This window comes from Peromyscus leucopus, chromosome 16_21, assembly GCF_004664715.2.
Source record: "Peromyscus leucopus breed LL Stock chromosome 16_21, UCI_PerLeu_2.1, whole genome shotgun sequence".
Classification (NCBI taxonomy): Eukaryota; Metazoa; Chordata; class Mammalia; order Rodentia; family Cricetidae; genus Peromyscus; species Peromyscus leucopus.
The window spans coordinates 7,009,378-7,150,673 of NC_051084.1; the positions used below are offsets into that span (position 1 = coordinate 7,009,378).

Sequence of the window (141,296 nt, forward strand, 5' to 3'; positions counted from 1 at the left end):
GGGGGAGAACTCAGGCCCCATTTCCACCCCGGGCTCCCACTCAGTCCTTATCAAGGCCTGGGGAACTCTGGTGTTTGGTACAGAAGACTCCTCCCTGGGGAATCCCACCCCGGCCGGCAAATCCTGCTCTATGGCCTAGCTGAGCCCTGGCCAAACAAATGAGCTCTTCCCACAGTAAAGAATCACTTGGAGTTTCTGCAGCTAGAAACAGAGTCTTCATCAAGTTGTAGACCCCAGAGCGGACATAATGGTCCAGCCTAGCATGAGCATGCAGGAGCCAGCTCTGACCTTGCTGGGCAAGGGACCCCCAGGCAAAGAGCCAGGACACTGAGCACTGTCCTGCACCCCGCCCTGTCCCTCCCCTGGGCCTGGGTCCATGTCAAGAGCAGGTTCCTGGTGCAGGCTGTACCTTGTCCCTGACACCTGGCATTTAGCAAAAGGGCAGGGACAGAGAGAAGGGCCTCTCGGAGCGTCCACTCCTGCGGAGGCTGCGGGAGGGGAGGAGTCAGATTTCAAAGGCCTGGAGATGACGGAATGACAGCGGACGCTCGAAGGGTCGAAACGAATCCAGGGGAACGTCTAGACTGGACGACTAAGGAGCCTCTGCAGAGTAACAAGAGGACAGAGAGCCTGTCCCAAAAGTGAAGACGAGGGACAGACAGCTAATAAAGGAGACAAAACTCCAAAGCTAATAATAAACCCCGGGAGGAATGCCAGCCAGCGGCGTCGCTCACGGGTCCGATCCCAACAATTAGCTAAGAATTGTCACAGGTTTGAGGCCAGCCTGGACTACATAGCAAATTCTGGGTCAGCCTAGACTACAGCTAAAAGAAGAAGGGGCGGGGAGGAGCAGGTGACACCTGAAAGCCACCAAACACCACTTTACCTCTGGTAAGACAGCTGAGTGAAGCCCGGCCTTGGTGGAGACTGGGGACAGAGGGCTGGGGGAGGCGGGGGTGGGGGTGAGGGTGGGGGCTGGGCAGCCACTCTGGCCCTGTGTCGGCCAGCCTTAGACTAAGCACCCAAGGGTCCCGTAATCCAACAATTCCATTGTGGTTTTCATTGCTGGGCATTCAGAAGCAGCTCATCCAGGTGGGGTATGGGTGAGGAAAATGGGGTACCCATCCTGGGGTACAGGCAGCAACTTGAAGCAACAAGGTGGTGTGGATATGTAACAGTGGCATTTACCAAAGTATAAAAGATAATAGGGCTGGGTGGTGGGGGCGCACACCTTTAATCCCAGCACTCGGGAGGCAGAGCCAGGCGGATCTCTGTGAGTTCGAGGCCAGCCTGGGCTACAGAGCGAGATCCAAGAGAGGCACCAAAACTACACAGGGAAATTCTGCCTCAAAAAAACAAAACAAAACAAACAAACAAAAAAGGTAATGACAGATGTTTGGAACATAGCCAGACCCACTTGCAGGAGGCACATGAACAAAAAGGCCGTGTGAAGGAGCGCAGAAGGATGTGAGGGGAGGACGCCGTGAATAGTAAGTTCCTGGGGGTGAGGAGAAGGCTCAGCGGCCTGAAGAGCTGAGTTCAGATCCTTAGCACTGACAGAAGAACCAGGCCCAGGGCCTGGGGAGATGGCTCAGTGGTTAGGAGCACACACTGCTCTCCCAGAGGACCGGAGTTCAGCTCCCAGCACCCATGTCAGGAGCTCATAACTTCCTGTAACTCCGGCTCTAGAGGATGTGATACCCTCTTCTGGTCTCCATGACAGCTGTACACATACATGTGCACACACACACACACACACACACACACACCTACAAAACTATTAAAAATCAGCAGATCCTGTAGTCCTCGCACTGAGGAGACAGACAGAGGGTCTGGGGGTTTGCTGGCCAGTCGGGCAAGTAACAGGTTCAGTGACAGACTTGTCTTAAAAAAAAAAAGATGAGGGGCGGGGCTGGAGAGACGGCTCAGTAGTTAAGAGCACTGACTGCTCTTGCAGAGGACCTGGGTTCCGTTCCCAGCACCCACAAGGCAGCTCACAACTGTCTGTAACTCCAGTTGCAGGGGATCTGTACCTTCCTCTGGCCTCTGCAGGCATTGCACACACATGGTGCACAGACATCCAAGAAGGCAAAACACCCACACACATAACTTAAAATAAGTAAGCCAGAGGGGCCTGGAGAGATGGCTCAGAGGTTAAGAGCACTGGCTGCTCCTCCAGAGGTCCTGAGTTCAATTCCTAGCAATCACATGGTGGTTCCCAACCATCTGTAATGAGATCTGACGCCCTCTTCTGGCAGGCATACATGCAGGCAGAGCACTCATACTAAAAAGAAAACAAAACAAAACAAAAAGAGTGATAGAGAAAGACATCCCCATCCAGGAATGCACCCCACCCCGGGTGTGTGTGTGTGTGTCCGTCTGTCTGTCTGTGTATATACCCAGAATAAACAGAACTAGAGGCGTGGGAAGTGCCACCACCCGAGTCAGCTTCAATACTGCACCTGAGCTAGTCACAGGGGCATGTCCCGAGCTGCCCACAGAAGTCACCTCTCCCTCTGCCCCTCCACAGGCTGGGCAAGAGGAGACCATCTTGGGCAAAGCCAACCCATCACACAGGGGAACTATCCATTTCAGAGCCCCTTTTATGGCCTGAAATGGAAAAGAAAGAACCTCCGACCCGAAGAGCAAATGCTAGGGGGAAACGGGAGGCTACCTCCTCCCATGTCACAAGCTCCTGTAGTTAAGGTGATCTTTTTTCCCCTTTCAGATGAGGCCTTACTACAGATAAAACTCTGAAATATCTGTGGAATACTAAACTGTCTCAGAAACACTTTAAAATAATCTAGAGCCAGGGGCTGGGTGGGGAGAGCAGATTAGCCTCAGAACAGAGCCCCCCACCCCACCCCCGCCCCGGTCTGAGGGGAGGTCCCCAAATCCTTGTCAAAGCTTCCTGCTTCTTTTCAGAAGGGCCCTTGAAGCCCTGGCCCCAGGTGCCTGACACCTAAACCCTGTCACTGGACCCAAGAGGCTCAGGGCTGGAACAGGCTTCCAGTAGGTGTGGCCCTTGTTCCAGGCCTCACCCTGCACGTGGCCCTAGCTTCTCAAACAACAGCACCTGCCCGAAACAGGAAATGCCCCCAGCCATGCTCCTCAGAGAAGGCCTCTCTGCCCCAGCCTCCCACACCAGCTCCTGGCTCCTCACAGCTGCCTCCACCAGGACTCTGCCTCCACCAGGACTCCAAGCACCAGGTGAGCTGAGGATCAAATAAGGCACCATTTGTTTACTGAGAGCCCATAAAAGTCACCGGGACCAGGGGACGGACCTGCCAAGGTCACACACGGCCGGAAGTCTGGAGCTGCGTCCGCACAGGTGTAGGGCATCAGGCCAGCACTACCCCGCCTCCACAGAGCCCACAGGCTGGTGCACAGTGCCCTCATTTACTGTCCGGGGTGGTTTCCCTGAGACCACCCCCCCACCCCCACCCCGTCCCTCTAGGGTCCTGTTGGAAACACAAGGGGCCCTGTGTGGGACAGATGCAGCCGGGAAGGGAGGGCTGGGACAGAGGGCGACAGGAACCTTCTTTTTCTTTCTTTCTTTTTTTTAACATCATTACATTCATATTTATTTTGTCTGTATGTGGACATGGGGTAGTTTGTAGAGGGCAATTTTGGGAAGTTAGTTCTCTCTTCCATCATGTAGGTCCTGGGACTTGAACTTAAGTCTTTCAACCAAACGAGACTTTAGCCATTCTGTCTGCTCTGAATAGTATCTCACTTAGTTCTCAAGTCCTGGGGCCAGTGACATCACGTTCCCCATTCAGCAGATGGTCCCCCTAAAGCAGAGAGGATACACAACTTCCCCGTCGTCGCTCAGCTAGGGAAGAACAGAGCTGTCTAGAAGTTTCTGGCCGGCTGCATTCAGTGCACTAATCACCCGGACATACATGCAGCCTGACATGGTACTTTTGATTCCTAGAGTCTGACTGGCAATGCAGTGGAGGGTCTCTGCCCCAAGGGGTAGTGGTGGCGCCCCCAGGACAGCCTGGGACACCTCACCTTGTCTGCCCAGGGGAGCTCAGCAGCAGCAGCGGAGGCTGTTTTGTTATGAAACCTTCGAGGCAGTCTTCTAACAGGGGCCTGCCTGCCCTTCTGACATCCGGCAGTCTGCCCTCCCCTCTTTCTGGAGGCAGGGGGTGGAGGTGCCCCCGGAGGCCAGAAGAGGGTGTTAGGTCCCCTGGAGCTGAAATTACAGGCAGTTAGTTGTGAGTCCTGACACGGAGGCCGGGAACCAAACTGGCTGGGCATCGATCTTAACTACCGAGCCCTCTCTCCAGCCCCGCTTTTCCTCTTCAGGCATTCACGGGAGTTTGCCAAGACCAATGGCAAAGCACTGGAGAGAGCCTACCTGAGTCTACCAGTCCCGTAGTGGCCTGCAGAGCGACCCTCTCCTCTGCTGCATGCATCGGCTGGTGCATCTGTGTGTGGCCCTCTACCTTGAGGAGGCGTTATAAAGGAGCGCTGGTGGGTGCCTCCACCTCCAGGCCGTGCAACCCTCAACAAAATATTGACCTCGAGGGGCTTTAGTTTTCTGTTAAAGAGCTGTCTCGTGGTTCAAAGAAAGTCATGTCCCGCAAGCGTACATACAGCCTTGCGCCTGCGCACAGTGAGGGCAACGCCGCCCACTGGTACTAGGGCTGCTTTGGATCAGCCCAGCCGAGCCCCCAATGCAGGAGGAATGGCAACCCGTCCTTCTGTCTGTCTCAGCGTTTTGCACAAAGTGCGACACACAGTGGGTGCTCTTCGTCTTGCGCCAGATCCCGAGAAGCAGACTCTGAACTGAGCATGCTTGGCTTTGTGATCTTGGGGGTGCTCCTGGGAAAATCTGGAAGGGAGAGGCCGTCAGGGTGCAGTTGCAGATCCCGTGGCGACCTTAGGGTGTAAGCTATGTCTCCGGGCTGTCCCCACTCCAAGCAAGGGAGAAGGGACCTCAGGCGACTTCCTGCAGCCCAGCCTCGGAAGGATGCACTTCCAAGACTGCCCACTACGCGGCAGTAGCTGAGTAGTCTGAAGAGCTCTCGGAAGGAAGGCACAGGAGAGTGGATAGAAACGGAAGGGAGGTTGGGGAGGTCTACTCCCCTCCTAAATGTCCCCCCATCTCTGAATGCAGACGCTCTCTGTGGCGTCCCGCGTGCTCCTGAAGAGGACGGGACCGCCAAGCAAAGAGGAGCTCCTCTAACTTAGGCTGCTGGACGCTCGCTGGTCAGAGCCAGGAGGCACGTGGCAAACGCAGCAGGACCTCAGAAGAGCTAGGGCCATGACACTTGTCTTGGGAGCCCTGTTGTGTGTCCAATGCGATGCTAAATCCTTACCACGATCTACTCATTTAAGTCTCCCACGGCCCTGTGTAGCACCAATTTAGAGAGGAGGAAACTGAGGCATGAGTGGGGGGCTTGCTTTGCTTAAGGGCAAAGATGATGGAGGATTAGTCCTCAGAAGATGCACATTAAAACCACAGTGAGGGGGCTGGGCATGGAGACGCACTCCTTTAATCCCAGGACTTGGGAGGCAAAGGCAAGTGGATCTTTGAGTTCAAGTCCTGTCTGGTCTACATATCGAGTTCCAGGCCAGCCAGGGCTACAATGGTGAGACTCTTTCTCAAAAACAAATAAGTAAATAAATAAATATAAAATAAAGCTATAATCAGGGGCAAGAGAAACGGCCCAGTGGTTAAAAGTATGTACTGCTTCTTGCAAAGGACCAGAGTTCTGATTCCCAGCACCTACATCAGGTCGCTCACAACCGCGGGTAACTCCAGCTCTAAAGGATCTGACACCCTCTTCTGGCTTCCCAGGGCACCTGCACTCATGTGCATTTACTCACACACAGATACATAACTAAAAATAAAACAAATCTAAATATACACACACACACACAGAGTGAGATACCATTTCATAATGACTAGGATCATTATAATAAAACTAAATTTAAGAAAATGGAGCCGGGTATGGTGGTAGCACACCTTTAATTCCAGAATTTGGGAGGCAGAGGCAGGTCTCTGTGAGTCCTAGGCCAGCCTCATCTACAAAAGGAGAAGAGGGGGGAGGAGAGAAGAAAGAAAAGGGGGGGAGAGAGAGAGGGAGAGAGGGAGGGTCTGGACACAAGAAGCCATGTACCTTCTGGTTCCCTTTACATGAAATCCCAGAAGAGGAAATCCACAGAGACAGAAGGGAGACTGGGGACTGCTGGGGTGGAGCACTGGGGAGGAGGTGGAAGCTGACTGCCTCATGAGCCCTGGAACGGCGCAGCCATGATTTCCACATTGGAATGGTGCAGCAGTGTGTTCACACTGGAATGGTGCAGCAGTGTGTTCACACTGGAATGGCGCAGCGGTGACATTCACACTGGAATGGTGCAGCAGTGACGTTCACACTGGAATGGTGCAGCAGTGTGTTCACACTGGAATGGTGCATCGGTGATGTTCACACTGGAATGGTGCAGTGGTGTGTTCACACTGGAATGGTGCAGCAGTGATGTTCACACTGGAATGGTGCAGCAGTGACATTCACACTGGAATGGTGCGGCAGTGACGTCCACACTGGAATGGTGCATCAGTGTGTTCACACTGGAATGGTGCAGCAGTGTGTTCACACTGGAATGGTGCAGCAGTGTGTTCACACTGGAATGGTGCAGCAGTGTGTTCACACTGGAATGGTGCAGCAGTGTGTTCACACTGGAATGGTGCAGCAGTGTGTTCACACTGGAATGGTGCAGCGGTGACATTCACACTGGAATGGTGCAGCGGTGACGTTCACACTGGAATGGTGCAGCAGTGTGTTCACACTGGAATGGTGCAGCAGTGTGTTCACACTGGAATGGTGCATCGGTGATGTTCACACTGGAATGGTGCAGTGGTGTGTTCACACTGGAATGGTGCAGCAGTGACGTTCACACTGGAATGGTGCAGCAGTGACATTCACACTGGAATGGTGCGGCAGTGATGTCCACACTGGAATGGTGCATCAGTGTGTTCACACTGGAATGGTGCAGCAGTGTGTTCACACTGGAATGGTGCAGCGGTGTGTTCACACTGGAATGGTGCAGCAGTGTGTTCACACTGGAATGGTGCAGCGGTGACATTCACACTGGAATGGTGCAGCAGTGTGTTCACACTGGAATGGTGCAGCGGTAACATTCACACTGGAATGGTGCAGCAGTGATGTTCACACTGGAATGGTGCAGCAGTGACATTCACACTGGAATGGTGCGGCGGTGACGTCCACACTGGAATGGTGCATCAGTGTGTTCACACTGGAACGGTGCAGCGGTGATGTTCACACTGGAACGGTGCAGCAGTGTGTTCACACTGGAACGGTGCAGCAGTGTGTTCACACTGGAATGGTGCAGCAGTGTGTTCACACTGGAATGGTGCAGCAGTGTGTTCACACTGGAATGGTGCAGCAGTGTGTTCACACTGGAATGGTGCAGCAGTGTGTGCACACTGGAACGGTGCAGCAGTGTGTGCACACTGGAATGGCGCAGCGGTGACATTCACACTGGAATGGTGCAGCAGTGTGTTCACACTGGAATGGTGCAGTGGTGACATTCACACTGGAATGGTGCAGCAGTGACGTTCACACTGGAATGGTGCAGCAGTGTGTTCACACTGGAATGGTGCAGCAGTGTGTTCACACTGGAATGGTGCATCGGTGATGTTCACACTGGAATGGTGCAGTGGTGTGTTCACACTGGAATGGTGCAGCAGTGATGTTCACACTGGAATGGTGCAGCAGTGACATTCACACTGGAATGGTGCGGCGGTGACGTCCACACTGGAATGGTGCATCAGTGTGTTCACACTGGAATGGTGCAGCAGTGTGTTCACACTAGAATGGTGCAGCAGTGTATTCACACTGGAATGGTGCAGCAGTGTGTTCACACTGGAATGGTGCAGCGGTGACATTCACACTGGAATGATGCAGCAGTGTGTTCACACTGGAATGGTGCAGCGGTGACATTCACACTGGAATGGTGCAGCAGTGACGTTCACACTGGAATGGTGCATCAGTGAAGTTCACACTGGAACGGTGCAGCGGTGATATTGTGCAGCAGTGATGTTCACACTGGAATGGTGCAGCAGTGTGTTCACACTGGAATGGTGCAGCAGTGATGTTCACACTGGAATGGTGCAGCAGTGTGTTCGCACTGGAATGGTGCAGCGGTGACGTTCACACTGGAATGGTGCAGCAGTGTGTTCACACTGGAATGGTGCAGCGGTGACGTTCACACTGGAATGGTGCAGCAGTGTGTTCACACTGGAATGGTGCAGCAGTATGTTCACACTGGAATGGTGCAGCAGTGTGTTCACACTGGAATGGTGCAGCAGTGTGTTCACACTGGAATGGTGCAGCGGTGTGTCCACACTGGAATGGTGCAGCAGTGTGTTCACACTGGAATGGTGTGGCAATGACATCCACAAACCACCACAAATGTACTATGACTTGATTGTGCATTTTGAAAATAATTAAGTGACATGTTTTGTGTGGGTTTTACAAGTGTTTTTAAAAAATACATGTTTGTGTGTACATGAGTGTTTTGCCTACATGTATGTGTGTGCACCTCGTGCTTAGTGCCGGTGGAGGCCAGAAGACGATGCTGTAAGACTCCACTTTTGGTCCTCTGCAAAAGCAACCAGCGCTCTTCGCCTCTGAGTCATCTCTTCAGCCTCTACAGAGAGAGAGAGAGAGAGAGAGAGAGAGTTAAAGGCAGGGCCGCAGTCAGAGGTGGTCATGGCCCTTTACTCTGAGGGCCCAGGAGCTCACACTCAGTCATCATTTGAGGGAAGCAGAATAAACCATAAACAAGTCTGCCGATGCCATGCTGTCAAGGAAACGGAGCTCACGTTGTTTTAAACATTCTTATTTTTATGCCCTGGCATCCTGGAGAAATAAAAGCATCGGCCTTGCCGCCAGGCAGATCTAGAGATGAAATGCAGATTCCCCCATGGCTGTGTGACCTCCAGCAAACCTCTGAGTTCTGGGCCTGTTTTCTTACCTGTCGGGTGACGTGCTAAGAGTCCATCTACTGTGTCGGAGACGTGAACGAATTAACTGATGAGAAAGCCACACGAAAAGTCCCTGATCCCAAGAAAGGCTCGGCCAGGGTGGGCTTCCTCCCTCCCGACCCCGTCCTCACCCCTGCACTTGGTGTTTAGAACAAGTGGAGTTCACCTGTGTGAGCCTTCACACGCCGCTGTGAGCACAAGCCGCACCGACCCTGCTTCTCTGAGGACCTGCCCACGGTAGAGTTCATCATGGCAGAGAGAACCAGCTGGCTGGTGGAGGCTTCAGGGTCCAGGGAAGCAGGAGACCTCCAGACCCAGGCGGGACACATGCAGGATGAGCAGCAGCCCAGCTCTAACATCACACCAGCTTCAGTGATGTTTTCTTTTCTGTTTGTGTGTGGTGTGCACCCGTGTGTGCGCATTCACTTGTCTGTGCGTGTGTGTGCCGAAGGCTGATGTGAGAAGTCTTCCTCAACTGTTTCCCCCTTATTCACTGAGGCAGGGTCTCGAAACTAAACTCAGAGCTTAAAAATCTGGCTAGCTTAACTAGCCAGGCTGCTCCTGGGACTCCCTGGATCTGCTTTTCAGGGCTGGAACTGTGGAAGAGACCTCCACATCTACTCAGCATTGATGTGGTCCGGTCCTCATAGTTGGGGGCAAGTTCTTAGCTCACTGAGCCATCTCCTGGCATTCTCCCCAGCCTGGCACCATTTTCTTCCCTACATGCGTGCACACAAATATCCAGGCACACACATCCAACCCCCCCAGGGCTAGACTTCACCTTGTCCTCACCTGTCCCCAGCCCAAAATATTATTGAATGCTAGCAGGTCTTCCTAAAGATTGTCTCATTATATTATAATATATATCATTAAATACATTGTTATTCAAATGGTCATAATTTTAGCCAGGCCTGTAATTCCACTACTTAGGAAGCTAAAACAAGAAGATCATAAGTTCAAGGTCAGCCTGGAAACTTACCCAAGACCCTGTCTCAAAGTGAAAAGCAAAAAATGCCAAGTGTGGTGGTGCACATCTTAGCCCTAACACTCAGGAGGCAGAGGCAAGCAGATCTCTGTGAGTTTGCCGCCAGCTTGGTCTACAGGACAGCCAGACCTATGTAGAAACCCCCCCCTCTCTCTCTCTCTAGAGAGAGAGAGAGAGAGAGAGAGAGAGAGAGCAAAAAGGAGGCTGGGATATGGCTTGGTGATACAGGACCTGCCTAGTACTTGAGGCCCTGGGTTTAATCCCAAGTACCACAAATACAAGAATAAATAAATAAGTAGTCATGTGTGTGTGTGTGTGTGTGTGTGTGTGTGTGTGTGTGTGTAGGTCAGAGGACAACTTGCAGGAGTTGGTTTTCTCCTTCTACCATGTGAGATGATGAAACTCAGTTCAGGCCTGACAGCTGGGGCCAAGTCCAATAGTCTTCTTTAGTAGGATGTGGTGGTATTGTGTTCCCCCAAATATTGTGCACCCTAATAAACTTATCTGGGGTCAGAGACAGAACAGTCACTAGATACAAAGGCTAGAAAATGGTGGCACACACACACCTTTAATCCTAGCATTCCAGAGGTAGAAATCCCTCTGGATCTCTGTGAGTTCAAGGCCACATTGGAAACAGCCAGGCATGGTGACTCACGCCTTTAATCCCAAGAAGTGAGCCATTAATCCCAGGGAGTGGTGGCAGATAGCAGAAAGGTATATAAGGCGTGTAGACCAGGAACTAGAAGCATTTGGCTGGTTAAGCTTTCAGGCTTCTAGCAGCACAGTTCAGCTGAGATTCATTCTGGATGAGGACTCAGAGGCTTCCAGTCTGAGGAAACAGGACCAGCTGAGGAACTGGCAAGGTGAGATAGCTCTGGCTTGTTCTGCATCTGATCTACCAGCATTCACCCCAATAACTGGCCTCGGGTTTGATTTTATTAATAAGAACTGTTACGATTCCTGCTACAGTAGGAAACTGATTTTTCAGCTTCCCTGAGGGCTGAGGAGTTGGCTCAGGCTGTGCAAGCACAAGAAGCCGATGTCCAATCCTGGCCCAGTGAAAAGCTGAGCAAGTTCCCTCTGAGCTCTCGAGGCTTCACTAGACTGTGGATCCCACTCAGCCTGGCCCCGCCCAGCCCGCTGCCCCTGAGAAAGATTTATGGCAATCACTGTGCCCTCCAGACCCTTTCTGTGTCTCTAGGGTTTAACCAGATTATTCTAGATCAGGAGATGCTGAGAGTGTGAACAAGGCTTCAGGGTCCACTTAAAATCCTGTCTTAGCCTTAAAATAAAACCAGATACACTGAACCTGATAGAAGAGAAAGTGAGGAATAATCTTGAACTCACTGACACAGGAGAAGACTTTCTGGACAGAACACTTAGCATGGGCACTAAAATCAACAATTAATAAATGGGATCTCATGATAATGAGAAGCTTCTGCATGGCAAAAGACATCATCATTCAGACAAAGCGGTAGCCTACAGAACGGGCAAAGCTTTTTACTAAATCCACATCTGATAGAGAGCTAATATCCAAAATATATAAAGAACTCAAGAAACTATATACTAAAAAAAAAAAAAAAAAAGAATGCAGCTGGATGGTGGCCGCGCATGCCTTTAATCCTAGTATTCGGGAGGCAGAGGCAGGCGATTCTCTGTGAGTTTGAGGCCAGCCTGGTCTACAGAGCGAGATCCAGAACAGGCACCAAAAAAACTACACAGAGAAACCCTGTCTCAAAAAACAAAAACAAAAACAAAAACAAAAAAAAACAAATAATCCAATTAAAAGTTGGGTACAGATTGAAACAGAATTCCTAATAGATGAAACTCAAATGGCTAATAAACATTTAAAGAAATGTTCAACATCCTTAGTCAGCAAGGAAATATAAATAAAAACGACTCTGAGATTTCATCTTACACTAGTCAGAAATGGCCAAGATCAATAAAACAAGTGACAGCTCACGCTGGCCAGGATGTGGAGTAAGGAGAACTCTCATCCATTGCTGGTGGGACTGCAAACTTGTACTGCCATTATGAAAATCGGTGTGGTAATTCCTAAGGAAGATGGGGATTGACCTACCTTAAGATCCAGCTATACCGGGCTGGAGAGATGGCTCAGTGGTTAAGAGCACTGGGTGCTCTTCCAGAGGTACTGAGTTCAACTTCCAGCAACCACATGGTGGCTCACAACTGTCTCTAGTGGGATCTGATGCTCCCTTTTGGCATAAAATTATGCATGCAGATGGAGCACTCATATACATAAATAAATAATTAAAATCTTTTTTAAAAAATCCTGTCTTAGCCGGGCGTTGGTGGCGCACGCCTTTAATCCCAGCACTCGGGAGGCAGAGCCAGGTGGATCTCTGTGAGTTCGAGGCCAGCCTGGGCTACCAAGTGAGCTCCAGGAAAGGCGCAAAGCTACACAGAGAAACCCTGTCTCGAAAAACCAAAAAAAAAAAAAAAAAAAAAAAAAAAAAAAAAAATCCTGTCTTAGCAAAGCTGGAGGTAGGTGGCTCAGTGGTTAAGGCTTGCCACATAATCATGAGGGCCAGAGTTTGAATCTCCTGGAAACCCATGGAAATGCCAGATAGGCTTGGCAGCCTGTGTGTAATTCCAGTCCTGGAAAGTGGAAGGAGGGAATTGATCCCTAGAGCTGGCTAGCAAGACTAGCCATATCAGAGAGCTCTGGATTTGATTGAGAGAGCCTGCCTCAATGAATAAAGGGGAAGGGTGATCGAGGATGACTCCTAACACCGACCTATGCATGGGTGCACACAAGTACAAATGAGAAGGAGGGAGGCTTCAGGGCCACCATGGGCTGGGCCCAGGCTCAATGCCAAGACTATAAACAGGAACTGGGAGACAGAGCCCCTGTGGGATGGAGCTTAGAGAAGCAGGCCAACCCTGGGGAGAGGGAGAGGTCAGCCCTAGCACCAAGTCCATTCGCCTCCCAAGAGCCCCTGCTTTCTAAGCAGGAACTGAGCTAAAAGGTTGACCAGTTGCCATGAGGCTAAGTCCTAGAGGAAACGAAACAGAACAGGAGACCAAGCCGAGCTAGACCCACGGTTTAGAGTGGGCAGGTGGCCACAGAGGGCCTCACAAAGTGACGCTGAAAGGAGCCGGAGGACCCCAAGTAGAACACAGCAGCATAAATGCCAAGAAGCCAGGGGATGTCAGGAAGCCGTGGCTGGAGCGCAGGATGGAGGGGTGGGGAGAGAGACTGGGCTGGCTCTGTAGACGCCCTGGCAAGGATTCAGGGTGTGCAACATGGACTTCATCCCATTTGGTGAGAAGAAGAACGAGGCTCGGCAAAGTCAGCTACCATACAGCTATCAAGTGACCCAAGAGACCAAGCCAAAAATCTGCCAGGTCTATTGACAAGGACCACGGGACAGGTTTTCATCGCTCTACCTATAAACCAGGATCTGGGCCGGCTGCTCCAATATGAAATGTACCAGTCAAGTTACTGATGGCAATCACTTTATTTATTTTTGTATAGGTATTGGGGAATGCATGCCGCAGCATGCATGTAGAGGTCAGAGGGATCTTATGGGAATCAGTTCTTTCCTTCTACCATGTGGATCCCGGGGATCGAACTGAAGTCATCAGCCTTGGCATCTTTCCCCACTGAGTCAACTCCCTGGCCCTGTTTGTTTATTTGGGGGCCTAACATCTTAATGTATCTCAGTCTGGCCTCAAACTTGCTAAATAGCCAAGGACGACCCTGAACTCATAATCTTTCTGTCTCCACCTCCTGGGTGCTGGCATTCCAGGTGTGCACTACCACATCTGGTGTAGGCGATGCCGAGGATGGAGCCAGAGCTTCATGCATGCTAGACAAGCACTCTGCTGATGACACCACATCCTCCACCCCTAACGGCCCATACAATGGCAGGAGCTGGAGGGAGGGGCACTTTTCCCATGTGTATAGGAGCCAACAGGAACCAGGCCTGAAGAACTAGGGGGGTCTTACCAGGTGGAAAACTGGGGGGAAAGGCATGGGAAGCAAGGGCCATCACTTGTGAACAAAGGTCAGGAGCACAGAGCACAGGGTCTGATGGGAGCCGGGGGATGGAGGGCGACTGAGAACAGATGTCTGTAAGACACAGGTTTAAGGAACTCTGGCCAGGGCTCTGCGTGTCTGAATTACCTCTAGGAGCTGTAGGTAGTCAGGGAAGGTCCTACAGGCTGAGCCAGTTAGTCTTTAGAAAAAAAAAAAAGTCAGGGCTAATGAGCTGGTTCAGGGGGTAAAAGCATTTGCTTCCAAACCTGATGACCTGGGTTCAACCCCAGGGACGCACACTGTGAAAGGAGAGAACTTCTACAAATTGTCCTCTGGCTACCACACTCATGCCTAGACAGATGGACAGACAGACAGACAGACAGACACACACACACACACACACACAATGTAATCTTTTTATTTTATAAAGAAGACTCTGTTGTGAGGGGGGCAGGAAGGGAGAGAACAAGGGAATCTGTGGCTATTATGTAGAACTGAATAGTATTGTAAAATAAATAAATAAATAAATAAATAAATAAATAAATAAATAAATGAGATGCAAAAAAAAAAAAAGAAGAAAACTCTGTTGCAAGAATCTAAGTGGTTGGGAACAAGAAAAGAAGGCTGTAACAGGTGAGGGGGCAGAATTTAGATCAAAGGTATCTTACTTAGGATTACTACTGCTATGATGAAACACCATGACCAAAAGCAAATTGGAGAGAAAGAGGTTTATTGGCTTACACTTTCACATCATAGTCCATCACTGAAGGACGTCGGGGCAGGAACTCAAGCAGAGCAGGAACCTAGAGGCAGGAGCTGATGCACAGGCCATGGAGGGATGTTGCTTACTGGCTTACTCCTTCTGGCTTGCTACTTTCTTGTAGAACCCAAGACCACACCCTAAGAGTGGGGTGGACCTCACCCTTCTGCATTCTACCCACCTCCCAGCCTCACCTGGGTCTGTGGACAGAGTCCATTCCTAGCCAGCCATCCTCAACCCTTTGCCCAAGTCTTTGCCAGGAACCCCAGGAGCCTACAGCTTCCTGACCACAGCTCCTATAACCACTCCAGCACCCACAGTCCCATCCTCTGGAGGAACTAAAGGGTGGTGACACTCACAGACTGGCAGCCCCTTGTTCATTTTGTTTTTCAAGGTTTCCCTGTGTAGCCTCAGCTGTCCTGGAAGTCGCTCTGCAGACCAGGATGGCCTTGAACTCAGAGATCTGTCTACCTCTGCCTCCCAAGAGCTGGGGATTAAAGGCATGTGCCACCACTGCCCATCTAGACAGCCATCCCTCTCAAAGGGGCTTTCTTTTATTTTTCTAATATTCATTTTTTTAAATTTTATGTTCATTGGTGTTTTGCCTGCATGTATGTCTGTGTGAAGGGAGAGTGTTAGATCCCTTGGAACTGGAGTTGCAGACAGTTGTGAGCTGCCATATGGGTGCTGAGAACTGAACCCAGGGCCTCTGAAAAAGTAGCCAGTGCTCTTAAATGCTGAGGCATCTCTCCAGCCCGATCTTTTATTTTTCTTAGATTGGATTTCCTATGGCCCAGGCTGGCTTTAAACTCACTGCATAGGCAAAGATGACTTTGAACCTCAGAATATCCTGTCGCTCCCTAAAGCTGAGATCACAGGTATTCACCACTGTGCTGGGTTTATGTGGTGGTGGGGTCTAACCCAGGGCCTCATGCATGCTGGGCTAGCACTCTGCCAGGTGTGCTGAATCAAGAGTGCGTTACTTTGACAACATCCCTATGAGGTGCTCCTATATTCCAAGGATGGAAACTGAGGCATGACAGACTTGTCCACTGTCGTCCCTGATAGTCTGGTATCAGGATCCATGGTGTCCTCAAGGTTACATCCACACCCTGGTGCCTTCTTCCTTTTTCTCCCTTTCTTCTTCGAAGATCCAGATGTTTCGTTTCCTGACAAAATGGAGGGCTGTGTGCGGAGATGTGGAATCTGGGTTCCTGGTTCCGTCCCCTCGGAGCCCAGCTGCCTACTGAGGGGATCAGGCCAACCTCCACGACATCTACACAAGAGGCAGCAGCAGTCCTGATGGCCAGGTCACCTCAGACTGCCCTGTTCCCAGCCGACCCCTGCACCCTGCTCTGGCTACTGGGAAAACAGGGGTGGGTGGGGCAGCCCACACAGCTGCTATGGGCAGTCAAGGTGCCAAGGTCGCACTTAAGTTCCAAGACCTTGCTGGGAGCCCTCACATCCAGCAGAGGGCGCAATGTGCACAGAAATTTGTCTACCGGCTCGACCTCCCCTCCCCTCCCTCCAGGCACTCCACTGGTTCATTCTTTTCTTTTATCCCAGTTCCTCACCCTCACCTAAGGTAATCATCATATATGTTCCTGTAAGCCAAGTGCATGCATTTTTTTTAATTAGTAGTATTTTTTGGTTGGTTGGTTTTTTTTGTTGTTGTTGTTGTTGTTGTTTTGGGTTTTTTTTTTGGTTTTTTGTTTGTTTCAAGACAGGATTTCTCTGTGTAGCCCTGGCTGTCCTGAAACTGCAAAACCCAGATGTCCCTTTCCCCTTCTACAGAGCTACACCAGCTCTCTGAATTTCCCCACAGCTCTCCCCACCCCTTTTCAAGTGAGCTGTGCTTCCCAGTTCTGCCTGGGAATCCCAGGGTCTAACATTGAAGTAAGTAGCACCCCCTCCTGGCCTCTGCCCACAAGGTCTCGGACTTACCCAGCCCAGCTTCCTTGCAGAAGTCGTTGGCTGGAACCAGACATAGTCTCAAGGCCCTTAACTCAACTGTCACTCAAAGAGAGCTCAAATATTGGGGGGGGGGGGGATAAAAGCCGAAAGAGCAACAATGGGTGTGATAGATTAAACACCCACTCTGTGCTAGACCTTTGCTCTGGCCTGCCATGTCCCCAGGCCCTGGGGATCGACGTTGCCATCTCTACTTCAAAGCACGTGGCTAGGGGCTCAGAGAGTTAAGGGACTTGCCTGAGGTTGTCGACAGATCATTGTCAAGGTCAGGTCTTGAACACAGGCTTGGGGGGCAGGGGGAGAAAAGCGGTCTTTCACTCCACACCATCCCCTTCAGAATCCTGACCTCTTCCTTCTCTCAAGCCCCCGGGTGAACATCGGGTTTTTAAATTGGTTGTAAGGTCATAAATAATACAGGAATACATTCTCCTTCTTAAAAAATTAAAGTACTCAGGGGCCTGGGAGACGGCTCAGCAGTTAAGAGCACTTACTGCTTTTGCAGAGGACCCAAGTTCAATTCCCAGCACCCATATGGCAACTCAAAGCTGTCTATAGCTCCAATTCCAAGGAATCTGAGGCCTTCTTCAGGCCTCCAAGGGCACCAGACATGAGCATGTTGCACAGACACGCATGTAGCATGAAGCCATTCACACATACACATTCAAATAAGAAATAACTTTTTTTAAATTAAAATACTGCCAGGTGTGGTGTCTCAGGCCTGTAATCCCAGCACTGTGGAGTCAGAGCACAGGATCTCCTTTGAACCAGCCTAAGCTCCAAGTGAGATTCTGCCGCAAAAAACCAAAGTACCTGCTGCCAAGGCCTGACTGAGTTCAGTTCTGGGACCCACGTGGTGGCAGAGGGAATCAGTTCCTCCAGGCTGTTCTTTCACCTCCACTCACACGCCGTGGTCTATGCATCTCGGCCCCACACTAATGAATAAGGATAGTAATTTTAAAAACAAAGCAGGGGCTAGAGGGATGGCTCAGTGGTTAAGAGCAATGGCTGTTCTTCCAGAAGACCCAGGTTCAATTCCCAGCACCCACATGGCAGCTCACAACTGTCTGTAACTCCAGTTCATGGGGATCTGATGCCTTCACACAGACATACATCCAGGCAAAACAACAGTGTGTGTGTGTGTGTGTGTGTGTGTGTGTGTGTGCGCGCGCGCGCGCGCGCCAATATATATATTGAGGGTTTTTTTTGGGGGGGGGTAGTTTAAGACAGGGTTTCTCTGTGTACCCCTGGATGTCCTGGAACTCACTCTGTAGACCAGGCTGGCCTCAAACTCAAAGAAATCTGACTGCCTCTGCCTCCTGAGTGCTGGGACTAAAAGTGCGTGCCACCACTGCCTGGCACAAATAAATCATTTTTTTAAAACAAAAATAAAAAATGAGACAAGAGGCCAGACATGGAATTCCACAGTCAGGAAGCAGAGGCAGGTGAATTTCTATGAGTTCAAGGCCAGCCTGGTCTACACAGATGTTCTAGAATAGCCAGAGCTACATAGTGAGATCCTGTCTCCAAAATAAAATAAAATAAAATAAAACAAACAAACAAACAAACCACAAGATTTAGTGGAACATGGTGGTGCACACCCAACACTCAGGAGGCAGAGGCAGGCAGATCTCTCTGTGTGAGCTGGAGGTCAGACTAGTCTATATAGTGAGTTCTGGGCCAGCCAGGGCTACATAGTGAGAGCTTGTTTTTAAAAATTAAAATTAAATTAAAAAATAAAGACTTGGAAGTGGCAGAGAATTTGCCTAGACTGTGCAAATGTCCTGTCTCTAGATCCACACAAAGACATAGAAAGATAGACACAAAGTTGATAAGACTGTCTGATCTAAGACCAGGACTTCCTTTCCCTAAGGGATTCCGCTACTCAAAGTTTGGGGGCCACAGTCCAGAGCTTTTTATATGCCTACATACAGCTTTCCTATAACTACAGGAATGAAGTAAGCCCTGTGCGGCTCGGCCCTGGTGGGTGGAAGACACCCACAGGCCCGTCTGGCGCCTCGGAGTGGACACCATTACAGTGAGCGAATCTGTGGTGGAGAAATGGGAGAGGAGGAGAAGCTGGGCAGTTCGTGTGCCATGGAGAGACGTGGAACTGGAGAAGCCAAGGCGGGGAGGAACAGGTTGCCATGAGTGGCCTGCACTGCCACCCGGGACCATGGTGACATCCAGACTCGGGTAGCTGCCAAGGACCATGTCTGGGTCCACAGTCCTATAGCTACTGGTATCTGTGATGTCCATGGCCCCTGTTGCCACCAAAGGCCACACAGATGCCCGGGGTCTGGGCTATCATTTGTGGTTGTGTTGATGTCTGAGGGCTGTGTGGCCACTGAGGTCATGCAGATCTGGGTGGTCTGCTCTGCCACTTGGGGCCATGCCTGGGTCCGTGGTCCTGCCAGGACTGGGGTCTGTGTTGGTGTCTGCGGCTCTTGTTACCACCGAAGGCCCTTTAGACGCCCAGGGACTGGACCACCACCTGGGCCATATTGGTGCCTGAGGGCTATGCTGATCTGAGTGGCCTGCACTGCCACCAAGGACCAGGGTGACTTATAGGCCTGAGCTGCTGCTAAAGACCTTGTCTGTATCCTACCAGAGCCAGGGTCTGTGTTGATGTCCATGGCCCACATCGACACCGAAGGCCACAGAGATGCCCAGGCCTGTAACCATGCTGGTGTCGAGGGCCATTTGACCATCAGGGGCCATGTGACCCATGCATGTTGAAATCCAAGGGCCATATGCTGAGCTCTGACCCTGCTCCTCACTAGCTGCTGCCGCTGGAGACCCGGCCCCACCCTTCACCACTGGCATGGTTGAGCTGACCCCAAAGGCATGGGCATGGGAGAGCTGGCCCTGACCAACTCAGCTACCACCCAGGCCCACCTCTATGACCTGCTGGGACATAAAGGGGCTGGTCCTTTGGAACTGTAGCTGCAGGATCTCCAAGACTCAGGGCGATAGCAGGATATCCCAGAGGATTGGTGAGGGTCCAGTGATGATGGTGTGCCAGAGGCCAGAGGCCTTGAACCAGACCAACAACTCATTACACAGTGAACATTTGCAAGTAAAGCGGTCTGAACAAAAGGGTCTCCTGGGGGATACACAGCAGCTCCCAGTGCCACCAAGACAAAGGAAGAGGGAGAGGCAGGAAAGACGGAGGAGGAGCGGAGAAGTGGTTTTTGTTTTGTTAATGCTGCAGGGGTGAAAGGTGGATATGGGGGGACTGGGAAGAGTGGGGTTGGGGTTCATGATATGAAATTCCCAAAGAATCAATAAAAAAAAATGTTAAAAAAAAAAAAGGAATTAAGTAAGTTGGGCAATGGTGGCCCACACCTTTAATCCCTGCACTTCGGAGGCAGAGGCGGGTAGGTCTACAGTCTGAGTTTCAGGACAGCCAGGGCTATATAGAGAAACCCTGTCTCAAAAAACCTAAATAAATAAGTAAATAAATAAATAACCTGTTTTAAATGGGGCTGCTGAAGCCGGGTCTGGGGTGCACCCTTGTAATCCCAACGCTCATGTAGTGGAGGCAGGAGAATAATGAGTACAGGCTGAGACACTCACAAACACACACACACACACACACACACACACACACACACACACACACACACGCAGGCCCCTGCGCACTGAGATGTGTGTTAACCACCATCTCCCATTGCCTGTCATACTAACAGACATCTCTCACGGTTGTTTTCCTTGGGAGCCTCTGGAGGCCTGGAGGTGTGTGTGTGTGTGGGGGGGGGTGTTCCTAGCCCCTGACATCACACCTAAAGTTACCTTTGTGTGCTCTGCAAGTATTAACTACGCTGGGGGGCGGGATGCCCATAACCATCGCATTGGAGCCAAGAGAGGCCCGGTGCTCCAGCTGGACTGTGGCACACGCTCCTGGAGACCAGGGAAGCATGACATTCCTGTCTCCAGCTCTGCAGTGCGGTCTGGAGAAGACCCAGGGGGCTCTGTCTTCTGGAGAGGCGCTGCTCCTCCAGGGAAACCCTTGGGTGACTAATTAACACTGGAGCCTTGGTTTCCATGAAGTGTCATGGAGCCGTCCGTCCCGGAGAGCTGTCAAACTTGGTGATGATTCCAGCATGCACTGTCCGCGTTACCTTACCTCAGACAAAGGTCGGCAACTGCTTTAAGGGCAGTCTGGGCCAAAATCTGTCATGGACTGGTTAGGAGCAGTGAAGCCAAGAATTGGTGACACACATCTATATCCCCAGCACTTTGGGAGGTGAGGCAGGAGGATTAGGAATTCAAGGTCATCCTAAGCTGTCTCAAAAAAAAAAAAAAAAAAAAAAAGGTGAGGTGCGGGTGTAGCTCAGTTGGTAGAGCACTCACGAGCACACAGGAAGCCCTGGGTTTGCTCCCCAGCACCGTATAACTCTAGAGTAGTTGTGCACATTTAAAGATTTTATTTATGTATATGAGTGCTCTATCTGCATGTACAACTTTATGCCAGAGGAGGGCATCAGATTCCACTGGAGATGGTTGTGAGCCACCATGTGGTTGCTGGGAGTTGAACTCAGGACCTCTGGAAGAGCAGGCGGTGCTCTTAACCACTGAGCCATCTCTCCAGCACCTATAAAGAGTTCTTTAGACACTGTCTAAGGAAGAAAGGGGGAGAGAGAGAGATCAGACAAAAAAGACCTAGGACCAATGACACCAGGCAAACTACTGAGCTGACTCTGGTTGTACCACACACTGTGGCTGCAGGGCCCACCCTGGGCCTGGAAAGGCTTTCAGGAACAGCTCTGACCGGAGCAGTGTGTGTGGGTACCTCGTGTATGCACCAGTGGACGGTCATGGTCTGTACTGTGTGTGTGTGTGTGTGTGTGTGTGTGTGTGTGTGTGTGTGTGAACACCAAAGAGGGCAGAGTGGCCAGAGAAGCAGCAGTGCCCCCCAGGGGGCATTTCCAGGCTGGTAGGCACAGGTCAGTGCTGCCTGCCCACTCTGCCAGCCCTAGAGGAGCTCACCGGGGACAAAAACAGGACAGCTGCATTCAAGTAGGCCATGCAAGTGCTGGCTTTCCTGGCAAGTGCCACGGACACCAAACGACATGCTTCCTGCCCTTCTGAGTCAGGCATGCAGTTCGGTGTAAGCCCGTGTGTGGCACCCAGGGGCAGGAAACGCTGGCTGGAGATGTAGCTCAGTCTGCAGAGTGCTTGTTCAGCATGCATAGAGCCCCGGCTTAGAGTTCCAGCATCGCAAAAGCCAAACATAGTGTGACCACCACCACAAGAGAGACAGGGACAGAGGGACCAGTTCAAGACCTTCCTCCTACATAACAGTGAGTTCAAGGCCAACCCAGGCACGACTCTGTCCTGGCCATCGAACACTGAGAGATGAAACATGACTTCTGCCTTGCAGTTCACACTCAGGATGCTCCTGGCTGCCTGTTCTGTTCCATATATGGTCCCAGAGTCCCGCTAGATAGGATCTTGCTCTAGAGGATGGGAAGTCACAGGGGCCTGCCTGTCTCCACTTCTCCCTCCCTCCTGGCAGCTGGTCCTCATCCCTTCCATCTCCCCTTCCACTTCTACAGCATCAGCATCCTGAACCCCTCCCCCCCATTATCTCTGTCCTAAACATGCATGGGTGTTTCATCTGCATGGATGTCTGTGGACTGCTTGCATTCCTGATGCCCGTGGAGGCCAGAAGGCGGCCATTGTATTCCCCTGGAACTGGAGTTACAGATGGTTGTGAGCCACTGTGTGAGCACTGAGAATCAAACCGGGGTCCTCTGGAAGAGCAGCCAGTGCTCTTAACCACTGACCCATTTCTCCAGCTCGGTTTGTTTTGTTTTGTTTGTTTTTTGTTTTGAGATAGGGTCTTGCTACGCAGCCCAGGCTAGTCTTGAGTTTATAGTGTAGTCCAGGCTGGCTTCAAATTTATTTCAATCCTCCTGCCTCAGCCTCCCGTGTTCTGGGATTACAGACATGCCCAGCAAACATGCTTACCTCCCTGCCTCCCGTCAGTCTTCCTGCCTCCCCAGCTCAGGGCATAGAGCACCTTCCACTTTCTCATGCTCCCGGAGTCTCCCCCACTGCAGGGTCTTCCTCCACCAATCTCCAGCATCTCCATCATCTCCATCATCTCCCTCCCTCCAGCTTCCTCCTTCCACTTCAGGATGACCACACTGCAGAGTGATAAGCAGTCCAGCCCCACCAAGTCTCAGCCCAGCATCTTACACGTTATCCCATTTCCAGAACTTCGAGTCTGATGTCTGCAGCACATGGCAAAACCCAGCGGTGTGGACAGAAGCCGCCTTGGGAGGCCCCTGGGAAAATGAAGGAAGTGGAGTACATTCTTATGGGGACCACATGAAGGGACATCCACCAAACATGCCCAGTGCTGCTGCGGACTGTGGCACTAGAGTCTCAAAGGCCACAGAACCACCAGGGAAGAGAGAGAACCAGTGATGCGGAGTCACAGGCGGCATCAGACAGTGTCACGGTCCCCACCAAAGCATCCTCCTGGGCTGACAAAGTGGCTCAGCCAGTAATAGGATTTGCCATGCAAGCCTCATGGCTTGAGTGTGATCTCCAGAACCCACAGCGAGAGGGGAGAACAGAATCTCAAAAGTTGTTCTCTGACCTCTCCACTCATGCATCACAGCACACGTGTGTGTGCACACGATGATGAAGATGATGATGATTTTTGTTGTTTTGTTTTTCAAGACAGGGTTTCCCTGTGTAGCCCTGCCTGTCCTGGAACTTGCTTTGTAGACCAGGCTGGCCTTGAACTCACAGAGATCCACTTGCCTCTGCCTCCCAGAGTGCTGGGATTAAAGGCGTGCGCCACCAGAGCCTGGCTCACCTTGGTGTTTTCGTGTTTGTTTTTTGAGACAAGGTTTCTCACTGGTACCTGGAACTCAATGACAGGGCTAGACTGTGGCCAGTGAGTCCCAAGGATCCCCCGTCTGATTCTCCAGCTCTGTGATGACAAGCATGTGCCATCAGGCCAGGCTTTTTAACATGGGTGCTGGGGATCAAATTCAGATCCATACTTAAAAGGCAAGTACTTTACAGCTTGAGCTACCCCAGGACCCCCTCAGGAGAGCCCGCCCATCCACAGGAAGTTCATGTTTCCCCAGCTCTTCTACTGACTTCTCCATACAGCCCACCTTTCCTGCCCCTTTCAGCCACGCTCCTTACACGATCTCCAACAGCTGTGGAGACCATCCCTGACCCCACCCCCTTCCCACACTACCACAGGCTGCCTGACACCAACGCTTTCACCAGTGACAACCCTTCTGTCCCTCTGCAGGCTTCACTGTGTCCAATGCGGTTACCCACTTCCTCTTTTTTTTTTTTTTCTTAATGATTCACTTATTTTTATTATGTGCATTTATTGGTGTTTTTTCTGCATGCATATTTTTGTGAGGGTGACCGATCCCCTGGAACTGGAGTTACAGACAGTTGTGAGCTGCCATGGGGGTGCAGGGAATCGAACTCAGGTCCTCTGGAAGAGCAGTTAATGCCCTTAGCCACTGAGCCATCTCTCCAGCCCCAGCCCACTTCCTCTTAAGGCTTTACCTCCTTGCAGCCAGGACTCCACTCCCTCAGCCCCTCCTCCTTCGGGACTGGTCCTTCCCAGTCTCACCCTGCTTCCTTCTTTCACTCACCTCCGCCCTTGATGCCCTCCTCTCTTTCCCTTCTCCTTAGGTTCTCCCTTGAAGCACCACCTACGTCCCGACGCCTCTGGAATCTCTCTCAGATCTCCCAGGCCTTGGGTTAAGTAGACCTCACTGCCCCTGAACATCTCAACCCAGAATCAAATATGAGTCCCTTCCTCCATCTCTCCACTCCCAGGATCCTGGACTCCATGGGGAGTCTGTCCCTAACCCCAAGCAGGACCTAGAGTGGACCATCACCAACTTCTACCCCAGCCATTCTTTAAACAGTTTTAAAATTTAGATTTATATATTTCATTTATATGAGAATATTTTGCTTGCATGTATGTCTGTGCATCATGTGCATACTTGATGCCCATAAAGGCCAGAAAAGGGCATCAGATCCCCTGGAACTGGAGTTACAATTGTGAGGCACCATGTGGGTGCTGGGAATCAAACCTGGATCCTCTAGCAGAGCAGCCAGTGCTCTTAACCACTGAACCATTCTGCAGTCCCGTTTTTTTTTTAAAGATTCATTCATTCATTCATTCATTATGTATACAATTTCCTGTCTGCATGTATCCCTGCAGGCCAGAAGAGGGCGCCAGATCTCATTACAGATGGTTGTGAGCTACCATGTAGTTGCTGGGAATTGAACTCAGGACCTCTGGAAGAGCAGCCAGTGCTGTTAACCTCTGAGCCATCTCTCCAGGCCCTGTTTTTGTTTTGAGATAGGGTCCAGGCTGGCCTCAAGTTTATTTCAATCCTCCTGCCTCAGCCTCCTGTGTTCTGGGATTACAGACATACCCAGCTGTCTCCACAGCCCACCTCCTACTATTCTTGAAGGTCCACCCATTCAACCTCGGGGACACAGAGAGCCCTGGGTGGAAGGCTGCAGTATGGGCAGGCACATGGGGTGCTTGATTTAGAGGCCACAGCCTGAAGGAGGGGGTGCTTCTCAGTGGAGGGGTCCCAGCAGGCAGCCAGCTCCATGGCCCAGATCACACAGCAGGCAGACCAGACCTCTCCAGGGACTACAGAGCAGCAGAGGCAACCTGTCCACTCCCCCAGTCACTCACTGAGCTGGCCACACTTCCCCCAAAGGCCCGTCCTGTCCCAGCTCCACTCCTGGGCTGTCCCTCGAATTCTCCCAACACACACTCAGCTCTCCACTAGCTTCTGCTGCCTTCAGCGTTTGGCTGCCTAGCAGACTCCACAAGGACAAGTATCCTCAAACTGCTAAAAACCTATCCCCACCCCAATTTCTCTCCCTTGGCTTTTCCAGACAGGGTTTCTCTATGTAGCCCCTTGCTCTGTAGATCAGGCTGGCCTTGAACTCAGAGGCCATCTGAGTTTTGCCTCCTGCGCTGGGATCAAAGGCATGTGCCACCACTGCCCAGCCCATCTTATTTTCTTTGGGACAAGGTCTCTTGTGGTCCAGGCTGTCCTTGAATATCCTATGTGACTGAGGATGACCCTGAACTCCCAGTCTTCTGCCTCCACCTCTGGTGTGCTGGGACCCACAGGTGTGTGCCAGCCATGAGCATAAAGCCAGACGACAATGGTCAGAGCCGCAGCCCACAGGCCGGCCTCTGCCAGCTCGCCATCACCACTATGAACCACAAACTACGGCAGGTCTCAGTACAGCCCACTCACTGTCACATCCGTGGCTCTGGCTGGGACTGGGGGTTATTGTCATTTAACACTGTCACTTCCTAACTCTGACTGGTCTCCCCCGCCCTGGCCATCCTCTCTGGAAGTCCTCCTTGTTCTTCCAGGTTGAAGGCTGCTGTATGTACCGATCGATGCCTTAACACCATCACAGAATGTGATGTCCATGGGGGCAGGGAAGCCCCTCCCAGGAGCTCCTCTAGAGGCAGAGCCCTATCTTGCCCACTGGACACACATAATGTTCGAATCAGGCAAGAGCAGAGCAGGCAACAGGTGGGCCCCTCTGGGACAAACTTGGAATATCTGTGGGCAGCTTAACAAAGGGAGTGTTTTCAGAGGTGTGCGCCAGTGTGGATACTGCATGGCCCTGCAGTTCAGCCCCTGGGCAACATAGGCACTTGTCTGTAGAGTACTGTGTGACATGATGAGGGCTGTAGCCAGCCCTGAAGGGGGAAGAAGCCGGCAGCAAGTGCTGTAGCCTTCTCTCTTGTCCTCCAAACTCCTGATCAGCATCCCCAATACAGAGCAGCATGGACGAGGTTCTGAGGTGCTACTTAAAACACTCAGCCTGGACTTCAAGTGTCTGTTGAACAGAACTTCATTGATGAGAAATCTGAGCAGGACTCCGGAGGATGATCGGTCGCCTCTCCAGACAGGAAGGGACACAGTGTCACCTGTGAGCTTATACTGGGCGTATGCCGGGAATTAAAGGTGGAAATCCTAGGGACGGAGCAGGAGAAAGGAGGTCCAAACAAGAGGCGGGGCTAAGCTCCAGTCAGTACTGCAGGGACCACTGAACAGAACCACCCACCCAGCACCTACCTGGCTTCTGTGGCCTGGGATTTACGGAGAGGAGGATGGGGTTTGGGGGAGACAGAGCAAACCTCTCGCTGGTGTGGGAGAAGGCTCACAATCTTCATTCGGTTATTTATTCAACAACCATGGAGACCCATTTCCTTGCTGGGTCCTGAGAGCCCAGTGGTGAACAGACAGACACAGGGCACAGGCCCTGGGAAGGCAGAGGGCCCATTTCCTGGGCCACAGTGGATGCCAAGTGAGAGACGACAGGAAGCAGAGCTGGGAGGCAACCCCATGGGGAAGCGTGGCCTTCAGAGCTTAGACTAGAGGATAATCTCAGAGGCAACCGGAAGCAATTGCAAGTATCTTGGTGGTCATCCAAAGGATACTTCCACAAAACCATTTTAATTGCTGGGGAGGCAATCTTACCAAGATTACTTCAACCCGGGGCAGCGCAGCTGAAAGAGCAGGAGCTATGAGGTCAGATGGTCCTGATCTGGAGCCCGGCCTGCCGTTAGCCCAGGAGTCCCTGAGCGCTGGTCAGCCTGGGGTTCTCTCCTAACGTCAGGCATACAACAATCAGAGTACCGATTCGAGGATTACTTGGAAGACAAGATGTAAAATGCCAAAACAGCACCCCACCTCCATCCAACAGACTGCTCTCTCCTCTCTGCTCCTGTTCAATATATGCTAAGTATGTGCTTAGTATGTATGCTACAGATTCAGGGTGAGAGAGGCGTGGCTTCTGTTCCCGAGAACTGGTGGTACAGCATGCTGCTCGATTCTTGTAAACTCTCTTACAGCATGCAAAGATGGGGGGCCCTAGGATGGAGGAGGAACAGGGGTGTGGTTGTGGGAGGAGCCCCTTCTAGAGCAGGGCAGAATGTGGGGTTGAAGTTGGTTCTCAGTGTGCTTGCCTGGCATGTATGAAGCCCTGGGTTCTATCCCCAGTACCTCAGAAACCAGGCGTGGGGTGCACACCTGTAACCCCAGCACTTGTGAGGTAGAGGCAGGGTGATCAGAAGCTGAAGGTTATTATGGGCTACACAGTCAAGTTTAAGGCCAGCCTGGTACACATGAGACCCGGTCTCAATTTTGTTGTTTTGTTTTGTTTTGTTTTGAGGCAGGGTCTCACTGTGTAGTCCTGGCTGTCCCAGAACTCACTTTGTGGACTAGGTTGGCTTCAAACTCAGAAATCTGACCGCCTCTGCCTCCAGACTGCTGGGATTAGAGACATGCGCCACCACTAGCTGGTAAGTATTTTTTAAAAGATGAAAACACCAACTTTAGACTGTCAATAAACTTGTTCATGGGGGCTGGAGAGATGGCTCAGTGGTTAAGAGCACTGGCTGCTCTTCCAGAGGACCCAGGTTCAGTTCCCAGCCCCCCCCCCATATGGCAGCTCACAACTGTCTGAAACTCCAGTTCCAGGGGGTCTGACACCCTCACACTGACATACATGGAGGAAAACACCAATGCACATAAAAAACAAAACATGTTTATTCCACAGCCTTCTGGGTGGAGATAAGGGGGAAAACAAGCTGGAGGAGGAAGGTGAGAATCCGTGTCCACACGCAACATCCTACAGCCAGGCATCATGGCACAGGACTGTCCCAGCACCAGGGTAGCTGAGGCAGGAAGATGACAGTCATTTCAAGGTCGTCTTCCTCTACGTAGAGTCCCCGGCCAGCCAGAGCTATTTATGAAGACTCTGTCACCAGTGAAAATGTATGTACATACGTACATACATACATACGTACATACATACATACATACGTACATACATACATACATACATACATACATACATACGTATCTTCCTGGAATGGAAGAACCCTGAATCCAGTTTGTGGTAGCATGACGTCATTTCCCTTTGGCGTAACTCCCCTTCATTTTGGTTTCCTGTATGGCCCCTGCCTGAGGGGCACTGCTGATTAACTTCCAAGACCACACAGTCAGTTTGTGTGACCCCTCCTCCTATCCACCTGACACACAGACCCTCACCCAGCCTGAGGTGATGGCTGCCCTCACCACTCTCCCCAAAGCAGGTGCCCCATGGGCCACCTTGTAACCCTCTTTCCCCTCACTGTGAACACCTGGTAATTCCATAGAAACTTCTGTGGAATTAGAAGCAGTGGAAGCCAGGAAACAGTATTTAAATTCGGAGAAGGAAGTAACCAGTTGCAGTAGAGTGCAGTGGTGCACCCCTGTGATCCAGCACTTAGGAGGTAGGGGCTGAGGATCAGGAGTTCAAGGTCATTACTGGCTATATAACAAGTTTGCTGTTGCCCCATGAAACCCTGTCTCAAAAGACCAAGGCAGGGCCAGGAAGATGACTCCAGGAGTGCAGACCCTTGTCTCAGAACCTGATGGCTTGCATTCAATATACATGGTGAACGGAGAGAACCAACTCCTAAAACCTGTCCACATGTGTGGTGGGATGTACTGGCACACACACACAGACACAATTTTTTTTAAGATAGTGTAAATTGGTGGTGCATGCCCTTTAATCCCAGGACTCAGGATGCAGAATCTGGCAGATCTCTGTGAGTTCCAGACCAGCTGGGGCCACAGAGTAAGACCCTATCTCAAAAGAGAGGAAGGAGTGTGGGGTGTAGCTTTCAGTTAATGCTCCCTTTTCATACCTCGTCCTGGAATAGACATCAAAGTTAAAGCCAAAATGTCACATTATCAAAGGTTCTCTCCAAGAAACACATCGATTCTCTGCATATAAACGCAGACTCCGGTTTAACCGAGTTATCAATCTAGACTTGGCACAGGCAATGCCCCGTGAGTGAGCCCGAGGCACTCAGCCCGTGAGGGCAGTCTGTGGAGGTAAGGAGCTATCTGGAAATGGGCAGCCCTGGCCAGCTCAGGTGCCTGTTAGCACTGGGCATGTCTGCATGTCAACCCCATGCTAGACCAATGTTTGAAGACTCTTAACCTGGGAGTCCAAGAGCCAGTGAACGGTGACACAACCCTCTAGTCCCCGCCTTTGGAAACTGGAAACAAGGGGATCAGAAGTTCAAGGACATCCTGGCCCGCACAAGTTGTTTGGGGCCAGCCTGCACTGTACAAGACAATGTCTCAACAAACAAACAAATAAATGAAATATATAATCAAATTGAGAGCCCTAATCTTTTCTTTTTAAAAGACTGAGCACAGGCCAGGCAGTGGGGGTGCACACCTTAATCCCAGCACTCAGGAGGCAGAGACAGGCGGATCTCTGTGAGTTCAAGGCCAGCCTGGTCTACAGAGCAAGATCTAGAACAGGCTCCAAAACTACACAGAGAAACTGTCTCGAACCACCACCCCACCACCCCACCCCCGAACAAAAAAATTGAGTGCTTTGTTTGAATGTATGCATACCACACAGCTTCCTGGTGCTCTCGGAGTTTAGAAGAGGGTATTGATTGGATCCCCTGGAACTGGAGTTCCCAGCAGTTGTGAGCCACCACGTAAGTGTTAGGAACCGAAACCACGTCTTTTACGAGAGCAGCAAATGCTTAGACACCGAGCCATCTACCCAGACGGAGAGATATGGTGTTGTGGAATATTATTTTAAGGTGTATTAATTTGTTTGTGCTGTGGAACATTTGTTTAATGATGCAAAGATGTGCTGCATTCTTTTATGCTGCATTTGTTTAACTCTGTGAAGCTGTGTTACTTTGCCTGTCTAAAACACCTGATTGGTCTAATAAAGAGCTGAACGGCCAATAGCGAGGCAGGGGAGGGACAGGCGGGGCCGGCAGGCAGAGAGAATGAATAGAAGGAGAAATCTGGGGGGAAAAGAAGAATGAGCAAGAGAATAAGAGGATGCCAGGGGCCAGGCACCCAGGCACCCAGGCACCCAGCCATGGAGTGAGAGTGAAAGTGAGGTTACAGAGGTAAGAGAAAGGTGAAAGCCCAGACAAAAGATAGATGGGATAACTTAAGAAAAGCTGGCTAGAAACAAGCTAAGCTAAAGGCCGGGCACTTATAACTAAGAATAAGCCTCTGTGTGTGATTTATTTGGGAGCTGGGTGGCGGACTCCCAAAAGAGTCAAAGACCAAAGAATAAAAAACAACCAACAATATGGAGCCGTAATCTTAACGTGGAGCAGTAGTGAACAGGACAAAACTGAGCTTGCACTCAGGGAGCTCGCCAAACTCTAAGGGGCATAGGAAGCACCATGACGTAGGGCAAGGGGGACCGTGGGATCTTTTGGAGCCGGAGATATAGGTGGTTGTGAACCACACAACCTGGGTGCTGGGACCTGAACTCAGGTCCTCTGGAAAAGCAAAGAGCTCCTAACTGAGGATCCATCTCTCTAGCCCTCTTTAGTGTTCTTTCACATTCATTTATTCATGTGATGTGATGTGTGCATGTTTGTATGCAGGTCAAAGGATGACTTGCAGGATTCTCCTCTTCTACCATGTGGCTCCCAGGGATCCCGGTCAGGTTGTCAGGTTCAATGGCTAGCGCCCTTTACCACCAAGCCAACTCACTGGCCCCCATTTTCTATCTTTAGAATTGGGGCTTCAGTCAGGCATGGTGCCACACACCTTTAATCTCAGCACTCAAGAGGCAGAGGCAGGCAGATCTCCGAGTGAGGACACCTTGGTCTACAGAGAGAGTTCCAGGACAGTCAGCACTACACAAAGCAGCCCTGTCTCAAAAAAAAAAAAAAAAGAAAGAGAGAGAGAGAGAGAGAGAGAGAGAGAGAGAGAGAGAGAGAGAGAAAGGTGAATGCTCACATGCTCAGCTCACTTCTCTCTGCAGTCTAGGTTCCCAGCCCCAGAAACGGTTTCACCTACAGTGGCCAGTCTTCTCAGTTCAACTAACCTAATCAAAATAATTTCCTCCTGCAGGCCTGCCCAGCCACCCATCTCCCAGGTGAGTATAGATCTCAACAAGCTGACGTGTGAGATTAATCATTACAACCCCCTAGACAAAAGCCCTGTGGGATACAAGCAGTGCAAGGCAGTTCTGCAATTGTGTTGTTCAGAAGCCAGGGGGTCCAGAGGAGGAAGGACTTAGGACTAGGTGGGAGAGAAAGCCACGAGGGGGCCCTCCTGTGCTGTCCCAGGCTGTGGGGGGCAACGGTCTCAGAGAGGTCTCCACACAGCACCCCAAACCCCTCGCCTCCTGCCTGTCCATCACTGCACACTCGGCCCTGCCTCACTGTGCCCCAGACAATAGTTCTTGAATACCAGGCTCTCACCTCCTCATAAGCAGCCTTGGTTTGTTTTTAACCAGTCCAGCTTCTTAGGCTAGTCCTATCCACAAGGCTTTGTTACTTGTTTGGGGGCTTTTTGTTGTCTTGAGACTTCAGCTCTGATCTGAAATAAACTGTCCTCAAGCATAGGTCAGATGACTTTGATAAAACCTGGGCCTTAGAGAAAGGCCCCTCCTGCATCTAAGCACTGGGTTTAAAGGGAGAAAAAGTTTAAGACAGGGTCTCATGTAGCCCAAGCTGGCTTCAGACTCGCGGTGTGGCTAAGAATGACCTTAAACTCCTGATCTCTCGCCTCCTCCTCCTGAGAGCCAGGATCACAGGCAGGCACCAGCACACTTGGTTTACGGTGCTGGAGACCAAGCCCAGGACTTCACTCTGCCTGCTGAGCTCCATCCCAGGCCCTGAGCGTGAACTCTTGAGATGGAAAACTCCAAATCCTCGCAGACTAAGATCTCAAATGTCCCCACAGGCTCCTGGTCCCCAGCTGCCGGTGCTGTGTAAGGAAGTGAAGTCACATGGGAGGTGTGTGCTTGAAGGAGACCTCAGAAGCTCACCCGTTACTTTCTCCGCTCAGCAGCCACTGTGAGCATCTGACCATGACCCCAGACCACGAGCCACGAGGTCTCCCCTCCCTTCAACTGCTTCTCTTAGGTATTTTGTCAGCAAAGGGATCTCGTAATGACTCGAGTTCAGTTCCCAGCACCCATGGCTTACAACCACCTGTAACTCCAGCTCCAGGGGATCAGACACCACTTTTGGCCTCCAATGAAGTAAAAATAAATATTTTTAAAACACAAAACATACAACCCTATGAAGAGGACAAAAATTAATTTTCATGCATAACAAAATACATGCACAAACTCTCTGCAAAAAAATGAAATACAAAGGATACCTGTTGGTTGGGAGGTCTGCAGCAAAGAGTGTTAGGGATAATTGAGGAACCACAGGACTATAATTACAGGGATCTGTCCTGGAGAAAGAGGTTCTACAAAGAACCATAAAGCCTTCACTTAAGCATCCTTCTTTTCCCCACACCCTTGAACAGAGCTGGCGGCAAATCCAGTTGTTTGTTACGAACAGAACACTAGTGTGGTTATGGACACATGAATGCATAGCTCCCTGGCTCCAATGTGCCCACCCCTTTCTGGACATGAGCTGTGGCTAGCCAGGAAGGCGCTGGGTGAACCCCGAAAGGACAGTACAGTCCACTTCCAGACTGCAAATCCCCTGGAGGCCAGGGGTGGTAGCCAGTGCTAAGGCTAGCATGGGAGACACACCCCCTCCTTCTCCTGTGCCAGGCAGCTCTGGGGAAGCAAGAGGAAATCAACAGGAAGCCTGCAGCAGGACTGGGGGATACAGGGGACAAATGGCCAGCTGAACCCTCCATCCTGGGTGAGCAAGGGTTGCTTCTATTTGGTATGTAAATATTGGGCCTCCATCACTCACCCACTCCAGGTTTCATAATACCCAAGGGTATCCCAATTATGCAAGAGCTCTTGTGAAATTCTCAATATCAGTTTTTCATTTTCAGCAAGCCTGTAGTGTGTCCAAGAGACAGATGGCCTGTTATACTGTCAAGCAAATAGCAAGGGGTCATCACTACCCTGAATGTGTTAAGCAAACCCATGATCCCTTTCATCCCAGGAAGGCCAGATACACTTGGAAATGAGTCATATTTGATAAAATAGTTCAGCAAAAATGTTTCCAAGGCTGAGAACAAAATAGTGGTCCACAGCCAAACAGGTGGGAAAAAAAATAAAACAAAAGGCCACAGTTTTTTTCTATCCTGAAGACTGAATTACCAATTTAAGCTACGAGTACAATTTCAGCTATGCATCTGGCCCCAATATAGTACAATCTCCACCAAAAACTGTTCTCAGCCTGAGCTGGGCGGAACACCACACACCCGTCATCCCGGCACATGGGATGCTGAGGCAGGTGGACTACCATGAGTTCAAGCCTGGTCTACATAGGGAGCTCCAGGCCAGTCTGTACTACAGTGAGAGACATTCTAAGGTCTCTAACCAAGGACCATGAGGGAACGTGAAAAAGCCAAGAGAGGCTAAGTGGGAAGCAGAGGCCATGCAGGAGGCAGGGTTGGTGGCACTGGGGGTGTTGGAATGGACCACCTGACACTCCTGCCAGAGACAGGCGACTTCTAGAGTGCCAGGGTAAGGCAGCCTCTGCACACGCTTTGGCAGGTCCCTATCTGTAGCCATGGGCACATCCTTCAAGGTGGCTGGGGTGAGGGCTGGATCTGTGAAATGCAGCAATCATTCAGGCCTCCTGAGCACCAAGTCATCAAAGGAGAAGCCGCATCTCCCCTTCAGTCCGAGCTGGGCTCAGAGACACACAGCAAGCTGGGGACGGGTTTCCAACCGCAGATGCCAACCTAGGAGCCTTTGCCACCACAGTCCTTCTGTAGCCACATGGCAGAGTCACACTGTGGGTGGGCAGGACACCAGCAAAGACACTGCAGGGAAGCCCACGGTGACCCTAGAAGGATGAGTGAGGCTGCAAACCCAATGGGCGGCTTCTTAGGGGCCCAGAAGGGGAATAAACAAAAGCAAGCTTACACTCCCGAGGAAACATAATCTGTGATTATAAATATTTCATGGGCAAAGAAAGTACTGGCTGTGGGCACTGGGGGCGGGGTGGGGGGAGGCAACAAATTAGATCTCCCTTTGCAAAGTGATAGGAGAGCTGGAAGGGCAGCAAGGCCGGGCTATTCTGGGCAGTGCGCTACAAGGGCCTGCGTCACAGGCCCCGGCCACTCGGCTGTGTTGAAACCACAGGCTTCCCGTGGTCAGCACAGTACACCTTGGGAGTGCGCTTAAGTCCGTAAGAGACCAGGGAACAGCAAGGATAGAGCCACTCAGAGGACACCAGTGAGCCTCAACAGCCAGGACGCAGGTGAGGGGGCACAGCAGAGCAGCCAGCACCCTGAAAACACATGACAGGGCAGAGGGAGGGACCAACTCCGGCTAAGCAAATGGCCAGAGCAGCTGTAAGGTAGCTCAGGCCAAGCTGTCCTGTCAAGAGCAAAGGTCCAGGCAAAAGCAGGTTATGTCAGGCTGAGGACAATCGCTGCTTTCCTTTGCCCCAAGACAGAGGCTTCATCCACCCCACCCCCACCAGGCCACCTTCCAAGCTGCAGAGACAGCAGGGAATTAAGAGCCCACTAAGTCCCAGCTGCCAGGCTGCACACACACCAGCAAAACAGCAAGGTGCTGGCGGTGCTCTGCCAGTCACCCACGCCTACAGCTCACTAGAGCTGCCCTACTGCACCAGTCCGGCAAACGGGCAGGAGGGACGGGCAGGCTCCCCAGATACCCAGGATCCCTTGAAGCAAACTTAGCCAGAAGAGTCCCGTGAGCAGGAGACACAGGAGACACCAGGGCTGGAAGACACAAACCGAGTGTCTGCCTGTTTGTAATCAGGCAGACAGTGCCCCACCACCGCCACCAAGGTCTGCCCTGAGGTATGCAGGAGAATCAAAATGGCAGCCTGCAGGATCACAGCTGGTGGGAGTCAAGATGGAGAGACCTCAGCAACCATAAAAACAGAGTCGGGGATGTTAGGGGAAGACTCTGAACAGGGAGTCATAGATCTGGCCTGAGACCCAGCTTTCCCACACGGCCTCTGAACCTGTCCTCACCTGCAGTGGGGCCAATGCTTGCAAACCCAAGGGCTGTGAGAAGCACTGGGAACATGGCGTCCCTGGATGTCTCACAGTGCACCAGCGCATAACTTAAGACTGTCCTCAGCGACCTGCTCGGTACCTCAGAGGCACGGTTACTTACCTACCCACCACCACCTCCCTCTCAGACCCTCAGGCCTCTCCAGCAGCCCCCTAGCTCAGGGTTCCTCAGGAGTGGAATCCAGAAACCCCAGATTCACCTTGGGCCATCACCGTGTGGGCCCATTGCCAAACTTAGCTATTCAAGGCATCTACTTCCGACTGCCCCAGTTCATGGTAGCATCTTCCAGGACTACTGCAGCCTGTCCTCTTCCAACTCTCCTCCCCTCCTCTTCCCTGAATACCCGCATCTTAATGTATCTGAGTAAATGGAGGTCCACTCCTCTCCTGCCTTGCTATAGTCAGATGTCAAGTGGCCCCAAAGGCTCACATGTTAAAGGCCCTGGTACTTACCCCAGGGCCTGTGCACAGGCCCTTCTCCCTAGTGAATCCCTTCTCCTTTAAAAGGACATGAGTGGGGCTTGGGGATTTAGCTCAGTGGTAGAGCACTTGCCTAGCAAGCACAAGGCCCTGGGTTCGGTCCTTAGCTCCAAAAAAAAAAGAAAAAGACATGAGCACACAGCTCATTAATTATTCACAGATAAAAACACTCATCAACTGCGAAGTCTAACACATTCCCAATGCCCAGAGACTCCCTCTTGCCCCTTCCAATCCACACCATCCCCAGCACCTCAAGTAACCCTTACTTGGGCTTCTATCGCAATGCCAATTTAGATGCAGCGAAGGCCGGCAACCCTTTCTCTAGACAGCACCAGCCTTACTGAAGGCCTAACCCGTCGTGATAAGTCCTGCTACACTCGGGCACTGCGTGTGTTAGAGGAATCACTAGGTGTAATAAATACTCTGAGTGCCGGGAGGACCAGAACCACACCTGCTTTCACTCACCTTTGTTCTCTCGGAACTGGCACACGCAGTCACGATACAGGAAAGCCTGGGATCGCTCTGAGCAATCACAGGCACTGGCCCTTTCCATCTTTGTATCAATGGCATCGTGTGGGCACCACTGTCATGCATCCTGCGAGGACACGGAGGCTCAGAAAAATAAACCAACTTTTCCAATGCTATGAGGTGGTAAGAGGTGGAGCTGTGACTCAAATCCAGGCAGTCTGAACCCAGAGCCTGTGAATCCCCATCATTGGCCCCTCAGACGCCAAGAAGATACTTTTGTAAGTCGCTATAGTATCTTTTAATTAATTTATTTTTTAAAATTTCATGTGTAGGAGTGTTCTGCCAGCATGCATGTCTGTGTACCACATGTACCCACTGAGGCCAAAAGCTGGGGGCATCAAATCCACCAGAACTGGAGTTCCAGAAGGTTGTAAGCCTCCATGAGTGCTGGGAATAGAACCTGGCCTCTAGAAGAGCAGCCAACTCTCCAATCCCACAGTATCTTAAACAAAACACTTTGTGAGTTGATAAGGTTCTTTTAAAAAAACTAAAGGAGATCGATGGGTGAAGGGGAGAAGAGAAACAGGCGCTGAATCACCGCATGGACGCAAGGCTGATGGCTGTAAAAGAAAGCCCAGAGCATCCCTGGGGTCTAGGGAGGAGACCAGCGTTCAACTGCTCTGTTACCCACCTCACGACCACAGCTCAGACGGCATAGGAAGAAAACACACATTAAAACATTTATTCTGTTCCACGACATGTCACCAGTGTGAAGGGACGCCTGCATGGCTCAGAGCCGCTCTGCTCACACAAAGTTCTGAGCTATGGCCAACACCTTGGAATACTCGCCTTCCCTCTTGCGAAGGCTGGATGGGATGGGTGTTTTAATCCGAGTCCCCACAGGGTTCCCATTGTCCTCGATGAGGACCACGTTGTTGGAGTCAAACCTTGGAGTCATCCGGGAGCCAGGCATGCGATGGCCCACAATGAGTGCTCTTTTCTTCTGCCCCCTGATGGCCAGCAGGATCTGATCGCCTACCTTGCCCACCCCACTCTTGTTGTAGACGTGGATGCATCGAGGAGGCCGATGGTAGGGGGTGTTCCCCAGGGCACTGTTGTCCACCACGCGCACCCGAGTCATCTTCTGGATTGCCCCGAGGCTCCCAGAGGTGCTAGTGGGAGAGAAAAGGAGTCTGTGACACGGACCTCTCTGGGCACAGGGCACAGGGCACAGGTCTCAGACAGCCGGAAGGTGCACGTTAGCCACATGCATAGACATGCATGTACACTCTGAGCAGGGATGACCCCAGACCCAAAATAAAGTCAGGGGTTTGTGAAGCCTTAACTACTGATTTCCTTGTAACTGAGAACATCTTAGACAGTGTGCTGGCATACACCTGCAATCCCAGCACTTGAGAAGCTGAGGCAGGAGGATCACAGGCTTGAGGCCAGCCTGTGTTCCTCAGTGAGACCCGCCTTCATAAACTAAGAGCTTCTACTGGGTGTCAAGATTCCAGTTTTTCTCCGACAACAAAGACAACAAACTTCACGGATACTTCACCCGCAGCCTTTGCTTTCTGCAAGTCGGGGAGAACTAAAGGAATCTCTACAGGCAGCCTCACCCCTGCTGATCCTGCAGAACCTGCTTCCCCAGGTGCAGCCCTACCCTGCTCTCATGGAGTGTGGGACCCGGAGACTCTGGTTGAGGGATCCTGACACAACACGGCAGAAAGCAGACATTGTCCAGGCAACAACTTCGTAACGCTAGCAAAGCGGCTTGGCTTTGGAGACGGGTCTTCTAGGTTGCCAAACTCCTGACAGCAAGTGATCCTCCTGCCTTAGCCTCCAAAGTGGGCAGACGGAGCCATGGCCCGCAGCACACTACCCCCAGGCCCGATCCTTTCCAGAAACAGAACGCTATTACCGGCAGACCCAGTCTGGCCTCTGGGATCTCCATCTCCTGATGTTCACCCTAAGTGGGGTTTTCTCCAGCACAACCCCCCGGTCTCTGACCCTTCTCTGCTCGCCCCGCCCCATGGTTCCAGCTATGATTCACCTCTGGGCCAGGTCGCTCCTTTGTTTAGCCCTGACTTAGCCTGCAGAGCTCCCTCCGACGTGTGCTACACACGCCGCAAACTCAGGTCCCGAGTTCGCGATCCTCAGAAACTCCCTTTCTAGGTGCCTCTACCTCCTTCCTCGACAGACAGCTCTCCTCAGACCTGGCAAGCACTCACCAAATGGCTCGCTGCTCTATGATACTCATCGTGTTCGCTTTACAAACTCCTTCTCCTTACTTGGTGTGTGCACATGTACACACGTGTGGCGGTCAGAGGACAACTGACGGGCTGGTACTCTCCTTCCGCCATGTGGGCCCTAGGGATGGAACTCATGCCGTCACCAGGCCGGTGGCAGCCCCCATTCCTGCGGAGCCACCTCCCCGTTCTCACCCCTCTTAGAGTCAGCAGCTCCACAGTTGGTTCTGAGGCCTGCCTCGGGAGCTGTTCTGCTGTGGGATGTTCTGTATGTCCTGTGGGAGCCCGTTCTCGGGTTCCTCGTGGCTTTACCCAGCAGGTCCGCATAGAGGATGATTAGGACCACGGCCTGAGTGCAGGTGTCTGAGATGGTCTGCACTTGGCTGTGCTGTGGGATGGTCTGTATGTCAAGTTGCTCTGATTGGTCAACAAATAAAACCTGATTGGCCTTTGGCTAGGCAGGAAGAATAGGCGGGACTAACAGAGAGGAAAAAATAAAAAAACAGGGAGGCAGAAGGAGTCACTGTCAGCCACCACCATGACAAGCAGCATGAAAAGATGCCAGTAAGCCACGAGCCACGTGGCAAAGTATAGATTTGTGGAAATGGGTTACTTTAAGCTATAAGAACAGTTAGCCAGAAGCCTGCCACAGCCATACAGTTTGTAAGCAATATAAGTCTCTGTGTTTACTTGGTTGGGTCTGAGCGGCTGTGGGACTGGCGGGTGACAAAGATTTGTCCTGACTGTGGGCCAGGCAGGAGAACTCTAGCTACACTGTTCTGCACTGGGATCCATTCTCACCCATGGCTGAGGATGCAGTAAAGATGGGTAGCACCGGATCTCAAAGGGGAAGGCACTGTGGCTGGGGTGGGGCCGTCTTGGCTTGGCAAAGAAGCATGTGCTGACAAGAACTGTGCAATTTTGTGATTAAAGAATAATTTTGCCGTGTTTTGTGATGCAAGAATACAATCCTGTCAGAGACTGGGCAGGAAGATGGCAAGTTCAAAGTCAATGTAGGCTACAGAGTTCAAGGCCAGCTTGGGAAACTTCGTGAGATCGTGTCTCAAAATCAAAGAGTAAAGCAGATGGCTGGTAGCACACACTTGAAACCCTAGTGCTCAGGAAGCAGAAGAGGGAAGACGGCCAGCCTGGTCTACATGGAAATATCCAGGCCTGCTACAGCTCTATAGTGAAACTCTATTGCATAAAGCACATGAAAACAACGAAAATCAAAATAAATGTAAAGGAGGTTTGGCTGAAAACCCTAGATTCAATCCATAGTCCTGAAAAAAAAATTCATCTTAAAAATGTTTGGGGGCTGGAGGGATGGCTCAGTGGTTAAGAGCACCAACTGCTCTTCCAGAGGTCCTGAGTTCAATTCCCAGCAACCACATGGTGGCTCACAACCATCTGTAATGAGATCTGGCGCCCTCTTCTGGCCTGCAGGGACACATGCAGGCAGAATACTGTATACATAATAATAAATAAATAAATCTTAAAAAAAAAAGTTTGGGGTGGTACACACCTTTAATCCCAGCACTTGGGAGGCAGGCAGATCTCTGTGAGTTCAAAGCCAGCCTGGTCTACAGAGCTAGTTCTAGGACAGCCATGGCTCCACAGAGAAACCCTGTCTCCAAAAAAGGAAGAAAGAAAAGGGAAGTTTGGGGTCAGTAAGCTGGCTCAGCAGACAAAGGTGCTTGCCACCAAGCCCAACGACCTGAGTTGGATCCCTAAGAGCCACACTGTGGAGAGAAGCAACTTCTGCAAGCTGTCCTGTGACTTCCAAATGTGTACCGTGATACCTGCATGCCCAAATATCTGTGTGTGTGTGTCTGTCTGTCTCTGTCTGTCTGTCTCTGTCTCACACACACAGTGATTTTTTTGTTTTTTAATGTAAGGTGTTCTAAAGCCCTGGGAATGACAGACAGGATCAAGAGCTGTGACTCTAAGGAACGGGCATGGACTGAAGACGGCTTCCCCCACAGGCCATGCTTTCCTGCACCCGAGATAGAATCTGCATGTCTGTCCTAGCCCTTCCCCGTGCTGACCAAATCCCAGCTCTGACTGGCCCAGGACACCTCCCCGAGTCTCCTCTCCCATTCTAGTCACCACAGGATCCAGTCAGGGCAGCAGGCTTACCCAGGGACACTTCTTAAGAACAAGACGTCAAGCATTACCTGAAGCAGCGCTGGCCGAATGCTCTGCTGGCATGGGCAAGGGGGCCCCAGAGCCCAGTAAGGACAGCCATGGGATCCCAAGATGGCAAACCTGCAGGAGAGGGCACAGAGCCTGTTTGTATGGGGACGTGTGTGGGAGAGGACACGGTCGCACAAGTTCATTAGTCACTAACTACGAGTCTTCGTGTTTGAATGCTACACGATGATTAGACACAACTCCAGCTCCCAATTCTGCTGAGTCACATTCCCACGGGGTCAGCGGGGCTGGCCCTCAACAGTTCGGCTGTAACAGACCCGCAGAGAGAATGCTGACAGCCTGCAGCTTCCCCGGGCAACAGAAAACAGGAGTCCAGCACACCCGAGCTAGCACAACTTCCCAAGAGGGCCCCCAAACTCAACACCGTCTTGACACCTTCTTACCCTCTGAAACCCACTTCAGCACCCTGGGAGAAAGCACATTAGCCAGGCCTGCAATCTCAGTTAGTCTGGGGAGGAGGACCACATTCCACACCTGGCCAGACTACAGAGAGAGTTCTAGGTTGGCCAGGGTAATTTACCAAGATCCTGTATTAAAAACTCTTCAGCCAGGTATCGTGGCTCATACTGGTAATCCCAGCACACTGAAGCTGGAGGATGAAAAGTTCAAGACCTGTGCTATGTAGTGAGCTCTGGGCCAGCCTGGGCTACATGAGACCCTGTCTCAAAGAAATTAAGAGACAAAACAAGCCAGGCAGTGGTGGTGCACACCTTTAATCCCAATGAGGCAGAGGCTCTCTATGAGTTCGAGGTCAGTCTAGTCTACAGAGAGAGTTCCAAGACAGCCAGCTACATAGTGAGACCCAGTCTGGAAAAACAAAACCAAAAAAAGACAAAACAAAATTTGGAGCTGGAGAGATGGCTCAGTGGTTAAGAGCACCCACTGTTCTTGCAGAGGTCCTGGGTTCGGTTTCCAGCACCCACACGGTGGCTCACAACTGTCTGTAACTCCCGTTCCAGGGGTCAGGCATCCCTCTGGCCTCTTTGGGAACCAGGCACACATGTTGTGATCTATACATATGGAGGCAAACACTGGTACACCCCATGAAACAAAAATAAACTTTTAAAAGGGTTGCGAATATAGCTCAGTGGTAGCGTGCTCACACACACCTTGCGTCCAATCCATAGTGCTAAAAGGGGGGTACAAATGTCACCTGTCACATATCACCCTTCCCCCAAATATGAATGCCAGGACACCTGTAGAGCCCAAGGTCAGCAAAGTAGAGCCAAAGCTGCCCTGGCCAAGGCACTGACCAGTCTATATTTGGGTGAGTCTCCCCCATAGCACTGTGGCATGGAAAAACTTCCACAGACAAGAGACAGCTACAGCACCTTGGAGTCAGGAGTCCAGTTCACAGAACTCGGTCACACAGAAGTAACAGGTCCTGTAGGGCATGAGCATGGCTGCGTCACGGCAAGGAAAACTGCCACCAACCGACGGGGATCCCAGCTGTAAGCAGCCAGCTCTTCCGCCCAGACACCTGACCATAGAGGGCACCACTGGAGAGCCCCAGAGCTATGCCTGGGCACCGGAGTATTTACACACAGCTCTGCCTAGTGAAGCTTCAACACGCCTGCCTCAGATAAGACTATTTAATAAAGGTGGGAGAGAATGCACCAGACACTTCCACAGAAATACCTGGGCATTCCACAAATGCCCGTCACTGAGTGCCTAGCCTCAAATCCCATCACCCAGTGTTCTCCTCGGGACATCTGTGAAGTGCTGGCCCACTCCATGATCAGAAAACGTGCAGCAGTTGGCAGCTAACCTAGGCAACCCTGAGCACTGGACACACAGAGACCAATGGAAGAGGCCAGCTTTACTAACGTGAAGATCCTGGGCAAGTGAGCTACGTAGAGCACCCAGCACAGGCTGGACGCCCATGCCGACCGGTTCTCTTCCTCTTCCCATCTCATCGGATAGATGAGGAAACTGAGGACACAGAGCACTAGACGGAGCCCCACAACCAGTCAAGGGCAGAACCAGAACCTCAGCCACGGCCTCAGGCCCTCCCTCGGCACCCCTCAGGCTTTGAGTTGTTGGGTCCCTGTTTTCTTGATGAACCTTTGCTGTGGCGGTTACAGGTAAAGTCGTCTCACTCAAACATCACTGTGCAGTGCACACCTTTACCGACCTCACTGTCTTACACACACACACACACACACACACACACACTTGACCAAGGCGACACAGTGCAGAGTAACAAGGCTGAAATCTGAACCACACGAGCCCGCTATGGCAACCTCAAGTATTTCTCCAACTGTTCACACGCTCTACTTCCACCAAGAATACTGACATCTGCCTGGTGTGCAGGTGCATGCCTCCATCCCAGCACTCAGGAGGCAGAGGCAGGGGTTGAGACCAACCTGGTCTTATAGCAAGTTCCAGGATAGCCAGGGTGATATAGATAGACCTCCATCTCAAAAACTTAAAACAAACAAACAAAAAATGGCATTACATGTCCACCTGATTGACGGGCACCTCCCTGCCTGCTGAAAGACTTGAAATACCAGGTGAAGAGGATTCTCTTCAATCCAACCCAGAGCTCTGGCTGTGCTCTGTGGTGCTGGATTGCACACAGCACCTTGACCCTCTCGAGCGCTGCACAGCTGAGTGACATCGCAGCCCCATCTGAGTTCTGAAGACAATCTGAAGTGTAGGCAGCAAGAAGGGCTCACGCTCTAATCACAACTGAAAAACCACCATGGCTCTGAAGGGCAGCCTGCCTGCACCTTCAACCCAACCACGCTGTGCCATCGGATGCCAGCAGGCCTCCAGGCTCGCTCCCAGAGGAAAGGGGCTCCTTCGACATTCAAAATGAATCGAATGCAGCCCACACAGTTGATCCTTCTAACTACTAAACGACGGGCCCAGGCCTCCACTTAGCACCTGCTTTCAGCTGGCCCTGTGACCCATGCCCCTCTCTGCCTACTGAGTCTGACCTGGTCCCAAGCCATTTTTTCCAAGTGGGCTGCAGCCCCATCTACACGGGGACACCCTGGTATCCCGTGCTGACGGAAATGTCACTGAGATAATGTTCAGTACACTGAGGGGACCGACCCTCGCACATGCTAGGACAGTGACCTACCACTGAGCCACATCTCAGCCCGAGACTCATTCTGCCAAGCCAGAAATTGAACCCAGGGCCTCAAAAATGCTAGGCAAGCTTTCTACCACAGAGATACAGCCTCATTGAACTGCCCAGACATGCCATGAACTTGGCATCCTTCAGTCTCAGCTTCTGAGGTCGCTGGGATCACAAGCCTGTGGACATTAGGCTATTAGGTCTGGTTTTTGGGTAATTCTGGATGTCCCTTCACATTCTACTCCTTGCTACTTACTACCCCAAATTCAGGAACTTAGAAGGACATCTCAAATGACCACAGGAAATGGGAAGGCAGGAGCTCTGTGCTCCAGCACAGGGGTCATGCCTCCAGGAAAGACTTTGACTTTCTTAAGGCCCATGGTTACTCTCACTCTTACCATGACTCTAACCTCTGACCTCAACCCCAGTTGACTTAGCAACCTTAGTTTCCTGTGGCCCTAAGGCAGTCACAGACCTCACCTATATGCCTTATTCCTCAAAAGACAACTGTTCCTCCCATACTGGGAAAAGATCTCAAGTCCCAAAAAACAGTAGGAGTGCAATGAATGAATTAGCTGTTCACCACCACCACCACCTCACCCCCCACTCCCCACCCCTCTCCATGAGACATGGGAACCCCACAGGCAACCCCTCTAGGAGTTCCCTGCTGCCAACTTGGTGCTAGTGGTGGGAGAAGACCACGCTTTGTCTGCAGACCCCTGGAAGCATCTCCCAGTCTAGTAGGGACAATGTCCAGGTTGCTAGAGTTTTCCTGCCTTGCCTACAGTCAGGACAAATCTTTGTCACCCGCCAGTCCCACAGCCGCTCAGACTCAACCAAGTAAACACAGAGACTTATATTGCTTACAAACTGTATGGCCGTGGCAGGCTTCTTGCTAACTGTTCTTATAGCTCAAATTAATCCATTTCCATAAATCTATACCTTGCCACATGGCTGGTGGCTTACCGGTGTCTTCACATGCTGCTGGTCATGGCGGCAACTGGCAGTGTCTGCCTCAGCCTTCTGCTTACCAGAATTCTCCTCTCTCCTTGTCCCACCTACTTCCTGCCTGGCCACTGGCCAATCAGTGTTTTATTTATTGACCAACCAGAGCAATTTGACATACAGACCATCCAACAGCATGTCCACATCACTCAATAACTGCTCTGGAGCTACAGGACAGCAATGGACATCAAAGAAACTCTTGAGAAACCTTTACATGAGTTCATCCTGCAGACTCAGGACCTGAGGTTCGGCAGACCTGGGCACACAGAATTCTGGGTCTCTTTCTTAGCCTTGTTTGCCCAGGCAGTCCTCGGTATTTCTTCCTTTACAACACTCACATTCAGATGGAGTCAGGTTTTTTGGAAGATTCCAGGGCCAGAGGCAGCCTTTCATGTGATTTCCTGGTCAACTACGAACACTACCCTCCCATTTCAGAGTGTGAATCACAACCTCTCCTTCACAGGGCAGGGTGGGGATGATTTAATAGGTCTGAGAGGCAGGCCCCTTTCCCATCAAGACTCAACTAACTCTCCACAGTGCTGCAGAGACACATTGGTGAGGTGTCCACTAGCCTTATCACATGCACGTCCCACTGGAATGCATGCTTCATGGAGGCAGGGCCCAGTACCTGCCCTGCTTAGTATTCTAGGGTGGAGAGCCACTGACATACGACTACCGCTCAGAATTGTCAAGTGGACAGAACTGACTTGCAGTTCAATGTGGAGCCCAGTTTCCACGTTCTGTGAGCTTGTGTGTTTTGACTTTTTTCATGCAACCCACAGACAGAACCAGGGAGGCTACCTAGCAGGGGGGACCCTAGGATGACTGTGGCTTATTATAAGTTTTGGTTTTACTCAATCACTGGGCAAGCTTCAGCGAAACATTTCACTATTAGGATAAGAATTTGTACTGTATCCAGCTGATAATAGAAAAAATAAAAATTTTATGGTTGGGGGCCACCACAATTTAAAAAAAAAAAGCAGTGGTTCTCAACCTATGGGTCTCAACCCCTGGTAGGTGGAATGACTTTTTCACAGGGGCCACCTAAGACCATTGGAAAAACACAGCTATTTACCATTTATAACAGTAGCAACATTACAAGTATTACATACAACATTATGAAGTAGTAACAAATAATTTTATGGTTGGGGGTCAGCCCTGTATTAAAGAGTTGCAGTATTAGGAATGTTGAGAAACACTGATTTAGGGGATTCATCTTAAACTAGCTTTCTTTTCTTTTTTTGGGGGGGGTAGGTAGTTTTCAAACTAAGGGCTAGAAGAGCAATTAAGTAAGGAAGCATCCATGCTTGGCATGCTTTGTGAGAAAAGAAAGCACCAGTATTTGCGGATATTTATGTTATTATGAGTGCCATGGTGCACATGAGAGGGCAACTCTGGGGTCAGATCCCTCCTTCCACCTTTACATGGGTTCTGGGTAGCGGACTTAGTTGCTCAGACTTGCGAATAAGCATGTTGCCACCTTGCTCAGCCATGTTTTCCCGGCATTACTTGGGTGCTGAACTGTACAAAGTAACCAGCAGAGCAGCCCTCTATACAAGTATGCCGCCATATACTGAGTATCACAGACCCATCCATTGTTTCCAAGCCAGGCCTGGTGGCACACACCTTCAATCCCAGCACTCTGAAGGCAGAGGCACTTGTCTGGCCTGCATTGATGTCCCGAGTTCAATCTCTAGTACCAGGGGCAGGAGGACCGAGAAACAGGAGAGTCACTTTTAGTTCAAGGCCAGCCTGGGAATTCCAGACCAGCTTCACCTACAGAGACCCTGTCTCCAAAAATAAAACAAATCAAATGTATAGTAGGAAAAAAGCAAAGGCCTGAGCACTTTGAAGAATCAGAAAAAGACCCTTCCCATCATTCTAGACCAACAAATACTTGTATTTGTTGCTTAAACACTTGTTACTGTTTCCCTACCTGCCGATTCTCATTCTCTTTCAGGAAGTTTACTTTGTGTATACAGTTTAACCTCATACAAGTCTAGTATGTTGCAATTCTCAAAGTATCCACACCAGAGGGCTTTCTTTGATGATTTCATTCCTAGGCACCCAAAGGAAACAGAAAAACAAATAAGAACAGGCAAGTGTAAGAGGCCAGACCAGCTGAGGACTGGCATCATCTTGCGGGAGGAGGAACCAAGTCAGAAATGGTACTACTGCTTGCCACCCCTCCCAGGTAAGAAGGCAACCAAGTCCAGACCAGAGCTCAAACTTCCTACCCAGTACGCCCTGTAGGACAGGGGTATGGCTCAGATACAGTCCTACCCACTAAAAAACTTCACCAAAAACAAACACAACACACACATTTATGTGTGTACAGGCTGGCACACATTTTTAAAAACTCAAGAAATAAAAAGCTGCCTTTGTTGTGGTGGTGCACACACACCTGTGATCCCAATATTGGGGAGGCAGGGCAGGAACATCAAGAGTTCAAGTCCAACATCAGCTGCACAGAGGTTCAAGGCCAGCCTGAGTTTAATTAGACTGTCTCCAAAAGAAAACAAATAAAGCCGGGGCGGCGGCGGCGGCGGCGGCGGCGGCGGCGGCGGCGGCGGCGGCGCACGCCTTTAATCCCAGCACTTGGGAGGCAGAGGCAGGCGGATCTCCAAAGCGAGTTCCAGGAAAGGCGCAAAGCTACACAGAGAAACCCTGTCTCGGAAAAAAAATGAAAAAAAAAAAAAAGAAGAAGAAGAAGAAAAGAAAACAAATAAAACAACTAAGGCCAGGCTTGGTGGTGCATGCCTGTAATCCCAGCACTTGGGAGCAGAAACAAGTGGATCTCTGTGAGTTCAAGACCAGCCCGGTCTACATACTGAATTCCAAGCTAGCCAGGAATACATAGTAAAATCCTGTCAATAATAATAACAATAACAACAATAGTAATAACCACACCCAGCACAGCCCAGGGCAAAGCAGAAGTCGATTTGACTCTACCCGGGTGTGAGTTTTCACAGCATCACTACCAAGGAGCACAGCTCCCTTCAACAATATGAAGATCTATTTCTTCTACAGCTGCCACTGAACAACCCATGTATCAGCTTGGTCCACAGTTTTTATCTTAGGCTTAACTTTCTATGAGGACTTAACTGAGCCAGTGGCAAGAAGCCAGGGATAAGAAGTCAGGTAGCCAGAGGAATGTGGGATAGCAAGGTTAGAACCAAAGAGGAAATGCTCCTGGCAGAACTCATCTCTCGGATATGTCTGTGACCTTTAAGCCACTTCTCCAGGTCTCAAGGACTTGTGGACAAGTGGGGTCATTGGATAGAGCAGAGCTGCCCGGGTGAGGGACCACCTGGGGAATCCTTCCGGTCCAGAGTAGGCAGAGTGTTTCCTGGCTCACTCCTTCTTCACAAGGCAGCACCAACAATTCCTTCATCTCAAATCCTCAAAGTGCTTCTCAGCTTAGAGGAGACACAGGAAAGTATTTCCTGACTTTGCAAGGACAGACATAATTTTTAAGAGGTTTTTTATGGGGGGGCCTTCCACCCTGATTCCCTAGTGAATAATAAGCTACTGACCTCTCCTTCTGGGTCAGCACAGTTCGTGACTCAGAACAATACCATGAGCCCTGAATCACAGTCCTTTCTTGAACACTGACTATCATTGTTAACATACCTGTAAAATTATATCAGATAAACCTTCAACCTCTAAAATGAAAGAATGGAGTCGGGTATGGAGGTGCACCCATTTAATCCCAGCACTCTGGAGGCAGAGGCAGAAGGATCATGAGTCTGAGGCCAGTCTGGGTTACGTGAGCCGAGGTCTCACATAAACAAATAAATACAGGTTAAACTATAATCTGACTTCCTGAGGCCTCCCCAAGTTCCCACAGAACCAAGTCACGAACAACCTGACAACACATTTGGGCAGATCCACCTGTGACAGTCACACAACACAGGAGCAGACCAAGGTAATCTTCACAGGACTTTTGCTTTAATCCCAGCACCCAGGAGGCAGAGGCAGGCGGATCTCTGCGTTCAAGGCCAGCCTGGTCTACAGAGTGAGTTTCAGGACAGACAGGGCTACACAAAGAAACCCTGTATGGGGGTGGGGGAGGGTTTTTGCATCATCTAAGATTCTAGGCACTGTGTTCAGATAACAGCCAACTGAGAAAAGGCCTGACGAACCCAGAGGTTGGTTGGAGCCTAGGTTTCCTAGTGACTGTACCCAGCAGGACTGCATGGGAGGTTGATTGGACCACGGGCCTGGGTACCAGGTGTTTGTAAGGGTCTAACTAGCAAGGGGGAGGTCTTTTGCTCCACCCCTTGGCATTGTTATAAACAGACCTTTGGAATACAGTTCTGGGCGGGTGGATAAGGATCCAGGCTCACCCGAGTCTGTCCTGTGTTTCTCTCTCCCTCTCTTCTAACTAAGTCTCTATCCCTCATTCCTCAAGAGTCCCTGAGGTAAATAAGTGTGGGGGCTGGTCGTAGAGGTTCAGGTTCACACTTGTATTATTTTTTAAAATAGTCAACAAACATCTTCCAGTGATCCCTAGAAGTCTCCAAACCAAGTTAGCAGGGCCTCCATTTCCATTTTCTAGATACCCACTGTCAGTGAATTGTGTTGTTCCAGGGAAATTCAAATCAATATGGGAGGACTTTTTACACATCCAAGAACCCCTGTGGGTAAAATGGGTAACACCAAAACATTATAACAGATCCTTTTTCACCAAGAACTGTTTACTCCAACACAGCTTCTCAGAACCCAGACCTACAGACTTCTGCCACGAAGCTGTCTACAGTGACAACCTCACCTCCATCTTCTTTCCCTTACCTCCAACAAAATTCTCATAGTTTGGGAAGGGTTTGGATTTTTGTATGTTGGTTTGGTTTTGTTGAGACAAGGTCTCAGGCAATCTCAAGCCAGCCTTAAACTACCAAAGCAGCTGAGGATGGCCTTGAACACCTGCCCGCGTCTAGGATTACAGGCAAGCCTCACTGCTAGCCACTCACCGACTGCAACTTCAGAAGATTTAAACTGACTGAAAGCTCAAGCCGAGGAAATCGAGAGGCATACAAGTTTGGATCAATGCTTCTCCAAACTTCTCTATGATACAAACAATATAAAACACCTAATACAGCGTGCCCTTGTGTCCCTACTAACACACAGTACCTACTCTAAGTGCAACACACACACACACACACACACACACACACACACACACGCACGCGATGGCCATGATCTACTAAACTGATTTTCAAGTCACTCATGGCAGTGTTTGAAAGACACTTCAACAGCCCGAACCTTCCAGCTACAAACGGACAGCTGAATATCCAAATACAGCAGACACACTGACCAGGATAGGCAGTGTCCAGCCGTGACTGCAAGGCCCTGGGTGCCAGCATTTCCCAAGGAACCCAAGGTGACTCCGTCTCAGCTCTTGTGACCGCTACATAATCTGTCCCTTAACGTCTCGGCGTGGCAAAGCTCACTTAGTGCGCACAGTGGAAAGCAGTGTTTCCTTCTGTTTTCCCTTTAAGAACCCGCAATTAAACAGGTGGTGTTTGTCCTGTCTTTGTGATCGTGATTTGTGTGGTGACACATACAGAAAAGAGGCGGTCCGCCTCGCCATCGTCCCAGACTTAACCCCTGCTAGGTGAGGTCTTTGGTGAACTGAGAGAGCAGGGAAAACCCTGGACCAGAGGAGTAATTCTGCCTGACATAAGCGAAAGCAAGGACTCCCTCTTTACACTGAAGAAGCTTCCAGCAAACTCATCTCCAGACCCAGTGGGAGAAGGAGGAGCAGATAAGCTGCAGGAGACACGCCAGAGCAACCGACCGAAGTTACTTGGCCCAGGCTAGACTGCAGCTCCCATTCCCCGAGGCTCCACCTCCCTGACCGGGGTAAGCAGGTGAGCGCATCGAGGGGGCGTGGGAGGCGCGGAAGCGGCGCGCACCATGCAGCCCTGGGCAAATAGGAGGCTAGAGGGTCCAGCTCTGAGGCCTCGCGAAGCGGGGGACCCCTCTCACTTGACCCTGGGCCCAGTATGGCTTGTCCTCACCCCTCCCCGAGAGCGCCTCCCCTACTGCAGAGAAGAAAGGGGAAGAAGAAGCTGCGCGAGGAGAACAAGGTGGCCCCTGAGCCCCCATCATACCGCGTTGGCTGCCAGGGAATCTCCCGCCACGAGCCCAGCAGGTCAAGCCCCACCCCACACCCTGCGCCTGCGCGCCGGAGGCGCTCCGCGAGTGCGCGCGCACTTTCTACGTGTGCGGCGTGGGGGGCGGGCCCGCCGGGAGCCCCGCCCCCGGGCTCCCCTCCCTCCTCCGGCTCCCCCTCCCCCACGCGCTGCCGCGGCCGCCGCAGGAGCCCAGAGCTCAAGCCGCCCGGCGACTCCCCCTCCCCCTCCCCAGCCCCGCCCCGCCCGGAGCCGGGGCTCCCGAGTCGGAGCCGAGTCTGCGCCTGGGGGTGAGTACGCGGACCCCTCCCCAGCACCCCTTACTTGGAGCACAGGATCCCACTACCACCCCAAGGAAGGAAAAAACAAAAAACAAAAAAAAAACCACCCGGACTCAGCTGCGCGTCCCCTCCTTTCCACCTCCTGCGGGACCCAGAGGTGCCCAGGCCCCGCGGGACCCAAGGGAGGCACGCTTTGTCCCCAAACCCGCACCGTCCCTGGCCAGATGGGAGTCCTTCCCTCCTTGTCGGGGCTCCAGATGTGCGCCGCCCTCTGCCCCCGCCCCGCTGGGATATCCCAAGGGGTGGGACCCCCTCTGTCCCGGCCCTTGAGTGCTACTCTCGTCCCACCTGCCCCATCCAGGTGCGCGGCCCCTGCGCGGCCCTCCTCGGGTCCCAGCTGCTCCCCAGCCGCCGGCGCCGCTGAAGGGAACCACCCGCCTCCGCCCCCGAGTTTTGCATTCTGGGGTCGCCAAGTCCAATGCCCTCGGTCTCTTTTTATTCTTTCTCTTGTTGCTGGGGACGAAGCTGGCCTCGAACAAGGGGTCCAGGCTTGGGCAAAGGGGAGGGCTCGAGGGTCCTGGCACCTGACGGGTGGCTGGCCCTGGCCCTGGTGGGGACTGGTCTGCCGGCTGGAAGAGGACGGCTGGCCCCGGGAGCATGTCCTCTCTTGCGCCCCACACAGAGCAGTTCATTCATGAGCCGCCCCGGCCTGCGTTGGAGGGTGCGGTGGGGAGAAGAATCAGACGCGAATCCGGAGTAGGCAAAGGCCCTGTTGAGGGGGAGGGGGCGCGCTTTGTCCCTCCCGGCTGTCTTGACCGCCTGGTGCGGACTGTCCCAAAGCTTGTCGTTGGGTTACCCAGAAAAATGAAGGAGGCCTGGGAAGTGGGGAAGAGAGGTCAGAGGGGCTGGCCGCCCTTGGGGCTTCGTGCTGCCACCAGCCTTGGTCCCCTTGTCAGGTCTGGCGGCCCATTGCCCAGGGGGGCTTGGGTCTCCGCTCCCTGACCCTGTAACCTCCGCCCCGGTCTGCAGTAGTCCGGGGTGAATGAGAATGTGCCCAGCACCTCCTGAAGAGGGTCCCACAGCCCTCTGCCTTCCAGATTCTTGAGAGCCGGGGAAGAGGAGTAAGTGGCTGCCAGGCTCAGGTGGGGGGTATGCTGGCAGCACTTTTGTCCTCCGGGGTACCAGAGGGTCTACGCCCTGGCATGCCCCAGGTAGCACATGCTGGGGCCTGCTGTTAGTTCATCCAGTGCAGCCAATGAGTGAGTGAGTAGGTGGGTGGGGATGTTTTGAGGCAGAAGATGGGTGATAAGTAGCTAAGAGCCCCTTTTTGGACATCATACAAGTTCCTTCCAAGAACAACAAACTGACAGAAACTTGGGTTCGAATCCTAGCCGTGCCGTTCTTGAGCCGTGTGACCTTGACAAGTTACTTAACCATCGGAGCCTCTGTTTCTATTTAAAAGTGTGATTGGTTACCACCACCTCCTTCCGAGGTGGAGCTTTGGGATCCGATAGTGTGATGCAGGTAAAGAGCCTGGCAGGCTGCCTGACGGTTGATCAATAGTAATGGGTTCACTTCTCTGAACTTCCTGACCTACCAGTCACCTCTGGTGCCCCACCTTGCCTAATGCAGGTGGATGGGGTACATTCTGGGACTCGGTGACAGAGTCTTTAATGTAGAGGAAGCAGCCTCCCCCACTGAGTAGTTCAATTCCTATCATGAAATTATATGCTTTATTTTGTTCTTAACCAGTCTACCTCCATTAAAGCAACCTCTTGGAGTCTATATCTTGTTAACAACAGCTGTTTTTGTGTTGTGTTTGTTTGAGATCCGCTATCATTTAGCCCAGGCCAGCCTTGAACTCCTGATCTTCCTGCCTCCACCTCCCAGGTGTACATCAGCATGTTTGACTTTCAACAGCTGGTCTTTTCTTGTGGCAGTTTGTTTTGTTTGGTTGGATTTCTCTTAAGAGCTTTGAACTCTTTTGTTTGTTTCTAATCTTATTTCATCTTTCAAGCGGCCACAGGGCTGGGTGGCTGTCCCCATCTTCCAGGTGAAGGACCTGAGACCCGAGCTGGTTAAACACTTTTTCCAGAATAGAACCCAAGTGCATTTCATTCTAGAGCCCCTGCCTTCTATCCTTGCCTCAGAACTTGAACCCACAAACTCAAGTCAAGGATCAGGAGCTACAAGCAAGAAGAAAGGCAAGCCTCCAGGTCCTAGGGTGTGGCATTCCAGAACTGGCGCTAACAGCCCTCAGCCTCAGAGCCCTGCTAGTGGCCTCCCCTATTTGCAGGGGCAGCAAAATGCCTGGGCCTGTCTCTGGATCTACCACAGACTGGTGACTTCCCCAAGTTATTTGCTCTCTGTGTGCCTCAGTGGCCTGTTGGGGTTGCAAGGGGTAGCAAATAGTAACATTTCCAAAGTGCTTAGGGTAGTAATGCCTTGCACAGAATAAAAGTAAAATAAGCCAGTGTGGTAGCTTGTGTCCCCAGCATTCAGGAAAGTCTTGACTTGGAACAAAACCTCAACTATATAGCTAGTCTCTGTAGAGATGGGGAGTGGGGCGGCTGGCCTCTGGATAGATACACTTTTACTTTTCTCTGAGTTCCACTCAGGCCAGGCAAAGCCATTAATACTATTTGTTACAGGTTGGAAGAGTGAGGCCCAGATTTCATATTAAGAATTAATCTCACTGGGTGGTGGCCACGAATGCCTTTAATCCCAGCACTTGGGAGGCAGAGGCAGGTGCATCTCTATCAGTTTGAGGCCAGCCTGGGCTACAGAGTGAGTTCCAGGACAGACAGACAGAGAAACCCTGTCTTGAAAAACCAAAAAAAAAAAAAAAAAAAAAAAAAAAAGAGTTAATCTCTTCTCACTGCCTGTACAAGAATCCCAAACCCTAAATTAAGTCTTTCCCAGTAACTCTACAAGGAAAAAACAAACAAAGGAAGCAACAAAGTAACTTCTACCCTGTGATACACAGTTTTTATTAGTGAAGTGACAGTGTTGACTTGGTCTAACATCCCCATCCTGCTACAAAGCCAGCGTGAGTATCCAACTAGAGAAATGGGTTCACAGCTGGCTGGGCACGTCTGCACTTGGAGAACCTTCGACTCCTACTACTGTCTCCCCGTAGTTTTCTGTCCTCTTCTCAGCTTCCCAGCCCTAGGCTGGATTGGAAGGCAGTTGCTCTGGATGACACAGCCCAAGAGCCCCACCCCTACAGTTAAGAGCTCGAAGTCACCCTGTGGACTGGCAAAGCCACTAACCCAACTCCACCCCTTCCCTACCCTGTGACCTTGCCTGGCTCCATTCCCTTCCCTGGTCCCAATTTCCTCCCTATGGATGGGTGATCTGGGTGTGCCCTGCTTGCCTAGGGGGCGGGGGAAGAGTGGTGTAGTTGGGAGCAGAGGGTACTCTGTGACAGTACAAAGATTGGGCACGAAAAGACCTGGTAGTTAGCAAGCATCCCGGGGAACTCTCACCCACCCTAACAGAGCCATATCACGTAGAAGCTTCCAGAATGGCCCATCTTCATTCAGAGTAGAGAAGACAGGAATGGGAAGATGGCACTTTTTAAAAGGGTTTGAACACTTTAGAAACAAGAGATGGGTTGGGCACTGAGGTTCCCGGATGTCAGAGAGGTCAGGACTGGGCATTTAGCTTGGTGGGTAGAGTGTTTGCTTCGCATGATTGAAGCCGTAGGTTCGATTCCCAGCACTTGGGAAGTAGAGGCAGGAAGGTCAGGAATTTAAGGCCATCCTCAGCTTCATAGCAAGACTGAAGCCAGTCTAGACTATATGAGACCTTGTCTCAAAGGAGAAAGGGGGGCTCATCGGAGCCTCCCTCCCCAAAGTGCCTATACCCACCTTTAGCCTGTCCTGGTGCCTCACATCTGTGCATCTTATATTTACACAACCAGGCTCCCAGGCACACCCACACACACTCCTCCACTCAGAGGCCATGAGTCCCTTTATTTCTGCACAGTGTTGTATAGTCACCTAGCTCCTTAGACGGACAGACACATGTATGAGCATGTTTACACATCTGAACACGTCTCGACTGCCCTTGTATTCTCTGCCTCGAGAACAAATAATTAGCATTGTATTTATGAAGCTTCCATATTATGCAGAGGATTGGGGGGGGGCAGGTTGGAGACAGCCTTGCTCTGTGTATCTTTTGGGGCCTGTCTTGGAAATCACTTTGTGGACCAGGCTGGCCTCAAACTCAGAGATTCACCTGCCTCTGCCTACCAAATGCTGGGATTAAAGGCGTGCGCCACCATTGCCTGGTATTTGCAGAGATCTTAAATTGGAGGTCAGCCTAGGCTACACAGAGACCTTGGTAAGAGAGGGAGACAGCGTGCTGCACCCCCCATCCCCACCCCCACCCCCCACCCCCGCATGGTTACATTTTTACCTTTCTGTGAGAGCCTCGCTGGTATCTCCTTGTTACAGAGTGGAAGAGTGAGGCCGAGGTCCACCTTCACCTGTCCTAGGCCCATCAGCAAAACATCTGTGTTCTGAGAAGGGTCTCCCCATGGGTAGAAATTGACTTGGGTTTGAATTCAAGTCTCCATCATTTTATTTGCAGTGAGACCTAGAGGGCAAGTACTTAACTTTTCTGAGCCCTCTCCTCACATCTTCAAATGACAGTGATACAACTCACAGGGTGTTTGAGGATTGTTTGAGGTGTTATTGGTTTGTTTGGTTTGGTTTGGTTTTTCGAGACAGGGTTTCTCTGTGTAGCTTTGCGCCTTTCCTGGAGCTCACTTGGTAGCCCAGGCTGGCCTCGAACTCACAGAGATCTGCCTGGCTCTGCCTCCCGAGTGCTGGGATTAAAGGCATGCGCCACCACCACCCGGCTTTGTTTTGTTTTTTTATCTTAAGAATATTGTGTGGGGTGCTTTGCCTGCATGCATGTCTGTGTACCATGTGGGTGCAATACCAGCAGAGGCCAGAAGAGGGTGTCATGTCACAGACAGTTACAGACAGTTGTAAGGGGCCACATGGGTGCTGGGTATTGAATCCCTGTTATCTGCAAGAGCAGCCAGTGCTCTCATCCACTGAGCCATCTCTGGAGCCCCGTATATTGTTATTCTTGAAACAGTGAACACTAGATAAATAGTCCTTGCTTCAATGATTAAACTCCTGTGTTTTTAAAGGCAGCTTGGGCCAGAAAAGGAGCCTGTCTAACACATGCAGGGGAGTTATTCCCTGCTCCATCCTGACGCAGGCTTTGCAAAGATTCTCTTGGACCAAGAGAAGCACACAAACAGTGCTCATGTTCTCATCCTTAGAGAGCTTTCTGGCTCCTGCCCTGTTTGAATGGGAGAGGGGAGACCCCAGGACTGCTAGGTTACCCCAGGGGGGCTAAGGGACAGACAGTTCCTAGTAAACTGCCAGTCACCTCCTCTAGACTTGTTATTCTCTCTTTGTCTGGTTACCTTTCTTCCCTGGGGACCCACCTCCAGGCAGATCTTCCATGTTGTCAGCAGAAGGGGCCCTCAGGGGCCCTGAGTAGGACCGGGTGGGGCTGTGCTGCTGTGGTAGTGCCTCTGCTGCAGCCACACTTCCCCAGCCTGGGGACCTCCCAGGGGCCCTGCCCATCTTTGTCCCCAAGCATTTCCAGAGCCCCGGGGTCCCATTGGCTTTCCTTTCCTCCTCTCCTGCCCCTCATCCACTTTACAGCACAAAGGGCTGTGGCAGGCACCAGGCAGGCACCAGGCAAGACAGTAGTACAGTGGTTGCTGGGGGCCTTTAGAGGCCTCCGCCCACTCTTTCCCCTCTTTTGCCAATGGAAAAGCTGGCTGGAGGGCACAGCATTCCCAGCCTGCTCTGCTCCGGAGGCAGAAGCACAGCATTCTGGGAGTTGTAGTCCTCATACCCCTCTGTTCCCCCTGTACAGCTAGTTGGAGGGAGGGAAGGGAAGCTGGCGTGGAGAAGGGCAGGTGTGGCTGGCACCAGCAGGTGACATAGACTCTGAAGTCTGGTGCTGTTACCTGCCTTCCAGCCAGTGCTCTGCCCTGAGGGCACAGGAGTAGCTCTGAGGCTGACCATCTGTTTGGAAGGTGGCTCTATGGAGTGGTTAGCAGAATTCAAATCTAAGCACATTTGATCGTTCTGTTTCTCTTCTCACTTTTCAATTGAACTTAGGGGTTCTGAGGAGGTCAGAATGAAGCAGTTGGATCTGGACTCTTACTCTCTGGCACAGAGACAGGCCTCTACCCATCTTTAAAATGTTTGTGTATAGTGCTGTGTGTGTGTGTGTGTGTGTGTGTGTGTGTGTGTGTGTGTGTGTGTACCACATACATTCCTGGTGCCTGCAGAGGTCAGAAGAGGGCATCTTATCCCCCTAGAGCTAAAGTTATGAAGGTCATGAGCCTCCATGTGGATGCTGGAAACCTAACCCAGGTCCTCTGGAAGAGCAGTGAAGCTCTTAACCGTGGAACCATCTACAGTCTCCACCCCTCCTCATTTCTCCTGCCCAAGAGAGATTCTTTATGAGTTGGGGTAGGTGGAGGTAGACATTGAGCTCACACTTCTGCCTTTGTAGTGAAACCATTCACACACACACACACACACACCCCAATTAGGATCAGAGTGTGCTGCCCGGACTCAGGATAGAGTCATAGCCAGAGGACCATGAAATAAACCCATGTGATACACACCTCTCTTCCCGAGGCCCTTATTTCTTGCGGGCAGAAGTTCCCACCCTCTGAGGCGGCTGGTCAACCCTCTGTAGACCCACCTTGCAAGGCCAGGGTGGGTAGGGGACGAGCCCAGCTGACTGACTTGCCCTCTGCGCAGGAGGACCATGCGGCAGTAGCAGCCATGCTGCCATTCTTGCTGGCCACGCTGGGCACTGCGGCCCTCAACAGCAGCATCTCCAAGGACTACTGCTACAGTGCCCGGATCCGAAGCACTGTCCTACAGGGCTTGCCCTTTGGGGGTGTCCCCACCGTGCTGGCTCTGGACTTCATGTGCTTCCTTGTGAGTGTCCTCATACCATCCCTGCCCTGGGCACCTGGGCCCAGGACACCCCCTGCAGACATCCTCCGCCTCTGACCCATGCCCCGCCTTCCCATACCTAACCAAGAAAAAGGGGTCCTTGCTTTCCAACTCTGTCCACTGACCCAAGCCAGCATCCTCCCTTTTAAGGTTCTGACCCCTGGCTGTACACCGCTGTTGACTTGCCTCCCCTCCCCCTCAGGCCCTGCTGTTCCTCTTCTCCATCCTCCGGAAGGTGGCCTGGGACTATGGGCGGCTGGCCTTGGTAACAGATGCAGACAGGTAAGAAGGCTTGGGCTTGCCCCTCCACTGGACACCAGCATCATGGCCTGTGCTGCTTGGGAGCAGGGGAGAGCCAGCCTTTTCCCATCCCCTCTCTTGAGGGGTGGAAAGAGACGAGTCCCTGGGCCAGCGTGGGATGATGGTCTGGGGACCGTCGGTTGTGCCTCTGTGTCCCGCCGGTCCCCGGGGACTTTCCTTCGCCCCGTAACCTGTCTGTTCTCTGTCCCCAGGCTTCGCCGGCAGGAGAGGGAGCGAGTGGAGCAGGAATAGTATGTGGGGCACCAGCCCCCTCATCCACACTAAACCAGCTTCCCTTTTCCTCTCCTTTTCACGCTTCTCTTCTCTCCGCGCCAGTGGCTGGTTCTCTTTTTTGCAGCGTTCTCCTCTGCAGGCTCTTGTTTCGGATTAACGCAGGCGGTGTGCTTTGCAGGACGGGGGCTCCTCAGCTTGTCTCTGCCCCTCCTGGTTTCGGTCTTCCTCCCTGCCTAAGAAAATCCCCTCTGTACGGACCCCTGCGTTCTCAGCCTTCACTGGCTGGGCCGAGGGACCATCCTCTGGGAACTCCCCAGAAAATCCCTAGCACTGTCATGCAGAGACAAGATTGGGTGTCACCAACGGTTCCCATCCCCTAACAGCTAGTTCTTCATATTCCAGGGTTCCCTGCTCCTTCTGGAGGCCTAGGACGGGCCCTGCCCAAGGAGTCCCCTTTGTGTGGCCTTAATGTCTCCTTGTGGTCTCTGTGCATAGGACTGAATTGGAGCTGTGGCAGCTGATGGCTCCGGGAGAAGGGAGGGTCGGGCCCTGCCCAAGAGACATCTTCCAGTCTTGCCACCCATCTGGGTCCTTCCGGTCCCTGTTTTCCTTCACCTCCCCTTTACTTTTGGGGTAACACTGGCTCTGTTGCCGATCTCCCACTCCCCCTGCTGGTCACCTCCGGAACTGCAGGGACCTCTAACATTTCTTGCTTCAGCCTCCATTCTGGGCAGTAATGAAGACCCCCTAAGGCCCACTCACTGTCCATCACCCCTGAGGGAGGCAGGGTAGGGGGAGGTCACTCTTGCTTCAGCCTCTGCGCTTTCTATACTTTCTTGAGCCCCTCTGGGTGCTGACGTCGGCCCCTCCGAGGCTCACGGTCCTCCTCTCACCTTGCTCTGCTCTGTTCCCCCACCCCAGTGTGGCATCAGCTATGCATGGGGACAGCCATGACCGGTATGAGCGTCTCACCTCCGTCTCCAGCTCCGTCGACTTTGACCAAAGGGACAACGTGAGTGTTCTCCCGGTTTCCTTGACTGTGCGGCCGTCAGGTCAGGGGACACCAGTGTGGCCTTCTCTCTGTGTGTGAGGAAAGTGGCATGCTAGCCTTCGGAGGCCAGCAGCAGGCCCAGAGCGCCCGGGACACAGGACGAGGCCCTCTGAATGGCACCCCTCACATTTATCAGTTCCGAACTTTGTCCGCCACAGTAGAACTTGATGCCCACCTAGACTGTTGATGAAAACTCCTTTTTCTCTGAACACGGTTTTAGAAGCCATGATGAGCTTGAGGGTCCGTGTCGTGAAGCTTAGACCCACTTCGCGTTACACTGCAGTTGTAGGCTAGTGACCCTGGCCCTGGGGACCGACTGCCTTCCGGTTCCGGGTGTTAGTGCTGACTAAACAGGCCCCTCAGACCTGCCCGGTCACAGCAGTCCCCAGACCTCCTTCGCAGCAGACCAGGCGCACAGCTGTTCCCTGCCTGGTCCTCCTGTTGTTTTGATGGTGAAGTTCCCAGGCAGAATCTCTGGGTCGGCCCTGGCCAGTCACACTTGGCCTGGGGCTCCTGCAGCAGCCTTAGCAGAGAGGTCAGCTTCCTGAGACTCACAGGGTAAGTGACGAGCTACCGGGATCACCCCTGCTAGCCAGGTGTCCCGACGGTCCCCAGACCTCAATGGAGCTCAGGTAACCAGACCTCCTGCATCTTGGCCGTTAGGCACACTCTCCCCATCCTTCGCTAAACAGGAGCCTTCTCCTGGTAGAAGGTGAGGAGGACCCTCTCTGGGCATCCACTCTCTACCTGGAGGCAGGCCTGAAGGAAAGAGAGGGAGGTGATGCCGGCCAGCTCACCCTAGATTTTGGTCCCTTCGAGGTGGACTAGGAGATGTAGGCAGGCACTCGGCAGCACAGCACGCCCCCTCTGCTTTGGGAGCCATGCTTGTTTGTTTGTTTGTCTTTTTGAAGTAAATTGTCAACTTTTTTTTTTTTTTTTTAATTTGGTTTTTCGAGACAGGGTTTCTCTGTGTAGCTTTGCGCCTTTCCTGGGACTCACTTGGTAGTCCAGGCTGGCCTCGAACTCACAGAGATCCGCCTGGCTCTGCCTCCCAAGTGCTGGGATTAAAGGTGAGCGCCACCACCGCCCGGCTTGTTTGTTTTTTTATATGGACTTTTATGGGGTGTGCGTGTGTGTGTGTGTGTGCGTGCGCGCGAGAAGTGGGGGAGGGTGACACAGCTCGTGTGAGATCAGAGGTCAGCTCCGGTCCTCCACCATGTGGGATCTGGTCAGCAGCAAATGCTTTCACCATTGCTCAGCGAGCCTAATTTTTTTTTTTTTTTATTTAATCAATTCATCTGTATCAGTTTGTATCAGTTTGTGGGTGTGTTTCCCCTGTGGACATTGTATGTGTGGAGGTAAGAGGGCGATTCTTGGAAATTGGCTCTCTCCTTCCACCACTTAAGTCCTTAGAATTGAACTCGGGTCATCGGTTTTGGTGGCAAGCACCTTTACCCTCCGAGCCATTTTGCTAGGCTACAAACTCTTATTAGCCAGAGATCGGGGCTCCCACTACCTTCCTTGAACCCCAAAGTACATCCATCCCCACTCTGGCCTGTAGCACCGTAAGGTTTTGTAGTTATCTGCACTTCCGGACACGGGGTCCAGCAGCAAGGTGCTGGGCCTTTTCTTCCTTAAGGGCAGACCTTCCTAGCTCTTTGTGTTTTTTTTTTCTTGTATACATACTCGTGTGTGTGTGTGTGTGTGTGTGTGTGTGTGTGTGTGTGTGTGTGTGTGGTTTGTGCGTGTGCAGGTGTGTTTGCACATGTGTACAGGAACATGGGGAAGCTAACAGTCAACCTTGACCATTGTTCCTCAGGTACTGTCACCCTTGGTTTATCTTTTGGGGTTTTTTTTGGGGGGGGGTACATTTATTTGTCCATCATGCGTGCTCTCGTACACACACATGCACACACACATGCACATACTAAGTTCTGTCTGGAGATCAGAACACAGCTTGGGGAAGTCAGTCTCGCCTTCCACCACGAGATTCCAGAGATCAAACAAGCCGTCTTCCCGGGCCTGCCTCGCTGTCTTCTGAGACAGGCCTCTAACTGGGACCTAGGGCTCCCTGTTAGGCTAATCTGTCCCACCAGTGCACCGCAGAGACCCGTCTGTCTTTGCCTCCCCAGGGCTGGGAATGTGCACCACCATGCCCTGCTCTTTTTTCTGCCAGATCTGGGAATTGAACTCTGGTCCTTTGGTTTGCAAGGCAGACACTTTACTGACTGAGCCGTCTCCCTCACCCCTACTTAAAGACTCATTTTTTCAGTACTAGAGATAGAAACCAGGGCCTCACCCATACTAGGCAGACTCTACCAGACTTCTTCTGTCCTGTGTATCAATGAGGTTTGTCCCCAGGTGTAGGGGTGGGTGTAGAACTGTTTCCCGGTGGAAGTTAAGGGAGGGAGGTCGGGTTGGTAGGTCGGGAGCTCCAGTGTGTTCCCTCTGTTCCCCTAGGGTTTCTGTTCCTGGCTGACAGCCATCTTCAGGATAAAGTAAGTGGATGGTCTGCGCACTCTAAAGAGAAACAGAGAAAAACCTCAGAATCTGTCATCTCCCTCCAAAATCAAGGCCAGCAGCTTTGAGGGCCTTAGTGCTCCTAGCCACCGCAGTACCCTGAACCCTACTCCAAGAGGCCAGGCAATGGGGGTCCAGCCTGTGCTGACCCCCGAATGCTTATTCTGACCCATCATCTCCTCTGTGGCACTCTGCTCGAGGCCAGCCATGCCCTGGCCTACCAGCCCTGGCCACAGCTTGAGAGCAGAGGCCGGAGCCTCCACCTCGGCCTCTCTGCAGCCAGCGGGTAGGGGCAGCAGGCAGGCTGGAAGCAGCCAGCCAGCCGCAGGCAGGAGCCAGCAGCCAGCAAGGCAGAACTCAGGAGATCCAGCCAGAGTCCACAGGCAGGCAGTGAGCGCTGAGAAAGGCAGGAAGCTGGGACAGGTCAGCACCGGGCCCCTCCCCGTGCTCTGGGACCCTCCCCTAGGAGCTCAGCCCTGGGACCCTTACGGCCCTGGAAGGAGCTGCCGCTGCCCGTGTCCCAGCCTCCGTCCCACAACATCCCGACTTCTTGCCTCCCGTTCCCGTTTTCCCTCTTCTTGTCCTGTCCTCTCCCTCTGACCTCGCCCCCTCTTTCTCTCCCGTCTCTTTTGCTGGCCACTTCCGGGCTCTGAGCATTCCTCCTCCTTTCTTCCTCCCCTCCCAGGAAATCGGGAGGAAAAGTTCCATCACAGCCCCATTGCTGCCCCACCAGCAGGGGTGGCCGGGGTGGGGGTGGGGGCAGGTTCCAGCCTCGCCTCGGCTGCTGCTCACCAGCCTCTTCCGTCTGCCTCCTGTGGTCTGCAGGGATGACGAGATCCGGGACAAGTGCGGGGGCGACGCTGTGCACTACTTGTCCTTCCAGAGACACATCATCGGGCTGCTGGTCGTCGTGGGCGTCCTCTCCGTGGGCATTGTACTGCCTGTCAACTTCTCAGGGGACCTGCTCGGTCAGTGAGGGCCGGGGGGCTGGAGTGGGAGGGGGCGGAAGGGCATCCGTGCCGGCCGACCCTACCGCCATCTCCTTCTCCCTCCCGCCTTCCAGAGAACAATGCCTACAGCTTCGGGAGAACCACCATTGCCAACTTGAAATCAGGGTGAGGCTGGGGTCTGGGGTGGAAGCCAGAGATGGGAGGCTTCAGAGACACATGGACACACGGAGGTAGACCCTGCTGACTGAGGACCCCACGTGACCCTCTGCCGCCCACAGGAATAATCTCCTCTGGCTGCACACCTCCTTTGCTTTCCTGTACCTGCTGCTCACCGTCTACAGCATGCGGAGACACACCTCTAAGATGCGCTACAAGGAGGACGACCTGGTGAGGAAGTGCGGCCCCGGGGCTGCAGCGGTGGAGCGGGGCCGCTGGGTGGAGCGGGCTGCCAGGTTCCCTCCTCCGAGTGGGATGAGGGCACCTCTCCAGGGATCCTAGGAAGGGACTGCCTGGGCCTCCCCGTGCTGAGCCCGGCCTTTGGGCAATGGCCCTGGCTGGTAGTGCTGCCAGATGGTTGTATTGTCGTCTTGCTTGATATGGATGGTAGGAATATCCCTTCACCTTCTACGGCCATTCACCCGGCCTGCACCAAATGTCTGTGCTTCCTTAGCCACTGTGCTAGGTCCTCTGGGATCTAAGTGTCCAGCCATCTGGTGACCCCTGCAACCCCTCACAGAACAAGGTACCTCTTGGCTCTTCGTCAGGCTTCTATTATCCACTGAGACCTGACAAAGTCCTGAGGCCTGTTCCCACCCACCTGCCCCTCTGCTCACCCCACCCCCGGCCCCTCCCTGCGTCCTCTGGCTCTCCTGGAGCCCACCTTCCTGCAGGAAGACAAGCCTGCTGTCTGTCCTCTTCCACAGGTCAAAAGGACTCTCTTCATCAATGGAATCTCCAAATATGCAGAGTCAGAAAAAATCAAGAAGCATTTTGAGTGAGTAAGCAGCCCACCCCACCTCAGGCATGCAGACCCTTGCCTGCCCATTAGCCCCAAGGACATCTGTGCACCCTTGAGTCATACTCAATGGTTGGCAGCACAGGCTGAGAGGAGCAGATTGGGGGAAGACCTCACGTCCCAACCTGGGCTGGTCTCCCACTTTCCTGAGTGACAGCCCCTTCAGAACTGGACAGAGCTGAGGGGTCACTCAGAGTCACCCGTGGCCTTGGGTTTGATCCCCAGCCTTTCAAAAAAAAATTAGTAAATGAAAGAAATAAGATGGAATCCTGAAGAGTGCAGCCTGTGACATTTATTTCCTCCACTCTGCGCCCCCTGCATCCCCCACACACACACTCCTGGCTTGGACTGGGTCATAGGTAGTTGGCCCAGGAGCCGGAGGTGGCTGCTTCTTCAGAATTATTAGCAGCATTTACTTGGTGCATATGCAGACTTTGTGGGAAAGCTCATGGGCTGTGAGTGGCTTCTGAGGAGGTTGGCCTGTGTTCCCTCAGCTTCTTTGGCTCTTCAGTTCAGGCACCTGGACAGGCACCTTGGTGCTGAACTCATGGTGTAGAGAGTCAAGGACTGCCAGTTGTGGTGGTACACACCTTTAATCCCAGCACTAGGGAGGCAGAGGCAGGCGGATCTCTGGGGGTTCGAGGCCAGCCTGGGCTACAGAGTGAGTTCCAGGACAGCCAGGGCTACACAGAGAAACTGTCTCAAACAAAAACAAACAAACAAAAGAGTTAAGAGCCCAGCTGTAAGGGTCTAGAGGGACAGTCTGTGGCAGGATTAGAGGTAATGTCACACTTTTATTTATTTATTTCCAAAGATGAACGAACAGTCATCCAGCTCAAAGGTCACACCATGGAGACCAGCTGTAGCAGTTAGTCAGGGGTCTGAACTGAGATCGGTCCAAATCAATCTGTGACCCAAATTAGGAACCAGCAAGTGTCCATGACAAGGGACAAGTCAATCTGCGACCCAGATTAGGAACCACCCAGTGGTCGTGACAAGGAACGTTGGTCTGGGTCCAAGCTCAGGCTTCAGGCAGATTCAGGGCTTATTCTTTCTTTTCTTTTTTAAATTTTACTTATTTTATGTGTATGGGTATTTTGACTGTGTACCGTGTGGGCACAGTGCCTGTGGAAACCAGAGAGAGAGACATTCCCCCGGGGCTAGAGTTACAGATGGTTTTGAGTAGCTGTGTGATTACTGGCGATCAACTCTGGTCCTCTGGAAGAGGACCCGTGCTCTTTGGCCCCAGCCATCCCCCCAGCCCCAGGTCTATTCCTGAGGTCCGGGTCTGCTGTCATTGTCCTGGGCTGGTCAGTATGTCGTCCTGTCAGCAGTATTGTCTGAGCAGGATCGGAGGCCACATTCCAGAGCCTTCTACAGGGTATAAGGTACAGAGATCCAGAGCTAGACACACACACATTGAATATCTGTGTGCAGGCATAGAAGTGTTAGCAGTAAGGCCTGCCCTTCTGCAGCTTACAAAATAGGGTAAGAGAAGTATGTGGGGTTCAACCTTTTATCAGCATAGGGGCGCTCTAGGTTGAGGTCCAGTGTGTGCTCAGGATCAAGTGACATTTTGTCCACTTAGACAATTGTCAGCTTGCGTTGACATGTCCTGATGCAGACCACTAGTGAGCCATGGGCCTGCCCCGGGTGAGGGCTCAGCATATAGCAGTAAACAAACCCAGCCATTTTCCTTTCATTAGTCCTGGGAGTCAGTGGAGACGAGCTGCTCTAAACACCTCACGTTGCAGTGGTGCTAAGGTGTCATCCGGAGCAGGGAAGGGGGACGTGTCAAAGTGACCCTCCCAGGGTGGCATTTGAGCAGAGACCTGAGCGCAGCGAAGGAGTGTACCCTCCTGGTCACTTCCGCTATTCTACTATGTGCTGTGAGAGGCAGAAAGCCAGACTAGATTGACATGTCCTGGCTGGGCTGCTTCAGGGTTGGTCTAGGAAAGAGCCTGTGGTTAGAGTTCATGCTCACTCACAAAGGAGGGGTGAAGAGAATCTAGTCTTTATTGGACGGCTTTCCGTGGGCTGAACATATGAAATCCGACTTTCACCCACCTGTCCACTCAGCCTGCTTTGTTGAGCACTTACTGTGGGGAGGCTATTGGACAGGACTTTGTATGTGATGATGATTAGGAGATAGCTCTGGTCCCCACTGAGCTGAGCGGTCATCCGTGTTCACTGAGGCTCGTGGTCCAGGTCTAAGGACCGTGTGGACTAGAGGACTGCCCCAGAAGAGGTAGAGAACATCCTTTGTGTAGAATCACTGAGCCTGTCTGGCTAGCTTTAAAGGATTTGCCATGAGCCTGGCAAGGGTGAGCGCTTGCTCTCCCAAAGAGGAAGCCTACAGCATCTTAGAGAGCTGTGAAGGGAAGCGCTGTGGCGGCCACCTGCGAGCTCATTTTCAAGGACCCGGAGCCAGATGTGAGTTTGTGAAGTTCATCTTGCTGTGGTGGAACTTTATCACACGTGTCTCGAATATTTGGTGGCCCTTCGTTTAATTTTAATAAGACATCAGAAGATGGAAACAGTCAAGATTAAGGACTGGATCAGTTTGCAGTCACGTGGGAAGGACCCTGCTTGGTGGATCAGCAAGCATTTTGTGAATGCTCTCTGGAGCCACGTGCCAGTGGGTCAGGGCAGCTGGCCCTAGCATTCCATCTCAGGTTGGGGGGAGGGGTCAGCCCTGGGCCTGGGTCATGGCCAGGGTTAGAGATCAGATTCAGGATCGGTTTCTTGTTGGTCTTGGGCCAAGATTGGTTGTAGAAAATCCAAACTCAAGGCCAAGTGTTGGATCAGGACCAGGGCTTCCGGGAACAGGGCTCAGAGAACAGCCTGTGACTAGAAACAGTTTCTCTGAACCTCAAGTTCACAGCCCTGGGCAAGAATCAGACCAAAGCCCTGGCCTCCCCAGTTCCACACAATGGTGTCCTCACACATCCTGGGTTATTGTCACCTCCTGCCTTTCGAGAGTCTGAAGGCACACCTGCACCCAGCCCCCACCCACATAACATGAGGAAGTTATTTTCAAAGTTCTGTTCTTTTTGTCTGTGTGTTTTTCAAGACAGGGTTTCTCTGTGTAACCCTGCTGTCCTGGAACTGCCTTTGTAGACCAGGCTGGCCTCAAACTTACAGAGATCCACCAGCCTCTGCCTCCTGAATGCTGGGATTAAAGGTGTGCGCCACCATCGCCAGACGATTTCTTTCTTTCTTTTTTTTTCTTCTTCTTCTGAAGTTCTATTCTTGAGAGCTATAGACTAAGATGGGGGTGATCTGGGGATGTGTTGATGTGGGGAACCCTGGATGAAAGCAAGGGTAGGCAGTGAGGGGCCCTGCAGAGTATGACGGCTGGACTGTGTTTCAGGGAGGCCTACCCCAACTGCACGGTGCTGGAAGCCCGGCCCTGTTACAACGTGGCTCGTCTTATGTTCCTTGATGCCGAGAGGTACTGGGTTGGGGTCGGGGAGGATGATACCAGGGGCCCTCTGCTCATCATGGAGGGAATCTTGGCCACCTTGTGGGATCCTGGCTCCCTTTTAGGATGTTCCCTTGTGTGCTTTGAATATGACTCAACCTCGGGAGTCTCTGTTACTTCCAAGGCCTGGGGCTTAGAGTGTGTTGCAAGAGGGAAGGGTCTGTGGCCCTCACGTCTGAGGACTGACCCTCTTAAGCTACAGTACAAGAAATTTATGGCAGACTAGCAAAAGAATTGGCCCTCCAGAAATGGACAAGGAGATCCTTGGATGGGATTATTGCTGAGCCATATTGGCTAAACAAACCCCGGAAAGGTCCCTTGGGGACCTGAATTTTGTCCACTCCCAACCCCTTTGCATCTGAGAAAATTTTACATGACCTCAGGTTTGTAGGTATATAAATAGGAATACAAGTCAAACATTTACTGATTATAAGTCATAAATGTATTTTAGCTGGTGATTGTTGTATGCACCTTTAATCCCAGCACTTGAGAGGCAGAGACAGGCAGATCTCTGAATTTGAGGCCAGCCTGGTCTACAGAGCTATTTCTAGGACATCCAAAGCTATACAGAGAAACCCTGTTTTGAAAAAAAGCAAAAACAAAAACAAAAAAAGAAAAAGAAGAAAGAGCCGGGCAGTGGTGGCGCACGCCTTTAATCCCAGCACTCAGGAGGCAGAGACAGGCAGATCTCTGAGTTCAAGGCCAGCCTCATCTACAAAATGAGATCCAGGACAGCCAGAGCTACACAGAGAAACCATGTCTTGAAAAACCAAAAAGAAAGAAAGAAACTTAAGATAATTCTTGGGGTTGGAGGGCTAGCTCAGTTGGCAAAGAACTTGCCTTACAAGACGCTCAGTCCCCAGAAGCCATAAAAAGGTGTCACGTCACAGCACACACTGGTAACTCTAGTGTTGGTGAGGCAAAGACAAGAGACCCTGCCTCCAAGGAGGTGGATGCCAGAGTGACAGTGGTGCCTGGGTTGTCCTCTGTGTGTGTGCGCGCGCGCGCGCGCGCGCGCGCGTGCATGTGCGCACGCACACACACTCATTTTAAAAATTTCCTCAATCCTTATATAATCCTATCACTTATTATTTAATGAAGAGACTGGGCTGGGAAGATGGGTCAGTGGGTAAAGCATTCCTCATGCAAGAGTAGAACCTGTGTCAGGATCCCCACCACTCACGTGATAGCCAAGCCCCAGGCACATCTATAACCCTGGTCCTGTGAGGGAAGAGACAGGCGATACCTAAAACTCACTGGCCATCCAGCCTGACCAAATTCATGAGCTCCAAATTCAGTGAGCGCCCTTGCCTCAAAAACTAAGGTGCAGGCCTGGTGGCATGGTGGCATACTCTGGAGGCAGAAGCAGGTGACTCTGAGTTCAGCGCCAGCCTAGTTTACATCGTGAGTTCCAGGACAGTCAGGGCTACATAATAGAGAGACCCTGTCTCCAAAAAAAAAAACAAAACATAAATTAAAAAAAAAAAAAAAAAAACTAAGTTGTAGAACAATCGAGGAACACCCCCAATGTCAGTACACACATGCATACACCCGTGCACACACACAGCACAAACAAGAGAAAGCACATTCCTAAAATGGATGTACTGGTGTGTCTACACAGTACCAAAAGTACGAGGAATAGCTCAGGAAAATGTTAACTTTTTGTTTTTCATAATTAAACCAGTATTCTTCTACAAGAGCACAAAGCTATTTCTGTGCAGTGAAGTCACTGCAACTCATTAACACAGTCTGAGCCTGACTGTTTCGGGGAGCAGTCACTGGCAAAGGCCACACAAACCGCAGGCTGTGTGTTCAGAACCAAGGCTGCAGTGGGGTCGCATGCTGCAATACAGGCGAGCTCTGCCAGACTCGGGAGGTGTTTATTTTGAATTAATCTGTGGTTATTGGACTTTCAGAGACCTTTGACTATGGCCTGACTTTTCATAACCCTCAAGTTCAGTTATGTGTCCCCACCTCACGCCCACAGTTAAAAAAGCTTTGAGTTTTACCAGGTGGTGATGACACACATATTTAATCCCAGCACTCAGGAGGCAGAGACAGGCAGATCTCTGGGAGTTCGAGGCCAGCCTGGTCTACAGAGGGAGTTCCAGAACAGCCAGGGCTACACAGAGAAACCCTGTCTCCAAACAAACAACACAAAACCCTTGTGGTTTCTTGGTGACCCCAAGTTCAGTTCCCCATCCCACCTCCCAGCCATCCCCAGGCCCTATGTGGTGGGTAACTGGCCCCCCGGGTCCTACAGGAAGAAGGCTGAGCGGGGAAAACTGTACTTCACGAACCTTCAGAGCAAGGAAAATGTACCCACCATGATCAACCCCAAACCGTGTGGCCACCTCTGCTGCTGTGTGGTTCGAGGCTGCGAGCAGGTACCGTGTGGGCTGCCTGTAGGTGCCCAGGGTGCCTGGCAAGGCTGGGGAGGACTGGTCAAGTCTCAGTAGACATGGATGGCCACGGGTAGACCCGACCCACCGCCCCAGGACAAACAGGTGTGGGGAACAGTAAGACCCAAAGGTGAAGAGACTCCCAGAGGAAGAGGGCCTGGGCCCTACCCAGATAAGCCTCCACTCCCTCTGGAGTCCACAGAGACCCGATTCTTTCTTTAAATAGTTATTTGTCCGGGGAAGGGTATACCGTGGTGCGTGTGTGTGGGTCAGAGAACAGTCTGTGCGAGTCCGTTCTCTACACCGTATGGATGCCGTGGCTCAGACTCTGGTCCTCAGCCTTGGTGAGGACCTTTGACTCACTGAGCCGTCTTGCCGGCCCCTGAAGCCCCGCTCTCACTGTTGGGTTTATCCTGTTGGTGGAAACTTTTTTTTTAAAGATGTATTTATTTACAGCGTATATAGTATGCCTGTACACCAGAAGGCACCAGATCTCATGACAGATGGTTGTGAGCCATCATGTGGGTGCTGGGAACTGAACTCAGGGCCTCTGGAAGAACAGCCAGCGCAACCACAGATTGGGCGAGCACAGCAGGTGTCGGGCTGTCGTTCAGTGCTGGCCTAGCGCACACAGGCCATGGCTTTGATCCCCGGTACCACACAAATCAGGGGTGACACATGCCTGAGACCCCAACATTCAGGAGGTATAGGCAGGAGGGTCAGAAGTTCAGGGTCATACTCAGCTGCATAAGAGAGTTTGAGGCCAGCCTGGGAGACCGTGAGACCCTGTTTTTTAAAAATAGTCAGCTGAGAAGCTAGTCAAATAGTACACACCTGTAACCCCACTGCTTGGGAGGCTGAAGCAGGAGGGTCTCCAGTTTAAGGCCAATCTTGACTGCGTAGCAGTTTCCAAAAAGAAAAAGAAAAGGAAGGATGGAAAGAGGGAGGGAAACAAACTGTATTTTTAACAAGTTCCTTAATTGCCTCGTTCCTTGACTTCCCCCTTAAGACTTGGTTCAGAGAGGCTCAGCGGTTAAGAGCACTGGCTGCTCTTCCAGAGGACCCGGGTTCAATTCCCAGCACCCACATGGCAGCTCACAACTGTCTGTAACCCTAGTTCTAGGGGATCCGACTCCCTCACACAGACATACATCTAGGCAAAACACCAAAGAACATAAAATTATATATATAAAAAAAAAAGGCTGGGTTCCTTGTGCCCACCTTGCAAGGTCAGAGCAAGGACAGAGCGACTCCAGACCTACCGGAAAGCCGCAGGGAGCATGGCGTGATGCTGGCTGACGCCGTGGGTGCCTCCCAGCGCTGACCAGTGCCCCTGACCCTGCTGCCTGTAGGTGGAGGCCATTGAGTACTACACAAAGCTGGAGCAGAGGCTGAAGGAAGATTACAGGAGGGAGAAAGAGAAGGTGAACGAGAAGCCGCTTGGCATGGCCTTCGTCACCTTCCACAACGAGACCATCACAGCCATGTGAGTTGTCGGCATGGTCACATGCTCCCAGCCCCGCCTGCTGCCCCTGGCCCTCTCTCTGCCACAGGGCCCCGCACTCACCACTGTGGGCCCCAATCTCGGCTGCAGTAACAAGTGTCCATCCCCCCAGCATCCTAAAGGACTTCAACGTGTGTAAATGCCAGGGCTGTGCCTGCCGTGGGGAGCCGCGTGCCTCTTCCTGCAGCGAGGCCCTGCATATCTCCAACTGGACCGTGACCTATGCCCCTGACCCCCAGAACATCTACTGGTGAGCCGTAGCAGGTGGAATGGGGCTTCTGACGGACGGACGGACGGACGGACGGACGGAGGGGCTGTTTCCGGCAGGAATAGGAGGGGGAGGGGGTAGATGTTGCCAGACACCGATGAGTCCAGAGTCCTCAAAGTGACCCTCCCCCACCTTCCCAGGGAGCACCTCTCCATCCGAGGCTTCATCTGGTGGCTGCGCTGCCTCGTCATCAATGTGGTCCTCTTCATCCTGCTCTTCTTCCTCACCACCCCAGCCATCATCATCACCACCATGGACAAGTTCAATGTCACCAAGCCTGTGGAGTACCTCAATGTGAGGCCCGTGCCCACCCCGCCCTCCCTCTGTGATGTGCCAGGCAGCATCTCCCTCGGCCCTCCTGTGGTTCTGGTTCCGGTTCTCCTAGCCTTAGCCCCTCCAGGATGCTCCCACTGTACCTGCCCTTGGGTTCCACTACACCTGCCCTTAGGAGGGGCCACCCTTGGGTTTACACCTCCCGGATAAACCCCTCAGGAGGGCACATGACCTTGGGGAAGGCCCCTTTTCTCCTCTCTCTGAAAGCGGGGAGGTTTCGACTGGCCCCCTGGCATCCGTGTGTGCATTCAGAGCCTCTTGTCAGCGGGAAGCCGCTCAGAGGACAGTAGGTTACACCCGGGGCTGCCCGGCCCCTCCCGCCATGTACGGAGTATGCCTCCCTGACACTCAGCACTCCAAAGCTCAGTCGATAAGATGCAGGTCCTTCCTGGTCCTGACCCAATCCCCACTGGCTGGCCAAGCCAGGGAGTCTCTTGTAGCCCAGGTTGGCTCGTTGGGAAAATGATGTCGTTTCATGGTCATGTGCCCAGGCGCCCGGCACAGCGTAGGTGGTTCAGCAGATGCTCACCATCAACATTCACCCTGGAGTCGGTCCCAGGTCCTCCACCCTCACCCCAGCCATCCAAGTGCTCTGAACTTTTGGACCCACCCACCTGCCCTGCCTGACCCCCCTGTCCCCCCACAGAACCCCATCATCACTCAGTTCTTCCCCACACTACTGTTGTGGTGTTTCTCGGCCCTGCTTCCCACCATCGTCTACTACTCTGCCTTCTTCGAAGCACACTGGACACGGTGAGCTGCCCGCACTCCGCCAGCCCTGGGCCCTGTACCTTCGCCTAGGGGAGCCCCCACCCCCCCAGGGAGCCTGCTGGGACATGGTCCCAGGATGAGCTGGCCTGACCTGACCTGGGCCTGTGCTCTGCCGCCTGCCTGCTCTCCTAGTTCCGGGGAGAACAGGACCACGATGCACAAGTGCTACACCTTCCTTATCTTCATGGTGCTGCTCCTGCCCTCGCTGGGGCTGAGCAGGTGAGTGCGGAGGAGCCGGGCGGGCGGGAGAGAGCGGGAACAGGGAGAGAGCTAGGGCAGAAGCCTGCCTGTCCCCGGGCTTCCCTGGAGCCTCCTGGGGACCCTCTGCCCCCCGTGTTCTGCGCTCTTCCAGCTCCCGCCCTTCTCTCCTCCCTGCAGCCTAGACCTCTTCTTCCGCTGGCTCTTTGACAAGAAATTCCTGGCCGAGGCAGCTATTCGGTTTGAGTGAGTGACCAGAACCCTTGGGGAGAGAGACAAATGACGGGTGGATGTGGCTGAGACACCTCTAGCCTTTATAGGAGGGTGTCACCAAGCTTCCAGCCATAAGGGGTGGGATTCACATCACGATCTTCTAAAAGAAGGCACCCGTAGAGTGTTGGGTATGTACTTGGATGGAGTGGGCACTTGATGGCTCATGCTCAGGAGTGCACCTGAATGGCTGAGTGATGCTCGAGGTAGATTTTAAGTCTTCGGAGCTCACATTTGGGGTGTCGTGTGGGGACTCCTACTCTAGGACTGCTGTGGGAGTCTTGGGTTTCACCCAGGAGGTCGGGGAGGTACCTGTAGTAGGAACTTGGTCATAATCTGGGGGTAACTTGGGCACTCCTAGAGTATCCCTGAGGATTCACAAGAATACTGAGGTCTCTTAGGTTCACAACTCAAGAGTGGCCGGCTCTGGGCCACAAAGCTGAAGGTGCTTATGTAGCACAAGTTTTGTCTCTAAAGTATGTCACACTCACTCAGAGTGAGACTGTTTTGTCTCCGGATGCATACGGTGGCTCTCGTAGGCTCAGACTCTAGGGACTTGCTGGAATCTTCTGTGACCATCTTGGACTTAGGGACTATCTGGTTCTTGTCACATCCCCCCCACACACACACCATAGACATCTGAGGGAGGGTTTCTGAAGCTGATGAGTGAGTCTGAGGCTCTCTCTATTTGTGGGAATGTTGGAAAACTTTCTGGGTTTTCTGGGGCTCCAATCCTTGGAGATTTCTGAGGGTGCCATTGAGATTTTCTGTGGAGGTCTCAGCAGTTATATACTACACATACTGGTGGTCTTGGGTGTTTATGGGGTGGGTACACCATCTAGGTAGGTGTATGGACTGGTTTTCAGGGTGTGCATCTGGGCTTGCTTTCGTGCTTTGGGGTTCACGCTGCGGAAAAACTGGAGCACAGGTATTGTGGGTCTAGGATGGGGGGGATGTGCACAGAGAGGGAGCAGCTGAGGGTGAGGGCGTGGTGTGCTGCCATGCGGGCAGTGGGCAGGCAGCCACCAGGTCACCCCAAGGGTGCAGTGCTGGAGCGCCTGCTGCCTGCAGGTGTGTGTTCCTGCCGGACAACGGCGCTTTCTTCGTGAACTACGTCATTGCCTCAGCCTTTATCGGTAACGCCATGGACCTGCTGCGTATCCCGGGCCTGCTCATGTACATGATCCGGCTCTGCCTGGCGCGCTCCGCCGCCGAAAGACGCAACGTGAAGCGGGTATGGCCGCCTAGGGCAGCGGCGACACGCACAGCGCCCTCTGGTGGCCCAACCAGAAACAGCAGCAGTCAGGCTCGGGGTGGTGGGCGCAAGGATGCTGGCTGGGACTTAAGGACTTTAGTTCCCTCGGAAGCCTCAGTTTCCCCACACATATAGCTATGGGTGGACATAGATGATCCCAGGACGTCCCCGAGTTCTGAGAGCGTAGTGTTATGTGCTTGGAGTTGGGAGAGGTCTAGCTCCCTTGGTCTAGGGTCCCTCTGCCCTCATTCCACAAGAGGGCGCTGGAGAGCTTGTCCCCTAGTCCTCCACTTTTGCCCTCCCTGCCCACGCCCCGTCACTGCCCCTGCCTGGCCTCCCCCCTCAGCCACAGCCCCTGCCTCCCCACCTGCTTTGCCGTCCCCCGCACCACCCCACATTAGGTCCCTCACTTCCCGTGGCTTTATTCCCAGCCCCAGAGTTCCTGGCCGCCTCCTACCTGCCTTGCCCCCCCTGCAGCCTGTCCCCTCCACCCTGAGCCACCCTCCTGCCCATGTCCCCCCCAGCATCAGGCCTACGAGTTCCAGTTTGGCGCAGCCTACGCTTGGATGATGTGCGTCTTCACGGTGGTCATGACCTACAGTATCACCTGCCCCATCATCGTGCCCTTCGGTAGGCACCGCCGCGCCGGGACCTGGGCCCTGCTCGGGGGAACCCAGGGCCTCACCCGCTCCACTCTAGTAAGGCAGGCCACCCCGGCTGGACAGGGCCCCGGCTGGGAGACCGGCCCCTCCGGCCTCCCGCCTGGTTCCTGGCTCAGTCTGGGGCCAGGCCTTGGGGAAGAAGGGAGAGCAGTTGACTGAGGCTTGGCCCACCTGGCATGCCCAGTCCCTGATCAGCATCCACCTCAGCAATAGTTACCGGCACCACGGCCTTCCTTTGGTTATACGCGGACATACTTCCCTCCGACTTGTAATACACACATACACACATTCCTGTTACCAACATCTACACTGATACACAGACCTCAAAATTCAAGAAAGCCCCTTGGATTCCAGAGTGGGCTAGATCCTTGTACCTCGTGGACATGTCCTACCATGTAACTTGGGCAGGTCCCTCTTCCTCTTTGAAGGTGTTTAGCTAGGTCTCTCATTGACCATGATCCCACCAATAGCCTCTACCTTCCCCCATAGCATCCTAACGCCCTACCCACCCTCTGTCCCTGTTGAAGGCCCCAGATTCTCAAACTAACCTCCTAGCCCTTGTCTAAAGCTCCCTCAGCTTCAGGAAGTAGAACCTGCCCTTAATCTATAGTCCACTGTTGAGGGACGGGGAGAATGAAGTGAAGTGGCTTTCAAAGGCTTCTTGGTCATCTAGACGAGTGGCGCTCTGATGGCTGCTGTGGGGGATGGGGAGGCTGCCCAGGATGGAGCCCAGGATGGAGGGACTGGAGCATGGGAAGCTGCAGCTCCAATCTGTGGCAGGTCAGGGAGCGCTGCCTTGTCCTGGAGCTGAGGGAAGGGGCAGGTCAGGAGCCGAGACCAGCCCTTCAGCCACCCCAGGAGGCCAGGACGGCCTGTGGCCGACACACAAGGCCCACGGGCGCTGGTTCCGAGGTCAGGGCCATTGGCTTTCCTCAGGACTCATGTACATGCTGCTGAAGCACCTGGTAGACAGGTACAATCTCTACTACGCCTACCTGCCGGCCAAGCTGGACAAGAAGATCCACTCGGGGGCTGTGAACCAGGTGGTGGCGGCGCCCATCCTCTGCCTCTTCTGGCTGCTCTTCTTCTCCACCATGCGCGCGGGTGAGGGCCACCACCCCATGGGGGGGGGACAAGGACAGAAGGGACCTTTAAAGACAGAACTCGCCACAAAAGGCCCACGTGGTAGACAGTGGCGGGTCTCGGTGAGGTCGCCCGTCTGGGAGTGAAGGAGTCGGAGGCTGTGGGCCCGAGGGACAGGCCGGGTGGCAGCTCCTTCCTTTGTCCCCTGACCCCAGGGTTCCTGGCCCCCACGTCTATGTTCACCTTCGTTGTCCTGGTCATCACCATCGTCATCTGTCTCTGCCACGTCTGCTTCGGACACTTCAAATACCTCAGTGCCCACAACTACAAGGTGTGGGCCGGGAGCGGAGCGGGCGGAGTATGGCCGAGGGCAGAAGTCTTCTGTGGGGGTGGCGTGCAGGGTCAGAAGGTGCTGAGAGGGTGTTGGGGCGCGACTGGGGCGGAAGACAAGGATGTTTCCTCTCCTTCCCTGGACCCCTTAAGATTGAACACACAGAGACAGATGCCGTGAGCTCCAGAAGTAACGGACGGCCCCCCACTGCTGCCGCCGTGCCCAAATCTGCGGTGAGTGCCCTCCACAGCCATGGGTGCTTTTGGGGGGGGGTCCTTTGCAGAGACTCAGTCCCAAATCTGGGTGGGCCATTAGTCCTCCACCAAAGTCAGCCTAAACCAGACCTCATGGCGGTGGACACCAGCACGGGCGAGACCTGGCTTCACTCTCTCCACTCCATCCCCTAGGGCACTGTTCACTGTGCTCCCCACAGGCCCTCGGGTATCTGCCCCCACCTACCCACCCATCAGGGGCAGCTGTCCACCTCACCCCTCTTCCTTTTCCCTTCAGAAATACATCGCTCAGGTGCTGCAGGACTCAGAGGGGGACGGGGACGGGGACGTGGCTCCTGGGAGCTCAGGCGACGAGCCTCCGTCATCCTCCTCCCAAGATGAGGAGTTGCTGATGCCGCCCGACGGCCTCACGGACACAGACTTCCAGTCATGCGAGGACAGCCTCATAGAGAATGAGATTCACCAGTAAGGGGAGGGAGGGGCCCTGGAGGCCACGCCCTGCCCCTGCACCCACCCCCCGACGGACACTAAAAAACAAAACGCTAATAATTTATTAGAACTAAAGCCCCTTCCTCCTCCTCCCCTGTCTCCTGCTTTCATTAAGGTATTTAAACCTGGGGATTTCACTGCTCTCCCCCACCATGGAGGGAGGGAGGGAGCCCCCCCAACCTCAGTGAGGACAGCCCCGAGCAGGCCCCGGGGCAAAGAGGGGTGTGGAGGGAGTCCCCGCCCAGATCACCCTCACCACCCAGTAGTGTGCCCAGGAAAGGGTTAATGAGAGCCAAGGTGGGTACCCGGTGCCGTGGCTGGAGGCCTGAGGAGACCGAGCACATCTGTCGCTGCCCCCCAGTTCTTTCCTCTCTTCCCCGCCCCTGGATCTGGGCCTCCAGGGACATGAGCTGCAGCCCCCTGAGATGCAGGAGAAGAGAGGGGTACAGAGTGGGAGGGAGGGTCAGGCCTGAGCCGGGGTGACCTGGAGGGGCGTGCCTGACACTGGAAAAGGGGGTTTTGCACTGGGTTTGTTTTTTTGTTTTTGTTTTTGTTTTCCTTTAAAATAAAAACAAAAGCTCCAAGCTTGTGTCTGATTGGGCGCAAGCCCTGGAACCTCATCCTCTGTCCTCTCACGAGGCCCCATCTGCAGTCCTGGAATGGGCCCCCGCTTTATTAAAGAGGGGCCCTCCATCAGGAAGAGCCTCGGGCTTCAGGTCACCTCACACCAGCCCTATGCTCTGAGCACCCCAAGAATCACTAAGAGACAAAGGTCTTAAGAGAAAAATTGCAAAAGCTCATTGCTCCGAGTGGGCCCAGGAAGAGGGCAGGGCCCTCTCCAGCACCTCAGGGTGGCCTGCCTGAGCCCCACATGTCCCCAGGATTCCCTATCCTCTAGTCATCTTTTCTCAAGACCCCAAACTCACCTTCTCTAAGAGCTTTCTTTAGGCCACTCAGCAAGGACACAGCCATATATACCCACAATGCATTGTGTGCAGCAAGAGCCAGAGAGCCTCTGTCCCTGGCTGGTTCCGTCACCAGGTGGCTGTGTGTCTCTGAGAAAGCCTACACCCATCTCTGGCCTTGTTTCCTCAGTCAAATCAAGATGTATGACCAGATAACCTCTAAAGCCAACCTCAGACGCCATTCTCCAGCCTCTGCCCGCCACTGGCTGGAGTTTTCTATCTTGTTTGTTTGCTTGCTTGTTGGTTTTTACAGAGACAGGGTTTCTCTGTGTAGCCTGGGCTGTAGACTGGGCTGGCCTTGAACTCAGATCCACGCGTCTCTGCCTCCCGAGTGCTGGCGTGAAAGGTGTGGTGTGTGCCACCACTGCCTGGTGAATTTTCCGTCCTTCAACAGAACATGAGAAAGTGAGTTGAGGATTGCCCAGAGAGAAGAGGTCAGGAGAGGAAGAAAAAGCAGGCACCAGAGAGCCTGCAGAGGCAGCGGGAGGGAAGCCGAGCCCCAAGACCCTGATGAAAACTGCACCACCGCCGGGAACAGGAGCTAGGCTCCTCCCAGCAGTGGTGATGCCACCTGGACCACAAATCCCCATACAGAGCCAGTGCTCAGGGCAACTGACCGTGGGTGCAGAACCCGGCCAGTTACCATGACGAAAGGACTGGCCTTGGTCCTGTGTCAACCTTCACATAAAACTCAGGTCTGCAGCCTTCACGAAGTAAAAACTCCCAGGTGGAGTCCCTCGGAGTGCTGAAACAGGAACAGTTGCCAGGCCAAGGCCTGCAGCCAGGGTGCCGGCTACTAACAGAAACTGAGGAGACTCTGAAGCAAGCACCTTGGTTACAGAAGGCTACATCACTCCTAAGCGTAGTCTGCATGTGTGAGCAGGCGCACCACATCTTCCCTGGAAAATCCTATTGTCTGCCACTGTGTCCTGGACAGACCTTAGCCCTGACCTTGCTCGCTCGCTCGCTCGTTCACTCGCTCACTCACCTGTTGTAGCATGCCTCCCTGCCCTGAGTTGGGGGGTGGGAATGCGGTTCTCTCTGTTCTGCTATGGGGAGTCTCCTCATGGGCCACAAGTTCTAAGCCAACTTCAAATGCTTAGGGATGAGAAATGAGGTAAGACTCAAAACCGTTCACAACAAGGGTGCTGAGGAGAGTCCCCTCCCCAGGATGGAAGGCTGCAGTGGAGAAGGCCCAAGCCTGCCTGCTCCTGGCTCCTGGCATCAGACAGAACTCAGGTCATCGGGAAGAACCAACAGTAGTATTTGGCAAACAGTGCTTAACTCTGGTCTGGGTCCTTCAAAGACCCCAAGTTTCTCCATGACCTCTTAGTATCCTGCTGGCTGCAGGTATGGGAAGCGGGAGGGGAGGGCCCTGTCCCCTCCTAACGGATGATAGGTAAGGGCTGAGGCCTTAGGCTCAAACCCTGGCTCAGCCTTTTATCTGCAGAGTGACCCTGAGCAAACAGCATCACACCCCTGGACCTCACCTATGAAATGGAGAAGCAGCTCGCATGTGCTCAGTTGGTGGCGTGCTTGCCTAGCATGCACAAAGATGGATTCCATCCCCCGCAAGGCGTGATCTAGGTGTGGTGAGCACACCTGTGACCCCAGCACTCAGGGAAGCAGAGGCCCTCAAGATCAGAAGGTCAGGGGTCCAGGAGATGGCCCAGCAGGTAGAGAGAGTACTTGCCGTCCTGACCTGAGTTCAAGCCCCGGAAGCCACAGTAGAAGGGAAGGGAAGAGGAGGCTGTCCAAAGCTCTCCTCTGATAGCCACGTGGCATACGGAGGAGGCGGAAGCAGGGCCGGTAGCACAAGTCCGCAGTCTCAGCACCTGGGAGGTAGAGACAAGGGGGACCCAGGGTTCCAGGCCTTCGCTATGAAACAAGTTTGAAGCTAGCCTGGGCTACATATCTCTAAAAAAAAAAAAAAAAAAAAAAAAAAAAAAGTGAGGGTAGTAAGATGTGAAGACGTGAGGTCGTGACTCTTTTGTAAATGAGGAGCTTTTCAGGGTTAAATGTGCAGGCTGAGGGGGTAGGAACAACCGCTTCCAGAAACCTTAGACTGACGGGGAGGGACTCGCCCTAGGGTGGCCGCCCCAGTTAGGTACTTGTTCCCTTGTCCCAGTAGGGACAGGCCCTGGCCCTGGCAGATCAGAAGGGCCAAGTGAGGAGGAGGGAACAACGGCGGCAGCCGTTTAGACCCCTGACTGCAGACTCCCCCTGCATTGGAGAGTTCTGGGTGGGGGAGGGGCGGTCTCTGCTCCCCCCTCCCCCCCCAAGAACCTTCAACTGTCAAGCCTTGTGCTAGGTCCTGCTTGCACTAGGAGTTCACCTGATCGCCCTCGGCATGCTGTACTCCCCAGGTAGGCACCCACGGGGCCGGCCCCTTCTATATGCTAGGACGTTCCTACAGAAATGTGAGCTGTGTTCCCTGAGACCTCAGACAGGGTACAGCCGGACCTCTCTCAGGCTGGATGCTCTGAGGGTAAAAGCTGGGCTTCCTTCCCGTGGGTAGAGCGATGTCTGTCTGATACCCCTCAGTCATGGCTGTCTGTAAAAGGGTTTGTGTAAGGGGCCCCCATCGGCCATTAGAGATACGGTAAGCCTGAGGGAACAGAGGAAATCTCCCAAGCCTAGAAAAGTGGCCTCCTTAGTCCAGAGACCTGAGGTCCTCAGACACAGCAGAAGCAAGCTGCTCAGATGAAGCCTGAGCTCTCCCCTCAGATCCAGGGCGGACTGGGAAGGAGAGGCTGAGAAGCCGGCCCTTTGGGTAATCAATTCAGCTTCAGCAGCAGCAGAGGCCTGAGGCTCAGCTCTGGCCCTCCCCCTCGGCCTGTGAGAGGCGAGAGAGCTGGATTCGTATGAGGACAAAGGCCCCTAGACTCTGCCTCCCAGCTTCTGTGACAGGCTAGTGACCTGCCTCCTGGATGTTTAGGCCTGAAGGAGACCCCAATCCCCTAGAGTTTTCTGAAGCAGTATCTCAGTTTCCTCCAAGCTCTGGAGAGCAAACTATCCATAAAACCATCGGTTCCCTGATTATAATGTAATGGTTTCAAAAATCCCTGGGAGTGGGCCCGAGAGGGGCTCCGGGGTTAAGAGCCTAAGACACAAGTTCGGTTCCCAGTGCTCGTGTGGGGTGACTAACAACCACCTGTAACTCTGGCTCACAGAAGATCCAACGCCCTCTGTGGGCATTTGCATTTATGTACACGTACACATAATTACATTTTTTTTTAATCACTGACAGTAGCAATTGGGATGTAACTAAGGTAGTAGAATGCTCTAATGCATGAAACCCTGAGTTCCATCCCCTTAAAACCATAAAACTGGATGTGAAGACACAGACCTGTCATCTGTGAACACACAGGAGGTAGAAGTGGGGGGATCTGGAGTTTAAGGTCTCCTCAGCTACATGGGGAGTCTGAAGCCAGCCTGGGTCTATATGAGACCCTGTCTTAAAAAAAAAATAGTATTCATATTCAGTGTTCTTACCACAACAAAAAGTGTGTGAGATAGTGTATCATATGTTAATTAGCTCAACCGAGGCATTCCAAATAAACAGATTTGGGGGGTTGAGAGGCATTATTCTTGGTTTTTTGTTTCAGAGACTGAGTTTTACTATGTGGCTTAGGTCTCAAAAACAGGATCCTTGCTAGTAAGGTGGCTTATTAGGTAAAGGTGCTTGCCACAAAGCCTGATGACCCAAGTTCAATCCCCAAGATCCACAAGGTGGAAAGAGAGAGCCTACAGCTTGTTCTCTGACCTCCAGATATATGTGCTCTGGTACATGTATGCTCACATAAAAAAAAAAAAATAAGTAAATAGATATAATAAGCAGGATCCTCCTGCCTCAACCTCACAAATGCCAGGTTACAGTAATGTGCTACCACATTCTTCTTAGATTTAATCTTTCAAAAATCTACAGGTCCCTAGTCTGATGTGGGTTGCACCCCACCTTGACTTTTAGTCTGATGGAGGAGGCAGTTTCCTATTTTTCAAGACAGGTTTTCTCTGTGTAGCCCTGGCTGTCCTGGAACTTGGTCTGTAGACCAGGCTGGCCTTGACTCAGAGATCCGCCTGCCTGTGCCTCCCGAGTGCTGGGATTAAAGGTGTGACCCTCCACTGCCCAGCATGGTCATGTCTCTTAAGATCTCCCATAGTCGTCTGTCTGAGCTTCTGCCTGCCTCATCTGTCTGTCTGTCCCACCTTGCCCCCCCTCCCACCAACCCATGTATTGCATGAACCTTTCAAGTTCATGATGTCACCGAACACCTACGCGCCCCAGATAAGACCCCAACAAGAGGCCAGAGTCTAACCTGGGCTTGTTTATGGTGCGCTGGTGAGAAGTTACTCACAGGAGCATCTCTGGAAAGCCTCACCCTAGCAAGGATGACAACTTCCTGGTGGCTACACAGACGAGCCTCCCTTTAACTGACCTTCCACATTTACACACTCTGGTACTTCCCAAGACCACATGCCATTGGCACAGAATTTCAATCAGCTGGCTAGGATGTGCAAGAGGGAGTGGCTGGGACCTCGGTGAGGATCCAGCGACCCTGGGAGACCCTTTCCTCCGTGAGGGAATGTCTACAGGCGCCACCTTGAGGACCCACCGCCAGCGGGCACAGCTACTCTGATGGGGATGACAATGGTTGCTGTACTTGGACACAGGGCCCCACGGCACCATGGCAAAGGACCTGGGGCAGCTGCCTTCTCTAGAGACACTTGCCACAGCAATGGTAGTGGGAACGAGGTAGAGCATATGACTCCCGGCTGTCCACACTAAGTAACAAGCTCAGACACGGGGGACTTTCATGGGGATTCTAACCTTTGCTATCAGTATGATAAGAAACGACTCTGGGGGGCTGGAGAGATGGCTCAGAGGTTAAGAGCACTGGCTGCTCTTCCAGAGGACCTGAGTTCAATTCCCAGCAACCACATGGTGGCTCACAACCATCTACAGTGACATCTGGTGCCACTTCTGGCCTGCAGGCTGAACACTCACTGTATACATAATAAATAAATAAATCTTTAAAAAAGAAAGGAAGGAAGGGAGGGAGGGAGGAAGGAAGGAAGAAAGGAAGGAAAAGAAAGAAAGAAAGAAAGAAGGAAGGAAGGAAGGAAGGAAGGAAGGAAGGAAGGAAGGAAGGAAGGGAAAGAAAAAGAAACGACTCTGAGCTGGGCAATGATCCTGGACGGAGCCCCCAGGGAAATAGAGAGGTAAAGCCGCACCTTCACTGGGCTGGGCTGCCCCTGATGATGTTCCAGTCCTCTCAGATGCCAGCCCCTCCTGTGACCCCTTCTGTGACCCCTTCTGTGACCCTCCGAGACCTCCAGCAGAGGCTGAGCCCCCCTCAGTCCCAGCGCAGCCATGGCAGAGGCCTCCCAGGGTGGCCCGAGTGCAAGGCACCAAGGAGCTCACTTCCCTGTGTGGATGGCCTGAGTCTGCCCCAGATTCCACAGCCTCTGCAGAGCCACTGACGTCCCAGGCTGAGTGACCGTTTGTCCACATGGAGGCAATGCTGTCCCAAGCATTGTAAAGCAGTCAGCTCATGTGGGCTCCGTCCGCTACACGCCAACAGCAACCACCTCGGTTGTGGTGGCAACCAAAAGCCTCTCTAGACATGGCCAAGAGACCTTAGGCTAGGTGAGGCAGTCTCCCTTGCTGAGAACGTCTGTCCCTCCCTCCCTCCCTCCCTCCCTCCCTCTCTCCCTCCCTTCCTTTTTCCCTCTTCCCAGTCTTCCTCTTCTTCCTTTCGTTCTCTCTTTATCTCTTTCTTTCTTTTTCTTCCTTTTTTTCTTCCTCTCTCCCTTTTTTCCTTTTTTTCCAGACATGGTCTCACTTGTAGCCCTGGCCTGGAATTTGTTGTGTAGATCAGATTTGAACTCACAAAGATCCACCTGCCTCTGCCTCCCAAGCCCTATATTTTTGTTGTTGTTATTTTGTTATTAAATATGCATGGATGCTTTGTATGCATGTACATCTGTGCATCATGTGAGTTCCTGGTGCCTTCAGAGGCCAGAAGAGAGAATCAGATCCCCTGGAACATCAAGTTGCAGATGGCTGTGAGCTATCATGTGGGTGCTGGGAATTGAACCTGAATTAGCTGGAAGAGCAGCCCCTGATTTTTTTATTTTAAATTATGTGTCTATGTGTGGGTATGTGCACATGGGTGCAGGTACCCAGGAAGGGCAGAAGTGGGCTTCAGAACCTCCGAAACGGAAGTTGCGGGTGATTTATAAGCTCCCGTGTGGGTCTGGGAACCAAGGCCGGGTCCTTGGAAGGCCAGCAAGCACTCTGAACTACCCAGCCATCTCTCCAGTGCCCGAGTCTCATTTTCTGAGACACCTCTGTCAAATGATGCTCTCCAAAGGGGCCCCGTCACTTCCGGTCTCCCTGGCCGTGCTCCAGGGGCCCCAGTCTTCACTTCGCTCACTGTGCCTTATCATCATCCCTCCTGTCGCCTGTGAGTAGGATGGATGGGGCGGCACTTGGTGTTCTTGACCTTCTGAAAAATGTCCAGGCCATTTCTGTTTGTTTTCTGGGGCAAGGTGTCATTTAGCTCTGCAAGGCTCTCTGCACGCATGATGCTTGCACTGTGTTTGGTCCTGGAGAGACGACTCCACAGTCAGGAGCATTCGCTGCACAGCAGTGGGGACCAGAGTTTGGATCCCAGCGTCCCCGTGAGAAGCCAGTCACTTGGCGAATGTCTGTAACCCTAGCTCCAGGGTTCTGACACCTTCCGCTCCCCCAACACACGCAAACACAGACAGGTGCACATATAAATAAAATAAATCCTTTAGATTTATGGGGCTGGAGAGATGGCCCAGCAATTAAGGGCACTGGCTGCTCTTCCAGAGGTCCCGAGTTCAGTTCCCAGCACCCACATTCGGTAGCTCACAACCATCACCTACTCCAGTCCCAGGGGATCTGATGTCCTCCTCCGGCCTCGGTGGACACTGCATACACCTGCCCAGACATATATGCAGGTATGACACCCATACACATTTTTTTAATTAAATAAGGCTGGGCATGGTGGTACACACCTTTAATTCCAGAACTTGGGAGGCAGAGGCAAGAAGATTTCTGTGAGTCTGAGGTCAGCTTGGTCTACACAGTGAGTTCCAAGCTAGCCAGCACTACATAGTAAGACCCCATAGATAGATAGATAGATAGATAGATAGATAGATAGATAGATAGATAAAATAATGAGTATTTAAAAAAAAATGGGGCCAGGTGGTGGGGGCACATGTCTTTAATCCCAGCATTCGAGAGGCAGAGGCAGGCGGATCTCTGTGAGTTCGAGGCCAGCCTGGTCTACAGAGTGAGTTCTAGGACAGCCAGGGCTACATAGAGAAATCCTGTCTGGGGGAGGGGGGAGAGGGAGGGTAGGAGGCAACTCAGTGGCACCAGCTGCTCTTGCACAAGATCTGGGTTTGAATCCCAGCACCCACATGGTGGCTCACAGCCATCTGTAACTCCAATTCCAGGGGATCTGATCCCCCTTCTGACCTCTGTGAGCATGTGGTGCACAGACACACACTCAGGCACACACACATACACACAAAAGTGAACAAGTACTGTCTTAGTCAGGGTTTCTATTGCTGCAACAAAACACCATGACCGAAAAGCCAGTGGGGGAGGAGAAGGGTTTGTTCGGCTCACACTCCCACATCACTGTTCATCACCGAAGGACGTCAGGACAGGAACTCACACAGGGCAGGATCCCGGAGGCAGGCGCTGATGCAGAGGCCATGGAGGGAGCTGCTTACTGACTTGCTCCCCCTGGCTTGCTCAGCCTGCTTTCTTATAGCACCGAGGACCCCCAGCCCAGGGATGGCACCACCCCCTGAGGACTGGGACCTCCCCCATGGGTCACAAATGGAGAAAATGCCTTACAGCTCCGTCCTCTCTGACGGCTCCACCTTGTGTCAAGTTGACACACAAAAGCAGCCAGGACAGTATGAAAAACTAAAAACCTCTGTGGCTGACGAGGATCGGCTCCTGACCCCCCTGCTTCCACATCCCAAACACCTGCTGCTGCCACCCGCCCGGCTTCAGTACCTTTTTATATTTTGGTTGTGAGCCTAGCCTTTAACGGCTGAGCCATCTCTCCAGCCCTTCAGTGCCGTTTTAATTCGGGTTACTTAGGTGTTTTTTTTTTTTTTCTTCTTTACCCAACAGAGCCCATTTTTACTGAGAATGGAATGGTGGCCTTCATAAACAGTAACAGGCTCAAGGCCAAGGGCGTGGGCCAACACCAAAACGCCCGCAACTACAAGAACCAGAACTTTGAGGAAATTCGAGCAGCGTGTCTGAGGAAGGGGGAACTGTTTGAGGACCCCTTCTTCCCTGCTGAACCCAAGTCTTTAGGCTTCAAGGACCTGGGCCCCAGCTCCAAACAGGTTCAGAACATCTACTGGCAGCGACCCAAGGTGGGCACTGGGAACGGGGAGGGCCCGGTGCCCTCGGAGCTGGGGTGGTTCCGAACATGCTTCCGTCAAACCTCCTCATTTAACCCTGGGCTGGCACCCGAGCCTGGCTATCGCAGCCAAGCCGGGGTCAAATGGATCCGGGTTCCCCCTACTGCTCACCGAGAGCTCAGAGGCGCGCGGGAGGGCGGATGGGGCCCTCCACCCCTCGACAGACACCGATGACGCTCTTATTCCTTCACCACAGGATATCACGCATAACCCCCAGTTCATTACGGATGACTTCTCTCCCACAGACATCTGCCAAGGGGTCCTCGGTGAGTGGGGAACCACGAGCTGGCCTCCATGGGGAGAGCGGGGAGAAAAGGATTGGGATGGGGGGGGGGGCTACGGCGGCGTGGCTCTCAAACCTGGAAGCCTGGGGCTCCCTAGACTCCACCCACCTCTGTTTCCCTGTCCCTCCCCTTCCAAGAGATGACCGTCCGTAGGAGGGTCACGTGTGTCCTCTGTGTCCCTTCTGTATCCGCTGCAGTCTGGTTTGGGAATAAGTTGGGGTGGTATAGCAGATATTTTTTGCTGCCTAATGTATTACCCAAGGCTTAGCAGTCGGAGGCGGGTGGAGAGATGGCCCACAGTTAAGGGCACTTGCTACAAAACAATGAAGACCAGAGTGCCGACTCCAACACCCAAGTACCAAGTCCATCATCCAAAATACCGGAAGCTCCAGCTCCAAGGAATCCAGCGCCCCCTGCTGGCCTGCATGTGCACAGGCATGTGCCTGCTCCCGCCCCCAGGCCACCACATGTGCACTCTCAGACAGACACACACGGACAAAATAAACCTTTTTTTTTTTTTTTTTTTAAATTTCAAACCAGGCACGATGGTACCTACCTAGGGAAAAAGGGGCAAAAAGGTCAGGAGTTCGAGGCCAACCTGGGGCCACATGAGACTGTCTCCAACAACCAGCAAGCAATTCTCACCTCACAGGCTCTGTTGGGGAACCTCAGAAGCAGAGGTGTGGGGCTGGCTCAGAGTACCTCCTGAGACTACTGCTGAGGTCAGCTGCACTGTGAGGCCTGGTCCTCTGAAGACTCGGCTGGGTCCAGGGCTGCACTGTTGAGATACCGCTGCACGTGGATGAGGTCTCACTGTCTCGTTGGCTTTTGACAGGAGACTACGCCCCTTCCCAGAAGCTCATCTACAGGGCTGAGTGTCCACACAGCGTGGTAGCTGGCTCCCACTGAGTAGCCCAAGAAAAAAAAAACAAACGGAAAGCCCCAGGGGACTTTTTGTTTATTTATTTGCTTGCTTTTATTTACTTATCGAGACAAGGTCTCACTATGTAGCCTTAGCTGGCAGAAAAGTATGTAGACCAGGCTGGCCTTGAACTCATAGAGATCCATCTGCTTCTGTCTCCCATGCACTGGAATTAAAGGTCTATGCCACCATAGCTGGCTCATTTATTTATTTTTTTACTTAGCATGAAACCCAGGGCCTTCAGCTAGGCAAGCATTTCACCACTGAACTATAACATGCCCTGCCCCCGGCCCACCTGATCTCAGGTTCACACACACACACACACACACACACACACACACACACACACAGTAATGTCCACCATGTTTTGTTAGGAACAAGCCCTGAATGTGACCCATACTCAAGAGGCAAAGGATTATGGGGCTGGGTGTAGCTCAGTTGGCAGATTATTTGGCTAGCTTGCATGAATCCCTTAGTCTAATCCTTAGCATCACATAAAACTGGGTATGGTGGCGTGTACCTATAATCTCACAATCTAGAAGAGGCAAAAGGATTATTCACAAGTTCAAGGCCAGCCTGGTCTACAAAGTGAATTCCGGGTTAGCCAAGAGCCTAGAGACCTTGCCCCCCCCCCCCCCGCAAAAAAAATAGTATGGGCAATTTAAGGTCATCCCCAGCTATACAATGAGTTCAGGGCTAGCCTGGGCTATAGGAGACCCTGTCTTTAAACAAACAAACAAACAAACAAAAAACCCCTGGGAATTGGGCCCTATCTTTGAGGAGACAAAACTCAAGTGTTTGTCATCTGTCCCAGATGGTAGGACTTCTTTAGTCTGGGCCATCAAATAATGGAGCAATGGAGTCACATGACCCTGCCCCAGGCTCCAGGTTATCTCCTCGCCCCTAGCTGGTCCTGGCTCATAATCTCTTCCCACCTCGTCAGTGCCAGGGCAGGCATCAGGACCGCTTTATTTTCTATTTGTGGCAGGGGAAAGGGCAGAAATAAGTATAGCAAGAGGCCAAGGAACACAGTGGCCTCCGTGGCTCAGTGGGCCCGAGGGATGCTGGGTACAGGAGGAGGAAATGAGGGTTGTGCCCTTGAACTGATGATGACTGCAGCTGCCCTCCAAAGCCCAGAGGCCACTAGTCATCACAAAAACTCCCCAGTGCACGAAAGCTTGGCCAGACCCTGGAGCCCACACAGCAACCCCCATTACCTGGCCTCTCACTGAGAGCTGACCCTGCGGGACATAACAGTGGATGGCTGAGGCATGGCACTGTGCTCCCATCTTCAGCTAGCTCCAGGGCTCACAGTGGGAGAGAGTCAGAGCTCATCATCTCCAGTAGAATGTGGGTGATGGGACAGACATCTTTCCATTTGCAGATTTAAAACATTTTTTAAATTATTAATGTGTGTGTGTGTGTGTGTGTGTGTGTGTGTGTGTGTGTGTGTATCAGAGTATGAACACATATGTGTCTGGTGCCCTCAGAGGCCAGAAAAGGGCATCCAATCCCTTGGAGCTGGAATTACAGGCGTTTGTGAGATATCTGATGTGGCGGCTGGGACCTGAGCTCTGGTCCTCATGGTAGAGCAACAAGTGCTCTTAACTCCTGAGTCGTCTCTCCAGTCCCACGACATCTTTTTTTTTTTTTTGGTTGATTGGGTTTTTTGTTTTGTTTTTGCAATTTTTCTTTTTAATTTTCATATATGTGTTTCTGTATATGGGTTTGTGCATGTGAGTGCAGTGGCTATAGAGGCCAGAAGAGGGCGCTGTCAGATTCCCTGGAGCTAGAGTGACAGGTGGTTGCAAACTATCTGATGTGGATCCCAGCCTGAACTCAAGTCCTCTGAAAAGCAGGACATACTCTTAACTGCTGAGCCATCTCTCCAGCTCTTGATTGGTTTTTTGAGACCAGGTCTCACTTTGTAGACCAGGTTGGTGACAAATGAACATCCTTTTAGCCGTCACCACCCAAATGCTGAGATCACAGAAGTTTTCTAGAGAGACATATTGGGCCTTTGGCCGCTACCCCAGCACATTCACAGGGTGGAACGAGACTCACGGAGAAGGGTTACTGGATATGTTCAACAGATGGGACTCTTCCTGAGAGAGAGCAGGATGCTATGCAGCCTGCCCAAATTCCCCCAAACCAAAGTGTGTTACCCCGATTTGTGACTCCCTTGACTGAACAAATTCATGAGCTCACTGTCTGAGCTCTGCCTCAGTTTTCCCATTTGGCTCTTTCCCCAACTTCTCAGTGAAAAGGCTGAGGGAGCCGGGTGGTGGTGGTGCACGCCTTTAATCCCAGCACTCGGGAGGCAGAGGCAGGCAGATCTCTGTGAATTCGAGGCCAGCCTGGGCTACGGAGTGAGTTCCAGCCTGGGCTACAGAGTGAGTTCCAGGACAGGCTCCAAAGCTACACAGAGAAACCCTGTCTCGAAAAACCAAAACAAAGCAAACAAAACCAAACAAAACAAAGACAAGACAGAGGGATCTTTTCTGGGGAGACCTGTGGGGCTACTCCTCTGACTGGGGATCTGGGGCCTCCACACATGTGGGGCTGCTCAAGGAGCAATATCTGCCTGCCTGCCTTTAAGGGGACTGCTGGTTGCTGGCCGCTATTGGCGCCCTTACCACGTACCCCAAACTGCTGTACCGTGTGGTGCCCAAGGGCCAGAACTTCAAGAAAAACTATGCTGGCATCTTCCATTTTCAGGTGAAGGGAAGCGGGGAGGAGGGAGGGAAAAGGGGAGGAGGGAGGGAGGGGAGGGAGGGAGGGAGAGAGAGAGACTGAGTCACCATTCTACTGCTGTGAAAAGGCGCCATAGCCATGCTAACTCTTATAAAGGAGAGCATTTAAGTAGGGGCTGGCTTACAGTTTTCGAGGTCAGTCCATTACCATCACGGCAGGGATCGTGACAGCATGCAGGCAGTTATGGTCCTGAAGATGCGGCTGAGAGACATGTCCTGGTCCGAGGCAGCAGGAAGTGAGGACTTCTGGGCCTGGCTTGGGCTTTGAAACCTCCAAGCCCACCCCCAGTGACACACTTCCTCCGGCAAGGCCACACCTCCTAAACCTAGTTGCACTCCCTGGTGACTGACATCCAAATACATGAGCCCATGGGGGCCAATCTTATTCAAACCACCAGAGAGAGAAAGACTATGTATGCATTTACTTTGTTTTTCAAATACAACACCGATTGGGGTGACTTTTCAACTAATCTTCAGGGAAATACCTGCTTATGAAAGAAACCATGTAAGCTAATTTTTTTAAAGTTCTGACAAAAATAATTATTGGCTTGTGCCTCCCTTCCAATTCTCACTGTGACTGTATGTCCGTGTCCACGTCTGTGTGTTCACACGCACGTGCTCCTGCCCAGGAACACGTTACATAGGTATCATGACACTGAAAATCTCCACCATATAATTTATATGACCCTTTAACTGATACAGGAACAGTTCTGAGTGTCATAAAACAGGGAGAGGATTTTAAGATCTGAAAGCTCAGCCTTCAGCTACCTTTTATTTTTCAGGATAAAGCCTCAGTCTAAAGGTGGGTGGGGTTTTCTTTCTTTCTTCTTTTTCAATGATTTATTTCTTTTTATTTCATGTGCAGTAGTGTTTTATGTGTAGGTACATCTATGTGAGGGTGTCCAATCCCCTGAAGCTGGAGTTACAGACAGTTGTGAGCTGCCATGTGGGTGCTGGGAATTGAACCTTGGTCCTTCGGAAGAACACCGGTGCTCTTAACCACTGAGCCAAATCTCCAGCCCCATGGATAGGGTTTTCTTGACGCTGGGGCAGGACCCAGATTTAAGGGTGGAGGTGGGGGAATAGAGCGAGATTTTTAGGGCATTTGTGGACTTTCTCTTACATATTCTAAGGAGTGACTGGACCTTGGTCAAGGTGCCTCACTGGATAAGTGCACTTATCCCAAACCTGATGGTGATGGATGGCCTGAGTTTGATCCCTGAAAATCACATAGTGGAAGGAGAGAAATCACACACACACACACACACACACACACACACACACACACACACACACACACTTTACAAAAATCCCCGTATGAGTGACTATTGCTAGTATATTCTTGACTTGGCCACCAGGCGGCGCTCTGAGGACAGCGTTCACCAGTGTGCAGACAAATGTCCCTTTGCCACCCCACAGCTTTGGCAGTTCGGGCAGTGGACGAACGTGGTGGTGGACGACCGACTGCCCACCAGGAATAACAAGCTGGTGTTCGTGCACGGCTCCCAGCGCCAGGAATTCTGGAGCGCCCTCCTGGAGAAGGCCTATGCCAAGTAAGTGGCCCAGACCAGGAACCAGGACTGGCCTTCAGGAGCCTGGGCTCGGCCGGCCAGGACCTCGGGCCACTCACTGAGCCAGGGGAGGAGACAGGGCACGATCAGGCACGATCAGTCTCTCTTCCCTCACCATTCTTCCCGACGGCTCCCTCCAATGCACATCTGCAGCCCGGAGCTCAACAGCGCCCTGTCTGCCTGCAGGCTGAACGGATCCTACGAAGCGCTGGCGGGAGGAAGCACCATAGAGGGTTTCGAGGACTTCACAGGCGGCGTGGCCCAGAGCATTCGGCTCCGGAAGCCCCCTCACAACATGCTAAGGCTCCTCAGGAAAGCCCTGGAGAAGTCTTCCCTTATGGGCTGTTCCATCGAAGTAAGCCAGGCTGGGTCTTGCCCCCCCCCCCAGGCTCCTTCCCCAGGCGTTTTTCTCACTCGGTATCCGTCTCTTGAACACGTTTTGTCTGCCTCTGGTCCAGAGTGTCTGTCCCCACCTGGCATAGCCTCTGCTTTGTTGTGACTTTCTCCTCAGTGTTTTCTGTGACCTAGAGAGAAGGGAGGAGAGTCCACGAGGGCAGTGACCTTTATTCGGTTCATTTGCCGCTGGACCCTGGGACTTTGGACGATACCCAGCGTGCAATAAGCACCCGACAGATATTTATTCAAATAAATAACTGTACCCAGAATGCTTCCATCCACCAGCAGTTACCTGGGGGGAGAGAGTTACTGAAGAGGAGGAGGAGGAGGAGAGGAAGAAGGGCTAGTCCCCACAAAGCCTGCGCACTAATGCTTGCGGCAACTCTACTCACAATAGTGAAAACAGCGATCTAGTTGTCCTTCTGCAGGCGAGTCACAACAGTCGTCTGGTTTAAAGAACTGAGTTGGGGCCAGAGAGGTGGCTCCGCGATTGGAGCACTGAATGCTCTTCCAGAGGTCCCGAGTTCAATCCCCAGCACCCACATGGTGGCTCACAACCATCTGTAATGAGATCTGGCGCCCTCTTCTGGCCTGCAGGCATACTTGCAGGCAGAACACTGTATACATAATAAATAAATCTTAAAAACAAAACAAAACAAAAAACCTAATTGTTATTCCCCACAGAATAGAAACAACAGCAGCCCCAATAAATTGTAATCTGCTTCTATATGACCTTCTGTGATGGCAGCATTGTCCTGGACAGATTAGTGATGTTCAGGGGAGGAGGGAAGGGAGGGAGGAGGGAGGAGCCTGGCTGCAGAGGCCATGTGAGAGATGCTTGTATTAAGAACGTGTTCTGTATCTTGACTTTGGTGATGGATCTATGAAACCACATATGTGATAAAATTGCACAACCAATCACAAATGACCAATGACAAAGCTAAGAAGCAGGGACTGTGGAGGTGACTCAGTGGTTAAGAGCACTGGCTGGTCTTCTAGAGGTCCCAGGTTCAGTTCCCAGCACCACATGATGGCTCACAACCACCTGTAACTCCATTTTCAGGGGATCCAATGCCTTCTTCTGGCTTCCTAGGGCACTAGGCACACGTGTAATACACAGACAAACATTCAAATAAAACACTCATACACATAAAATAATCTGTTTATTTTAAAGACAATGACACTCAGTGTCTCTCTCTCTGGCCATCCCACGTGTGCACATACACCACACACACACAAATAGGTGACTGCTGTGTGTGTGTGTGTGTGTGTGTGTGTGTGTGTGCACATATATGTAAACTATAAGCAAGGTGTGGTGGCTCATGTCTATAATCCCTCCAGAGGCTGAGGCAGGAGGATCAGGAGTTTAAGAATAGTTGGATAGGTTACATAGGGAATTTGCCATGTTAAACATCTCCGTATGGATATATAGTGTGTGTTATGAGTCACATAAAACAATGGCTTTCTTGGGATTTCCAGACCAGACCTCAAATGCCATCCATCCCTTCCTCCTTTTCTGTAGATCACCAGCACTAGTGACTTTGAAACGATGACCCACAATATGCTGGTGAGAGGACACGCTTACTCAGTGACTGGCCTTGAGGACGTGAGTGCAGGCAAATGGTGTCCCTGGAGAGCCACAGGTATGTGAGGGCCACCACCCGCCCAGGTCCTGAACTTCCACGCCTCTCCCCCAGGTCTACTACAGAGACAAGGTAGAAACCCTGATCCGGGTCCAGAATCCCTGGGGCCGGATTGAGTGGAATGGAGCCTGGAGTGACAGGTAGATGCCCTGACCCAGGGGAGGGGAACAGAAGACACAGCAGGACCCCCGTGGAAGCCGGTGTCACAGTGGGACCAGCCCTTGTCCCTCCCCATGCTGCTCCGTTTACCGAGCACTCTGGAGGTGGCCTTCAGAACGTTCCTTAGGGAGGAAGAGAGGCTGCCCTTCCCTTCCGCTGTTTTCTCTCTGCAGAGCCAGGGAGTGGGAAGAGGTGAGTGTGGACGTCCAGCTACAGCTGCTACGAAAGAAGGAAGACGGGGAGTTCTGGTCAGTGAGGCTTGAGGGGGGGGGCGTCCGACTCCCCATACACCTCCCTCATCTCCCGCACCATCCTCTCCACTGGACCGGGAATGGGGAGGTCCCTCCGCAGTCAGGGGCTGCAGGGGTGCCCGCAGACTGTGCCGACGACGGACAGCGCTGTCTGCTCTCCCACCCCAGGATGTCCTACGAAGACTTCATGAGCAACTTCACGCTCCTGGAGATCTGCAACCTCACCCCTGACGCACTGTCTCCCTTGGAGTACAAGAGCTGCTGGCACACGACGTTTTATGAGGGCAGCTGGCGGAAGGGAAGCACGGCGGGCGGCTGCCGGAACAACCCCGGTGGGTGTGGGCAACCTGTGGGCACGAGGCCCCAGAGTCAGGGCGGACGAGGGCGGAGTCAGTCGGATGCCACGGCCTTCAGGGAAGGAGGCAGATGTATGGCGGGGACCTCGGTGCACCCGAGTCACGGACGGACGGACGGACGGACGGATGGACGGAAGGCCCTGCCCCAGCATAACCACCTCGTCCTGCATCTCCCACAGAGACGTTCTGGAGCAACCCCCAGTTTAAGATCTGTCTCCCGGAGGAGGACGACCCAGAGGACAACTCTGAGAAGAGCGAGGTGGTCTGTACCTGCCTGGTGGCCCTGATGCAGAAGAACTGGAGACATGCGCGGCAAGAGGGAGCCCAGCTGCTCACCATAGGCTTCGTCATCTTCTCGGTGTGCCTCCGGGGTCCCCAGCCACTTGTGCTTCCCCTCTGGCCCCCCTTCTTCTTCTTCTTCTTCTTCTTCTTCTTCTTCTTCTTCTTCTTCTTCTTCTTCTTCTTCTTCTTCTTCTTCTTCTTCTTCTTCTTCTTCTTCTTCTTCTTCTTCTTCTTCTTCTTCTTCTGTCATGTAGACAAGGTTAGCCTCAAACTCAGAGATCCACCTGCCTCTGCCTCCCCAGTGCTAGGATTGAAGGCGTGCACCACCTCTTAAGACCCTTCTTCCCCAGGACCCCTGTGAGAGTCAGCCCCCAAAGCCACACAGCCCTGCCGCAGGCTCTCTCTCTCTCTCTCTCTCTCTCTCTCTCTCTCTCTCGTTTTGTCTGCATACATGTTTGCTTACCACATGCATGCCTAACACCTGCCGAGATCACTGGAGCTGGGGTTACAGATGGTTGTGAGTCACCATGTGGACTCTGGGAATCAAAGCAGGCCCTCTGCGAGAGCAGCCAGTGCTCTTCATCACTGAGCTAGCTCATCAGTCCGGCCCTGACTCTGTTCCCTTTTCATAGATTTCTTTGTTTTATTTGTCTTTGGAGACAGGGTTTCTCTGTGTAACCACCTTGGCTGCCCTGGATCTCACTCTGTAGACCAGGCTGGCCTCAAACTCACAGAGATCCACCTGACTCTGCCTCCCGAGTGCTGGGATTAAAGGCGTGCGCCATCACCGCCCGGCGGTTTTTTGTTTTTTTGTTTTTTCTATTAACCTACCACACCAACTGCCCTTTCCTTTGTGGCAGGCATCACCCCAAAAACCCCGTACATGACACTTATTATTGCCCTTAGCGGACAGGGAGGAGACTGAAGGCAGGCGAGATGAGGTGACCACACTTGCTCACACACTGAGGGGCAGAGGTGGAGGCTGTGTCCCGATTCCTGAACAATGGTCTTCAGCAACACCCCCACCCAAATGTGGCCGCAGCCACTCCAAAACCGCTCACTGCAGAGGCCAAAAGGCGTCCCCAGTCTGGGTTTCTCAAGACCAGTCATGATTTGCAAGATCCCAGACATGCCCGTCTAGCCATTCCCTTATGCATTCAACACGTACGGAATACTGCACAGTCTCCGGCTGCACGCCAAGCCCCTGGCCAGTCCCCGGGCACTCAGCAGTGAACAGAAGCAGTGCTCGCTCACCAGCATGTGTGACATCCTAGGCTCCACCCAAGGGGAGAACAAAAAGGGGGTGGAGCCAGGGCTGCTTTTCCTCTGTGGCTAATACACTCTTCCCAAGACAGGAAGGCCAAGGTTTGGGGCCAGTAAGGAGGCTCAGCGAAGAAAGGCATTTGCCTCTAAACCTGACACCCTAACCTTAGTCCTCCAGCCCCAGGGAGGAAGGAGAAAGCCTACTCCCTCAGGCTGTCCCAGCAAGCACACACTCACAAAGTAAATAAAATGTGAGAAAAAAAAAAAAAAGTCGAGGTTGGGGGCTGAGCACTTGTAGCTCTTCCAGAGGACCTGAGTTCAGTTCCCAGCACCCACAGGGTGGTTCACAACCTCAGGAACGTCCATACAAACACGCTGGCAACACACTCACAAACATAAAATAAATCTAAAAAATTTTTTTTTCGAGACAGAGTTTCTCTGTGTTGTCCTGGATCTCACTCTGCAGACCAGGATGGCCTCGAACTCAGAGATCCACCTGCCTCTGTCTCCCAAGCGCTGGGATTAAAGATGTGTGCCACCCCCTGGCTCTAAAAAGAATTTTAAAAGTCCAAGGTCACTGCTCGCTTCAGCCGCACATGATGATACTAAGAAGCTTAGTGTGGCCCCTGCTCAAGGATAATGAGAAAACTCTTGAAGCAGTCCTTATTTTTCCATACTGAGGAGCAGAAAGTTTTTGTGAAAGTATTGAAGGCACAAAGTCATAAAGATAAAATAATAAAATAAATGTGGAGCTTTTTAAGTAATAAAAATCAAGCTTTGTTCAAAAAAAAAAAAAAAAAAAATGTCCACCGTTAAGTAAGGTCAAGGGAGACTGTCCCCAGCCTGGGTGCCCTAGCACATCGGCTAGGATAAATGTGCTATGCGCCTATAAAAATGTGCTGGCCTGTCTGTGACCTTAGCACTCGAGAGGCAGAGGCTGGAGGATTATCACGAGTTGCAGGCCAGCCTGGTCTATACAGCGAGACCCTGTCTCAAAAGAAGATAAACAAAGGTGCTCACAAGCCCTGCGGTGGGCCCCCATCCCTAATCTGTGTCTGTTGGTCTAACTGAATACCATGGGCAAGCTAATTTATAAAGAAAAGAGATCACTTAGCCGACTAGCCCGTCAGTCCAAGAACACGGTGACGGCATCTGTTTGGCATCTGATGGCGGCTCTCCTGCTGGGTTGTGACATACTAAAGAGCATGATGAGAAAAGCCAGTGCTCCATTTTGTTTTTTGGTTTTTGGGTTTTGTTGTTGTTGCTGCTGCTGTTTTGAGACAGGGCCTCATGTAGCCTAGGCTGCCCCCTGATCCCGATGCTTCTGCCAAGTGGTGGGATTATAAGCATGCACACCACATCTAGCCTCTCTCTCTGTCCTCCCTCCGCCCCTCTCCGCTCTCGTTCACCTATGCATGTAAGCACCAGTCGGTTCTTACTTGCTACCTTCTTGGGTCACGGTCTCTCTTTGTTCCCCTGCTACACAGGCTCCTCCAGGCTGGCAGGTCTGTGAGCAGCCAGTGTTCTGTTGTCTCCGCCTCCCATCTCACCACCGGAGTCCTAGGACTGCAAACGCGCACTAGCCCATCTGACTCCCCAACACACACACACACACACACACACACACACACACACACACACACACACACACGGTTTTCTCCTTGTAGACCAGGCTGTCCTAGAACTCCCTCTGTAGACCAGGCTGTCCTGGAACTCCCTCTGTAGACCAGGCTGACCTGGAACTCCCTCTGTAGACCAGGCTGACCTGGAACTCCCTCTGTAGACCAGGCTGTCTTAAAACTCCCTCTGTAGACCAGGCTGACCTGGAACTCCCTCTGTAGACCAGGCTGACCTGGAACTCCCTCTGTAGACCAGGCTGACCTGGAACTCCCTCTGTAGACCAGGCTGTCCTGGAACTCCCTCTGTAGACCAGGTTGGCCTAGTTTTTTAAAGTGGGTTCCAGGAGTGCTTGCTTCAGCAATACATATACTAAAATTGGGGGACGTGGGTTCAGGGATTGAACTCGGGTCACTAGCCCTGAGTGGCAAATGCTTTTGCCCACTAAGCCATCTTCCTGGTCCTTTCCGCCTCTTCTTATAGAGCCACTAATGCCATCACAGGCCCAGGCCATTACTCTCATGACCTCATCTAATCCAAAATCATCTCCAAATGCCATTGACACTTGACCTTGGTATTTATTAAGTTTCCATGTAAGTTTTAGAATGACAGACACCCAAACCTTGACAATCACCTATTTTACTTGATCTGATTTAATTCATCTTGTGCGAACTTATTTGAAAATACTATTTTTTTAATTTAATTTGGTTGAGACAGAGTCTCTTTATGTAGCCCTAGATGGCCTGGAACTGTCTATGCAGACCTGGATGGCCTCAAACACACAGCGATCTGCCTGCCTCCACCTCTCATACGAGGGGATCAAAGGTGTGCACCACCACACATGTTAGATCTTTAACTTTGAATCATGTGTATGTGTCTCTGTGTGGGTATGTGCACACAAATGAAGAAGGTGCCTACAGAAGCCAGAAGAATCCAGAGTTCAAGGCCAGCTTAGTTAGAGACCGGCCTGTCTCTAAAAATCAAAACAAAACAAAAATTAGTGATGTAACTCATGTGCAAGAAGTCCTGGGTCCTGTCCCCAGCAATGCATGAGACCGGGCACTGTGGCACACGTCTGTTATCCCAGCACTTGGGAGACGGAAGCAGGAGGACCAGAAGTTTAAAGTCACCTACGCCATTCCTGTAGGTGACGCTCCGTGAAGTGACATCCTAGCAGGACACTCTTGGGCTCACATCCCAACGCTCTTTGCCTTTTAGCCAATCATCCCTGCCTCTCTAGGACTCTATCCCCTGCCCTTAACCCAGAGTGATAAAAATCTGCCTTTGTAAACTTTGTGCAAACTGTACTTTGAAATCCCAAACGGACAAATTCTTAATGCCAACAGCCTACATCCCACCCACCACCATTGCTCCAGTGCCCTGACAACCCCAACCCAGGCTCACACTTGTGCTCACATGCTCATGCACACACACACACACACACACACACACACACACACACACACACACGGTGCACACTCACATAGTTGAAGGCTAGAGCCCCTTCACCGCCCTGAAGATATGACCCTCTCTTTTCTTTTCAGGTCCCAAAGGAGGTACAAAAGGCTTACTCCTGGGCAGGTGTCCAGCTCACCCCTGGCTGCATGTGGGTTGGCAAGGGGGGTGATCTGGAGAATGGTTCTGGGGAACCCTGAGTTAGGAGTCCAACCCCTATGACCCAACGGTGGGAGTCAGGGAAGGGTGAGACCATACTGGAGTTTTTGACTGCATGGGAGGAGTCCAGGCCACAGCAGTGGTACTCATACCCACCACCAGTCCTGCCCCCCAATGGATCACCTTGGGAGATACACTCTCCTGGCTCTCCTGTGCTAGTACCGTACCCACCTCCAGGGTACATACAGTTTCAGAACCTCCAGGACATCCATCTGAAGAAAGAGTTCTTCCTGAAATATCAGGACCACGGCTTTTCAGAGGTCTTTACCAACTCACGAGAGGTGCACAGTCATCTTCGGCTGCCGCCAGGGGAATACATCATTATCCCCTCCACCTTTGAGCCCCATAAAGACGCTGACTTCCTGCTTCGGGTCTTTACGGAAAAACACAGTGAGACCTGGTGAGGGCTGACCTCACTTTGGCGAGGTTCCCTGCCCAAGGGATGCAGGATGTCAAGTTCTGGCCCCTCCTCCACATCAACCCTATTTTACACTCCGGTCAACTGAGGCATGAGGATGTGAGGTCTAAATTGGTAATAGAAACAGTAAAACTAGAGCCCAGCTTTGATGGATTGTTCAGTACTGCTCCATATGCAATGACAGGACCTTCCCCAGGTCACCTCATTGAGAACCTCATCTCGCTGGCCCCCAGTCACCCCAAACCTTCACTCTCTTATGCCCAGGTTGCTGGATGAAGTCAACTGGGTTGAGCATTTCCAAGAGGTAATAGAAAGCTTTGGGATTGAAGGGTTGAGGGTGTGAAGGATGTTTTTGAGACTGGCTCCCTCCCTCCCTCCCTCCCCGGCTTCTTTTCCCCAGGAGACCATCTCTGAGAAGGATTTGGACCAGGACTCCATCCATTTGTTTGAGACGGTGGCAGACAAGGTGAGAAGGCCAGGGGCAGAGGCTGAAGGGAGGTGGCCACTGGGCCCAAGGGGCAGAGGAGGTGATTGCAGTCTCTCCTCCTAGGACAAGGAAGTAGATATGTATGAGCTTCACAAGCTCCTCAACAAGCTGGCGAATAAATGTGAGTGGTCCACCCCACCCTCAGAGTCCATCCCTATAAAGGTCACCCCCATGTCCCACACAGCATTCCTCCTTCTCTTCTTCCTCCACCTTGCCTCCCTCACAGTCAAGAACTTCAAGACTAGAGGCTTTAGCTTAGATGTCTGTCGCCGCATGATCAACCTCATGGATGTATCCTCCTGCCCTGTGGCAATCTTAACCAATACTTCCCATCTTCTCCGCTGCCCTCCAAGGCTGACTCAGAAGTGGCCATCTCTCCAGCCAGCCTCAGGACCCTCCTTTGTGATAGGGGTTAGATTTGGGGGGTAGCAGCTAAAGATTCCACTTCTGGCTGTCAGTATTCAGGGACCCCAAGCCTGTGTCCAGGCCTTCTGTTCCCTTACCCTTCAGATGCCTCTTGACTCTTATCCTTGACTAGTCCTTCTAGAAAGACGGTACTGGCAAGCTGGGTCTTCTGGAGTTCCAGATCCTGTGGAAAAAGATCAAGAAATGGACGGTAACGAGCCCTAAAGAGACAGCCAAGAAGGGTGGGAACTACCAACAAAGCCATTACAACTGAAAACACACAGAGACACACAACACACACACACACACACACACACACACACACACACACACAAACTGGTTAGTAACCGTATAGCCTGGCGTAGTGATAAAGGGCGCCTGCAGAAGGCACTGGGCAGGGTACCAACATCCCCTTGCCAAGGGTTAACCCCTCAACCACGAGAAGACAGGAACCTTAGAGATTCAAGTGGTTGGTCAAGGTGGTGGGGCCCCAGGGTCTTGGGCAGCTGTTTAAGTCAGTCATACTGCACTATTCTCTTATTTCAACCACCATGCTACACACGCACGGCCCGATGACATCTGTCTCCAGGACATCTTCAAAGAGTGTGATGAAGACCGCTCCGGGACCTTGAACTCCTACGAGATGCGCTTGGCAATAGAGAAAGCAGGTGGCCAGGGAGCATGAGGCTGTCCAGAGACAGGGAGCTGGGAAGTCAAGTCTGGGGACCTGAATTCTGCCTCCCCGCGCCCCATCTGTCTCCTAGGCATTAAGATGACCAATAAGGTAACTGAGGTGGTGGTGGCTAGGTATGCGGATGATCACATGGTCGTGGACTTTGACAGCTTCATCAACTGCTTCCTGAGGCTAAAGGCCATGTTTGGTGAGTGCGGCACCGGCCCACTCCAGCTTAGGCCAGGCAGCCTGGCTTGCTCCCACACCCCCTCACCCTGTGGTCTTTCTGTAGAACCACTCCCACACAGGAAACACAGCAGACCCAGGTTCAAATCCACCACTTGCTGGGGCCGTGCCTATTGCCTGTACCCCGATTCCTTTCTCTAGAAGATATGATAAGGAATGGTAACAGTTCTGCCCCAGGGGCAGAAAAATCAGGAGTTCAAGGTCATCCTCAGCTACAGAGTGAGCACGAGGTCAGCCAAAAGACCCTGTCTCAAAAAATAAATCAAAATCAAACTATTGTTCCAAGGATGGATGGGGTGGCCCATATTTATACTACTTGAAATTTGGGGAGTTGAGACAGGAGGATCACAGGTTTGAGGCAACCTCAGTGGCTTAGTGAGACTTTGAGTTAAAAACAAACATTAGGGAGAGCAAGCTGGCTAAGTATATAAAAGTGCTTGCTGCCAAGACTGAAGACCTGAGTTCGATTCCCAGGGCCCACAGGGTGGAAGGAGAGAACCAATGACCTCCAGTTGTCCTCTGACCTCCACAGGTGCAAGCTGTGACATGTGGTCACCTGCATACCCCTCCCACACCCAATATATAAACAAGTGTAAACCAATAATAAGTCAGTGCTGGTCCCATCTCCCCAGTGCTCTAGTGCAGAGTAAATGAGTCTGGGACAAGCACTCATAACCGGGCCTGGCTCTTAACCAGTTGTGACGTTTCATTCCTGATGGGCAAGGAATAACTTCCTATCTTCCCAAGTTTCTCCTTTTCGGGGGAGTGGGCCATTTAGACCATCATCTCGGCGCTAACCCCTCACCCCACCTTTTCCTTAAAACAGCATTCTTCCTATCCATGGACACCCAGAAAACTGGTTCTATTTGCTTAAATATGGAGCAGGTACGTGGGAAGGGGTGGGGAGGTTGGTCGGGGGCCACACATGGTCCCCACCCCTCTAGTCCTGTCCACTCTCCATCCTCTGCAGAATGCCTTCTGTTCTCTGCTCTCCTGCAGTGGCTGCAGATAACCATGTGGGGGTAGGGAGATCCGGAGCCTGGCCCCCTCCTTCTGCCGGTGGTGCTCCAGCCAGGATGGTGGGTGCTCCTTGTCACCCTTACTCTCCAGTGCCCCAGACAGTGTTGACTCTGTGCCCAGGCTCCGGTAAGCTCACCGGAGCTCTAACCCCCAACCTCACCCCACCCACCCCGAGCACTCTCAAGCTCTGAGTGTTTTGACTGAAAATTAGGTGGACTCCTCCTCCTCCTCAGGTTTCCCTGGGGAAGGCAGCCTTGCGGCCAGCTTAGTATCCCCTATGCTAGCAACACACGCCTGTCTTCTTGCTGAGAGGATTTTCCATGGCTCCTCTCCCCCCGACCCCCCACCCCCCACCCCCGCCACGGACATTATTCTAATAAACAGGACATGGTTTGCCACTTCCTCGACACCAAAGAGGGGATCCACTGTATCTCTGGGAAGCATCTACAGATGTGTTTGTCACAATTGCTAAGGGGCACTCCACCGTCCCAGGATGCTAAACACACCCCAGTCCCATGCCTATGAGAAAGTTAGGAACTATTAGGTGGGTTGAGCCATGTGGGGTGAGGGGCACCACTGGACCAGCTGCCAGCGAAGCCTGAGCTTGGACTGGCAAAGCCAGGGGCTACAAGGCCCTGAGCCCACTCTGGCCTCCTCTCCCTCAGACTGGAGCCCTTCCAAATACGGCACTGCCGGGCAAGAGCCAGCCACCAACAAGCCACACAAGGAGGGGTCCCTTCTGGTGTGAGACTGGAGGTCTCTCTTCCTGCCGCTGCACAGGCTCCTCCAGGCCCGCTGGCCTGGGAGCAGCTGCCGTTTCTGTTGTCTCCCATCCCCCATCTCCCCACCAAAGAGCACTTGGCTTGCAGATGTGCGCCACCTTATCCGGCTTTTTTGTTTTGTTTTGTTGTTTTTTTTGAGACAGGGTTTCTCTGTAGTTTTGGTCCCTGTCCTGGAATACGCTCTGTAGACCAGGCTGGCCTCGAACTCACAGAGATCCGCCTGGCTCTGCCTCCCGAGTGCTGGGATTAAAGGCGTGCGCCACCACCACCCGACCTTATCAGGCTTTTTAAAGTGAGTTCCTGGGATCAGACTCAGGTCATCACGGAGTGGCGAGGGCTTTCCCTGACTAAGCCATCTTCCTGGTCCTCTCTTCCTCTTTCAGAGCCAGAAATGATGCCATCATAGAACCTTCCTCTCATGACCCCAGCCTCCTAGACAGGACTACCCCACTTCCCTTAGAAACCCGTGTTCCACAGAACAACTAGAATCCTCTCTGGTCCAAAGGAAACTCTGTTTCCCCAAATTTTGGTGGATAGGCAAAAGCCAGCGTTCCTCAGGAACTGTGAAGCCAGATACCCTCTACCAAACCGAGCAGAAGGGACAAATGTTTATCTAGTGCCCATTAGCACACCCAAGTTCATGGTGGCCTCCGGGCTCCCTCTGTATCCCAAGTGCCTGTGACACATTTCCGAGTCGACGCTGGCATCCTGACTCTTCTCGGGTCTTTTTACCCCTGCCCTCCCCCGAAACGTCCTCTGGCTCATGGGCTTTCCTCCCCTGCTTAGCCGCGAGCTCTCCTCATGTGGCCCTGCTTTTATGGCTGTCTCTCTCTCTCTCTCTCTCTCTCTCTCTCTCTCTCTCTCTCTCTCTCTCTCTCTCTCTCTCTCGTCTCCCTCTCTCTTTACCCACTCTTTCGCTCCCTCACTTTTGCCCACTCTCTCTCGGTCTTCCTCTCAGTCCCCCCCCCTCTCTCCCATCTCCCTCCTCTGCCTCGCTCTGCTGGCCATGTTTAATCTACTGCTTTCTCCCTCTGCTCCTCACTGCTCGGACGCCTCTGGCTGTTCTCTCCCTCATATCTACAATAAAAACGCCCCTCAACCATACCATAGAGCGGCCATGTTGTCCATTTACGGTTTCCAGTTTCTGCCCACAGTAGGGCTGGGTTCTTCCTCCTGGTGTTGGCCAGGCCCACCCTGGTAGGCTGTGGGGACAAGAGGAATTCCCATCCTTTTAGAGCCCTCCTGGGTCTCCAGCCTCTCCCTTGCTCCTCCGGCAGCCTGCACAGGGCTTCCTCCATCTAGGCCACACCCGGCTGTCTCCTGAGGAACTGTTTCCTGTCCTGCCATCCCCTCGCCTTCCTCTCTGTGTTCCTTTCCATGTGCTCGGTCACACTCTCGAGGGAGCCTCTGGAAGTGCTGTGCCTGCCTTCCCTTTGAGTGAGGCAGCTGCCTGTCCTCTACAATGCTCTCTCCCTAAAGAGCTCATCTCCCTGGGGATGGCAGGCAGCTCAGTGACGTTCTAAAACTAGCAGGTTTGAACTGTCAAGAGGTCCCCACCAGCGCAGGGCATGGTGGCTCACCCCTTTAACCCCAGCACTCAGGAGGCAGAGGCAGCCGGATCTCTGAGTTCGAGGCCAGCCTGGTCTATAGAGTGAGTTCCAGGACAGCCAGGAATACAAAGAAACCCTGTCTCAAACCAAAAACAAACATCCCAATTGTCTCAGAACCCAGAAGCTGCTGGCTCCACCATGACTCCCTCTCCCTGGGGTGAAAAACTGCTTTAGATCACAATGGAAGAGAAAGCAGAGAACCCCAGAATCAGGACTCCACTAAAGTGATGCTTTTTTGTTCTGTTTTGTTTTGTTTTGTCTTTTATTTGTTTGTTTTTCAAGACAGGGCTTCCCTGTGTAGCCCTGGCTGTCCTGGAGCAGACTGGCCTTAAACTCACAAAGATCCAAGTGCCTCTGCCTCCCAAGTGCTGGGATCAAAGGCCTGAGCCACCACCGCCTGGCCTTTGTTTTCGTTTTGTTTTGTTTTTTGTTTGTTTTTTTAATTTGAAGGGGCTAGAGATGTAGCACAGCTGGCAGAGTACTTGCCTAGCATGCACAAAGCCTCGGGTTCCACCCCCAGCACCACACAAGTCAGACATGGTGGGATACGACCACGAGCCCAGCACTTGGGAAGCAGAAGCAGGAAGAGCAGAATTAAAGGGCGTCCTGAACAGAGCTGGTTGGAGGCCAGTCTGGGCTACTTGAGATCCTGTCTCAAAATAAATAAATAAAACAACAACTTGTATTTGTGTATTGTGGGGGGGGGTGCACACGTGTTGGTGTACACACAGGCGTGGGTGTGCTTGTGCAGTGGTGCACGTGTGCAGGACAGAGGCTAATTTGTGGAGGTAGTTCTTTCCTGCCCCTGAACCGAGGTCATCAGGCTTGGCAACAATACCCACTGAGCCATCTCGATGGTCCTAATTGTATTTTTATTAACGCAGTAATTGTACTGTTTCTGGAGTACAGTTTGCATGTTAATATATGTGTACAACATTAAATCAGGGTAACTGGTGTGTTACTGTTTCAGACCTCTACCACCTCTTTGTGCCAGGAACATTTCAAGTCTTCTCTGCTGGCTGTTTTGAAATTCTATTAAATGTTGACAACCAGGACTATCACTTCCGGTTGTAACAAAACCGGATAGACTCAGAAATATACTGCAAATAAAGGCACTGAGATGGTTAATCATAAATGTCAGCTTGATGGGATCCAGGGTCTCCATGGAAACCGACTTCTGAGTGTCTGTGAATTCCTAGATTAGGTTAGCTGAGGTGGGAAGACGCACCCTGAATGTGGGCGGCACCATCCCCATGGGTCAAGATCCTAGGTGGAATCAGAAGGGTTGAGGCCCAGCAGCATCTGCTGCTCCCTGACCGTGGCTGCTCAGCTGCCTCTTGCTCTCACTGTTATGCCTTATCCCTTCACCCTCCAACCGTGAGCCGAGGGAAACCTGTCCTAAAGCTGTTTCTGTCCCATATGTTCTCCCAGCAGAGAAAAGTAACTGAGACAGGCCGCAGGGCAGCATCACTGGTGTTCTCAGGGTAGCCTTGGGCGTGAACTTCACATCTCTCACTGTCTCCCTTCAATTAGGAGTCACAGTGTCTACCTTAAAAGAATGTTATAACAGCCAAAGCTATGGAAATGAAGCTCTTGGGCCAAGTATGGGGGTGTATATCTCTGAGCCCGGTACTAGGGAGGTAGAGGCAGGAGGATCAAGGCCAGCCTAGGCCACATGGTAAGTTGGAGGCCAACTTGGGCTATATGAGACCCTGTCTTTAAAAAATAAAAATCCCTTGTGTACATGACTTTTTCCTCACTTAAATATTACCTGTATATCTGTAACAGTAGGGGAAAAAAAAACACGAGGGGAGTGGCTGGAGAGATGCCTGTATTTAAGGGCCACATTGCTCTTGCAGAGGACCCAAACGCAGTTCCCAGTATCCACTTCGGGAGGTTCCCAACCACTTGTAACCCCAGCTCCAACACCAACATTCTGACCTCTGGGGGCTCTTGCTGTCACACACACACACACACACACACACACACACACACACACACACACTTGAAAATAAAATCTTTTACAAAGAAGAAAACTAGAGCTTGAGAGACAGCTCAGCAGTTAGAAAGTGTACCACTCTCAAAAAGGACCTGAGTTTGACTCCCAGCATGCATCCTGGGCAGCTCACACAACCACCTGTAACTAGTTCCAGGGGATCTGTACAAAACTACACATAAGCTGGGTGTAGCTCAGGAGGCAGAGGCAGGCAGATCCCTGTGAGTTTGAGGTCAGCCTGGTCTATATAGTGAATTCCAGGACAACCAGAGCTGCATAGTAAGACTCTGTCTCAAAAATATGAAGAAAAAAAAAAAAACCCACACACAGACATATACAAAATACATAATTTTTGTTTGTTTGTTTGTTTTTATTTTTTTCAAGACAGGGTTTCTCTGTGTAGCTTTGGAGCCTGTCCTGGAACTCACTCTGTAGACCATAGACCAGGCTGTCCTCGATCTCATAGAAAGCCACCTGGCTCTGCCTCACGAATACTGGAATTAAAGGCACATGCCACCACCACCCGGCCTGCTAAAATAAATCTTTTAAATAAGGAAGACAGAAAGCAACATTAGATTATAAATATAATAGATATTACACATGAAAAAATACTAAGGCTTGGACTCAACATCATAGACCACGTGAGGTCTATAGTATACAGTTAAATAAGATGCCTATAAACGTAGAATAACCCTGACATCAGCAAGTGTTTATGTGTGAGCAACAGCTCTATACAATGTGTGTTAAAATACAGAAAACAACACACACTATTCTTCCAGCCCCTTTGACTCCATCCCCGTGGATTTCACGTGGCCCCCTCAAGCACCTCACAGCCCTGGGAGGCTGTTCCCACGGTGCCCTCCCAAGGATGTGTCCCCACAAATAGGTAGCCTACATTTCTGCTCTTCCCCCTGAGTCCTGGGCACAGACATGTCTGCTCACAGACATGTAAGCTGGCTTTGACTGGGTCCCTGGTGATCTAGATTTCATCTCTTGATAACCAACTGCCATTTTCCACAGATGCTGCCCCTCCCCCACACCCTTGCTCCGACAGCAAAGCCTTTGATGTCAGAGAAACAGTTCCCCCTACCTCTCACCTCACTCAAAGGATCTCCATTGATGTTTTGGTCTCCGAGAAGGTGAAGTCTGGAGTGTTCTGGAAAACCACATAATACTATGCAATAGTTAGAAGCAATGAACTAAAATGCCGTCCAATGTAGAAACATACACAATGTAAAGAAACAGAGAATGGGCTCATTAAATTGAAATTTTATTTATTATTTTTTGTAATGTGGCAAAATACATAGAAGATAAAGTTTATTGTTTTATAGGCCAGCAAGATGGGCTCAGCAGCAGGTTGAAGGCACTCCCCTGCCAACCCTGCCAACCTGAGTTTGATTCCCAAACTCTTATGATGGAAGAAGACAACTGAGTCCCAAAAGTTGTCCTCTGATGTCAACCCCCGACTGCCTGATCCCAAATAACCGATTCAGAGGCTGAATATGAATTATAAAAGTTCAGTTGATAGCTCAGGCTTGTTACTAACTAGCTCTTACATTTAAATTAACCCATTTCTATAAATCTATGTATTGCCACATGGCTCGTGGCTTTACCTGTCCTCTAGCATGTCTTGCCTCCTGGACAGCTGGCTGGTGCCTCCCTTGACTGGGCCCTCCTTCTTCCCAGCATTCTGAGTTTGGCTTTCCCAACTAACTTCTAGCCTGTCCGCTTTTTATTAACCAATGAGAGTAATACATATTCAGAGTGTAGAAAAGGATTGTTCCACAGCAGTGCACACACAAAAATACACAAATAAATGCAACCAGGGGCTGGAGAGGTGGCTCAGTGGTTAAGAGCATTGGCTACTGCAACCACACGGCAGCTCACAACTGTCTGTAAGTCCAGTTCTGCTGCGGGCCGCAGGAATATCATAAGAACTCAGCTGGTTATGGCAAAGTCACTACCTGGAGGAATCAGGGAATTCCTCCAGAGGAAGCCAAATCCCAAGGAGTTTTTGGTGTTACTTGGCTTGTTATATATCAGCTGTATTCTGTTATGAAAATCATGTGTGCCTTCCTAGTTTTCCCAATTGATTTTTCCCTAAGAAGGGCTAACAATGTGGACTGATCACTCTCTAGACATACACATTCCAGGCATTTGGAGAACAGCCTCAGGAAAGGCTTTCTCTGGAATCAGATATCTCCCCTAGCCACTTTCAAGAACTAAAGGAGACATCACCCAGGTGGTCACCCAATTTCCGAAGATTAACAGTGATAACAACCCACAGGCGAGTCTCTTGACTTAAGGTAAATTCCACAAGGGGACACCGCCTAGGTCAGGTAGACATTAAGTAATAGCTTTACACAATTCAGTTCGGACCCTCATTTCTTACAGCCTTACCAACTTTATAGACCTCTAACTCCTTACCTAACCACTTCTAGGAATATTTGGATAACCTTCTTCACTGACAGCTATGCTCAGCCAGAACTCCCAGTTCAAGCCTCCCTGTAATTATCGTTGGTAGCATCCGGCCAGGTCCATCACCGGATGGAGGAAAGTACCTTATCAGAGATACCTCTGTACTCTCTAAGAACAAACTTAAGCATCCAGGCTACCTGTTTGAGAAGGCCTGGCGGATGTGCCAATTAAGCCTTACTTCCTCCTTTCCCAAACCTTACCTCTAGTTCCAGATCGCCCTTAAACTATCACCAGAGGCATCTAGCTGTACACAGGTTGCCTAGCAACTGAGCACACTTTCCCCCACCCTGCAGAAAAAACAGCAGATAGCTTGGACAGATAGGAGCTACAGGAAAAAAGAAGACAGTTTTATTTTCTCCCATTGACCTAGCAACTTATAGATTCTTAACACTTTCTACCAACCACGTTTAAGATTATAGTTGAGCACATAAGAGCCCTCTTCTTAGATATTACCTGAATTTAGCCTTTAGTTAATTCATTTCCCCATAGGTCACTTCCCTTTGGGGGTTGCAAGTGATAATTAACGGTTATTGCCTCCCTGTGTGATTCTTATCACCCCCTCCATTTGACCCTGGAAGCCTGGCTTTGCACTGCTAAGGGAATACTGCTTGTAAGTGTATATATACCAGAACTCCCAGGGCACGAGAGGACAGAGAGGAGAGAAGAGAATGGAAGAACTAGACGGGTAAGAACTTGAGAGGAACGAACTGAGATGGGGAAGAACTAGATTGAAGGGCTAGAAGAGAGGACAAGAGGAACGAGATGGAAGATGAGGAAGAGCCAGATGGGGAAGAACAAGATGAGGAAGAGCCAGATGAGAGAGAAGATGTGAGAGGAGCTGATAGGGGAAAGAACTAGATAGATGAGAACCTAGAACGGGCAGAACTAGATGAAGGAATTAAGATAGAACATAGAGGGGATCGCAGACAAGTGTAGAGAGAAATCAGGCTAAAGATAACCTAAATATGAGAGCAGAATATAAGCTTATAACTGTCACAGAATAATAAAGTATATGGGCTAAGGAGTTTCGTGTACATAGATTCATTTCTTTTCATCAAAGATTAATTATCAGCTGGTTGTAGATTCTTCCCGGACCCTGGGAGGGGACTATCGAGAGGCTGGACCTCCATAGTCCCCAATACAGTTCCAGGGCTTCTGACACACACACACACACTCACACACAGACATACCTGCAGGCAAAACACCAATGCACATAAAAGAAAAAGGAAAAAAAAAAAGAGCTGCAATGTAAAAATTTTTGGTTGCCATCTTATAAAAAGAAAATTGGCATCTTAGCTTTAAACCTTTATTTATTATAATTTATTATAACTAAACTTATTATTATTTAAGATTTTATTTATTATTATGTATAGTGTTCTGTCTGCATGTGTTCCTGCAGGCCAGAAGAGGGAGCCAGAACTTATTACAGATGGTTGTGAGCCACTATGTGGTTCCTGGGAATTGAACTCAGGACCTCTGGAAGAGTAGTCAGTGCTCTCAAACACCAAGCCTTCTCTCCAGTCCTAAACCTGTGTGTGTGTGTGTGTGTGTGTGTGTGTGTGTGTGTGTGTGTATGACCTCTGGAAGAGCAGTCAGTGCTCTTAACCACTGAGCCATCTCTCCAGTCCTAAACCTTTCTTTGTGTTTGTGTGTACACGTGACAGTCAGGAGTCAGTTCTTGCATAGGAGGTCCAGGGACTGAACTCAGGTCATCAGGCCTGGCAGCAAACGCCTTTACCCCCTTGAACCATCTCCTCAGCTGACCATTTCATTTTAATACTTCTTAAGTGTTGAACCAACCAACCACCCAACCCACAGAATCCTAAGGCTCTGACTTCCCCAGCAGAGGCAAGCATGACACTCACGTGGTCATCTAGATAGGGGCAGAGAGTTCCCTCACAATTCTGTCTCATGTTTCCCTTCCCTTAAGCCTCTGGGCGCTGCAGCGTGGTGGGCACAGTCTCAGAATCCCCACTTCTGCAGGGGCATGCTGCCCTGGCCTGGGTGGTGGGCACAGTCTCAGACTCCCCACTTCTGCAGGGGCATGCTGCCCTGGCCTGGGCGGTGGGCACAGTCTCAGAATCCCCACTTCTTCTGCAGCCGCATGCTGCCCTGGCCTGGGGATGCTGCAAGGGCTGCTCACAAAGACCTGGAGGAGGAGAGTTGGTGAGATCGACTCTCAAGCTGTTTCAGCTTGGGAGGCAGGAGCAGAAGGAGTCAGAGTTTGGAGCCAGCCTGGGCTATGTAAAGAGATTGGCTTCAAGAGCTTCAGTCCATCATAGAGCAGGGAGGTCCAGGCAGCACTTCTTTTTTTTTTTTCTTTTTTCTTGAACACTCTGATGTTCTCAAATCGAAGCACTGGTGGGCTTCAAACTCACAATCGCCAAGTTCTTTACTTCATTTCTTTCTTTCTCCCCCCACGCAGCCCCCCTCTGTGTGTGTGTGTGTGTGATAAGCAAGGGGAGGAAACTAGAAGGAACTACGGTAATAAGTTAGATTGGCGGTGTCCATATGAGCCCTTATTTAGCTTGGTACAGACTCAAGTGATTGTAGAAGAATAGAGAAGCCGGGCGGTGGTGGCACACGCCTTTAATCCCAGCACTCGGGAGGCAGAGCCAGGCGGATCTCTGTGAGTTCGAGGCCAGCCTGGGCTACCAAGTGAGCTCCAGGAAAAGGCGCAAAGCTACACAGAGAAACCCTGTCTCGAAAAACCAAAAAAAAAAAAAAAATAGAGACCTGTGCACATACACAGGGTGACAGTCACATACTTCCTTACCCTCTGGTGACTTAGGAGCAACAGTACACCAATAGAGAACATCTTACCTCTGTTAGTTATTTAGCTGCGTTGTGTTCTTACCCTGCAAAGAAGTGTCACGAAACACGACAGAATCCGCTTATAGAGTTTATTAGAAACAAAGGACAGAAAGTGCAGGCCTGTGGGAGAGACACGTGCGTGGAGAGGGGGAAGAGGAGAAGAGAGAGCTGGGAATATGGCGCTCCGCTTTAAAAACCGGCTGGGGGCGTGGCCAGATCACGTCACTACTCTACGCGTGTGCATAGACCACATGGTCACATTGCACACTTACGTAGCCATGTAACGTCACGGATTCTGGTCACGCGAGATGCCTTGGCCAGAACTTGCTAGGCGGAAGTGTCCGCCTGGTAAATGCGACCGTTGGGGCGGGGGAGGCGTGTTGTGAACCCTTCATTCCCGACTCTTATTTTTTTAAAAAAAGAAAAAATTGTGGTTGACTGGGTATGGGGGCGACGTTTCTCTCAAAGACTGCTTCCAGCTGAATAGTGGGCGTTGGTTGGCTCTTGGGGTGTGAGGGGTATCTTGTGAAGTCCGGGGATGATGGTGGAGGTCCTGGAACGACGTTCTGCCGTCTCCTGGTTCTGCGGCTGTCCATCCGTGCTGCTGCTGGGGACTCCCATTTAACAAGATACTGTTGACATAGAGAGAGCTTAGAGAGAAAGAATCGTTATTATTTTATTTTGGAGTTGGCATTTGTCTGAGGTAGATTTGGCCTGCCCAGATAGAGGCATGTGACATTCACCTGAGGTAGATCTGGTCTTAGTACTCTGCTTAATCTATCTGAGACAAGCCTCATTAGAGGTAATTCATGTAAGGCACCTGTTTTCCTCAGGCAAGCCTTGCTGGAGGTAGTTTATTTAAGATACCTATTTCCCTTATTAGGTTAACACTTGGGAAACACAGGTGATCAGTTGCTGAGTATTGAACAATGATAAATGGTTGTATTACATTATTCCTTACCACCTGGATATTTTTGATGGTCCTTTTTGCCTCCGGCTCTGTGTGGCCCTGGTTGGGAAAGGAAGGGGTGATACCTTATTTCTCTGGAATTGGTGACAAGGCAGTGGGTCCTGATGTTCTCTGGAGCTTGAGAGTGAGATTCCCTGTTTGTTTCACTGTATATGAAGAGAGATTTTTCTGGGATGGAGGTGAGATAAAAGGTTTTAGGTGGACAGGTGGACCCAGTGAGGAAAGCCCTCGAGTTTAGCAGCTGTGGGGGTTACAAGAATTACCTTGAAGGGTCCATGCCACTTAGGGGAAAGAGGTGAAGGGTGCTGGCCTGGAGGAAAGAGAAGAACCTGATCCCCATGTGTATTGGAGATGGGCAAGGATTGTCACACGGCTGAGGCAGTGAACAGTCCGCATAGCTTCATAGAATAGACCTTAGGTGACATAAAAGAGGGGTTAACAGACTGTCTGGAACAGCTGGAGGCTTGGAAAAGACCTGGTGTTAGAACTGGTCTGAGGAGATATTTAACTTTTCCTGCTGCATGGCCATTATATGGCCTGAGACACTGATCCTCCACGCTCCTCCAAATAGCAGCGTGGGACAGGAGGATATGAAAAGCATATTTGGAGTCTGTAGAGTTAGTGGCTAGGAGAAGAAGTAAGAGAGCTGCTGGCGTATCTGGGAGGAGGCAAATGTGTGGAGTGAAAAGAAATGGATGCTCCACCTTAGCTAGGAGATCCCTCCCATTAAAGGTACAGGGCAGCTTGGCACCACTAAGAATGTGTGTGTGAGAGGGATGCCTCTGAAAATGCAATTAAATGGCGGTGTCTGCTGAGGTAGATAAGGCTGTCCCCTGTACCCGACAATAAAGGAGAGGTGGCATCCCAAGACTCCCAGGACTGAGTCAATGGCTCTGGTGTCCAGAAGGAAAGAAACGGATCGCTTCCCTGCTGCGTTCTGGGTTCCCTGTCATGTCTGTAGCCAAGCCTAGGTCTGTTGGAGGTCTTAGCTTGATGTACCCATGCATCTTGGTGCCTGGGGCAGTCAGCTGACTCTGTCTTTCTAGGCGGCACTTTTAACAAGGCTGTTGATGGCCTAGCAGAGCATTCGGTAGCCCGTGGCCTTTTCCTCATTTAAAACAGGGACCCAACAGCTTTTGGAAGTCAGCGAGTGCCAGCACTTGGCAATTTTGTTTTCGGGCTTTTATCTCTTCCCTGGCACACCTTAAATGCCACAAGTGACTCTTTTGCCTGTGGGGTCAGGAGCCTCGCTCTCCAGATGCTTAAGTTTTAGTCAGGTAGGTTTGGGGAACAAGAGACAGATTCGTCCTTATCCTGAATTATTTACTGGTTTTAGGGCAGCCTTACGGAGGCCTGTCAGGAGACAGGTAATAAACCTATCTCTGGCTAGACAGCCAGAGTGGCTCCCGGTCAGGAACCGCTTCGGCTCCTGGGGGGTGTGAAAGGTTAGTTTGATGAATTTCGTCTGCGTGAATCCTAGCCTGCTTCCATACCCGCCTGAGCTCCTCAGAAGGTCAGGAAAGGTGAGACTATAAGATTGAGTTATATATTGAAACTGTTTAATAAAGGAAGCAGAATTAGACATATAAGAACCCAGCTTACTTTTTATCTGAGAGAGTGGATGGAACATGAATTTTAATTATTGGTTCCTTAGCAAGATCTAGAGTCAGAAATTCCGGAGTCAGAGAATCCTCTGGTTTACGTATAGCTAGGAGCATATGAGCAGGAGAGAAGGAAACGAGAAGAGACAGTTTAGCGTTGAGAGAGAAGAAAGCAACTCTTTCCATTTGCCTGAACGCCGACAGTGATTGGATAGCTCCCGTGAAATATCGGGATCCAAGGAGCCGCTTAGTGGCCCTTTGTTATTTTTTTAAAACATACTTTGGCCATCTCTTTTTTTTTTTTTTTTTTTTAACATAAACGAGTTAGCTTAGAAATCTTTATGTGAGGCATCAAACTGAGAGGTTTCAAAGCCTCAACAAGACAGCCCAACGGAGAGGAAGGAGCAACAGAGTTGGAAGCCCTGTTTCCCATGTCTGCAGCGGAGGCAGAAAAAAAATAAACGTGATCCGGAGCCAAGGCCCAGGCGTCCCAAGGCCAAGGGCGGATACCGGGCACAGGCTGCTCCTTGACTCGTCAGCCACAGAAGCAGGGGCCCCCTCCACGGTGAGGAAAGGATTCCCGGGAATCAGACAGCGTTTACCCCTTCGTCAAGGAGATGGACGTGCCGGCCTCACGTGGCTCCCAGAACGCACCAACGGTGGTGGCCCTAACTCAAGAAATATCTCAGGCTGCAGACGTGGGAGACGGCTAGAAGAGTTAGGCCTGCGATAGGGGCCGACCGTAGCCAATGAAGACCATGGTCGGGGGTTCCCCGGGTCTCAAGAACACGTGTGAGGCGCCGGACAATCAACAGTCGTTCTCACAGATTCAGGAAACCGTTTACGCTGGCCGAAAGATGGGGAACTCACCAATCGAAGAAAGCGGTGTTGGATGCAATTTGGATGCGATTCAGGCGAATGGAGAGCGGTCTGTTGCGTACGGAGCAGATTCCCCGGTTCGCGGGTTTCCAGGCGCAAAGCACCCGGGAGCGCCCGCTCGGTTTCGGCACCAAAATGTTAGTTATTTAGCTGCGTTGTGTTCTTACCCTGCAAAGAAGTGTCACGAAACACGACAGAATCCGCTTATAGAGTTTATTAGAAACAAAGGACAGAAAGTGCAGGCCTGTGGGAGAGACACGTGCGTGGAGAGGGGGAAGAGGAGAAGAGAGAGCTGGGAATATGGCGCTCCGCTTTAAAAACCGGCTGGGGGCGTGGCCAGATCACGTCACTACTCTACGCGTGTGCGTAGACCACATGGTCACATTGCACACTTACGTAGCCATGTAACGTCACGGATTCTGGTCACGCGAGATGCCTTGGCCAGAACTTGCTAGGCGGAAGTGTCCGCCTGGTAAATGCGACCGTTGGGGGCGGGGGGAGGCGTGTTGTGAACCCTTCAACCTCATGACCAGTAATTGATTTTTTTCTGTTGCTTTTGTTTTTCCAGACAGGGTTTCTCTGTGTAGCCCTGACTGTCCTAGAACTCACTCTATAGACCAGGCTGGCCTCGAACTCACAGAGATCCACCTGCCTCTGCCTCCCCAGTGCTAGGATTAATGGCATGTGCTACTACCACCGGGAAAAATAGCTTGTTTTCTTTTTAAGTCTTTAAAATACGTGCTTGTAGGTCCAAGAGATAGCTCAGTGGGTAAAGGTGCTGGCCACCACACCTGACATCGTAACTCTGAAACCCAACTGATGGAAGGAGAGAACCGACTCTGGAAATCTGTCCCCTGACCTCCACATGAGTTCCATGCCATGGGCATGCACACAAATGCTTTTAAAAACTAAAACATTAGAACAGAGAAAATCCAGGACACAGAAGAAACCCAGACTCACTTTTGAGTCTGCCTCTTGGGGGAGCTACTTCCTGTCATGTGCTTTGTTGGTGTTTCTGTGAGCCTCTCTCTCATTTTCTTATATTTCTAAAGACTTTTATTTGTGTGTGTGTACACCGTGTGAGTGCCAAGTGTGTTGCAGGTACCCTCAGAGTCCAGAAGACAGTGTTGGGTCCCCTGGACTTGGAGTTACAGGCAGTTGTAAGCTGATATGGGTGCTGGGAACTGAACTCTGGTCCTCAGCTGGAGCAGGAAAGCAGGACTCGACCTTCACCTCTGAGCCATCTCTCCAGCTGCCTGCATTGGCTCATTGGGCTCCAACTCCTGGCAGGCCTCATGCCTGGGTGCTGGTATTACAGGCATGAGCAGCCATGCCCAGCCACTTAGGAGTTCTTTATTATAGGTGCTTCCAATCTCTTGACATTCTAAACAATGACGCAGACACACAACACTGTACCCGTATTATTTCATTCCAGTGCAAATATTTAGCTTTTGCTGTCTCCCTCTCTCTTTTTTCATTTAAAGATTTCATCCAGCTGGAGCAGCCGTTGAGTTTATGCAACAGTTCAGCATCACAAAGCCCTCGGCAGAGTACCAAAAGAAGCCATAACAAAGGACGTTAGCGTCCCTGAGTAGGCTCTCAGGAGTACCCACCAACATCTGGTGGATTTGGCTTCTCCTCAGGGCCCTTCCTCTGGCCTCCAAGGCTGGACTCGAGGGATGAACCTAGGACCTGCTTCCAGCCACTGCGACAGCTACTGGAGTGGCTGGACTCCTGTGTAAGTCCTTCCCAGGTGGCTTCTAAGGTCCTGAAGTTCAACCACCCATTTTGCCCCTGAAGCAACTTCTTTAGGGTCCCTTTGTGGTCATCACATGTCACCAGGAACTTTGGGGAGTCTCATCTGGGACTCCACTTGTTATCAGTGAAATTTAGGTCAGCTCTTGGGAGCTCTTAGTCTCAACAGTAAACAAATTTAAGAACCAAACCAGAAGGAAACCCCAGGACAACCGCATTGACATGCAAAGGAAAGCCTGGGGGGGGAGGGAGTGGGGGAGACCCTTGGAGAGGGAAGATGAAGAGGAGAAAGAGGGAAGCAAGGGTTAGGGTGGGGGACACTTCAGAGAAAGGGTAAGGGAATCCAAAGTCCAGTATTCCAAAGAAAGAGAAGAAAAGCAAACGCGAGGCTTTGGGAGTCAGGACTCAGACAGGCCGGAGGACCTAGGGAAGAGGGTGGACCTGAAAAGGACTGCCCAAGGGAGTCAGGACTCAGACAAGCTGGAGGACCGAGGGAAGACATGGATCTGAAAAGGACTGCCCAGTGCCAAGGTTTCTATAGGTGGACTTCTAAGCATGAGACTGATGTGCCGGAGAGAACACACACCTGTGATTTTATGAGCGTTAAATTCTCTTCCTAGGGTAGTACCAACCGGTGCTCCACCAGCTACAAGAGGTGCCTGTTTCCCCAGAGCGTCATATGCAGAGCCTGTGGTGAACTCTTTGCATATCTTCAGCCTGCTAAGGGAATGATGGTAACAGATGCATTTGGCTGCAGCATTTGGCTGTGGCATTTGGCTGTGGCATTTGGCTGTGGCTGGCGTTTCATTTCTATGAGCCGTCTCTATTTTTAGCCCATCTTTGACGTTTTTTGTCTTCCTTTATGAAATTCCAGAAACAATTTCTTTGCTCTCACTCTCTTTTTTTTTTTAATTGTTGTCTTTTGTTGTTATTGTTTGAGACAGGGTTTCTCTGTGTAACACAGCTCTGGCTATCCTAGAACTTGCTTTGTAGACCAGGCTAGCCTCAAACTCACAGAGATCCTGAGTGCTGGAAATAAAGGCGTTCACCATCGGCCAGCTCATCTATTTCTTTCTGAATAGCAAAATATTGTTGTGGGAATTTTTTCCACCAATGGCTTTGGGGTACAGGCCTTAGCGCGTGGCTTCTTGTCCGTGTACCTGACCCATTTAAGGGGAGGGAGAAGGGGGTCACTCTCTCTTGGGAGGTTAGAGAACTGCTGGTTGGTTCCCTTCACCCCTGAGCAGAACGGAAGACAATGATGGCTATTTACTTGTTCTATATCCATGAGTGTATTATCTCCATTTTATATCTTAATAAATTCTTGATACCCTTTAACAGTCTCTCGTGGGTTCTCATATATATACCTCTGTGGGCTCACGTATCAAAATAAAATACTGTTTAATTAGTTTTAAATTTTATGTGTGAGTGTTTTATCTGTGTGCATGTGTGTATACCACATGCAAGTCTTTGCCTCTGGAGGTCAGAAGACCATGTCAGATCTCCTGGGACTGAAGATACAGAGGGTTTCGAGCCCTGTGACGCCTGTGAGCTGAACCTGGGTTCTCTGGAGAAGTTGCCAATGCTCTCAACCAATGAGCCACCTCTCAGCCCCAGTGCTGTTTCTTTTTTTGAAATTCTAGGTTTTATTTAATGTGTAGGTGTGTGCATGCCACGTTCATGAGAGTGGAGACCGGAAATGGGCATTGGATCCCCTGGAGCTCAAGTCAGACGTGGCTTAGACCTGCCTGACATGGATCCTTCGCAAGAGCAGCAAGGACTCGTCACCTCTGAGCCATCTCTCCAGCCTGGTTTGTTTGCTTTTTTACAGAAGTAGGAGGAGGAGGAGGAAAACACATTTTTAGGGCCTGCTGCTCTTTCAAAGGTTCTGAGTTCAATTCCTAGCACCCACATGGCACCTCACAACTGTCTGTAACTCCAATTCCAGGGGATCTGGCATCTTCACAGACATATGTGCTGGCAAAACACCAAATGCACATAAAAATAAAATCCTTAATATATAGATCTTTAAAGTTAATATATTATATATAGCTAATATATATATATATACATATATATATATATATATCTTTAAATTTTCTCAAAAAGCAGGTGGGCAGTGGTGACACACCCCTTTGATCCCAGCACTCAGGAGGCAGAGACGGATCTCAGTGAGTTCGAGGCCAACCTGGGCTACAGGGTGAGTTCCAGGACAGGCTCCAAAGCTACACAGAGAAACCCTGTCTCAAACAAACAAACAAACAAAAACAAACCAAAAGAACAGTAACAACAAAATTTCTTAAAATGATTACATTTGCACACACACACCCCTGAAAACAGAGGTAAGTCGTTCTCTTCAGTCTTGAAACAAAGAGTTTGGGATCTCAGAGGACAATTATCTGGTAGGACAAAAATTGTGCCTGGAGCAGGGGTAACCGGTTCTCAAAGTTAATCCACGCCCTCCAGCAGTGGGAACCATGTCATAGAACCAGAATTGAGTCAAGGATCAAGAGGACAACATCTTGGCCAGAGCTGTAAAATTATATAAATACCTCACCTTTTTAGTTAAAAAAAAAAAGATTTTCTTTAAAGTTTAAATTTAGAAACTTGTGTTAATCCCCAGCCATCTAGATATCGCCACCTCTGTTTTACCAAAGGAGTCGTGTTAATTAAATACTCTTTTGTGTCCTCTGCCACTATTTTGTCTTTGACTGGCATAAGGCCAACCTTAGCCTGTAGAGGCCACTGTCGTTAGGAGTTTTTCTCTTAAAATTTTAGTTTTACTGTGCACCGAAGAGAAGGTGGGCCAGGTAACAACTTGAGTTTACAGGAGCACTTACAAGTCAATTTGGCCCGGAGTGAATGAGAAAACATAAGCACATTCTACACGGTACACATACATGCTCACACACGAGGAGGGCTGTTTTATTTTGTTTTGTTTTTTAAACCAAGACTGTGAATGTTACTGCTTGTTGAGATTATATCTTCTAGCCAGGTATGGTGGTGCAGGCCTTTAATCCCAGCACTCGGGAGGCAGAGGCAGGTGGATCTCTGAGTTTGAGGCCAGCCTGGTCTACAGAGTGAGTTCCAGGACAACCAGGGCTACACAAAGAAACACTGTCTTGAAAACAACAACAACAACAACAACAACAACAACAAAAAACCCAAAAAGGCTCAGGGTTAGAGAGTGCAGAGCTGGAGGTCCTAATGTGCTGCTCTGGGGAAGTAGTTCTCCACTGTGCCTTGGGCTGCTCACCACAGGCAAGAGACTGGCTTTGGACGATGCCTCCTCTCCTGAAAAAGCCATGTGTTATTCCATCTAACCCAGGGGCCCAGGACAAAGGAGTCTAGGAGATATGTAACAAACACAGAGCGGGGCCTGTCTTCACCTCTCCAGCACTGAGATTTCCGGCAAACACCGCCTGGCTTTTTTATTGGAGGGCTAGGCTCAAACCCAAGTCTCCACGCTTGGCAGCAAGCGCTTTACCACCTGGCTGGCTGAGCCACTCCCCGGCCCCTATGAACCATTTCCGTTTTGGGAAACTCAGACGTTTGTCAGCCACAAGGGTTGAGTGTCTTTCCTCTTGACACTGTCTTTCCACTAGGCTGTCTATGTCCGCAGCAAAGACTTCGCTCCGTCACTCGGGTCTGTTCTCTCCCAGGCACCGACCACAAAGTTCCGTTCTCTTCCTCGTGACACGTGGCCTGTAGGTATCTTGTGCCCTTGTGATTTCAGGAACTGCATATTATAATTGGAGGGTGCAGTGCTTTGTCTAATTAACACGGGGTTCCGATTCCCCAGTCCTACACAAAACACAGGAGCATATGTCCAGTAACCCAGAAAACTACCTTTATTACTGCCTCCCACGGAATCCACTTCCTGTCCCAATCTCCCGGGTGCTTCCGTGTGTCTGTGCACATATTTACGTCTCGGGCCTCTGGAGGACATGCAGCTCTGTCGCCTCTCTTGGTGTGCTGACTCTGCCTCCCAGGGCAGGCCACAAACAAGGTGGGAGTTTACCGCCTGGCTCGGATATCCTCACAGCAGCTTCATTGTCTCCCATTGACACCTCTCCCTGCCTGGCCCTCAGAATCCGGGTCTCCCGGGGCCTCGGAGTCACTTTCCGGTATCCATCTGCCACCTCCCCAAGGGCCCCGGGGTACTGCTTCTAGTTCCTGCCACCTCCCTGGAGGGATGCCCAAGGCTCCCTCAGGCTTTGCTTCTGGCCCAGGCCTTGAGTCCATTAGGCACTTCTTGAACTCAGTCTGTTCACTGCTTGGCTTCCCGTCTTTGTTCTGATTCTTTGTCCCCGAACTCCCTCTTAGAGCGCGGGAGGGAGGCTTTTGTTTACATCCTAACCACCCACCTCCGTTCCCAAGGCACCGCCCCACCCACTTCCTCCTGGAGACCCTCTCGGAGGCCCGCCTCCTCCCCTGGCCACGCCTCTTTTCCGCCCCAGCTTCCGCGCTCCGCCCTCCCTTCTCCGACCTGCGTTTACCACCTACATCAGTTCCCCTGTACAGTAACTTCCTGGGTCCCCTGGTGCCCCCCATCCTGAGTGTGTACTGAGAGCATGCTTTTCGTGGATGTTTGCACTTCTCTGGCATTTAGAGCCTGTGCCCAGCGAATCCTGAATGAATGAGTGGCCTGGAGGAATGAATGGCTTCGTAGCTCCGCATGTCCCGACTCTCCAGCTGGGCCCCCGAGGATCCATCCAGGTTGCGCAAACCTCTGTACCACATCTGCCTTGCTCCCAACCGCTTCTGTCGCCAAGGCTCTCTCTGAACCTCAGTTTCTTAATCCGTCAAAAAAAGGAAGCCCAGCACTGAGGGGGAATTTAGAAGGCCAAGAGCATTGCGCACCTGCAAACAGTCATGTGTAAACAATCTGGAGGGACTTTTTTTGATGCTTGCTTTTGTTTTTGGGTTTTTGGTTTTGGTTTGGTTTTGGTTTTTGAGTTTTCGAGACAAGGTTTCTCTGTGTGCCTCTGGCTGTCCTAGAACTATCTCTGCAGAGCAGACTGGCCTGGCCCTCAAACTCACAGAGATCCGCCTGCCTCTGCCTCCAGAGTGCTAGGATTAAAGGTGTGAACCACCACTGTCCGGCCAAGTGCATATTCTTGATTAATGATTGATTTGGAGGGCCCAGCCCAGGGCAGGTGTGGTTAGTGCCAGCCTTGGTCAGGTGGTTCTCCGTGGTATAAGAAAGTGGGCTGAACAAGCCATGGGGAAGAAGCCAGTGAGCCACACTTACACTTGGCCTGGCTCCAGAGTGCCAGCACCTAGCCTTAATTCAGCTTTCATTTCTCAGTTCCCTCTGCTTCTCCTGTTGCCCTTTATGTGAATCTGGTCGGGAGAGTTTCCCAAGGGTACAAAGCCTATGCAAAGCTTGCTTGGGAAAATCCAGCCCGCTGTGATATTCCTTCATCGATTTGCATTGGGCACTGTCCCTTCGGAGACCAGTCTGGTTGTTTTGAGGATATGGAAATCAACTTGCTTAAGTGTAAATTTGGAAAATAAAAATGCCCTAGGCTAAATGAATGTGTCTCAGTCCATGAAGAGGCCGAGTCCCCCTGCAGCTGAAAGGCTAGAGACATCCTTAAGATGCTCAGTATCTTCTTCCCACGGACCTGCGTGAACTCATGCCCGTACAACAACACAGCACTCCTCTATGGCCTCTGTTTCAGCTCCTGCCTCCAGGTTCTGGCCTTGAGTTCTTGCCCTGAGTTCCTGCATTGATGGACTGTGATGTAGAACTAACTGTAAGCTGTAATAAACCCTCTGCTCCCCTAGTTGCTTTGGGTGATGGTGTTTATCACAGCAGAAACCTAGGTAAGACCGGACGGCAGAGGACAACTTACGAGCTTGGTTCTCCTCCTACTCAGTTCTTCAGGCTTGCTGACAAGTGCCTTTGCCTGCTCGGCCACGTAGCCAACGATGTTTTCTGCATTCCGGAAATGGGGTCTCCTGTAACTGAGAAGTGTAAGTGAGGATGACCTTGAACTCCTGATGCTCCTGCCTCTGCCTCCCAAATTCTGGGAGGATAAGCATTACACCACCATACCCAGATCTCCATAACACATTTTTATGGCCAGCTTACTCAGATCCAGACAGAAAAGAAAACACAAGTCATTGTTTGTTACTTGGCTAGAATTGCATCAACTATTTTCTTTTTTTAATATGGCAGTGTTTTTTTTTTCCCTCCTGTAATTTTCATTTGAGAAAATGCCTTGAATATCTAGATGAATCTGGAGGAGAGCAAACATCTTTGTATCCTTTGTAAACTGGTACTTTCCTGACCACTCCTGGGCACAGGCAACCAGATATTTAAGTCTTTCTTTTGGTCTCTGTAGTAATGTATTTGCATTCCCCATTACAGTCTTGCCCAATCGTTCTTAATTTTTTTTCCTTAAGGCCTTGTGGTTTACACTGTTTTCTCTCCCTTCATCGAGTATGTTCAGCATGGCTTTCCTCGTCTCCTCTTACAGACTCTGACCTCCCACCTTCTCCCTCCCACTGTCCTAGAAGCAGCTGTCTAGACTCAGCAGCTGATGTAGGGTGCAGGACTCCCACCTCATCCTCAGGCTGCCAGCTGGGTATGCGGGGGTGACAGCCGCTCTGTGGGCACAATGGCAGCATTCTGCACAGGACTCCCTGGGGCCTCATCCTTCTGACCAGAGCAGCTGCTCCTGAGGACAGTCCAGCCCCACCTGTCTGCTCAGTCATCCCTTCCACAACCTCAGCCTCCTTTGGTCTCCTTTACTCATGGCTTACAGCGCTTCTAGCATGATCTGCCCAACTGCTTGTTGTGGGCTCGTCACTGTCTGAAATTAACTGGTGGGAGCCATCCCTCACCTTGGAGGAGCCACAGTGTACTGAACATCCACTCAGTCGTCATACTCAGACACAGGCTCCGCTTAGGCAGATGGCTGCAGATCTATCAGTCTACGCAGAAAACTGCTGTTTTAAGGGACAGAGCTTGTACTGTCTTGTGTCTGTCCACACTGCCTAGACTTGGCATAAAAGGCTCCATCCCTTCTCCTTATAAGGGTCTCCTTATCAAGGACAGTCCTTGATAAGGCTGCCCGGACTGTTTCTCAGAGCTTTTTCTGTGAAGGTTGGAGATACTGTTCAGTGGGCAGAGTGCTTGCCTACCACACAAGGAAACCCTGTGTTTGAGTCCCAGGATCACAGAAACCAATGTGGTGGTACATGCGGGTCATCTGGCACTCAGGGGGCAGGAGGACTGGATGTTCAAGGCCATCATTCATCTGCATGCTGAGGCTACATGAGACCCTGTCTCAAGAATGAAAACACAGCTGGACGTGAAGTCCCATCCTTGACTGCACGGCAGGAAAGATGTTCAGGATAATTCGGCGTGAAGCAAAGCACACGAGTTTGTTTATTCATTATTTTTGTTTTTTGAGATAGGGCCTCTCTACATAGCCCTGGCTGTTCTGGAACTCACTTTGTAGACCAGGCTGGCCTTGAACTCATAGAAATCTTCCTGTCTCTGCCTCCCAAATACCAGACTAATGGTGTGCAACACCATGCCCAGCAGCATATGAGTTTATTATGTAGAGATTTAGGTACAGTCATCTAGAGAAAAAGACACAAAAAAAAGGAGCCTGTATCCAAGATATGGGTGCAGGCATCTCAAGAGAGTCATACTTGGATGTCTTTGCAGGGCCTACTGTAGAATATTATTTTAAGGTGTGTTACTGTTTAACTCTGTGAAGCTGTGTTACTTTGCCTGTGTAAAATATCTGATGGTCTGATAAAAAACTGAATGGCCAATAGCAAGGCAGGAGAGAGAGATAGGCGGAGCTGGCAGGCAGAGAGAGAAATCTGGGAGGAGTAGAAGGAGCCAGAGAATGAGGAGGACTCCAGGGGTCAGCCACCCAGCTACACAGCAAGCCATGAGTAAGAGTAAGATTTACAGAAGAGAACAGGAAAAACCCAGAGGCAAAAGGTAGACAGACTAAGTTAAGGAAAGCTGGCAAGAAAGAAGCCAAACTAAGGCCGGGCATTCTTAATTATTCTAAGCCTCCATTTGTGATTTATTTGGGAGCTGGGTGGCAGGCCCCCAAAAGAGCCAAAGAGCAAAACCTCCAACAACAACAGTCTACATCTGTGATTCTCAGGCTTTCTGTGGGACATTGCTCAATGAACATCATCTACAGCAGGTGTGCAGACTGACTATTTGGTGTTATTTTGTTTTGAGACAGGGTTTCTCTGTGTAGTCCTGGCTGTCCTGGAACTCGCTCTGTAGCCCAGGCTGGCCTCGAACTCATAGAGATCTGCCTGTCTCTGCCTCCTGAGTGCTGGAACTAAAGGTGTGCGCCACCACTGCCAACAAGATTAAGTAACGTTTAAAGATTAAGTTTAACATATCCTCTCCCCTCTCTCTTTAGTCAAGTTCCATGTAGCCTAGGCTGGCCTCCAATTTGATCATCCTGCTTCTACCTCATGAACGTGGAGATTACAGGCGAGTACCACACTGGGTTTACGCAGTGCTAGGGGATAAACGCGGAGCTTCATGCGTGGTCAAACAGCATTCTGCTAGCTAGTTCCCAGCACCAGCCCCTGCTTGCTTTTCTTCTCTTAAAGAATTTCCTTCTCTGCACATAAAACTGCAAGGTGCCTATTATGGAGTATCTTGTTTAAAGGCAAGAGAAGAGGGCTAAGACACTAACATTTAGGTCAGAAGCATTATAGGTAAGCATCATTTATTTGCAGCCTTTATTTTTATTCATTTATTTTGGTTTTTTCAAGACAGGGTTTCTCTGTGTAGCCCTGGCTGTCCTGGAACTCACTCTGTAGACCTGTCTGTCCTCGAACTCACAGAGATCCACCTGCCTCTGACTCCCAAGTGCTGGGATTAAAGGGCGAGTTATGACCCCTTTGGGGGTTGTAAGACCCTTTCACAAGGGATCGCATATCAGATATTTACATTCATAAAACTAGCAAAATTACAGTTATGAAGCAGCAAGGAAATAATTTTATGATTGGGGGTCACCGCAACATGAGGAACTGTATTGAAGGGTCGCAGCATTAGGGATGCTGAGGACCACTGAGCTACAAGCCAGCCCCTAGATCTGTTTTTAATTGCAGGTCCTAGCAGAAGTAGTGGTCATGCTCTGGAGTGCTCTGGAGCCCCTGGTGGAGAGAGACAAACACATTGAGGAGTCTCAGTGCTCCCAAGGTTGGCCAGAGCCCATTGGCTCTACCAAACTCTCAGCGAGGCATCTTCACTTGGCCTGTACAGTGCCCATGACCCTGCTTGACCCTTAGTGCATCCAGCCTCTTTACCCTCTCTCACAGCACCTGCATGTAACTGGCATGCAGTGAGCACACAGATGCTTGTTTGCAACACAGTGGCCTGATTAACTTGATGCTTTGCGTATGGAAGGCTATGAGGGTTTCCAAAATGCTGAGACACAGAGTTTTTTTTAGATTGACTAATAGGTTTTCTGTACCCCAATAATAGGTTTCTCCACCAACACAGTAAGCCAGGTCACGCTGAATTTAAAAAGTAAAAGGCCAGGTTTATTCTGACCAAAGCAGCTCATGGATGACTTCCTTCAACCCCTAGAGATTGAGGCAGGGAAAGGAGCTGGAAAAAATCACGTGGCCAATCTAAAGGTGGGAACTTATATTTTTGGTTGTGAGCCTAGCCTTTAACAGCTGAGCCATCTCTCCAGCCCTGGTGGGAACTTAAATACCTTGTAGGCGCAGGGTGATAAGTATCTTCCACACGCTGGGTTTGTGCTCAATTACAGCGCTTTAGGCGGCTGGCAACTTCAGGGTAGGAACAGCCACTATTGAGCGCTTTTTCTGAGAGGGCGGGATTTGGAGAGGCAGGAATAGGGTTTTTTTCAGCTGGAAGTTCCAGCGGAACATTGACCTTGAGGAAACAAAAGGTCAGATTAGTCTCCTGAAAGTAGCATGCTCTCCCTGTACCCTCCCCCGCCTAAGAATTATGGGAAACACAGGTCAGGAAGTACAGGCCAGATCCACTGTTAATGTTGTTAGGATGAGAGCCTGTGCCCTGGGAGCCCCAACAAGCTAGCCTCAGCCACCACTAAAGTAAAGACATGATTGATTAACAAGGAAAGGCTGGGTAAAGAAGAGATGTAGTCATTGTGGCCACACACTGAAGGAGGGAAGAGGAACACAGAGACAGGTCTATGGTTATGCTCTTGGTGTGAATTTAGGTTTAAATAGAAAGTATGTTAGTTTGCTTTCTATGGCTGTGATAAACACCATGACCAAAAGTCACTTACGGAGGAGTTCATTTCATCTTACAGCTTCTAGTCCACCATGAAGGGAAGTCAGGGCAGGGCCAGGAGGCAGAGATCGAAGGCCATGGAGGAACGCTGCTTACTGGCTCCTTCTTCAGGCTCAACAGCAGCCATGTTGCCCAGGAGTGGTACTACCCACAGTGAACTGAGCCCTCCCGTCAATCACCAATCAAGAAAATGCGCCATAGACTTGCCTACAGGTCAGTGTGACGGAGGCATTTTTTTTTTTTTTTTTTTTTTTTTGGTTTTTCGAGACAGGGTTTCTCTGTGTAGCTTTGCACCTTTTCCTGGAACTCACCCTGTAGACCAGGCTGGCCTCGAACTCACAGAGATCCGCCTGGCTCTGCCTCCCGAGTGCTGGGATTAAAGGCGTGCGCCACCACCGCCCCGGCTCAGGCATTTTCTTAATGGCGGTTCCCTCTTCCCAGATATGTCTACATTTGTGTCGTTATCGGACACTAGTCAGCACAGAAGAGCAAGAGGTGTGCACAAGGGAGCGACCTGGTTAAGGTGCAACCTATCATTGTCTCAGCTCCTTTCTTTCCTTCTGGGTGGTCTGAGGAATTGTCAGAACTGGGTGAACCTTCTTGCCAAGGAGACAAGCCCCTCCTTTGGATAGCATCAGCGATTCCTGGGGAAATTTCAGTTGTTTGGGGTCCATTGTCTCAATAGTCTGATAGCCAAAGGGTGGGCCTCTTTAGAATATCTTCTCTCCTGCCAGGAAGATTACACCATTGTAGGAGGGAGGCTCAGCCAGGAACTGGCAGCATGTCTCTGGCAGCATTGTTTCCAGCAGGGAAAATGCTCCAGGCAGGCTGAGGGGTTCCGCAGGGAGGGTTATTCCAGGACAGCATGGGACCGAGGCTGAGGAGGCTGACAGAGGATTAATGCCAGGATGAAGATTCTAGGCATTCCTCGGACACTGCTGGAGTTCCTCATTGTCACTGACACAATAGCCTATTTCCTCTCTGGATCTCCCTAGTTCAGGTACTTGAGACAGGATTAGGGAAGGAATATATCTGAAGCCAGCTGGAGAAGACGCAGTGTGATATACCGTGTGGTTTCTGGTGGCTGTGGGCACAACAATCATAGATGTTAAGCTAGCCCTTGGTGGGGACTTCGGGGCTCCTCAAAGTTTGGAGGTTTCCAGAGGAAACCATCCAGGCCTGCTTTTCTTCCCCTTTGCCCTGCTGTGGTTACTAACTGACCAGGCAGATGAAGATATTCTACAGAGACATTTGTGTCTCCCAATCTGTCAGACTACTAAAGCAGCAGCAGACCGTAAAGAAACAACAGTCTCCCCTGTGATTTGTGGCCTCCATGTCCGGCTTTATAGCTTTCTAACTACCCTGCCTTTCTGATCTGCATCACCCAACCCAGGAACTTCTCTCCAGGAAGTCCTGCAAGATGAAACTGGTGGACTTGGGAGCAACCCTGAAGAAATAACAAAGCCCATGTCGTTGAGCCTGGTACCATGTGATTGACAATTTGGGAAAAGCGCTTTGAGCCAGACAACAGAATCTTCTCAGCTGGTTGTGCCTCCTAGACTTAGAAACTAGCTCATAGTGCATTCAGTGTGTGCATTTGTTTTGGGGAAAGGTGGTGGTGTTATTGTTTGTGGACCTTTTTAAATTTTAATTTAAATTTTATTGTATTACCCAGGCTGGTCTTGAACTCATGAACTCACTACATAGCCTCAGAAGGCTTTAAATTCTGATTCTACTGCCTTCACCTCTGGAATGCTGAGATTACAGGTTTGCATTGCTAAACCCTGGTTCTAGCTTTTCTTTTTTTCTTTCTTTTTTTTTTTTTTTTTTTTGGTTTTTTGAGACAGGGTTTCTCTGTGTAGCTTTGCGCTTCCTGGAACTCACTTGGTAGCCCAGGCTGGCCTCGAACTCACAGAGATCCGCCTGGCTCTGCCTCCCGAGTGCTGGGATTAAAGGCGTGCGCCACCACCGCCCGGCTTCTAGCTTTTCTTTGCATAGATAGAAATGCTTTGTCTGTGGTTATGGCACAATCTCCAGACCCAGTTTCAGGAATGTGAAACTTAAAAAAAAAAATGTTATTTTACAAATTCATACATGTATATACAGTGTATCTTGATCATCTGTATCTCCAACAACTCCCACTCATCCAGACACCCTTCAACACATCCTCCTTCGTGTCACCCCGGTTTTTTGGTAACCTGTGGAGTCTAACCGCGCTGCCTGCTGCAGAGTTGGCGGATCGGTCAGCTTGGGTTTGTGGGGTCTTTCATGACATGTGAGTTCATGAGTGCGATGCGATGTCATGTCCCGAGACCGCATTTCACAGTCCTCCTCCCCATCCTCCGCTCTAACATTCTTTCTGCCTCCTCTTCTGTGACAGCCCCTGAGTTTTGAAGGGGGGAAATATAAATGTCCCAGTTAAGGCTGAGCACTAAACTGTCACTTACTCTCAACATTTGATGAGGTATGAGTCTCTGTGTTAACTGTTGCCCACTGGGGGCGGGGGGGGGGGGGGGGGCAGGGAGAAAGCTTCGTTGAGAGCTGCACTGATCTATGGGTATAAGCATAAGTATTTATAAGGTGACTTGAGAGCATGTCCATTTAGCCAACTAAGGATAGTAAGTTTCCCACTAGAGCCTATGACCTCCAGAACCATGAGCTTTTGACCAAGCCTGAATTTCCTCTCGTGGAGCAATCCTCAAATCCAAAGAGAACGTGGTTGGTTGTTCGTGTAACACTCATACCACGGGTGTGCCAATGGGCCCATCCTGCCTGGCAGGTTAGGATGCAGTGTCCACACGGGAATCAGACCATTGATGGCTTTCCTTCCTCAGCAGCCTGCATAGTCTTCCATTCCTGTGAAAGCTAGCCAGCAGGGAAGACGTGGGCTTGTGAAAACATCTGGGGAAAGGTTCAGCTGGGCTCAGGAGACCTGACTATGCAACCCCAAAACTTGCCTCTTTGGCATGTTGATTATTTCAACTGGCTGTTTCAAGAAACTGTGGGCACAGAGGTCTCTCTCAAAAGCTGCCCTTTTGTGAACAAAACTTCCACAAAGAAAATGATTACTTGTAAAGTCTTCCATAGCAGGAAGACAGCTGTTCTAAAATAACTTTTACCACCAAGGTTTCTTTCTTCCCTTTTTTGCAGTGAGAGAAGTCCACTGCAGGTCAGCAGTCTTCCTCCTCCTGAGACTTATCCACAGAACAAGACAATCTACTCTCCACTCTTTGGTGTCTCAGCCTCCCCAGCTTGTCTCTGTCACCCCAGGAAGGCTCGTGCTGCTCTTGCTTTCTGTGGCTCAGGATGGTACATAGACCTCAATGCTTGCTGGCATCCTTGCTTTTGTTTGTTTGTTTGTTTGTTTTTCGAGACAGGGTTTTTCTGTGTAAAACTTGGCGCCTTTTCTGGAACTCACTCTGTAGCCCAGGCTGGCTTCAAACTCACAGATATCTTCCTGTCTGCCTCTCAAGTGTTGGATTAAAGGCATGGGCCACCACCCCTGGCACCTTTTTTCTTTTTTTTTTTTTAAATTCATGAACTCCATTAGTCCATACATAATTAAAATTGGTTTTCACCTATCAGTCTGTTTTCAGGTCAATTTAATTCATACACTAGTCAAAGAACTTAGAAACGTCCAGGGACACAGCAACATGTTCTCTTCCCCTCAGTGCAAAGCCTTAGGCAGAATTTACTGTCTCTGAGGCACAGTTCAGGCATAGTAAGGAGCCATTGCTGCCTGGAAAAGAGAGTAAGAGGCCGATTGCTTTGCCTTGTGAGGGAGGTGCGGAACGTTTTAAGATTTACAGGCAATAAGCCTCAGAGGCCTGCTCATAATCCGCTTTGGGATAGAGTGATGGTCCGCTCTCAGATGTGGGACTCAAGCGCAACGTTCCTGCTCTTCGAGATACACCAGAGTGGCTGCTCGCTTTATCAAGGCCTCAGTTCATACGGCCAAGAAAGCACTACACCATCTGTGCCGCTCAAGCACGGGGGTATAGTAGACCAGCTTTACATCTGGTGTAGGTCCCAGCTTGAAGATACTGTCTTCGGAGTACTCCTAGGAGCCCCATTGGACTGTATACCTCCTGGTGCTAGTTCATTTCCAGACCAAGGGGAACTACAACGCAGGGTTTATATTATCAGGCCCCTAAATTCCGAGACTATCTAGCCCATCATGCCCTATAACACCAACTCAATCAGGCAACCACTCGCTCGCGTTTACCATTATTTACTCAACTTGGTTGTACTGGCAAACAAACAGAGTGACAATCAGAATACCTAAGCACTGGACTTGGCCTTCTCAGGGAGAGACTTTCATCATGATTCCACAGAGACTGCATCAAAAATTCTCCACTACAGAGGGGTGCTGGGAGCCTGTGGTTATTGGGTACAATCCCCAAGACGCCAGTCTTTCTTTAAACACTGCTGAAACCTTTAGCCCACCACAACAACATTCATAGGCCCCTAACCAGGCCAGCTTCCTCACTTCACTGTCTCGGGAATCAGAAATCGCTTCACACTCTTTGGCATCTTAGATCTGAGGAATATATGCAAGTAAGTGCCCAGTTTGTCTTCAAGTGCATACGTTGTGAGAAAAACACTAATCTAGTTCAATGTGCACCGAGGATCCTTAGAATTTTTTTGGTCGGCAGACTCCTCACACAAATGGGTTGCGTTGATGGGGAGGCAAAAATTACTGAGGCTCTGTCTTTAAATATACAACCACTTAAAGCTGGATGTGGTCACCTGTAATTCTAGCAGGAGGGTATTCGCGCAAAATCACAGGTCATCCTCAGACTACACAGTTTTAGGTCTCTCTAGGACCAGCTTTGAGCGAACATCCCTGGAACTTGCGTCTCACCTCCTCCTTGGTGTCTGTACAGAAGCAATAATCCATCTTAAAGTTGATACAAGGAGCCAACGCAACTGTGAAACCAACAAACGACTGTGAGAGACATGGTAGAAAGGCTGACCAGAATACAAGCAAGCGCACAGCAACCCATGTCATTGCAAAACAATCAAGCACAAGAGACAGCTTCAAAGATAGATGCTCTCCCAATAGAGGGAGATTGGATCTTTCCACCGTACAGGGCAGGCAGATGGGAGAACACTGTTCTATAGTTCCTGGTTCACTACTCCACCGTCTGGTACAGAGAAGCAAAGACAGGGCAATGAGAGGCATGTACTGTGAATGCCCTACACAAGAACCTATTTCCACCGCTTACATATCAACTCTATCAACAGCCTTCCAAGACTAACTCTAGTATAGTCATTTTTTAAAGGATGTGGTTGATTTTATCTACTCGCGGTCGATCTATTTCTAGTGCCGAAGTAGGGCATTTCTTCTTGGTGTACGCCTCTTTCTCGTTCCCACCGTCTCCTGGACTCCGCTCGCATAAACTCGCGTTAAGGAAGCCCGGGCCTAGGAGCGTCTAATGCCTTCAATGAGGAGATGCGGAGAGATGGCTTGCCTCTCAGTCCTACTTTAACCTAGCCATCAGTGCTTGGAACCAATTCATAAATATCATAATATTTGATAGTGGCACAAGAATCAATCTGGATTCAATGACTAGCCAATTCCATCAATAAAACCATAGTACATATAATTGAACAAAGAAAGAGAATTCATTGACACACAACTCAAATCTTCTCAGTGGATGGCTAACAGTCCGTATTGGAGAATGTGGCGGGACAGGAGGATCACTCAGCTGGAAGCCAGTTCACATTTACGGCAAGGCCTTCATTAGACGAGTGGTTAAGTAGCTCACTAGTGCTCTAAATAATGGCCAAAAAGCTATATAATTCGAAGATATGAACGAAGAATTTCCAAGTTGGGGGCCTGTTAGTGTGGGGCCTGTAGCCCAACTTATGCGGTCGGGTAGCTTTGCTGCTTGACTTGCATGGTTTAGGAGGTTTGCACTTTTGCAGCGATGATACGACTAGGGGAGGTTGAAAAGCCTAGTCAAACCTTGTGCACAAAATTCCTTGTTATGTGGACCTTGCAGAGGATTGACATATTACTTTGAGCCCCTAACCATCCAGATTACCGTAAAAGAGAACACATTGGGAGCGTCGCTTCATATTGTGAAGCCAGTTTATTAGCCACACTGCCTGCTCTCCCCTTCTTCAGTGGTGTTCCTAGATAAGATTGAGGCGGGTGGGATTCCTCTGTGCACCCTTGGATAAGGGAGTACCAGGTGTGCATGGATCTTATGCATCTTTTGATATCTATTATGGGCTCTGACTGTTTGGTGGGGGTCTCGAAATAAATAAATAAAGTACGAAATTCGCAGATTCATTCCCATGGCATGGAAGTATGGGTGGGACAAGCAGAGAAGGGAATCGTGGAAACAGGAAGGCTGGATCAGGAGTTGCACAGGCGGGCATATGACTATGCGATTGAAGTTCCAAAGAGCAAGATGTAAATGGGACAGGTAAGGCATGGTTGTAGAGAGAGCCGACTATAGGGTCCATCTCGGCAACTTAAGTATGATATAATAATTAACAGATTGAGGTTGACTGGCTTAACAGAGCTAGATGTAATCACAGAACATACAGCAGAAATCGGGCGAAGAAGGGTTGGGCCTACGGCGCGCTCAGTGGCCTCTCACTTCTCAGTTCTCAATAAGTTAAGATAATACCAGACCATCGTGGTAGGTGTTTTCTCGTGTGAGTCTGATCCCTCTAGGCCCAGAGTCCAGGACTTCCACTCAGGAAAGCCTAGTGGCTGCTGGCCTTCCCGCGCGCCAAGAGGACTGCAGAATGAAAAGCTTATCAGTCTACAGAGGAGACAAATCATGTGGTCGAAGATTGAAGCGCAAGCAGTGGATTTACCTTCAAAATGGTCGATGATTACAGCATTGTTATCATACCCGCGACGGAAAACGTGTGAGCATTCAGACTTCATTAAAAATGCGATGCTTTCAGTCCTCTCCACTTGACTTTTCCACAGAGGACTTTGAGGATCATCTGTGCGGCACTCATCTTCTTCCACTACTCCTCTCTTCATCCCCATTTTCTCCTCTCTCACTAGCGCGCACTAATTTGCGCTACCATCCACATCGAGCACTCGCACGACATCTCACAACCACACCCCACACACACTGCTATTGGTGCGCGTGGCTTCTAACCATCTATCATAATCTCATATATTTAAGCTGAGCGTCATTCTACACATCGCTTCAATCTGCAATAACACCGACTTCCACAAAAAATATCTTCAGACAAGTATCAATGTAGAATGATCAAAGACCATCCTGAGCATCTCAGATGAAAGGTTATTGATATATTTTTAATAGGTACATGCACTTATACGGGTTAAAACAGATTCAACATAGCCAACTGGGCGTTGCCCTCGAAAGTACGCCATCACATGCTAAAACTCGCGGGTTATGTTTTGGCTAATAGCGAATGTTGCCTCTCTTTAGATCTTCATATTTGAAGTGACATTGGGCCTCTAGTCAGTAGTGCGCATCTCAAGTAGAGAGAGGGGTACGTGCAAGCCGTGCTCGTTGGGGTGAGCAATGATGTCTGTTGAGAGTACCGCGATTTTTCACATGTAGCCGCAGAGACCGGACGTGATTAGATATTCGTCTCGCAATATGCATCTAGGGTCGACCAATAGGAAATGAGTGGCGCAGGTCTCCCATGGCCTGGGCCTTCGATCAATGAGCTTATTCTTTGGTTATATACAAGCTTCTCAGCTCTCGTTCCCAGGCATACACATATGTGACTATACCACACTTGCCATATGGTCATTATCTCACACCTATAACGTTGTGAGGATATACTAATACAATCCTCCTATTCAAACCCCGAGCTACAACCACCCCACGCCGTCAAAAGTATCGGAGATACAGGTTATCTCATTTTCATATAATCTCAGATAGTGTGCTCTCAATTTTTCCTTGTGATTTCCTATTCCTTATCCTTGGCTCCTTGCTTGGCTCCCTAGCAGCTTCTACTAGAGTATTCTTAGCGCCCTTGAACTCCTTAAGGAACTAAGGAAAAGCAGAACAACGTGAAGGCCAATTAGTAAAGATACCGATGTACTGGCAAAGGGATGTACAGAACTCTATAAACACTAATACGCGGATTACACACGGCGACCATTAGTGATTAAGGGGAATGGGGTCTTCCAAGGGATACAACTTTGTGCTGGTGAAGTAAACTTGTGAATACGATTTGTTTGGCTAGCCCCCAATACAAATAGTGTCTCGGGTAGGAAACTACGTGAGACCCGTTGAACCGAATTATGACTATAGTGGCCATGACTTAGCTTTATATTGCTACTTTAGAGCATTTTTATGTTCTTGTAAGGATATTGTCCTAAGCCTCAAGTACGTGCGAAGAGGATATATGTGCCGCGGATGCTATGAAGCTCGATGTCCTCTTCACATAAGTATAATGGTGGGTTCAAACCTATTGCCTGGTGGTGCATGCTCATAGGTTTCTCTTTGCCAGATTGACGAAGAGGCTTTAAAACTGCATATTCTACGATTACGTGACTGACCTCTCGGGCGATTTTGCCCGTAATGTTCATCTCGTGCTACGTGTTCTCTCTCTATGGCTCGCCTACCCTTCTCAACACTACTGCAGTCGCCCTAGGCTCGACTTTTAGTCTATCCATCGGGTGCTATTTTTTTTTTTGGTCTAATTTCTCTTGTAGAAGCGACCGATGCTCTGAGGCTCCAGATTGACGTTTTCACACACTACATTGAGAGAAACCCTCTTAGCAAACCATTAGTCGAAGACGGACTTCGACACATGTCTTATCCTTCCTTCCTTGTCCCTCTGGAGATGATGGCTATATCTATCCCTCACCTACCTCTCGAGAGCCCTTTGGAATGTTTGCAAGTAGAAACCTCACTCCTATAGTCTCCTGCTCACGCTAACTCTTTATTCTATAGAGAAGATCGTCATCGTTACTTTTCACGCTCTATACCCGTCCTGTCCGCTCCTCCTGTCTCTTTGCTCTATCTCACTTCGCTGTAGTCCATTCATAGTGCGGTCCTCGATATTTCCTACATCTGGCGAATCAGACGGTGAGACTTTGAAATATTAAACGTTATTCTAGAAGCGACCTGCGCTTCTTAGCTTCTCTGGGGAGAAGAAAGTGTTATCTCTGGGATTTGGAATGGTGTGTGCCCACATCACACTCTATCATCCCTCAGTCTCTATAGTGTAATTTTTATATTTCATAATTGAGTATTTTAGCTGAATTGTTTCCTCCTCACAATGTTCCAAATCTCATCATCCCCTGTTGGACGAAGACGACCGTGCGTTTACAAGTGTACCACATCATGCTGAATCTCAGTGTCTAGTCTTGGTCTCGACTATGTGGTGTCTCAGACAGCATCTCTTAAAAGAGTAAGAGTAGGATATTTTTTTAATTATTTTTATGTTGTTCTACACAAAATTTCTGAGTGTAGTGTGTGGTTGTGTGTGTTTGTGTTGTGATGCATGTGTGATGTATTCAGTAGGTATTATTGAGCGATAGATGGAAGGCCAGACGAGGGAGTCAAATGACCCTCGTGGCATGCAGAGGACTAGAAGTAGTTTGTATCATAGTCTGAATTGCTTTGTAGTATATATGCCTACAGGCATGCGTGGAGCTGAAGTGAGGTCCTCATTAGGTAGGAACGCTTTCGTGCGTCCTATTTAGTCTTAAATAATCATAGGCCCGCTCCCTCTAATTTACCCCTGCTCCATTCTCCTCCCAAATGCACCATGTATTGATAAATGCATATACTTTGTCTTTAAAGCTCTCAAGGATTATTTTTGGTGAAGAAACACATATCACTTTCTCAAGAGATCTAAAATAAATACCAAAAATTCATCTGTTATCAATAACCAATAGCCAGATTCGGATTTCCTTGACATGAAGATAGGAAGGATCTTAAGATAAAGAGAGGCATACGAGGTCTTTTAATAGTGTGGCATGTTTGATAGCGAGTGAGGTATTCATCTAGATGTACTGGTATTGACTTAACCAACCTCCTATGTGTATAGCATACATCTTCGCAGAATCCTCCTACATGTCCGCCCTCTCTCTCATCTCACTGATTGGCTGTGTGAGCTCATGCTTGACTATATGTCGCATTCCTTACAAATCTGAACCAGTGTCTCGGTGTAGAGCGTGGTCTAGTAATGGTTTTGCGTTCTAATATTAAGCGCAAAGACTGTCATACCATAAATGAGGCATTTATGACATAGTCAAGCCTTGAAGGATACAGTCCAAGTTTTTCTTCTAAAACCTGTAGAGGGAGTACTAGTCAAGTGTTTTTCTTCTTTAAAACCTGTAGACCACACAATCTCCGATTAGGTACAGGCTTATATTAGAGCGTAGATGGTGTGGGAAGATGAGAATCCACATACGGTGGCATCAGCATGGCTCAAGGGCTAAAGGACTTGGTGGGATCGGGCTTCTTGAGTCTTTTGTGCAAACTTACTCTGAACTTGGATCCAGCAAAGAATATAAGTAGGGTGTGCGGGTTAAATTGCAGTCTCTGTGTATCTGTCCTTATGTAGATATGCGACTCTTAATTCTTCCTTGGGCTCTCCGATTACTGCTGTTCTCTATTTTTTGCTCCCTCTTCCCTTTAGGCTCGATTTTCATTCTTATTCTCCCTGCTATGAGTTGTCTCCTCTGAGACTCGCGATATTGGTATACTCATATGGAGGTGTCCTGGTCTGCTGACATCAGGATAGTGGTCTCCGTGACAGATACTCTTCTTCCTTCTGTGGGTGTTTGCTCTTTAGACTCACAGTTATGTGTCTTGTCGCTCATGTACAACATAGAAATTTAAGGGATCAAAACAACTCTGCCACTCTATGACCATACCCTAGAAGCTCTTGCGTGGAGTACAACTATATGATTCTTGTGTGTTCTTAGCTCACCATACACGCTCCTTGCGCCCTCTATATCAATGACGTATTGAACAGCATTTCATTTCTCTTCTCTACGCAGCTTTGTGCGTTATCCTGGTTGATCATAGACAGATTGTTAAACTGGTCTCGTTGTAGTGTATGAATATGACACATTCAGACGATTACCATATATCATACTCCACAAACTATTACTGCAACATCTTTGAAGCTATTATATTTTTTAATGCATATGCATTTATATTTTATTAATATTTGTGATGGTTCGTCTGAAGATGTGTAAGAGTGCTCTAAGAATGCCTCCGAATGTTAGAGGATGTCTATTATTGCTCAAAAATAGGATGCGCATTTGATATTAAAAAGGTCTGAGAAGATAGTGTGTTTATCTTTACTATTGAATTCATCCCTCTGGAGCTATATATGGGGTTTGTGTGAACTGCTTGTGCCATGCGTTTGGAATAATCCTTGGGTCCTCGGCAAGAGTGGTACTCACTGAGCCAATCGTCATGTCAGGTCGCCGCGTCAATATCTTTTTGATCGTGGAAATCCATCCGGAACTTATTACAGACATTGGAGCTGCCACGTGGGGTGCTGGGAATTGAACCCGGATCCTCTGAAGAGCAGCCAATGTTCTTAACCCTGAGCCATCTCTCCAGCCCCCAAACTAAAGAATTTTAAATTAATTAGGGGCACGAGAGACGCCAATCCAGCAGAAGTCAGATCATTTTCCTTCTGCCACGCCCTTTTGATCTGGACTGCTTCCAGAAGCTGCTGCCCACCACAGGGCCGTTCTCCCTGCTTCAAGTGAGGCAGTCAGCACGTTTTTCAGGAGAGGCCCCCTACTTTGGTGATTTCCACTTGTGGCAAGTTGACATTAAACCAACCACGACAGCCTCTCTCCACTGAATCCAGCCTTGAGTTACAGGTGCTTTCTGAAGAATGAAATTCTTATTTGTTAAGATTGTTTATTTGTGTATTTTATGTATGAGTGCTCTGTCTTCATGCACACCAGAAGAAGGAATCTGATCCCATTGGATGTGAGCCATCCTGTGGATGCTGGGAATTGAACTCAGGAGCTCTGGTGCAGTCAAGTGCTTTTTTTGTTTTTGTTTTGTTTTTGTTTTTTGTCTTTTTTAGAGACAGGGTTTCTCTGTGTAGCCCTGGCTGTCCTGGAACTCACTCTGTAGACCAGGCTGGCCTTGAACTCACAGAGATCCGCCTGCCTCTGCTCCCGAGTGCTGGGATTAAAGGCGTGCGCACCGGCTCAGTCAAGTGCTCTTCTGCTGAGCCATTTCTCCAGCCCCAAAGTTGAA

At 51.0% G+C, this 141,296-nt stretch overlaps 3 protein-coding genes and 1 long non-coding RNA gene across 8 annotated transcripts; 2 read left to right on the forward strand and 2 right to left on the reverse strand.

Annotated features, from left to right (window-relative positions):
• Positions 1-37,420: 37,420 nt before the first annotated feature.
• Positions 37,421-51,476, reverse strand: Mrpl14 (mitochondrial ribosomal protein L14). 4 transcript variants are annotated; one of them, XM_028887110.2, is made up of 3 exons: positions 51,378-51,476; positions 41,135-41,225; positions 37,421-37,877 (listed from the first exon to the last, which is right to left on the reverse strand). In XM_028887110.2, the coding sequence occupies exons 2-3, from the start codon at positions 41,203-41,205 to the stop codon at positions 37,511-37,513; spliced, it is 438 nt and encodes a 145-aa protein (XP_028742943.1). In that variant the 5' UTR covers positions 41,206-41,225; positions 51,378-51,476; the 3' UTR covers positions 37,421-37,510. The 4 variants fall into 4 exon arrangements, with proteins under 4 accessions (XP_028742943.1, XP_028742942.1, XP_028742944.1 ...); XM_028887109.2 differs by lacking the exon at positions 51,378-51,476 and adding an exon at positions 50,579-50,789; XM_028887111.2 differs by lacking the exon at positions 51,378-51,476 and adding an exon at positions 42,503-42,591.
• A 97-nt stretch (positions 51,477-51,573) lies between these two features.
• On the forward strand, positions 51,574-78,626 carry Tmem63b (transmembrane protein 63B). Of its 2 annotated transcripts, XM_028887107.1 has the most exons (24): positions 51,574-51,688; positions 58,492-58,674; positions 58,895-58,974; positions 59,205-59,243; positions 60,148-60,238; positions 62,738-62,775; positions 63,623-63,765; positions 63,861-63,912; positions 64,026-64,134; positions 64,671-64,741; positions 68,136-68,216; positions 70,510-70,633; positions 72,001-72,134; positions 72,265-72,402; positions 72,561-72,714; positions 73,400-73,506; positions 73,657-73,743; positions 73,903-73,968; positions 75,064-75,226; positions 75,772-75,877; positions 76,846-77,013; positions 77,208-77,323; positions 77,476-77,556; positions 77,834-78,626. In XM_028887107.1, the coding sequence occupies exons 2-24, from the start codon at positions 58,516-58,518 to the stop codon at positions 78,023-78,025; spliced, it is 2,499 nt and encodes an 832-aa protein (XP_028742940.1). In that variant the 5' UTR covers positions 51,574-51,688; positions 58,492-58,515; the 3' UTR covers positions 78,026-78,626. The 2 variants fall into 2 exon arrangements, with proteins under 2 accessions (XP_028742940.1, XP_028742941.1); XM_028887108.2 differs by lacking the exon at positions 59,205-59,243 and having other exon boundaries at positions 51,582-51,688; positions 77,834-78,112.
• Positions 78,627-81,288: 2,662 nt separating this feature from the next.
• Positions 81,289-104,262, forward strand: Capn11 (calpain 11). The gene is made up of 22 exons (XM_028887232.2): positions 81,289-81,376; positions 87,199-87,449; positions 87,694-87,763; positions 91,303-91,421; positions 92,876-93,009; positions 93,214-93,382; positions 94,946-95,029; positions 95,121-95,206; positions 95,399-95,473; positions 95,645-95,808; positions 96,012-96,190; positions 100,539-100,550; positions 100,857-101,068; positions 101,351-101,390; positions 101,487-101,552; positions 101,637-101,694; positions 101,800-101,864; positions 102,121-102,189; positions 102,568-102,646; positions 102,743-102,859; positions 103,724-103,782; positions 103,897-104,262. The coding sequence occupies exons 1-22, from the start codon at positions 81,361-81,363 to the stop codon at positions 103,921-103,923; spliced, it is 2,151 nt and encodes a 716-aa protein (XP_028743065.2). The 5' UTR covers positions 81,289-81,360; the 3' UTR covers positions 103,924-104,262.
• LOC119086764 lies at positions 101,549-106,043 on the reverse strand. Its single transcript, XR_005090121.1, has 3 exons — positions 105,805-106,043; positions 102,077-102,162; positions 101,549-101,632 (listed from the first exon to the last, which is right to left on the reverse strand). It is a non-coding gene; the product is annotated as an uncharacterized LOC119086764 (long non-coding RNA).
• Positions 106,044-141,296: the final 35,253 nt, after the last annotated feature.

What these genes read in the sequence shown, in the direction of transcription:
- Mrpl14 (XM_028887109.2), bottom strand. Translation starts at nt 50,627, where the DNA reads ATGCTGGCACCCAGGGCCTTGCAGTCACGGCTGGACACTGCCTATCCT. An exon ending in GCTGGACACTGCCTATCCTG is followed by an intron (nt 41,226 to 50,578) that starts GTCAGTGTGTCT and finishes CCTCTCCTGCAG; the next exon opens with GTTTGCCATCTTGGGATCCC. An exon ending in TTCGGCCAGCGCTGCTTCAG is followed by an intron (nt 37,878 to 41,134) that starts GTAATGCTTGAC and finishes CTCTCCCACTAG; the next exon opens with CACCTCTGGGAGCCTCGGGG.
- Tmem63b (XM_028887107.1), top strand. Translation starts at nt 58,516, where the DNA reads ATGCTGCCATTCTTGCTGGCCACGCTGGGCACTGCGGCCCTCAACAGC. An exon ending in GAGGCAGCTATTCGGTTTGA is followed by an intron (nt 73,969 to 75,063) that starts GTGAGTGACCAG and finishes TGCTGCCTGCAG; the next exon opens with GTGTGTGTTCCTGCCGGACA. An exon ending in CCGCCGTGCCCAAATCTGCG is followed by an intron (nt 77,557 to 77,833) that starts GTGAGTGCCCTC and finishes TTTTCCCTTCAG; the next exon opens with AAATACATCGCTCAGGTGCT.
- Capn11 (XM_028887232.2), top strand. An exon ending in CTGGAGAAGGCCTATGCCAA is followed by an intron (nt 93,010 to 93,213) that starts GTAAGTGGCCCA and finishes GTCTGCCTGCAG; the next exon opens with GCTGAACGGATCCTACGAAG. An exon ending in GCATGATCAACCTCATGGAT is followed by an intron (nt 101,865 to 102,120) that starts GTATCCTCCTGC and finishes TAGTCCTTCTAG; the next exon opens with AAAGACGGTACTGGCAAGCT.